The 144179-nt window shown below is 27.9% G+C and overlaps 9 protein-coding genes and 1 long non-coding RNA gene across 26 annotated transcripts in view; 3 read left to right on the top strand and 7 right to left on the bottom strand.

Moving 5' to 3' along the window:
- Positions 1-556: 556 nt before the first annotated feature.
- On the bottom strand, positions 557-1082 carry LOC132933507 (uncharacterized). Its single transcript, XM_060999781.1, has 2 exons — positions 750-1082; positions 557-691 (listed from the first exon to the last, which is right to left on the bottom strand). Exons 1-2 carry the CDS (start codon positions 1080-1082, stop codon positions 557-559), a joined length of 468 nt encoding a protein of 155 aa, XP_060855764.1.
- Positions 1083-9110: 8028 nt separating this feature from the next.
- On the bottom strand, positions 9111-43467 carry LOC132936966 (uncharacterized). 6 transcript variants are annotated; one of them, XM_061003780.1, is made up of 31 exons: positions 42664-43456; positions 40768-40910; positions 40451-40696; positions 40302-40386; positions 37750-37917; positions 37522-37581; positions 35311-35397; positions 35161-35220; positions 35022-35093; positions 34530-34601; positions 34040-34111; positions 33155-33226; positions 29684-29761; positions 29094-29174; positions 28904-28999; positions 28294-28365; positions 26946-27050; positions 26273-26377; positions 17832-17942; positions 15913-15978; positions 15645-15734; positions 15128-15241; positions 14835-14942; positions 14668-14775; positions 14475-14587; positions 13721-13912; positions 13496-13651; positions 12609-12756; positions 12367-12538; positions 11940-12099; positions 9111-11842 (listed from the first exon to the last, which is right to left on the bottom strand). In XM_061003780.1, the coding sequence occupies exons 1-31, from the start codon at positions 42982-42984 to the stop codon at positions 10702-10704; spliced, it is 4674 nt and encodes a 1557-aa protein (XP_060859763.1). In that variant the 5' UTR covers positions 42985-43456; the 3' UTR covers positions 9111-10701. The 6 variants fall into 6 exon arrangements, with proteins under 6 accessions (XP_060859763.1, XP_060859764.1, XP_060859765.1 ...); XM_061003781.1 differs by lacking the exon at positions 34040-34111; XM_061003782.1 differs by lacking the exons at positions 28294-28365; positions 28904-28999; positions 29094-29174 and having other exon boundaries at positions 42664-43467.
- A 4058-nt stretch (positions 43468-47525) lies between these two features.
- On the bottom strand, positions 47526-54517 carry LOC132936968 (uncharacterized). 2 transcript variants are annotated; one of them, XM_061003787.1, is made up of 2 exons: positions 54328-54517; positions 47526-49713 (listed from the first exon to the last, which is right to left on the bottom strand). In XM_061003787.1, exon 2 carries the CDS (start codon positions 49703-49705, stop codon positions 48263-48265), a length of 1443 nt encoding a protein of 480 aa, XP_060859770.1. In that variant the 5' UTR covers positions 49706-49713; positions 54328-54517; the 3' UTR covers positions 47526-48262. The 2 variants fall into 2 exon arrangements, with proteins under 2 accessions (XP_060859770.1, XP_060859771.1); XM_061003788.1 differs by lacking the exon at positions 54328-54517 and adding an exon at positions 49854-49972.
- LOC132936969 (uncharacterized) lies at positions 50206-53771 on the top strand. Of its 6 annotated transcripts, none has more exons than XR_009663565.1 (9): positions 50206-50825; positions 51605-51676; positions 51737-51809; positions 51911-51963; positions 52052-52132; positions 52209-52298; positions 52351-52439; positions 52561-52766; positions 52883-53771. XR_009663565.1 is itself a non-coding variant. In XM_061003791.1 (9 exons), exons 4-8 carry the CDS (start codon positions 51792-51794, stop codon positions 52605-52607), a joined length of 465 nt encoding a protein of 154 aa, XP_060859774.1. In that variant the 5' UTR covers positions 50206-50673; positions 50748-50825; positions 51605-51676; positions 51737-51791; the 3' UTR covers positions 52608-52766; positions 52883-53771. The 6 variants fall into 6 exon arrangements, 4 of the variants coding, with proteins under 4 accessions (XP_060859774.1, XP_060859772.1, XP_060859775.1 ...); XR_009663564.1 differs by having other exon boundaries at positions 52365-52439; XM_061003791.1 differs by having other exon boundaries at positions 50206-50673; positions 50748-50825; positions 51737-51963; positions 52365-52439.
- Positions 54518-58765: 4248 nt separating the features above from the next.
- LOC132935787 (uncharacterized) lies at positions 58766-64025 on the bottom strand. Its single transcript, XM_061002407.1, has 2 exons — positions 63427-64025; positions 58766-59917 (listed from the first exon to the last, which is right to left on the bottom strand). Exons 1-2 carry the CDS (start codon positions 63555-63557, stop codon positions 59680-59682), a joined length of 369 nt encoding a protein of 122 aa, XP_060858390.1. The 5' UTR covers positions 63558-64025; the 3' UTR covers positions 58766-59679.
- A 3236-nt stretch (positions 64026-67261) lies between these two features.
- Positions 67262-71745, bottom strand: LOC132935788 (uncharacterized). The gene is made up of 5 exons (XM_061002408.1): positions 71493-71745; positions 70214-70360; positions 69841-70016; positions 69651-69758; positions 67262-67477 (listed from the first exon to the last, which is right to left on the bottom strand). Exons 1-5 carry the CDS (start codon positions 71743-71745, stop codon positions 67307-67309), a joined length of 855 nt encoding a protein of 284 aa, XP_060858391.1. The 3' UTR covers positions 67262-67306.
- A 7236-nt stretch (positions 71746-78981) lies between these two features.
- On the top strand, positions 78982-83203 carry LOC132935786 (DDB1- and CUL4-associated factor 7). The gene is made up of 9 exons (XM_061002406.1): positions 78982-79486; positions 80696-80857; positions 80924-81065; positions 81150-81248; positions 81430-81552; positions 81630-81753; positions 81817-81968; positions 82029-82146; positions 82219-83203. Exons 2-9 carry the CDS (start codon positions 80751-80753, stop codon positions 82392-82394), a joined length of 1041 nt encoding a protein of 346 aa, XP_060858389.1. The 5' UTR covers positions 78982-79486; positions 80696-80750; the 3' UTR covers positions 82395-83203.
- Positions 83204-105103: 21900 nt separating this feature from the next.
- On the bottom strand, positions 105104-106932 carry LOC132934086 (AP-2 complex subunit mu-like). Its single transcript, XM_061000368.1, has one exon. It carries the CDS (start codon positions 106628-106630, stop codon positions 105320-105322), a length of 1311 nt encoding a protein of 436 aa, XP_060856351.1. The 5' UTR covers positions 106631-106932; the 3' UTR covers positions 105104-105319.
- Positions 106933-107061: 129 nt separating this feature from the next.
- Positions 107062-114991, top strand: LOC132934087 (uncharacterized). 4 transcript variants are annotated; one of them, XR_009662979.1, is made up of 7 exons: positions 107062-107350; positions 107720-107827; positions 107905-108134; positions 108379-108474; positions 108537-108711; positions 113674-113783; positions 113970-114991. It is a non-coding gene; the product is annotated as an uncharacterized LOC132934087 (long non-coding RNA). The 4 variants fall into 4 exon arrangements; XR_009662980.1 differs by having other exon boundaries at positions 107064-107340; positions 108537-108700; XR_009662977.1 differs by having other exon boundaries at positions 107065-107350; positions 108537-108700.
- Positions 114992-120764: 5773 nt separating this feature from the next.
- LOC132936224 (calcium/calmodulin-dependent protein kinase type 1) overlaps positions 120765-144179 on the bottom strand; it is a 442174-nt gene continuing 418759 nt past the window's right edge. For 2 of the 3 annotated variants that reach the window (XM_061002914.1, XM_061002913.1), the window contains 5 exons: positions 141619-141759; positions 140809-140935; positions 138427-138514; positions 137745-137955; positions 120765-124389 (listed from right to left, as the gene is read on the bottom strand). In XM_061002914.1, the coding sequence (XP_060858897.1) occupies positions 124319-124389; positions 137745-137955; positions 138427-138514; positions 140809-140935; positions 141619-141759 (638 nt within the window). In that variant the 3' untranslated portion in view covers positions 120765-124318. The remainder of the gene's footprint in view (positions 124390-137744; positions 137956-138426; positions 138515-140808; positions 140936-141618; positions 141760-144179) is intronic. The other variant, XM_061002915.1, reaches the window with a different exon arrangement.

Here is a 144179-nt window from a genome sequence, read left to right on the forward strand (position 1 = left end):
AATATCTTTTCATTGCAACGAGGATAACAAACGAAGAAAGTTGTACCAATTAAAATTTGAAGATATTTTAAATGTGAATAATTATCTATTGTAAGTAAATGTACCTATTCATATAGATATTAATAATAATGTAATAGAAAAATAAAAATAAAAATAATTACTGAACTGCATGTCAACACTATGCCCAGAGAACACTAAAAGTTCTCACCATTCTACCTAATCTTTATTTAAATCTAAGTCCAATTCATTATGTTTTTTTATTCTAATCTTTCTACATTTCAATACATAAATTAATTCCTGTATTAATTGATACTACCATATTAATAACTGTTGAATACTTTTTTTTATACAGGTACTTATAAGTACATACTCCATTAAATGGATATATAAACACAATAACGTGTAGGAGGTAGATGTGCACATATTCATATCTGTAATCTGTATATTATAAAAGTAAAAAATAAAATTAGATACAGTAGGTAATTAATTTATGTACGTTTGAAGTGTAAAAAAGTTAGAATAAAAAAAATTCAAATTTAAATGGTATTATTTTTATTTATTTACACAATTTCGTTAAACAAGACCACGTGTCTTGAAAGAAATTTCCGTTTCGTCTCCGCTGTTTTCTCTTGCAACGATTATGAATACAACAAATTCTTGTTTGCGTTGCTTTATTTTCAAATCCGTCAGGCTATCGAAACAGACAAACGTATATTTTATTTTATTTTTAATTTCATTGTTTTTATTACCATTGCAACATCATTATCAGTTATTTTTTCAGTTTGTTCGTTTTGGCTTTTACACATACTAACACATTCTGGATAGTTTCCGGTTTCTGGTGTCAATTTTCCGGTTTCTGGTGTCAATTTTCTGGTTTCTGGTGTCGGTTTTCTGGTTTCTGTGGTCGGTTTTCTTGGTTCTGGTGTCTGCTTTTCGGCCTGATTTGGTTGACTAGCCTCTGGCTGTTTATGGTGTTCATGCACTTTACCCACCTGTCCAGTTTGATTCACATTAAAAGGCTTTCTCTTAAAGCTGAATTTTTTAGTTTTATGCCTAACGGCATCACAAACATGATTAGACATATTTATAGAATATACATGTTTGTAAAATAAACCGATATCAAATGAATAATATATTTTTAAAAAATCAAAATTAACTATTTATTTTAAATATTTCCATAGAGACGAAAAAAATATTATTTTAACTAAAATATTTATTATTTTCAATTATAAAAAAATTAATTTACCACAAGCATAAACACCAAAGAAAGGGTGCCGAAGTGATTAAACTGGTCCGGGAATTGTCGCATCCGACAAAATACACCCCGAACAGTATTATAGTGATGTAATAATGTCGTTTTTATATGTACCAACAGCGTAGATCATTTTATTGGCTTTTGTTATTTGATCATAAAATACGGCTAACATTGTTAATACAAACTATTATCATTCATTATTTTATAGCCAGATTTTTATCGATCCAATGAGTGCATTCCGACTAGAATAAGACACAATTACTTTTTTTTCTTCAAAACATCCGATTTTAATGATTAGGTACCTAATATTACCTAACTGTATTACTCGACTTCGCCGTGTTAAAACTATTCATTCTTCTACTATTTTCTGTTTTGATTCAATTGAAAACACAATTATTATAATGATTTAATTTAAGATTTTCATTTTTCATTTCTTAATTCTGGACATATTTTTTATGTAAACGTAAAAAAACTGTAGAAAGATTCAATAATTCATCCGAAATTCATCAATCGACTTTATGGGTTCACGTAAAAAATATGCCTAGAATTAAGAAAACAAATCATAATTTAATAGATATTTGATTATAAGTTTTGTTATTTAAAAATTAAAAATTATATTTATGAAAATGGTAATATGTCATAATATATAATATTATATCTAATAATATTATAATAATAGTGATATAATCTGTAACTAATGGTAACTATTTAAATAAACAAAACGATATTAGGTTTTCATGAGCCAAAACTAAATAAATGTGTAAGCCACTTATAGCAACTTATAGGGGTTGAATAAGCTATAAACATCCCTCGAGACATAAAGAAACAAAATTTTTATAACTTTTTTCGAAAACAATGCTATTTTTGAGTATATATTGAGGACAAACAAAGAAATTTCACCATGTTCTTCACGCTAATCTCCGAAACCAGTTAACCAATTTTAATGACATTTTGTAAATGTATCTTGCTTGATCCAACTTGAGAGATAATACAGTTGTTATCTCGATAAGTAATAATTAATTAATTATAAATTATTTATTTTTTTGTACATCTAAATGGTTGCAATTATTGGTTACATAGGTAGGTATTATACATTTATATTAGATACGCAGTGTTGGGTAGTAACGTAACGCAAATTACAAATTACTGTAACGCAATTACTTTTTCAGTAATGCAGCAGTAGTTGCATTACATTTTACTTAAAGTAACGCAATTGTAACGAAATTACTTTTTAAAAGTAATTTCTATGAAGTAACGCACTATCGCGTTATTTTCCACGTTATTAAAATAATAGTTTTGAATGTACCTATTACAAGAACATACCGATAAGATATTCCAGAAAAATTAAAAATCAATTATATTTATTTTTGATTCCGAAAATGGTGAACAATATTATTAAATATTATTACTTTATTAGCAGAAAAAAAGAGTTCGATTTAAAAATAAAATTTAATATTAATAAAAAATAGTTTGTCATGCACAATAGGTCTATTATTACTAGGTCTATGATTGTAAAATATATCATATGAATTGAATATGGTTGAAAAAAATGATAACTATAATCTATGATAAAAAAAATGTAACGTTATTTGTAACGCACTACTTTATTTATGAAAAAGTAATGTAACGTTATAAAAATAATTTTAGGTAACGCAAATGTAATTTAAATAATAATATTTGAAGTAACGAGTAACGTAATTTCATTACTTTTTAAAAGTAATTTACCCAACACTGTAGATAATTACTATTATATTTAGAAGAAATATGGCATACGTACCTACACATTTTTTTTACAGATATATTTATTAAAGATACAAGTATTTGGCCGGACAACGTTGGGTGGGACATAATATATAATATTATAAAGATATATTTTAATATCTGAAGGCAATTTATTAAAAAATGCTTTCAGTGTTTGTGAACTTTAAGATTGATGTGAACTATTACGTAAGATGTATTCCAATACAATTATTGTTAATTGTATAAATACTAAATAGCAAGGCTGGGCATTAACGAAATTATAAGTTAAAGTTAAGTTAAAAAATTAAGTCACTTTTAACTAAGTGAATGAACGAGTTACATTTCTCCCTTGTTATTCAGTAGCTTAACGAGTTAATTAATTTTATTGGCACGTTAAATAAATTTTTTTCCAAACCAAGCTCATTAAATATTAATTCAATTTTGTAAAATTAATTATATAAAAAAAAACCCGAAATATTGAATATATTTTTGTAAATAATAATTTATAATAATAGTAAGTTATTATATTGCATATTCACAGAAAATATTATTATTAACTACATATATTATAGACGGAAATGTTATAGGGGTAACCGCGTCATTAATAAAAGAAAAATATAACAATTTACTCAATAAGTACCTATCCCATCCACGACATAATATAACCTAACCTATACCTAATCATTATAAATATTATCATCTAATCAATCTTGATCAATCTAATCTACCCACAAACATTAATTTATATATAAATACACAGACTATAACTATACAGACTAAACTCTGGAACTACTTACCAGATCTTCTTGTATATAATATTATATATATGTATATTGACAAAAGATAATAATACAAATCAACAAACATGATTAACCAATATAGCAACCAATATAGGTATAATACACCGGTGGATTTTCCTAAAATTTTCTTTCATATCAACCTTCTCCGTTAAATATTCTTTCGTTTCAAAAAAAAAAATCAAGAAGATCTGATAAGTAGTTCCAGAGTTTAGCCTGAACAGAGATTTTAATTTCAAATTTTTATAGTTAGATATTATATTATATTGTTTAGGTAGGAAGGTAGGTACTAAGAAATTATTGTCACGGTGATAAATTGGTTAATTACTAATTATTACTAATTCATGATTGGAATATATTTACAATTAGACGTATGTCTGGACATGCCTGAATGTTGGTATGTATATGTAAACCATTATTTTGTTTATTTTTATCTAAATTAATTATAATACGCAGGCTGGGCCCTTTTGACATTAAAGGAGCACACCAAAAAAAATGTTCTTTAAATTTTAATTAAATGTTAAATTATTGTAGCTAAGGCTATATTAAATGATTTTATGAAAATCTGATGTAAAACAAAAAAATGATTACTTTAAGAGTTAAGAAATGTAGAATAGCCGCGTGACGTCATTGGGCCGTAATTGCCTATCTTATACGTGTAAAAGTTACTAGCTTCACACAATGATTTACCAATCTAAAAATTTTATATTTGAAATTTATTTACGTATAAATGTGTGATTTTGTGTCTAAGACGATAAATGTATCAGAAATGCAATATAACGTTTAGTTTTTTAAATATTAATAAATCTTTAAAGTGATATTTTTGTTAAACGGCGCGTCACAGCCATTTAAATATAAAATAAAAATTCAAATATATCTCATTCAAGATTTTTAAATATTAAAAAACTTAAACGTTATACTGAAATTCAGATACTTGTATCGTCTTAAATACATAAAACCACACATTTATATTGTGTAAATTAAATTTCAAAAATAAAATGTTTAGGTTGGTAAATCGCGTGTCTAATACCATGTACCGTCTATTAGTCTATGAAATTCCTAACCGTTGTCATAATATTTGATACAATATAGATATTTTATTGTAAAGGTGTAATACAATCATTTATTCCTCATACAGCGTTGAGATAGGTATTATATCATTGATTAAACCGGAGCCGGTGCGTTTTTTGGTACAAAAACATGTCTTAGGTACAGGAAAAACTCTCACGCCCTGTAGAATAGTCGGATTTCGTTAACTTTTTTTTTTTATTTAAAAGTTAGAGCACATTTTGTTGGTCGGATCAAGGCCCGATTTTGAATATTATAATTATAGAAGTTGGAATATGCATTTGAATAATGCACAATATTTTAAACGTATTTTTCAACTACTATTTAAAGTAAAATAAAAATTCAAGCTTTAATCCGACCAGCAAAAACTTCTCATCTTACAGATAAAAAAAAAAAGTAAGTCAGCGCATTTCGGTGGTGAATGTTTGTCCATCGCCCCTTCGAGCCTCAGAGAGTATAGTGTAATTTTACTGTATTCGATTTGAATGAAATGATTGCATTCGATAAAAAACGATTCTGAGCGGACGAGGGAATCTTTTTTATTTAATTTTATTCGTTTCTATGGTGATAAACAAAGCGTTATAAGAATAGCTTAAGAAAGATTTATATAAATAGGTAATTTATAAAATTATAATTATAGTTTATAATTAGGAAATATCATAAAAATGAAAAAAAATATAAAAGAAAAGAAAAAGCTCAAATGTTTTGAAAATTTTACCATGTATAGGTAGGGCTAATATAACTTATAAGTGAACAACCCAAATTTCAAGTTTTTACGAATGTTTTTAACCGAATTACAACAAAAAAACTCCCAAAATTAAAATGTCTATAAATAGCTCAAAAATGGCTAAAAACCGAACTTTAAACCGTAAGGAACAAAATCCAAAATATAACAAAAAATATCTCTTGTCGTTTTTCATTTGAAGCAACATTTCTGGTAGAAAACGTCGTCCGTAATTATTTAATATTATAAAATCGTGAAATCGTACATTTTTTCTCTTTAAACCGCTTTTATTTCAAGTAGCGTTTCGAAAATCGAAAAATGACCTCTTTAAAGTACCAGCTCAAGAACATCACCTTTCTGAAAAGATGCTATACTTGATAATTTTGAAAAAGTTTAGAGGGAGAAAATGTGTTTACAGAATAAAAAAAAGGCGGATAAGTGGATGTCATTCTGCTGTAAAAAACACTCTGCGAGGATAACGATACCGCCTTGTAGAATCAACCAAATTTCATAATTTTTTTTTTCAATTTTTAGAGGGAAATATTCTACAGCCTGCATCGATCTCTGTTTTTCAATATTTTATTCTTAAACTTTATAATACATCTAAAAAAATTTAAGATAAAAGGCATTTTTTTCAAATTTTTTAATACATTTATTTGAAATGAAATACAAATCAGAGATCGATGTGGGCTGTAGGAAGTCTTCTTCTTTCAAATAAAAAAAAAGGTGGATAAGTGGATGTGATTCTGCTGTACAGTAGGTTACAAGTGGGTCACTGTAATGGATGGTGTTAAATTTGAATTCAATGATATAATAATATCATTGTATAAGAAAAACGATTCTGAGCGAAAACGGTCAGTCATCCTATGATATTACCAAGTATCTGCAATTGTAACATTATATCAGGAGCCTTGCATTAAATTTTCACGCTTTTTTACACAAAAAATAAAATTTTATTGATATTTATAGAAAAAAAAACTAAAAAATTGAAAACTGACAATGTCCGTAAACAGCTCAAAAAGAGTCAAAATATTTTTTAAATTTTATGGTGTATAGAAAATGCTAATATAAACATATATACATTATAACATTCAGTGAAATTTTCAAGTATTTACAGTCATTCGTTTTTCAATTACAATAAAATAAGAAAATTGTTACATGAGAAATCAAGTGAATATCAAATGTTGTAAAAATATAAATTTCAGACGCTCATAAGAATTTAATTTAAGTTTCTTGTAGACATTTTTTTTTTTTGATAAAGGTAGACAAACTTATGGGTAATCTTATATTACATTTTCAAATCTTAGATTTAAAAAGAAAAATTTTTATGAATTCTCAACTCAAAATAATTAGCTAATTTTCGTGATTTTTCCGTATTTTGTCAAAAATTTGAACTTTAAATGCTTATAAATAAAAACTGTGACTAAGGATTTTAATTTTTTTCATCTTCCTTTGAAACAATAACCTAGCCTTCTATTAAATTTTCAAGCTTTTTTACTCAACAAATACAATTTTAATGATATTTATAGAAAAAAAAAACTAAAAAAAATGGAAATTGACAATGTCCCTAAACAGCTCAAAACAAGTCAAAATATTTGGAAAATGTTACGGTGATAGGAAATGCAATTATAAACATTCAGTCAAAATGTCATGTCCCTACGGTCATTTGTTTTAGAGTTACACCAAAAACCAAAATCGATTTTCTCAAAAACAGATTTTGCGTAAAAATTCCCGTTTTTTTTTTGTTTTTCACGTCGCTTTTGAAAATTACTTGGAAATTTTTACTTGTGGCCCCCCAAAGTACCAACTAGATTCACTTTCCTATCAGAAAAGTTACTGTTGAAGAAAATCTAAGCACTTTTACTATCCTAAAAGGTGATGACAGACACAAAAATAAAAAAAAAAATAAAAAAAAAAATAAAAAAAAAAAAAAAAACACACATTGTTGTAAAATTAATACATTCTGAGCTTCGCTCAGAATCTAAAAGAAAAAAACATAAACATCATTGTAAAACCATTACATTCCTCGCTCCGCTCAGAATCTAAAAATGGCCAAAAACCGACATAATATCAACGAGGCGTAAGAATTTTTCCTGTAAAAGCATTTTTGTTTATCAAAATAGTGCTTCGATAATAGTCATCGGAGTCAGTCTCTGACTTGTGCATGCGTGTGCGTTAATATCTTTATCTGCGCATGTAATTATAGCTCACTCATACTAATATCGATTTACATACTCACACACATGCACATTCCACGCGAGGACGTTACAACTTGTGAATTGAGTTGCCTACATTTTACTCCTTAATAAATGACGGCACCGGCACCCATAAGTAAATTAACTTTACTTAGTCAATGGTTTTAGTTACCTACCTATCGACCACGAATTAAGATATACAGGGTACGGAACGAAAAAGCCTTATCAATGTTTTTCTAAGTTCTAAAGTATCTACGGTTATTTGTTTTTAAATTGCAACCAAATAAGAAAATTGCTACATACATGAGATATCGATAGAATACCTATCCAATCTTGTAAACATTTGAACTTCAAACGCTCATAAAAATTAAATTTGACTTTCTTGTAAACAAATTTATTTTTTCAATAAAGATAAACAAACTTATGAGCAATCTTGTATTTAGTTTTAAAACCTTAGATTTAAGAAAATTTAAGAACATTTTTTATGAATTTTTAACTTAAAATAGTTTGCACGTTTTCGTGAATTTTACGTAAAATTTAAAAATTTGAACTCTAAATGCTTATAAAAAAAATTTTGAATATGTATTATGAATATTTTTCAACTGCCACCGTAAAAATATATAAGTAGTCTTGTATTAAATTGTATTGACATCTATGGAGAGTGCGCTGTTAAATGTTTTAACAAAAATATGAAGGTTGCTCTATGGAATTTTACCACATTTAATTAAAAATAATGTAAACATTTTTTCAGCAATGTTATTTGAAAACATGAATAATAATATGTTCATTAGACTAATGAAAATGGTCTAATTTAAATTTTATATGATTTTGCACAAAGATAAAAACATTATTGAATGAAAATCTGTAAAAATTGATTTTCATAATCATACTGCAAATTTCAATTATTATAATAAAATGTATAGATTGAATTAAATTAATGGAAATAATAAATTGCCAAGTTTCTCATCACAAACACTGTTTAGTTTTAACTGTATTATTTCTGTGTAGACTCAGCATATAACACACATTACAGAAAGATACTAACTATGTAAAACTATCGTGATTTTGGACTATTCTTTTTCTAGTTAATTTGTTGGTAAATGTTTTTTAACAATACATTTTCTTCTTATTATAATTAAATATATTTAAGGAAAACCATACATACTAGGTACATTCATTTAGCTTAATAATTATGTTGTACATGATTAATTAATGTGTATTTTATTTTATTTCTCAAAAAAACATCTTCTTTTAAACAAAACATTGACAATGAAAAATTATATATTTAATAAAAATGTATAGGTACAATGAAGACATAAAGACCAACATAATGAACATTAAGATGAATTGTTTTATTTTAATTTCTGGTTCAATTCACAAGAATCAAAATATATGATACCTTGAGCCTTTGTTAGACAAATTGTTAGAGTAAAAAAGGCTACTTAAGTTTTAATTGTAAGGTCCAATGTTACACAATGTGGGTTAAGGCAGCTCTTAGTGGCTATTTTTTAAATAGCAACATTTAGGCAATTTATCTCGTTGCCACAGCCCTTAATTTTTTGTTGGTCGAAAATGATTATTGTGTGTACTCTGGATTCCTCATCACCAAGCTGCAGGGGAACAAGATAAAACATTATAAAGCACGCGTACGCCGATTTCATCGTAGACACGGTCAAAAATAATTTTCTACTTCGGGGTACAGGACAATAAATAATGCCAATAAGCAAAATATTAACATACATCTAGTAATCCAATTTTAATTTTGGAAAATGATTTGAATTCATTTTGTTTCTATTCTATGTTATATAGGAGGTGGATTTTCAAAATTATGAAAAGTATTGGTATTACAGTTCCAAATTAATTTACTTAATTTTTTTAAATAAATATGTATTTTAAAGACTTTCCTGAAAAACATAGAAAAAACACTAACGAATTCAAATTAGTTTTCAATATAAAAATTGTATTACTAGAATAATTATATTTATTTTTCACCAGCTTATAGGTATAAATGCATGAAAAATTCAATTGCCTAGAGCCACCTAAAAATCAATTATAATAAATATTGTAAAGTTGTTATTCATGAAAACATTGTATGTTTTTCATTATTGTGATCAAAAACTTAATTAAGTACATAATATCAATATTTTTTATCTAAATTACGCAATTGTTTTAAATTAAATTAACTTGATTAATAATAAATATCTTAATTAATTACATTTAAATATACATACATTATTAACTTAATACATGATCTAATCTATTAATGTATTATCTTATATTAAAGTATATATTTGTTTCAATCCAATAATACAGCGGTTACCAACCCATGGTCAGGGTGGGCCGCGGACAATGTGGAACTGGGCCACGGATGGTGATCGAGAGTCCAAGTGTCAGCAAATTTGAATTGGCATCAACATCGGGATTTTTATATGATTTTAAACAAGTCTATATTTCTTCTGTATTATTCACCTGTATATTTGGTATGTGGGCCACAACGTTTTTTTTACATACTACTAAAAAGGTTAGGAACCACTAAAATAATACAATAAGTAAAAATAACGTTTAACTATAAGAATCAAACATTTAAATGAAAAGTTACAAATAACTACCTCATTTTCTTCAAACTATAAATTTTGTTTTCAGAAATTACATTTAAGTATAAGATAATGGTATAATATCATATATTAAGTATCAAACAATTTTAAAAATAAAATAATAATTGTAATAGTTTTGTTTTACACTAAAAGATAAAATATATAAATTTTGTAAATAATGTCATTAATGACAACTTAGAATTAAAAATACTAAGAATTACATGTTGAAAAACACTTACGTCTTAATAAGTAGTAAATATTAATGAATGTTGAATTATTATATTTTAGCTCGGAAGCATTAAATGGCTTGAATGTGTTAAGATTACCATCACTGCATGCGAGTATGTTTACCTGTGCCTGTGTCATCCAAAGAAGATGATTTATTAGGACTTTGTTTAGGAGATGGACGTTTAGTAACATTGGAAGATCGATTATTTGTTTGCGAGGATAAGCGCTGTTGAACATTCCCTTTTGTTAAATTTGTATTAGACCGTGATTGTTGTAATAACTGCTGTTGTTGAACATTTGTCCCAGCAACATTACTATTACTTCCAGTGCCGTGTTGTAGCTGCATTTTCTGATCTTGCTGTACAATGCTATTCTGAAGCAATGGAGAGCTTATCCCTGGTCGTGTAACTTGCAATAGGTTTGAAGTTTGCTGCTTGTGAGTACTTGTGCTCGTTGTTTGTAGATATTGTTGGACTAACATATCAGTGTCTTTATGATCATCTAAATACAGCTGCTCTTGGGCTTTAGTGGTTTTTATTTGCATGTGTTGAATACTTGTATGCATTGTTAAACTACTGTTACCAAAGTTATGCTGTTTTGCTGTTGTTATTTTTGATTTTGGTGGTACTTGTGTTTTATTTAATTTTTGTGATTTACTCGTACTTGGTATCTGAACATTTGTTGAATGGGTATTTATAGAGTTTGCCTTGCTTGTCCGAATATTTTGTTGAACAGGCAATAGGTAAGCATTTTGAAGATTATTAGTTATATCCGATGCTGGAATTAATCGTATATTTTTTGATTGGTATTCGGAACTTAATTTAGATATTTCATCAGCAGATAAATGAAATGGTGAAGATTTTAAATTCATACTCAAAAAATTTGGCACTGTTGATTTATTAAGCTGATCATTAGTATTTATTTGATATTCAAAATCATAAGTATGATTTGGTTTTGACAAACTCAATCCACGTAAAGGTGTCATTGAATTGCTATTGTTATCAATAATATGTTGTGGGAAAAATAATTTAGATAATGGTGAAGGTTCCTTTTGAGATTTTTGTTGTTCACTTTTCATTTGTAAAGCTTTCTCTTTGGTTCTTTTAGATAGTGGTTTAAGACCACCTGATTTATCAGGAATGCCTATTGTATACACTATATTGTTGATCATTTGTAAGGAAAACAGACGATAAAATGGAGTTTCAAATCCATTTACTTTACAGGAGGAATCTATATAATTCCTAATGAAAAAAAAAGAAGAAGTGAAATAAATATAATATAATAGGTATGTATATTGTATAATATATATATATATAAAAAAAAAAATGTTTTACTTACAGTGTAGTGTCACATTTTAAGACAACGCCAGTAGTCAATGAAGCTAATAATACATCTTTTGTTATCCACAGAAGATCCGAAAATAACACTTTACCAACTCCAATCCTCCATACTATTTCACCAGATGACACATCCCATACTATTATTTCTCCGTTACCAGCTAAAACAAATATTTAAAAATGATACAATCTAAACTATATAGAGAAAATATGAAATATTGTAGAATAGACCAATTTATCTTACTCAAAATGGAAATAGTATGAATACATAAAACTTTACATTTACTTGTTTTTGCTTAAATGCTATATTATATATAGCACATTTTTAAAATAAAAACAGGTTTGTGTCTAAAAAGTAATATTATGTGCTCCCCAAAAACCTTGACTAACCTAACCAACCTTCTCTACAAAAAAAAAATATGACTTACCAGCAGATGCTAGATAATTAAAATTTTCAGAATTAAATTCTAAACAGGTGATATAATCGGTGTGTCCCATTAAAACTCTATGACAGTCACCAGTTGTTAGCTCAAACACTCTAACAGTTTTATCCGATGAACCAGTAGCTAAGAACACTTGATTTGGATGGAATTTTAAAACCTGAAATATAATTTGTAAAAAAAATATTAATTATGAACTATTAAAAGATTAACATCATATTATAATATACCAAAATATCATCGAGATGACCGATAAACATTCTTAACGGACGTTTATAGTTCAAAAACCATAAACAGCTAGCGCCCTCACATGATCCTGTGGCCACTTGCAAGCTATATGGACTGGCAGCAATACACCATGTCCTATGTTCATGTTCACTAAAAAAAATCAAGTGAATGATTATAGTTCTTTTAGAAGACACTAAGAATAATTATACAGGGGAAACAAACCAAAATTTAATTCAATATGTTTTTTTATGGACATTAATTAATATAATATTTTTATTTACGTTTAGTTGTACAAATTGTGCTGATTTAGACATCAATTTGGTTATACATTAATGCGGAGTCATGTACTCAGTCGAAATACAATTTTTATATTTTCTTATATAGTACATAAGAATTTTAATATTACAGCTAATAATTGTAGGATCCAGACAATCCTTAGTTACAAAAAATTGTTTATTTTAAATATTACAAGTTTCAGAATCAGTTTCAAAATGTGTGATTACTAGCTTAAATTATATAGTAAGCTTAACTTACTACTTTAATTGGTTAGTTGGTTAGTAAGAAACTTATAACATGAACACAACATTTATATTGTTTATATTCTAAAATATAATCATATTCTAAAAATTAAGAAACAAAAACCAAAAGTTAACAAATGTATAGCAGAATAAAATGTAGTACTTAAGGATTTCATGACTTAATAATTAATTTATAATACGTATACATAAATTCTCCAGTTATGAATGAGAAAAATACAGTGTCTTACAGTATAGTAATATTGTTTGTATAATATTTAAATTTTATTTTGATTAATATTATTTTTGTATATCAATATTATAATTATTACAGAATTGCATTTTATTATCAACTAAAAACAACATTAACTCACTTGTATATTTCTATACACTGTTTAGTTCTCAAGTCCCAAGCTCTGTAGGTTTTGTCATCAGATGCACTGAGCAGGATTTTAGCTGATGGCAATTCAGCTAAATCAAATATAGATCCACCATGTCCACGTAATATAAATGCTTTACTTTTGTCCAAACTTCAAAAAACAATAATAGTCCAATCATTTGTATATAAAGACAGGTTAAAATATGGTAAAATTATTTACTATTCAACTAAATTGTTTCCTTGTACTGATGGTGCAAAATTGCTGGGATTTATATTTCCAATGGTATGTAGAATATCATGAGATTCTTCTGATAAAGATTGTTCATTATCTCTCTCCCATAAATAAATCAAAGCATCTACTGAACCAGCAACAACCAAATTTTGATCGGAAGTCAAAAAAGAACACGATACTCTATGAATCAATAGCAATTAACAATATATTTTTTAAAAGAAACATTAATAGTATTTCAAACTTATAAATTAAGATGTTTAAGAAAATTATATTTAAGTATAAAATGTTGTTTATTTGTATTATAAAGCAGCGTTTCTCGACCTGTGGTAAGTGTACCACTTATGGTACATTGAAAGCTCGTATAGGATACACAAAGAAAATCTCCCTTTATAAGAAATGTAATATACACATTAAATATTATTTTGATATTAATAATAGTATAGATAATAATTGTAAAAATGAAATTTAATTTTTTTATATTAAATTATGAATTATTCATAATTTTGTAGTTCCTAAAACAATAAAATTTGATACATGTAAAAATTTAAAATAAAATTTAAACGTATACATTTTTGATAAGCAAAACAAAAAGGTTATTAATTTGTCAAGTGGTAGGTACAAGCAAATTTTCAAACTGTGTAGGAGGTACGAGGATATACAAAAGTTGAAAACCACTGTTATAAAGTATAAACATATTAAATGTAATATATTTATAAATAATAATTTTTTATTTAACACGTACTTGCTACAGTTTTTCAAGATTATTTTTCGACTTGAGTGTAGATACAAATCTTCATCAAGGGTTTTCAAATTAATTTTAGTAACTTTTATGGGTTTCAAATGACGTGAAGTTTCCTTTAATATATAAATAAAATAATTTTTAAACAATTATAAAAATTAAAAACAAATAAAAAATAAGAAAACTAGATACTTACATAGCGTACATATTGAGTTGATTTTTTGATATTTCTCATATATTTACGCATCGAAAGTTCTTCATCACAAGAAGATGAGTACAAAGAACTGGAATCCTCCAAAGAATCCTTAAATATTTAACTGATTAGTTCATCTTATGAAACAGGGTTATTATTTTTACTCTTACTCCTGCTGAATAACTTTCACTTGGACTAGTATTACTATTAATGCGCTCATATTTTCTTCTGGTATTTGATTTATGACTTTCTCTATCTTTATTTGGGCTTTCTTGGTCCTTTGACATCATCAAAAAAATGAACATTATTAAAATTGTTTTAATATCCTATTTATCATAATTATAGTTATACTCTTGTGCATAAAGTATTCCTTATTTTAAAAATTTATATTGTACTCAATTGTCTAATTTTAGATATTTAAAAAATATTATTATTATTAATGGAATTATAATTTTGTTCTTACTTCAGACGAGGTTCCACACAAACTACTATAATCTATATTATAGTCAGATTTTTCCTTGCCTCTTAATTTTTTTTTCTTTTGAGGTTTTTGAAATGTTTGTTCATCACTTGATATCTTTAAAATGTACACATTGTAAAATTATTATTTTTAATCTCATGCAAATAAGTGTTCTGTTTATTTTATCATACTTTTAAGATATTTTTAAATCAACTAATATAATATAACAGGGCATTTAAAAATAAAGAAAATTACATTAATTTCAGGTTGGAGATATAAATTTAGAGTTAATTATGTACCTTTATACTCTGATTATTACTATCAGTGATGAGAGATTCTCTGCTACTTATATCATTATGTAAATGTTTTGATTTTTTATGTTTCCATATTATTGGATACATTTAAAATTTTAAGCATTATAACAAATACATTTTTAATCTCTCGTCTCTTAGTAAGTTAGTATATTGAAAATGGGTTAGTTAGTAAAACCATGTAATAACGGGATGTATTTTATTCTTACTTCGGGCATACGATTATTATCATCACTGGTAGATTTAGTTTTGCTTCTTTTATTTTGTCGTTTTTGCTTTTTTACATCGTCATTTGATATCTTCAAAAATAAATAAATAATAATATCATGATAAAAAATGTTTTATATTATTATTTATATATATATTTTTTTCTTTTCTTTACGTTTCAATTTAGTACTACATGCTGTAATTGGGCAATGTCCATAAATATTTAAAATAAATAAATTATATTTCTCTTACATCAGACAAACCACTTACATGCATATTATCATCACTGATAGATTTGCCACTTTTCTTGTGAATTTTTTTTTCTCCATCAGATACCTTTAAAAATGTATACGGTTATATTTTTAATTTTAATTTCTTATTTATAGGTTACACTCTATTCAGGTTAAGAACCATACTTGGTGGCACACAAATGCATACACAGGTGCAAAACACAATCGTTTTATAGATGGGGTGACAAACAGGTGTTGAGTTTTGACTAACTACCACCAGATGAAACCTGATCGATACCGAGTACGATTTTAAAGTTGGATAAAATATAGTTTAAGCATATTTTTTATATTTTTATTTTATTGTAAATAAGAAGGAATAAAAAAGAATTTTTAAATAAAATTTTATGGTTCATAAAAAAACATAATTTTAATCTTACTTCAGATAAGCTTTCATTAATTTGTGTGTTATCATTAGGGCTAGGATAGTATAGGATTTTGCATTTTTTTTTAGGATTTACAGGACATAGCTTTTCAAGCACAAAATGTGATTTGGTCATATACGAGACCAAATTTAGAGTTTTTATTTTGCTTTATTTTGCATTTTTTGTACTTTTAATGATTTGGGTCATTTTTTCAATTTTACGGGCATTTTTTATACTTTTTTGAAATCTAGGTAATATTTTTTAAAAGCTCCATCTCGTACTCTTATTTTTAAAACTTTTGCACCCAATATACCTTTACCACCTAACCCTGTGATAACTAGGTGGGGAACATGGATAAACGCATCTCTATATTACTGTGAACACTTAAGTTCAATCAAAAATGTTATGAGAGAATTGAGTAGAGAAGAAGCCACTGCCATAGCTAAAGTCCAAGATTTGATCGACAATCAAACTCTAAAATGTAATTTAATTTACATAAAAACTAATTTTAGCTCATTGCCCGAGTCTATCAACCGTTTAGAAACTTCGGATTTGTCACTAAAAGACTCTATAAAAATAGTGGTCGATTTCCGACAGAAAATTCAACAATCTAAAAACGAAATTGGCATAGCTATACAAAACAAATTAAAAATGGTGTTGGAGAAAAATACTGGATTTGAAACGTTTAGTAAAATATCAAAAATAATTGATGGAAATGAATCAGACACGGCTCATTTCCCTGATGAGTTCAATATCGACGATATCACGTACATGAAATTTACTCCGATTACTTCTGTGGATGTGGAAAGAAGTTTTTCATGCTACAAAACATTGCTAGCAGATAATCGGCGGTCATTTGTATTCGGAAATTTGAAGGAGCTACTGATTGTCCAATGCAACAATACAATTTAAACGTAATTTTCAGAATAAAAAAAATATACGTATATATTTTTTATTTTATAGTATTTTTGTTGTTTTTTTCAGAAAATTTTAAGCTGGCCGTTGCATGATAAGTCCAAACTTCAAACTTCATTAATAATATCAAGAAAATCCTAAATTAACATTTTTTATAATATTATAATTTAAATAATTTTTTACCGAAATATTAATTAATAATTATAATGCATTTTATAACATTTTAAAATCATTTTTTATCTTTTGGGCATTTTTTAAGGTCATTTTTAGGTTATTTTAAGGTCATTTTTTTAGGTCATTTTTAGGTTATTTTAATGTCATTTTTTTAGGTTTTTTGGGTCATTAAAATCCTAGCCCTAGTTATCATCATAATTTGTAGATTTGCATCTGCCACTATTCTTTTGTCTTTTATACTTTTTTTGTTCGCTGTCAGATACCTTTAAAAATATATGTTGTTAAATTATAGATTTTCATCCCTCACTTATTGCTAGTAAGCTATAGAATGACATTTTTTTTTACATTTTTAAAATAAAATTGTATTAAGTAATATTTACAAATGGTAAAAATAGAATTTATTAATAGGCATTTTAGAGTTCATCAAAAAAGATCATTTTAATCTTACTTCAGATAAACTTTCACTCATTTGCATATTATTATCATCGTTGGTGGATTTGCTTCCACTACTTTTCTTTTGCCGCTTGCACTTTTTTTCTTTGTAATCGTCATCAGATATCTTAAAAAATAAATAATATAATATATTGAATTATTATTTTAAAACTTACACTTATAGCTCTGTGGCTTGGTGCAAGAAGGGCCAATGTCAAAAAATAGCATTGTTGGGTAATTTAATTTTAAAACATGCCAAATTATTACAATCATGGATTTTATGTTTAAAGGGATTTCATACCGTGATTTTATGTTTTTATCTAATATACGCGCAACATAGGATTTTAGACGGATTTTATAGGATTTTATTCTTTGCGAAACATATCAATTGATCTAATGAAGCGACAAAAATTCTGAAAACAGATTTGAATTCGTCGTCAAGTCTTCTTAAAATTTCTTCACAATTTTGATTTTTGATTTTAGCTTCTCCAAAAATTGAAATACAAAAATGTTTAAATACTCTTTTTTTTATGACGTTTTCTGAAATTTAGGGGATAATATCAAAAATGTGGGAAAGTCGATTTCAAGTAGACTTGACGACGAATTCAAATCTGTTTTCAGAATTCTTATCGCTTCATTAGATCAATTGGTATGTTGGCAAAGAATCAGTTTAAAATACAATGTTGCGCGTGTGTTAGACAAGGACAGAAAATCACTGGATGGAATCCCCTTAAGTTGAGAAGTTCATTGACTAAATTTGACAAGTTTAAAAAATTGACGAGATTTTATTCTTAATTTAATGAAACATTTGAATTTTGCGAAACCAGAAAATTTAATAATTTTATTTTCTCATTGGCGTTCTGGATAAATTTACTTAACTTTTTCATTAAAACATAGTAATTATATTCAATTGCACATAACGTTAGTAACTTATATTTTATAAGGTTTATTGATTGGTTGGCTCACGACCATAGATGATACGTGGCCGATGTTGAGATTGCACCTTAATATAATCAGATAATAATATGTACTTCTATTAATTGATATAAAAATGGACGATGTCTGAATTACTTTGATTATGCTGCATCAGAAATATTTGGTAAATTATCTCAAATTCGTTCAAATGTAGTGATGAACAACGATATAATTTTGTGTATTGATACCGTTCCGATTTTGCCGATATTGTTCGCGATATCGTAAGCTATCGTAATTTGTACAATAAAGATATTATATCGAAAATATCGAAAATATTTTTAAATAATTTTAAATATTAACTACTTAGTACTCATTAGCCATTAGTTATTACTTATTCAAATTAATAATTAATATAAATAAATAAATATAAATATTGAATCAATAATTATTATTTATTAATTCAAAAATTTGCTTTACGTTGCTAATTGAAGATAAGAAAAATAACTTGTTTCAATGATTCCTGATATAGGATATAATATCGATATCGAAAATTTGTCATCAACCATATTTTATACTTTTTTAAATAAATATTAAACAACATGTATTAAATATTTAAAAAAACAACATTTATAAAATTGAGATAAGTTTTACTCTTGGATCAATTTTTTATATATAAGATTCAATATCAGATTTTTAAAACAAATAAATATACATATTGGTGCCATGGTATAAATCCTTCATTTAGAATTCTAAAATTGATTTTAAATAATAAAATAATATGTTACTATACTCTGTTCAACATAAGAAGCGATCTGGCAAAGAACTGGTTGTCATCCGGGTTGCTTCTTATTTTGAACAAAGTATAGGTATTAGGTACATGAAAAAATTTGATATTTAATAGAAAAACGCTTATTAATTTACCTAACCTAGGTAATAATATGCAAGTATTTAAAGTTGTTATTACTTATTTAGTTAAAATACATGTAAATTATGTGCAATTTACTATTTACTATAAACTTAAATTTAAATACTTTAATCATGCTTTTTCATTTTAAGTAATAAAATTAAATGGAACTTTCTTTTTTTAAATAATTATTACATTTAATGAAAGTAGAAATTATTATTTATTTATTTCAAAATGAGATACAAATTAGTGTAGTATTATTACAAATTACAATAAATATTACAGTATAACAATTACTATTATGAATTTTATAATTAGAAACAGGTCGTATTAATTAATTATTGGATCAAATCTTAGCGACACCTAAGGTTCTTTGTATAATGCATGACAAATTAGATAGGTTCATCACAGTTTTTTGATACGCATCCACCACTCTTTAATTCTGGCTGTCAATCGTATACATACATGTGTAACATAGAAAAAAATCAACCAATGAGAAGTGGAGAACTATGAAATGGGCCGGAGGTGTAGGAGATGCGTATACAAGCAGGGTATATACCACAGTCTTAGAGTATAGTAGAGACAATGTGTGTTATGGCCACGGACTAAGATATATTAAGATATATTTAGTCTGTGGTTATGGCCAAATCGGGTGACTGTGGGCTTGTAGACAGTCTCCCGGGAGGGGGGAGGGGCATGGTAAATGTGGCATACGTTATCAATCAAATATTTTGTATCAATATAATAAATTATTTGAAAAATGTTAATTAACAATATTATAATATTTAAAGCATAGCAAAGTGCAATACTGAAACTGACAATACCATACATAAAACACTTTGATTCAAAGTCTTTGAACGGCCGTCGTCCGTAGTTAATGGATTGTTTCCGTTTTTATAATATTGTAACAAATAGGGATACACGTTACCAACATCTTAAGAGTAATTCAAAAGATGTATTTCGACCGCTGCTGTTATAATTCTGTGCAAAACCGGACAGTGTGTTCTCAGCCTATAGACGGAACATAGTCATGGTTTAAATCATAGACCTATAAACTAATGGACAGCGCTTAGAGAGACATGTCAGGGGTACGATATAGAGTAAAAGAGAACGTGGGGGGAAATACAGTGTTAGTTTCATAGGTCTATGATTACCCCACTTTATGTTCTTTCTCTCTTCGTCCTTTCTTCTTTTCTTCTCCTATATGATTCCCATGAATTGATGGCAGGGCGGAGTGAAATGCGCTGTCCATTAGTTTATAGGTAATAGATCTATGGTTTAAATATACAAGGTTCTTGCAATAGTACCCTCACTATATCATTTTATCACGTTGAGGAATTAAAATGGTAGCGTAAGGGGACGACCTACACTGGCTATACTATGATATTTAATATTAATATATGGACTGTATTCTTACGCTGCCTTATTTTTGTTTAATAACAATATAGACTATGTGCAATATGTACTTTGTTTATTTAAGCCATGGTAGTAGTTATAAAGTAGTTCTCATAAACAGAACATAGTAGTTTTTACCTATGGGCGAGTCCCACGAAGCACCGAAGCACACCGCACATGCGCAGTAGTTACGCATCTTTATGTTCAATATACGTTGCTGTTATCATAACTTTTATTATCTAATATTAACACTAATTCACTCTACCCCGCCAACCCGGCATGTTCTTAGTATAAGTCCTTTGGTGACTAATAAACTGAGTTCTTTAATCGTGCTAGAAATTAACAGATATCTATACAGTCCATATTTATACATAGTATATATTTCACCATGATATTTCACTGTCTCCTCCATATTGCCCAAGCTACATACCCAAGTGGCCAAGTCATCATAATATGCACACTGTTATTTGGAGAACAGACCTGTATATTTAGCCATGGTATAGGTCGAGGGAGGAGTGACGTGGTGACGCACATAAGTACAGCGCACAGCGCCCTCTGGAGGTTGATTGCCTCAACGGGATCAGATACCGACGACTAAACAAGAAACTCTTCCGCTGTCCGCCCAGTCGCGTCACCGATTTACCGACTTGATATTTAACGTGGTCCGAACACCGGACCTAATGTCCTAACGGATACCGGTCGATCTAACCTTTGTGCCTGTCGCCAGAATATCTTAAATCACACAGTGGTGATAACACTGGGCACCGATACTTTTTGTGAGACAGACCACGGACTAAGACATAATGGACTGGAAACGACATGGTCAGCGGTGATCGGGGGACGGCCACCAGAAGGTTCGTCGCACTGGGGACCCGATGTTTTCAGAGCTACCGGTGGTTTTATTTGGCTTTACATTTTGTATCTTAGACTCACTGGCGCCGATCTATATTTCATGTTATGGGGAATAAATTCTGGTGTTAAACCAAGCTGCTTAAAAAAAATGTTTAGCTACTCTCGAATAGTGCATTATAATCGCGATATACAGCCTGGCGACTTGCCATACTCATACTATTAATTATTATTGCCCATTCTTTACACTTACAATTCGTCGGCTTCCTGCCAAAACTAGGTAACGGCATATTTCACTATTTTGAGATAATGGCGCTATCTAGTATTAAACATTATTTTCAAACGATTTGAAAGAGGCGTCTTAAGTGAAATTCCTACTCTAACCTGCCACAAATTTACAGTTTCTTATTTTCACTAACGGTGAAGGACATAAATATAAAGAGTTAAAAGTAATTAATGGTGTAGTGACTAGTGAGTCTTGGCATAAACAAGATCAATGACATATTGAGAGCCAAAATTCATTATCGGTAAAAATAAAAATGTAAAATCACAGAATGGCTGTGGTAGTGTGGTATACTGGTATAGAACTGTTAAACCCTTATACGGACCTTTTAAGTCTATGATTAAACCATAGATAATATAAGAATGGATAGGACATAAGAACTTATCACATGAAACTTTAGTGATACTATTTTTAAGGTTATATGGGGCAAATATTGATATGATAATTGATAAATAATAATAAATATTTTAAATATTTAACAAAGTTTAGAGTAATTTTCCAGGCACAAGTGGCACAACAATCAAAATACAAACTGACAAATATCTAAATATAACTGACTATCATGTTATCATTATTATTTAATAAAATAGTTTTGCCATAACCTTAAAAAGCCCCACATCGTCTTTCTCTCTTTACGTTCTCTCTTCCCCAAAAAATCACACGGCCCCATATGGAACTGGTATAGGCATATCCTATCCATTCTTATATTATCTATGGATTAAACCCCCCAATATAATTGTGATAAACTGATAATAACATGAATAATAATAATATTCTTATTATTACCTACCATTCTATTTTCAATTCTATCAGAATTCAGTTTGATTTGCATAGGCGCAATTTTGGGGGTGCTTGGAGGTGCTTAGCACCCCAAAAATTCATATTAGTCCCCCCCCCCCCCCCCAAATTGTTGTTGACTATAATATTATGCCATAGATATTTGAATACATTTATTTCTAAAACCTTATAATTTTCATATTCATAATACATAGGTACTTATCAGAATAATAATATAGATAAAAGTGTATTATATTATCGGTAATTGTTTATATTAAGATCAATGCGAAGGTGTATAAAATTAAGTTGTATGAATGTAGGGGGTATGAGGGGCAAGCCACCCACTGATCACTTTCATGGACATACATCTAGCACCCCCATACATTTAACCCAAATTGTGCCTATGTTGGTTTTATAAATAAAAGATTTTACTTCCTGGTTTGTACTTAAATTTGTTAATTTTGTTAGAGTAATATTATTATTATTTTATATTATAAACTACTAATAATTATTTTCACTATTGAATATTGATGTCATTATGTTTTAAGTTGTACATTAAAGATATTAAAAGGTCTTGGAAATTATTTTTATAATTATTTTATAAGTAAGTTGCAATTTCTTTAAAGTTGTAAATCACTTACATAAATGTATTTGTTATTTTCTTTTTATATTTTTCCTAATTTATGAGTTATGTTATTATGACAATAATTTTAAGATAAAACATATCTATTAATAATTAATATTATTTTTATTTATCATGATAAACACAACAATAATGATGTTAATAATAAAAAAAAATCACACTTAGGCAAATAACTTGATAATCTGACTATGTCCAATAAGCAAAATATTTAATATTAATCCAATATAGATTTCTTCCAGCCAAAACAAATAGTAAAAATCATTTTCGTATTCAGTAAAACTCATTAACGGTTAAAATATTTACATACAATACTTTACCAATAAAAAAATACAATGTTCTATTAAATATTTCGAAAAAAATCTAATATGTTTTAATGCAGTAATACAAGCAGATTTTATTTTAAAAAAAACTATGTAAATATCTTAAAAATTAAAAATTTTTTGGGGTTGAGACCAAAAATGTACTTTTTTAAAAACTTCAAAGTCATTTACTGAACAATTACTATTTTGCCGTTATTGAGTTTTGGTAGGAAGCCGACGCATTATTGTTAAATTATGATGATGTTTAAATATAAAATACCACTAATGACAGATCACTTATTATCAGTGCTCGTAAGTTCATGCATTTGTATATAAATCTTGCTAAGTTGTATTTAATGCTAGATGACATAGAAATCCATTTCAAGGTACCACGGTTAAATATGTGAAGTCTTATTTTGCATGTTTTTGCATATTTGGCATATTTATGCATATTTCTATTTTATCGGGCATATTATACATGATTTTGATATTCCTATTCATATTATTATATCACTTATTATCATTCCACCCACCCACCCAACTGACCCAACCATAAATAGTTCTAGGGAATTTTCCCCAGTTGATACCCGAGTCGGCGCCACTGAATTTATTCTCTTAGTCTGTGTCTTATACTGATGGCATTGTTAACTCTGGGTTCCTATCGTGACCCCCCACACTTGCCTCTTGTACATACATTCATGGCCACTGATGAGCTGCTCGTTTCCAGTCCAATAAACAAATAAACACCGGAAGCGCTGTTGACACCTGTCGTACTGGTGGTTTGGCGGGTTTCCCCCTATGTGGTGATGGGGTACTATTATCAACTTTTATGTATTTTCCCGTAATTTTGTATACGTTTTCCTCAAGTTTCCTCCTAAAGTTCGATTGTGATTTAAAAAAAAATGTTATTCATTTATAAGCTTCTAGAATATGCTCTTTAAGAATCACTTTTTAAACTTTAAAATCAGATATGGCGTGTCCAAAATAAATACAAATGCAGTCTTGTTAAGAATACTTTTCAAATGTATTCAGAATACGTATTTAAATACTTGGTGTAATTTGTATTTAAAATATGTATTCAAATACTTGCCGACTAACCAATACTACCCACGCTATGAAGTATTATTATTGAATAGTTTCTTAAATCAAGCCAACTAAACCCTCTTATGTATCCCTCCATCTATTGTGCTTATTGTAAAAATATTTTATGTAAATTATACAAATTAAAATAAATATGACAAAAAAAAAGTTCAATAACATTAACACCAAAACTTGTATTTAAATTATAAGCTACTACCACAGTACCACCCATTAAATAAGAAGAAAGATATTTAAAGGATCAAGATAAATGCCAATCCAACCTGTGGTGGTCAGTGTCTTGTACTCTTGTATGCCATGGTATAATATGAGAGTGAGGAGCCGATGGGGGTTTCAGTGTTTAGTCATTCTGTTATCTGCTTGTATTTTGGCGAAACCTTATTTATAAATTATCAGAAGTTTGAAAAATTTCAAAATAATATTGTAGAAACAAAATTTAAAATAGCGCTTCCAAAATATTAGTAATTGGAATTTGGATTAGACCACGAGAATTAAAAAAAGTATTTAGTATTCTAGAATAAAAATACAAATAAAAAGTATTTTTGAAGTATTTAAAATACATAAAAAGTATTTGAAAAGTATTTAAAAGTATTTAAATACAAGTATTCGAATACTTAACAAGACTGTACAAATGTAAATAAGTAATGTAATTATTTCATGGGATTATTGAAAATTATTATAATTATTATATTAAAATAATTATAATTGGGATTATACGAAGTATGTGTAATTAACCACTGCTTATTGGTCTAAAATGTAAATGTGTGTGCTTATATTTCCTTAAGTGGATATAACTAGATAGAATGATAAAAAATCTTAAGTGATAATTTTGTATTAGTTCAATAATTCAATAAATAACTATAAATGATGATTTTATAAAAAAAACACCACATCATTTGTTGGTTTTAAGCAAAAACTTACTGCAAAACCCCAGTATTGAGAAATTAAATCATAAACAATTTTTAAACAAGTTATTTACATTTTATTCAAAAAGTAAAAAGTGACTATAGATTAATAATGAGTTTTTGATCTAAAGATACCAAGTATTTTTTTTCGGACATTAAGTCACTAATGTGATATTGAGTTTTTAATCTTAAAAAATAGTAGACAAATTTATAATTAGTTTTTATTTTGAATCTACGACTTCGTTTTTTAATACATTCATATTATTTCATAATATAATATAATCATTAATTAATAACAATAATATAAAAAATGTTGGCTGGGAATTTAAAATAAGTCTTTATTATTGTTGATTAAATCTTATAAAATATGGGTATTATTGAAATCTTACTTCAGATGATTTTTCACAAGAACGACTTTGATTTTGATTACTGGTAGATTTTCTTCGGTCGCTTGATTTAATTTTCTTCCGCAATTGTTCGTCTTTATTTGATGTCTTCAAAAACATACATAGTCAAAATTAATTTTAAATATTCCATTTCTCAATATAATAGTATAGATTAAAAGGATGCAATATTTGTTTTTTCTCTCAGACCCACATACACAACATAGATAAAAGGCTTTCACCTAAAATTGTTTTTTTTTTATGAATTTTTGAGTAAAATCAACTATTACAAATATTATAGAGGATAATATTTTTGAGGGTATGACATATCAATTTTATATTTTATTGTTATTTGATTTTCAAAATATACAAAAAATTGTTGTAAATTTATATGATATTTAAATTGTTTTGAGACAATATATGGACAAATTCATATGTCATACCCTCAAAAATGTTATTCTCTATTGTTTTTGTAATGGGTGATTTTACTCTAAGAGTACTTAAAAAAAAAAATGATTCTGCTTAAATACGTTTTGTATATGTTGCTGTTTGCCAGATCGGTAAAACACTATTGGCTGACATCCTTAAGTGTTTTTAAGATTTCTATTTATTAAGTTCAAGAAATGTTTATTGTATTATTTAAAATTAAAGTCATAAATATAATTAATTTTGGCCTTACTTCAGTAGAGCTTTCATGCAAATTATTATCGGAGGTAGATTTTTTTTTGCGTCTTAATTTATGTTTTTTTCGGTGCTTACGAGACTTTTTCCCTTTATTTGATATCTAAAAATAATACAAATACATAATCAACTTCTTAATCATTTTCCATTTACCAGTATTTTGGTATAAATTATTGTACAAAATATATATTTATTATGTAGGTACTAGGTACCTAAAAAAGCATTTTAATAATCATAAAATACATTTTAATATTATAGTATACCTATTTCTTTGATAAAATATTTTGAAAATCAGACCATTTATGGTTATTGATACTTTATACATTAATTAACTCAACGTAGTTAAAACTATTTTAGTTATAAATGTTTCAATGATTGTCAACAAAATAGCAATACCTTTTGGAACAATTTATGTAATATTAATAATGGATTTCAGCCTAATAATTAAACTTTGATAAATTAATATCAAGCAAATTAAGACATGATATCATAAATACTTTTGTCGTTACATAATACATTAAGATACTGTAATATGTACATATAAAAGAACAAATTAAATTTTTATTAAAACAAATTAACGCAAAGAATAGTCCCTTCATTTTCTTTACGTTTTGTTCCCACTTTTATACTAATTGCCTAGTATAAAAAGGGTTTACCGTACATACTTTTTGCTAAATTTGTTAATTAAACCGCAAACAAATATAATATTTTTTATTTAAATTTTTGTTAAATGTTGTACTATTTATAATATATGACTATTGTATTATCAAAAGTTTGTAAACAGGAGAAAATTTTGACATATATTTTTTAATTTGATTTAATAAAAATAAAATGGCATTAATAATATTAACTATATTGTCAAGATTATTAATGATTCTATAAGGTATCATATTGTAATATAGATCTAAGTAAATAAAAATTAAATGTTGGCAAAAACAAACAATAACCATAATTCATTTTTTTTTTTTCTTGAAAATAGTATACATAATTAATAGAACAAATTGTAAAAATGTTAAAAACTGAACAGAATAAAAAAATATTTTTTGGTAAATGCAAAAAAATATGTTATCAAAACCTAAATAATTCTGGCCATGCCAACAATCAAATCAAACCACATCTAGTTAAATTTTGTTTCAGGGCTTGTATACATTAGATAGGTCTTCATTTATCACTGAAAAAACTTTTTAAATATTCCACATTTACATTAACAAAGGGTAACAAAAAATAAACTGTTTTAATGAATTATGATTGTTAAATAATATATAATAATATAGAGTTTGAAATAAGGACAAATATGTATGTAATACGGTTAAAATAAGTAAATATAAAATTAATAAAACAATTACTTGTTCTTCATTTGATTTCTCCAGAATAGGATTTTCAGGATCATTAGGTTCTTTCTTCTCATTACTGGAAATCTTTTTGAAATAAGATTTAATTATATTAAAACATAATACTGCATACAACATTGGGGATAATACATTGCTGTATCAAGATGATAATTTAAGAAAAATTGATTTATTGTACTTGAAACTTAGTTGTCATGATTGAATTGACTTAATATTTTTTTAATAATTTTAAATAATTGTTATGAAACAATTTTTTTTTAACTCAAGGTATGGATTAATGTGTTTAGATGAATATTTTACCAATTTATATGTTGTATAGTTTTTCAAAGGTTCTTCTTCCAAAAATATGAACATACACACACACAAAATAGTGTACTAATCACAGTTGCTTTTAACGTTAATACGATCTAGGATGATTATTTAACCGCTTATTTTAACCCTAATGATATAACATTCAATACAATATTAATTTGTATAAATAAATCATGACAACTGAATTACAGTTCAAAATAGTCAATATATAAACTATACTGGTAAAAACTTAGTTTTAAATGATTTTAAGTATTAATTTAAACTGTATAATAATTAAAATATAAATTGTAATTACGACGTGTAATCTGTTAGACTTTCTTGAAATCCGTAATATTATTCTTTCTTCTTTAACTTCTTTCTGATTAGATAAACTCTGTCCTTCTCTAAGTGACTTTTTAGTCAAAATTATAATAATAATTAATTTTAATACATTTTGTAAGAATTTAATACTTAAAAATAAAAAATAAAATATAATGTTGATTTACTTCTGACAATTTTTCATTTTCTTGATGACTTTTAGATCTCTTTTGTAAGCTGGTATCATCATTTTTTTCAACGCAGAATTTCTATTCATTATTTAGAAAAATTGTATGAAATATATAAAGAGGACTTCACACCCGCATGTGTTGTCTCCGTCTTACACACGTACGACATAGACAAAACGAGTTTACACAGTTTGAGTAAAATTCGCTCAATTTTGGTGTTTAAAGTAAAACACCAATTAAAAAACTAAAAGATGATAATATTTTGGAGGGCAAGGCATTGAGTTTTTTTTAAAAAATTTAAATTTTAAAAAGTTAAAAGTATTTTAAAAATGTTGAAATTTTTGGTATTTCTAAACGATATTATGGACTTTATTGGGTATAATGGTAAAAACGCAACAACTTGCCCTCAGAAATATTGTCACAATTTCATTTTATAATAGGTATTTTTACTCTAGAACTAAAATTGAGCGATTTATACTCGGACTGCGTAAACGCATTTTGTCTATATTGTACATGTGTAAGACAACACATGCGGGTCCTCTTAAACAATTTTTATGTACACATTTTATGTTCACTATTATATAAATTACCTTAAGTCTTCTTGATTCTCGTTCATACGACGAAGGACGATCTCTGGCATGTCTCAAATGTTTTCTTTTGATATTTTTCTTAATACAAGTCAAAATAATGTATATATTATTATTTTATATCTTAATTTAAAAATAAATTATATTTTAATTAAAAAAAAAAAATAAAAGTTTGGATAATATTGTTGTTAAAATGCAATAAAATAAAATAAAAATATACAGTCCGATATTTCCATGATACCAGATAGTGATACTATTTTAAAGATGCATGAAAGTAAATAACATTGAATACATACAATAACAATTATTATATGGCCAATAAATCAATAAATTCATAGATGATAAAGACTGTAATATAATACATTAAACTAATATTTTTTTATACAATTTCATTCTTTTATACCTATAACATGTTGTATAATGTAGCATACTTTTCAAAAAATGGTTTAATTAAAATTAAACAGTAATAAAATTCATTATAGAATTACCTGTTATTATGAGTAATTTTTGAAGTTTGAGATTAAATTTAAATCACATATTTGCATTGTATGAATAAAAGGTTTTAGAGAAATATTGATCTTATTTATAATGTAAACTGAGAATTAATAAAATATTTCAAAAATTATATAAATCATATTAAACAATTAAACCCTAAAAATTATATTACTGAGATAGGTTTAATAATAATGATTTTATTTTTTTATCAGTCTACTAAGATTCTAATTGTTTTTGTATTAAGGCCTCCGGTGCCGATGCCATTTTGTCCTCAAAAAAACACTCTGCGAGGATAACGATACCGCCTTGTAGAATCAACAAAATTTCATAATTTTTTTTTTCAATTTTTAGAGGGAAATATTCTACAGCCTGCATCGATTTCTGTTTTTCAATATTTTATTCTCAAACTTTATAATACATCTAAAAAAATATAAGATAAAAGGCATTTTTTTCAAATTTTTTAATACATTTATTTGAAATGAAATACAAATCAGAGATCGATGTGGGCTGTAGGAAGTCTTCTTCTTTCAAATAAAAAAAAAGGTGGATAAGTGGATGTCGCTCTGCTGTACAGTAGGTTACAAGTGGGTCACTGTAATGGATGGTGTTAAATTTGAATTCAATGATATAATATCATTGTATAAGAAAAACGATTCTGAGCGAAAACGGTCAGTCAGCCTATGATATTACCAAGTATATTTGATGATATTATTGTGAATAAAGTAATTTATATAATATAAACTATTTACGCGGAGCCTTGTTTTAAATTTTCAATCCTTAGACATAAAAGTTAAACATTTTATACATTTTTAACTACAAAATAATTAATAAATTATAAATTTGATAAATGTTGTCAACATTTGAACTTTAAATACTTATAAAAAAAATTTGTGCCTTGTATTTTTAATATTTTTCAACTACTATTAGAACGATATATCAGGAGCCTTATATTAAATTTTCACGCTTTTTTACCCAACAAAAAATTTTTTATTGATATTTATAGAAAAAAAAACTAAAAAAATTGAAAACTGACAATGTCCGTAAACCGCTCAAAAAGAGTCAAAATATTTTCAAAACTGTATGGTGTATAGAAAATGCTAATATAAACATTCAGTGAAATTTTCAAGTATTTACAGTCATTCGTTTTTCAATTACAATAAAATAAGAAAATTGTTACATGAGAAATCAAGTGAATATCAAATGTTGTAAAAATATAAATTTCAGACACTCATAAAAATGTAATTTAAGTTTCTTGTAGACATTTTGTTTTGATAAAGATAGACAAACTTATGAGTAATCTTATATTACATTTTCAAATTTTAGATTTAAAAAGAAACATTTTTATGAATTCTCAACTCAAAATAATTTGCTAATTTTCGTGATTTTTCCGTATTTTGTCAAAATTTGAACTTCAAATGCTTATAAATAAAAACTGTGACTAAGGATTTTTAATTTTTTTCATCTGCCTTTGAAACAATAACCTAGCCTTCTATTAAATTTTCAAGCTTTTTTACTCAACAAATAAAATTTTATTGATATTTATAGAAAAAAAAACTAAAAAAAATGGAAATTGACAATGTCCGTAAACAGCTCAAAATAAGTCAAAATATTTGGAAAATGTTATGGTGATAGGAAATGCAATTATAAACATTCAGTCAAAATGTCATGTCCCTACGGTCATTTGTTTTAGAGTTGCACCAAAAACCAAAATCGATTTTCTCAAAAACAGATTTTGCGTAAAAATTCCCATTTTTCCTTAATTTTTCTTTTGTTTTTCAAGTCGCTTTTGAAAACTACTGGGAACCTACTTTTGAACCCCCCAAAGTACCAACTAGATTCACTTTCCTATCAGAAAAGTTACTGTTGAAGAAAATCCAAGCACTTTTACTGTCCTAAAAGGTGATGACAGACACAAAAGTAAAAAAATAAAAAAAAAACACACATCATTGTAAAATCAATACATTCATCGCTTCGCTCAGAATCTAAAATAGTCATCAACATCCGACAATTCTACAAAGCTTGAGAGTTATTCCTGTAAAGTAATTTTTTTTGATATAATACACCCCCCCCCCCCCCATCTCTAAATAGGTATCGGGTAGTAGATTAGTGGAAAAGTCTTATAATTAAGGTGGGAACTAAAATTTAAAATTTAATTTTTCATTTTATAGAATTGTGGAAAATTTGAAAAACTGGCACCGGGACTCATTAAATACATTTATAACCTTTGACCACACGCGTGAATTATATAAAAGTAACCAAGCGCATGGAGAAATATCTTACAGCATATAAAACCAATAGACAATTTGATAACGCGTTCAACAAAAATTAATTTAATTTACAAATAAATGTTGAATATGAACTTTAGTGTATAACACAGTATAGCTAGTCTGGTGTACATATTTTCTTCACACGCGTGGCCAAAGGTAAATAAACAAAATTGAACAATTTATTAAGTCAGAAAAGAATTTAACTTTAAAACAAAAGAATTATTAAAATAATATTATTTAGTTACTTATATTGTATAACGAAAAAAAAAACTAAAATATAAATAACTTTCAATCCTAATTACCACTTGTTTTTAAAAAATATTATATTTTGGGATCAATACAATTTATAACATTTTACAATGGTTAGGTTAGGTATTGGATTTATTTAAGGAATTCTGTACACCTATTTTAGTGGTTTTTTTCTTCAAATTTTAACTACATATCAAAATAAGATCCAACATTTTATATTTTGAAATAATAATGGTAATATGAAAGACTAGTAGTAATATAAATAATAGTAATAGTAGAACCTAATTTAGTTTAAAAAATGTTTCTAAATTTTAGTTAAAATATATCATTTTATGATTTAAATCAACCTAAAGTATTTATTTATTTTCAGTAAGCAGCCATAAATCGCCAAATATATGAAATTAATATGAGAATAATAAAGTAATAAAGTGAATAAACCAAATTATATTTAATATTAGAATACCTTCTTTGATCGTCTAGATCTTGGTTTTAGATAATGATCCTCTGTTGAAGACTGTTCAGAATTTTCAGTTGACTGTTCACAAATAATCAAGAAATTCTATGTCAGTATTTTAAAATACATAATATTTAAAAATAATTACTTTGTTGTTTTAAAACACAACTAAATTATTAATGTTGATGTTACAACAAAGTATGTTAAGGGGCCTCGCTACTGTCGTCAATTTTAGCTGAAAAGACCTTAAGTATTGACAAAATTAAAGTTGGATAACTTTGTCCGATTTTGATTCTGAAAAAAATTTGAACTCACCAGAAAATTGTCTTTAGATCCTACGAAGCACTTTGTGAAAACTAAATTTTATATTATTGTGAACTGTAATTAAAAACTTGAAAATATGAACTTTTTCGAGTCATAATTAAAATTAAAATTAATATTAAAAACAGAAAATGTTTCATACGATCTACACATTTTTCTGCTGAATTCAAATATTTTTTTCAGAATCAAAATCAGACAATGTTAACTAACTTTAATTTTGTCAAAACAAATGTATGTTTTTGTAAAATTTGTGTAGTATTTTGTAATTTATATGGTTATTGTGTAATTGACATGTGCATGCGCATACGAGAGAGGATACCCGCATTTAATTTCACTAACCCTAATAATCATTTACAACTAAAACAAAGATCTTGGGCGGCTATGTCAAGATTAGAAATTGCCTAAATGTTGTCCTTTAAATAATGACTGTAGCGAAGCCCCTTAAACCCCTAACCAATTAAATGTTATTCTTAGGTCTCATTATATTAAATATAACAAATTACAGTTTTAAATTTAAGAAAAAAATTACAAAATATGGCTTTAAAATGTATAAAATATAATATTAAAGCATACCTTCTTTGATCGCCTAGATCTTGGTTCTAGATAATGATCCTCTGTTGAAGATTGTTCAGAATTTTCAGTTGACTGTTCACAAATAATCAAGAAATTCTATGTCAGTATTTTAAAATATATAATATTTAAAAATGATTACTTCATCTAGTTACGAATTTCCAACCTTTTTTCTTAAAATAAATAGTTTAATGATTTAAATCAACCTAAAGTATTTTTTTATTTCAAGTAAGCAGCCATAAAACGCCAAATATATAAAATTAATATGAGAATAATAAAGTAATAAAGTGAATAAACCAAATTATATTTAATATTTTTAAATCATGACCAAATTATTAATATTGATGTTACAACAAAGTATGTTAAACCCCTAACCAATTAATTGTTATTCTTCAGTTTCAGTTTATTAAATATACCAAATTACTGTTTTACATTTAAGAAAAAATTACAAAATATGGCTTCAAAATGTATAAAATATAATATTAAAGCATACCTTCTTTGATCGCCTAGATCTTGGTTCTAGATAATGATCCTCTGTCGAAGACTGTTCAGAATTTTCAGTTGACTGTTCACAAATAATAGAGAAATTCTATGTCAGTATTTTAAAATATATAATATTTAAAAATGATTACTTCATCTAGTTCCTAATTTCTAACCTTTTTCCCTTAAAATACATAGTTTAATGATTTAAATCAACCTAAAGTATTTTTTTATTTCAAGTAAACAGCTATAAAACGCCAAATATATAAAATTAATATGAGAATAATAAAGTAATAAAGTGAACAAACCAAATTTTATTTAATATTTTTAAAACATGACCAAATTATTAATATTGATGTTACAACAAAGTATGTTAAACCCCTAACCAATTAATTGTTATTCTTCAGTTTCATTATATTAAATATAACAAACTACTGTTTTAAATTTAAGAAAAAAATTACAAAATATGGCATTAAAATGTATAAAGTATAATATTAAAACATACCTTCTTTGATCGTCTAGATCTTGGTTGTAGGTAACGATCCTGGGTTGAAGACTGTTCAGAATATTCAGTAGACTGTTCACAAATAATCAAGAAATTCTATGTCAGTATTTTAAAATACACAATATGTAAAAATAATTACTTCGTCTAGTTCCGAATTTGTATCCTGTTTTTGTTGATCTTCAACACAATTGTTAGCCAACTAAATATATTAAGTATTTAAAATAAAATACAAACATTTTACTATAGTTTTGACGTATACAAAATTAAATCATTTAAGTAAATAAATTACTTTTCTGCAATTGGATACTTGAAAACTGGAGCCAGAGCTGGAGCCAACAAAATCTTTACTCGTAGAAGGACGTTGATTATTGTAATACTTGATTTTTAATCATTAACAAAAATAAAACTAAATTAATAATCTAGTTAGGTAAATATTATAATGGACAGCAGGCTTGACTTCAACTGTTTATAATGTATTACATGATTAGTTTTATTGATTTAAACCAATTACATTAATTATTAAAAATTAAAAAGTAAAAATAAAATCAAAAAAAATGACCAGTGTCATTAAATGTATAAATAATATTTATAATTTAAAAAATTTTTTATGACATCAAAATAGTATAAATATTTAAAAAACATTTTTTGATGCTACTAGGTACTTACTGAAATTAAGTAAATTTAAATTGTTTTTCGTCATTACAAATTGAGATCAAAATAAGTGAAAATTATTGTTTTTAATTGATTATTTCAATATTTGTACAAATTTTTAAAACTATTGTAATATAAAATTAATTTTCAGATTAAAAATAGTCAGGGAAAGCAATGTCAACAAAAGTTCCTTATCCGGTTCTTGATTCCACGTAAAAAGAACTAAAAGGTTAAAAAAAAATGGCTTAATATGCATTAAGGCTTATTTATGCATTTAAATAACTAATTTAAAAATCAAAATATTTTGATCATCAACAGTATGTCTCAAATTAAATTTGAAGTAGGATGGCGTCTTAAAAACACATATATGTGATATATGAATACAAATTTATTATTTTTGAAGATGTACAGTTTTCATTATGAAACTGTTAAATGATCACTGTTGGCTTTGCATTCATGTTTGAATCCATTTCGCTGTATAAATATAGTTTGATGTAAACATGATTTGAAAAAAAAAAATCTTGAACAAAAAAATGAAACTTGTAGAATTTAATGTCGATCTGATGATTTAAAATGTATGTTTAAATATAAAAATATGAGTTAATTTTAAAAGTTTAAAAAAAATGTTTTATATTTTTCTTAATTTAATATATTAAAAACATTATTTATCTTTAGAATCTGTACTTCTTACAAATTGTCATTCAATCGCTGAACCACTTGAGTCAAATTCAAACCTTCTTTACCTATCATAACCACTTGACGTTAATTTTAATAAATAATAAATTTAAAAAATCAATTGATTAATTAGAGAAACAATAATATTGTGAATGTAAGAAATAAATTATTAATTTGTTGATTAATAAAAATTAATAATAATAATGAATAAGAAAAAAAATGTTTTCTTTATTGTTGAAATATATTTAAAAATATTGTTTTTTTTAATAACTCTTGTATAATTAATAGAATCAAAATAAATAAATGTTTAATAAATTTTTATTTGTCGCAAAAGTAACTTAATTTAAGTATATTAAGGGCCAATTTACAATGTCCGTTTAAGTGTCGGTTAACGCTAACATGCTGATAACAGATTTTATTACCAGCAGAATTCTACCGATTAAGTATCCGTTAACTTTAACTGGAAACGGTAAGAACGGCCCTAAGTTATATAACAGATGAAAATTAGCAAATTGTACAATTCACAAATTTTAAAAATATTTAGGTACATTAAGTTATGAAAATGAATTATTAACTCTTTTAAATTGATGGCGATAAGTAGCTGTTAGCTGACAACTATAAAATGTCTAAGTTTAAGATTGTTTAGTTTGGTGATTGCATACCTACATTCGCCATTTTAAGTAACAAATTATAATGTGGCCAAAGAATGTTGCAAATATACATAATATACAAACATTTGTAAACAATCATTATTTTTTTATTTATTTACTTCTATTTATACTTCATTTAAATGTTAATGATATACTTAAATAATGTATTAGTTTTATTCAAAAAAATAATACTGACTTTAATTATAATTGGGAAAAATGTATATAATTATTATTTTTTTTTTCCAACCCGGAGGTTGGTTTACAACTCCAATTCTCCATACCTAACCAATTAGTTGCCTTTTCTTTAAGTTCCTTAAAAGTTTTAACTTTTGCATCCCATTTAATTTGTCCTATATAAGAGTTTCGGGGATGTCAATAATAATAATAAGAAAATATATGCATAATATATTGAATATGTTCTAATATAATAAACCTTGATGTATGGAATAAACAAAATTAGTCATTTTATTTAATATTTGATTTACTTTTCTTAATATAACAAATATCGTATTAAATTTACTCACATCATTTTCAGAATTATTGACTTTGCGATTGTTGTTCTGATTTTGAGATGTATTCAGTGTCTAGATAATAAAATTTAAAAAAATATATTAAATACTTTTTCTGTTTAGGTTAGGCTCATAATCATGTAATGTGGTAATTTAGTTTTCATTAAACCCTTATTAAAAAGTCAGAAATGAAAATAAGTTACTACAATCACATTTTACATTGTTTGTAAATAATAAACTTACTTTTTTACATAATTTAGTTCTAAAGGGATTAACATTATTATTTACTTTTGGAGCATTTGCTTTATCCAAATTATTTACTCGTTCTTGATTATTGGTACAATGTTCATCAAATACTATTCTTGGATCTTCATAAGTAATATAGTTAATGTCAATCCATTCTTGAAACACCTTTAATTAATAAATTAGTATACATTATACTGTAATAATTAATTATTTCATTTAAAAAAATAGTTTATAACAATTATAACCTGAAAAAGTATGACTACCCCAATAAAGTTACTAATTAAGTTTTCTACTCAACTGCCGCAACGAAGAAAGTCGTAACTCAATTTTACAACTTATTATCATCAATAGGTTGTTACTTTTTTTCTGAATTTCAAACGAAGATGGAAGTAACTGCATCTTATTGTATAGACTATAGAACACCTTTGGTGGATTTATGCTACAATCAGTTTCATTGGAAATCCAGAAAAACAATAACACCAGATTGAAAAATAAAGTATAAAATTGAGCTAAGACTTTCTTTGTTGTTGCAACAGTTGAGTAGAAAACTTAACCTTAACATTTTTACTGTGTATACAATATTAAAATTAACAGTACAATGTATATAATAAAAAACAATATCTTGTATATGATATACATTCAAATTATGTTAACATTACACATCGCACATATTATTAAATAAGCAAATGCGCATGAACAACACAATTTATTTAATTAATTAAGAGGATTAAGGTAATGCTGTACCCGCATGCATTGTCTCCGTCTTACAAATGTACAACATAACAAAAAACTGTTTTGCGCGGGAAAGAACCGAAAAGGCTACAGTTATAATTAAGAAACGAGATTTTCACCACATCAAAAGGAGAGCTTTGGCTGTGCAACGTTGTTTTTATTTTTTTAATATCATTTATATGAAAAAAGTTTTTCAAGTTTAAAAAACACAAAAAATAATGGTTTTTGAAACAGTAAAAACTTTTTTCCTTTAAGTGATATCAAAAAAATAAAAACAACGTTGCACAGCCAAAGTTCTCTTTTTTATGTGGTGCAAATCTCGTTTCTTAGTTATGACTATAGCCTTCTCAGTTCTTTCCCGCATTAAACAGTTTTTGCTATGTTGTACATTTGTAAGACGGAGACAACACATGCGGGTGTAGCGTCCTCTTAAATTACAAATGATTTTGTGCGGTGGGTAAATTCAGGTATAATATTCTGTATCAGAGATGGGCAACTCTATGTTACTAGAAGGACAATTTTTTAAGTTAAAAAATATAGTGGGCCATAAAACATAGAAAACAAAAAAAAAGCTATGTTAACTATGCCGGGCATAGTATGCCCCCATATAAAATACAATATTAAGACACTTAATAGTTTAATATTAGATAAGAATTCATATCTACAATTTACGATGAACATTACAATAAACTACAGAAAAATCCTAACATTTTATATTTTTATAAAGTAATTTGAAATGTAGCACGGGCCAGTTAAAAATGGTACACGGGCCGGATGCGGCCAGCAGGCCGTCAATTGTTCATCTGTTCTAAAGTAACTTAACTTAATAATTAAAGCCGCGGTCACGTGATGATAGAAAACGTGATAGTTACTTTCGTCACAGCGTACTGTCACCATACAAACTCCACGATAGTTACTATCTAATATTAACTAGCATGCATGCATGATAGTTCTATCAAAATAGCAACTATCGCGTTTTTCAATAATCATGTGACCACGGCTTGAATGCATATAGCTCAGGTATTAGTTAATTTCCAAAGGCATGGTAACGAAACCATTTATCTTGGTCTCATGCTGTAATAAGTTAAAGTAGGCAATGTATTTTGATTATTTTCTTTATAAATAATTATATTATATTACAAGTCATGATTAAATTTTAGTATTTATCCACTTAGTCCATAATAAGATATAACAAATACAATCAACCTGTACATTTTCCTATAGTTAAATTTGTGATTTGAATAATCATATAAAATTATAGTCTGTTTAAACAGTGTGTTTAAGTGGACACTAAATCTATATTGGTTGTCTCCATCTTAAAAGATAAAATGAATAACATAGCAAAAGTATATTCAGCAGTAGAAACTATTATTATTATTTGTTACAATATTAAAATTAACCTATTTTTTTACCTATTATCAAATTTAATAATTAAAATATTATTTAAAATATTTAGATTTTAAAGGTATTATGAACTTTTTTAAATTACAATAAATTATACTAATAACTCGGCTTTAAAATTAAAACATTAATAAAAACCAACAACATAACGCAGATAATTTTCTTACTTTTACATTTAATAATAGATTATATAATTGAAAATTTACTAATATTAAAACTTAATTTGCTAAACAGAATATAAATTTGCTATGTTAAGCTGATTGAAAGACTAAGACAATAAATACAGCTATGCTTTTAATTTATATTTTTTTATGAAAATACAAATCTGTCTTCAAAGATAACTGATTTTATTACTGTGTCTTTATAATGATTAACTTATTTATATTAACTAGAATATTATAGTCTAATATACAAACCACTTGAAGCATGAAATTAATTTGAAAAAAATCATAAAGACTGTTAACAAACATAGGAGAGACACCATATACAAATTTGTTTCGTCTGAAATAATACATTTAAAATCATTATTAATGTAAGCAATTTAATGATTATATACAATGTTTACCTGAAATATTCAAGACGAGGTGATAAATTTAACACATCAGTAACATTTCGCAGCTCTTCCAGATAAATAGCTCCTTTAGCACTTGCAAATAAATATTTAAATGTTTTCAAAAAGGCCTGTAGGCGTGCATGATTACGTGGTGCATATAGATTCAAATAAAGATGACAAAACAATGGTAGACGGAGATCTCTGATATATTCTCTGTCAGGAGCATAGTTCTTCAAGTGAGAGAACCATACTTCAAACCTAAACAAATATTTAATTAATGAAATTGTTTAAGTATTCATTGTTAGATATTAATGAAAAGTTTAATTTACGATTCAAATTCTATTTCAGCTCTCATTATATTATTCTTATCAAACATTTCATCAAGTCCCAATGTTCTAAAATTGTTTTCAACAAACTTCAAATTCACATAGTCTATGACAGGTTTGCTGGCTAGGTAATTATTTGGAGTTTCCTAAAAAAAAATTAATATAACATTAATAATGAAAAAAAAATGAAATAATAATCAGTAAATAACATTTATTAAATATATTTATGAGTAAAAATGACTACCAACTGCCATGAGCAGAGGAAAGGTTTTAGCTGGGAAGTTTGGCGGCATAAACAGAGATGGAGGCCGCCTTTTCATCAAATTTGTGCTACAATTACTTATGCCACATCCCTCAAATTAGGATCGTTAAATCATACCAGATCGATTGATTTTGTTTAAGATTTAGTGCTTATACCTATTAATATAATTTAATCTAGGTGGTACCGTATCAGTGCCATATCTTGGCCAAATTTAAACTATAACTTAGTATAAAATATAAATTCGTAACAAATAAAAGGTAAATTTTAGTGAAAAAAGTTTGATCTAGCATTATATATCTAAATAAACAGGTATTTAAGTACTGTTCAAACTCACATGTCTGATCTTATATTAATTTTTATATGGCTGCCGCAAGTTAGCTTTAATAGGGCAGTTCTTGGGCCACATATCCATATTTCATTTAAAATTAATTTTACTCGGTAAATATTGAACTTTGAGCAAAATGTAGAGTTTAAAAAATGTTTCTTACCGTTATCTTACATAATATTGTAAGTTAAAGTACCTAAATTAATTTTCAGTATAATTGACTTGTGTATAGAGATAATAACATAAATCTCAATAACCCTCTTGTTTTTGTAGTAGATATTGTACATGTAATCAACTGTACTCAAACTAATTTTTATATTTTTAGGTAAGTAATGAAAGATAATCAGACTGTAAATTTAATATTAGGTTTCATTTCTTCAATGTATATTAGTTAGAAAATAGGTGCTTAGTGGTACAGTTCTAAATTTTAATAATAATTAATAAAAAAAACGTCATTACACCTATATAATATAATATTAATAATAATGAATTGTGTCAATCCATGACTCAAATTACACTTAACTCAAAAAAATACTTTTCAGTTTTAATAGATAATTTTAATATATTTGACTTATAAATATAACTGACCTACCTATAAATATTCTGAAATGTTAAGTTTTATAAAAAGAATTGAAATTTTAAATTAAAAAAAAATAGGTTGAATTAAAATACCGGGCACCAAACATCTTAATAATTGACGGGCATGGACGGGTTTTTTTGAAGAGTACGAAACGGAGGGGACAAATTGTTCGCAATTCATCAAACATACTACAACCCTTTTAATAATTAAAAATAAATAACTTAGCTTGAATAGTGAACAATACTAAGCACGGCCTTAATCAAAATTTTATGGAGACAATGAAAAATGTATCAACTTTAATCGATTGATAGAAACTGCTGTGCTGACACTAATATTCTAAAAACTTTAAATCCTGCTTAATGTATAGCACTTCTACGGTAGATAACCTAACCTACTACCTACTAATACATATTGCACCGCCACCGATGGGGGCATTATGTTTTTTATACGTACCAAACCGATTGTTATAAGAAAATCGTAGATGCCAATAAATATATTACAGATAGGTCGTGGGTACACCGGCACTGTGACGGAGAAAACAGAAGAGATACAATGAAGGAAAGAAACAACCAGCCACCCGCGATACCTCACCAGCACTGTGACGGAGAAAACAGAAGAGATACGATGAAGGAAAGCAACCACCCGCCACCCGCGATACCTCACTCTCCCCCCCCCCCCCACCGCCACATACCACAACAGCCGCCTAACTTCAAGCGTCACTGCCAAACTCACGATCAAGTTCCTCTCGAAAAAGTAGTGGCCCAAAGCCATGGTGAACGTGGACCCGGACTTTTGGTATTCGTCTTCCGACGACATGTCATCGTAGTTTTCCATCGTGATCTGAGATCCACCAGCTGTGTGGTCGTCGGCATTAAGGCCTGTCGATGCGTCTGCGGTGGTGGCGCCGACGCCTTTGGACGTGGACGGCACAGCGTGCGGCAAGTAGGAGGTGGGTGCGGGGACGGCCGACGTCCGCGGGCCGTCGTTAGGCATCGCGGCCGTGGTGACCGTCGTTGGGCGACCGCCCTGCGTTGTGGCTAGTGCGAAGTGCATTGCAGCCGGAGGCGACCCGGCCACCGGTTACCGCTGACCGGACACGGGTGTGCAAGAGACGGTACGGCGGTGCGTACGCGCGACTGGAATTGTTTCAGACGGACCGGCCTGTTGCTTGAGCGAACGACGACACTACGGACGTCAAACTGAGCAATATGCGCGCGTTGCGACGACTGAGACTGAGTACTGACGCCGACGAACAGTGACAATCGGACATTCAGACGATGGCAAACACGATCGATAGGAGCCACACGCGCGCGTTGTTGCTCACGATTGTGTTCGCGGCGGCGCAGCGTACGGTCTAGTCGTTGCGGGTATCTATTATAATAGTCGTTCGTCGATTGTGGCGACGGCGGAAAAATCGACAAACAAGTGGCAGATAAGGACGTGATAAGTACTGATAACCATAGAGAATAATATTATTGTTTATTGTATACAACAAACAATTTATTATTAATAAGTATAATATCGTCATTATAATATTATATTTTAAAAGTTGGGTTGCATATACTACAGTAAAATGAATAAAAAATGTATTATAAATAAAAATAAAAATAATTAAATTGTAAAATTAATTTACATAACATCCTGTAGCGACACACCGCTAATGGTTCCGTAAATAAAACTGGGTGTTACTTGAACGTCCGTAAGTGTTTATGGTTCTGTAAACTATCAATTACCCGGCCTATGAACGACAGATTGGATTTTAATTCGGTAACTTATAGATCGATCAAATATTATAGATGTTATTGATGTTCAATGGTGGGATAATTGGTCTTAGATAAAAAAAAAAGTATTTTATTAACTTATTAATATGATATTATGAAAAACATGTTTTTCTTATGATTTATAATAATTAAAATTAAAGAAGTAATAATAAGAAAGAATAATATTATGCATAAAATTATTATTTTTTTTTTATTAAGCGTCTTATATAACTACTAACAGACTGCAAATATTATTTTAATAAATAAAATAAAAAAAATATTGATTTAATTAAATTAAAATGTCTTACAATTATTCTACAGTTTGTGTAGCCAGTAACCACATTTATACAATAACATTTTTCACTCTTCTCTTACAGAAGATAAATAGGTATCTACTCCATAAACATACTGATTAATCATTGCATGGATAATAAAACAATATTCAATGACTAGTGTCTACTGAGGAATTAGTATCAAACAAAAAGTATGTATAGGTGATAGATGCCTACAAAATAAGTCATTAAAACCAACAAATAAATGAAAATATATCAAGCAAATAAATTAAGAGTTTTAGTAAGAAATCTAGGTTAATTGTTACCCATAATATATTAATGTATGATGATAAATTTTAAATATCAAGGAATAATATGAAATTTGATCATAAAAAACACTTATTATTCTACCTGTCAAACTATTTCACTATCGCCTATTATTAGCTATTTCATATTTATAATATCTTTTGGATAAGGTTAAGTACAAAAGAATGAAAGAATTTTAAGTGAAAAAAGTACTTGTTCATTTTAGTAAAATACTATGGTTATAAGAATGATATTGTAATTTATCTTTGTCTCAAAGTAGAAAATACCGGTTCTGCAAATTTTTTCCAATTCCACAGGTCACATATTATGCCATTATAAGGAAGACGGAAACAGACTGAAACAGATCTCTGTTCGGGGTATAATATATTATATCCTGCCTGGCCAAACAGTACGTAAGTCAGTCGTCTCAAAAATATGACCCACAATTAATATTTTTTTTTTCAAAAATTCATTTTTTTTTTTTGAATAAAAATAAATATGTGATTTGTAATATCTAGTATTATATACAGTTATATCATAATAATATTATCTGACTCTAACTGTATTTAATATTAGGTATAACAAATCACATTTTTTTTGTAATTTTTTAAGAAATAAATATTATAATAAGATTAATTAAAAAAAATAACTATAACAAATAAAATAAATAAATATTATCTTCATTTATTTTGTTAATTTTCAATTTAGTATTAAGATGAGTAAAAAAGTGTTTTGCCCTCATACCTTTGACGTATAATTAGTATAATTAATATATAGGCCCGTTGGTAATTTGAGTTTGAGACCACTGACATAAGTAGTATTTTAAAGAGCGTGTGTTTTCACTATATTAAATTAAAATCGTGTTAAAATAATAAATAATTAAATGATATAAAAAAAATGAAAGATATTATTATATTATTATTCTAATATTTATTAAATATAAGAATTTAAGAATTAATTTTATCTTATAGGATACTCTATCATACCCTATGCTATAAGGGTAGAACTTATACATCATAAAAATTAATGTATCTTAAAATTGTTTTAATTACAATAATAATAAAAATTAGGAGGCTTCAGTTGTAGAGATAGGACTTAAAGGAGGGGATGGACTGTCTATTTCAATTACTACTCCTTGCTCAAAACTGGTTACATGCATATTGTTTACTTATATGGATATCACACTGTTCTTAAACTTGAATTGCTTTAAAAATACAAAGGAATACTTTATATAATTCAAAACAAACAATTATTATAAATAATTAAATTAAATTAGAAAATTATTAAAAATAATTAATTATTGAAATAATATATTTGTGAACAAAAAAAAATGTAATATAAATAATTTAAACAAAATAATCTCATACTTACAATGAAATTTACCTTTCACATGTGTATAAATAATTAATTAGTATGGTGGTTAATCACTCAAAATAAACTATTTAAATATATTTCAAATACTTATGATTTATTATAGAACACAATATAGCTTAAAAAAATATTAAATACATTTTGTTACCTATTATATTTATAACCAATTAAAAATATATGAATTCCTTCATACAATAAATAATTATTATATTACAATTGTTATTAATATGAGACAAACAATTATGATTATCATTTTAGTTTTAAATAATATTGAATTGCTTAGGTATTATGTCAATGTGATTTTATTAATTATTATTACTCTGCCATTATTTTTGATTTGTCTTGCTTATTAAGTATTATAGTATGTTAGACGTTAGTAGGTAATTAGTATAATATTATACATTGTGTTTTGAACACAATATAAATTTGTAGCTTTTAATTTATGATCTAGCACATTGCACATACATATTTGGCTATTTATATTATTTTTTCTATTACCTATATTACCCACCTAAGTATATATAACATTAAACTATTTTAGATTGTATAATTAAGTAGCTAAGTTTTTTCAATAGGTTTTGATTTAAATTATCCTGAATGCTAATAAAAACAATTGTATGTTTTTTCTCTTGTTGTTTAATTAATGCTAAGTTAGATACAAATTTGCTTAATGTCATACAGACTATATAATATAGGTAATTCTAATAAAGAATGTAATATTTAACCGCTTTATTTGTTTCGAAAATATATGACTTAGAATTCTAAAAACTATTATGAATATTTTATGTTCCTATAATCCTATTTATTCAAAATGCTTAACTCGTGCTAATAGTAATATTTGTTTTAGTATAAATAAATTGTATGAATTATTACTAAATTTTATTTCAGTAAAACAAATTTAATGACAATTCATAACTAGGTACCTATATAAGTTTATGTTCTGTATAAAGTTAGAAACAAAATAGAAAACTATCTCTATCAATGTATTTATTATAAACATTTATTTACTGTAAAAGTCCAATGAACTGTATACATTTTAATACATTAATATCATCTAACGTAATTGCTCTATAATTACAATTTTATTTTAATATAATACTAATGGTCGTTACACAAAAAGGATATATATATTTAGATCACAGAATTTTGACCTCCCGAATGCACAAACTAGATTCACTTTCCCATCGAACAAGATACTGTTGTAGAAAATTGAAACAGTGTTATTGCCCCAAACGGTGATGACAGACACAAAAAAAAAAAAAACATCATTGTAATATCAATATATTTATTGCTCCGCTCAGAATTTAAAACTTGATAGTCAAATACAATGCAGAATTTGTGAAAAATTAATGAAGGGCACCTATTTACTATAATGTAAGAATCTTAAGTTTGGTTTTTATATGTGTTTAATGAAATATTCGTGAGTCATATTAATAAATTTATATATTAATGTAACTTGTAGAAAATGAATGGGAAGAATAACGAATAATAAACTTTAAATGTTGTTTCCCTATTTACAGGTACCTAGGTAAGCTACTTATTATAAGTATAAACATGTAGTGCAATTTTATCATTTTATTACTTATGAATTATAATTTCTAAGATTAAATGGTTATTTGCATAATAAATTGATTTATATAATGGTTCACTTAAATTTAATGGACCAATCAATTATAAATCATATTTAAGGGACCAATAGCTATCAAGTGAAAATATGCAACAATCGATCCATGAAATGTTCAGTGCTTGTTTTTACCACCAGAATAACTTACTAATACCACAATCTTAGGTAAATTACTTTTAAAAAGTAATGAGATCACGTGACTCGTTACATTAAACATTTTTAATTAAATTACTTACTTTATCACGTTACGTTACTTTTTTTAAAAAGTAGGGCATTACAATTAATGTTACTTTTGCAGTTCACATTTTTAAAATATTGGATATTCACTTGATTTTTCATGTGGCGATTTTCTTATTTTTAACATTTGTGTCGCTATTCAACTATTGTTTGAAAGTGGTCTTTAGTTTCAAGGTTAAAACAAAAATATTTTGTTTCAATCAAATTATTTTGGATTTTTTCATATTTATGATGATCTTGAAGTTTGTTTTGTGTTACTTCATATGATTATAGGATAAGATAAATGAATATCATAATATGCCAACAATTTGTTTTTGTTATAATTATTATAAAAATATTTATTATTTTGATTTCATTATAAGAGAACAATGTAATTAATGTAACATTTCAAGTTAATAAATGATAATGAATTGTAATATTATAATGCTTGGTAAAAATAAAGTTACAAGTTCAACAGTCGATTTTGACATAATGTATTTTATGTTCAAATTTATTGATATTATTTAGATTTCTAATCAATAAATATTTAACAGTAGAAAATTAAAATCTATTATTTTTATATAGTTATAAACATTAATGAGTACAAATTTTACTTATGAATATCCTTTTTAATCAAAATTATTTAAATAGTAGGTACAGTACATAGTATTAATATTTCCAATATGTTCAATATTTAATAGAATCATCGAGGAGAGACTACTTCTTCAAGCAAGTACATATATTATTAAATAATATTACAAATATTACTAGGTTTTCTTAGCTTAATTTTTTGTTTCATCTTCTATTTCTAATTTTTCAGGAGTTGTGCTCTTCTCTTTTTTTTTACTACGTAGTTTCATAATCAGTCGATGAGTTTCTGGAGCTATAAATGTATCATCAGAAAAGAAAGAAGTTTCTCGAGTAACAGTAGAAACTTTGTCTGGATAAGAAAAGAAAAATCCTTCTGTATTCAAATGAGGATTAATGTCAAAAATTGCTGATTCTTTTTCAACATCATCTATTACCATTTCGTCAATATCTTCAAAAACTGCTGGTGTAAATGTATCCTTAGTAAATGCATCTCGATCTAAAGGCCAAATCCCTGTCATAGAGAATCCGTTAATAATATTTTGAGGTGTAGCAGCACTAACTAATGCACTTGTACTAGATGACACTAAAGCCACATCATGTGTTCTTAATTTTATCCCTGGATTATTTTTAATCCAGGCCGATATATTTTTGTTCAAAAATTGATTAAATGGTCTATACACGGATCTGTTCAATGGCTGGAGTTTACCAAAACCGTGAGGTGGAAATGATAATAATAAAATGCCTACTTCCTTGCAAAAATCAATCACTGGCAAACATAAGTGAGATTCATGGTTGTCAAGTAGAATAAGAACTTTTTTATCAACTGAAGGTCTGACATATTTGGTAAATTTCTTCAAAATCTTTAAGAACTCAACGCCTTGCATACAGTTTAAATTATGGGCAGCCTTAGATAATATATGCATGGGAGGAATAAAGTTGCCCGCTGCATTTATAGCTAAGTACATGGTAACTGTACTAATTTTGCCACTTGTGATCGGTTTATTATGTTTATTACCTCGAGATGCTACTATTTTTCCTGTCTTTTGGACAAATGAAACCCCTATTTTCTCCATGTTGTAAATATTATGTGCTTGAAATTTGTACTTCAATAAAATTGACTCATATTTATCCATAAAATTTTTTAGATTTTCTGGGTTGAAATTAATAGCTCTTGATATATTAATCACTTTTGGGAAACAAATGAACAGTGATGGGTTTCTTTCTAAAAAGGCTGTAATCCAATCAAGGTCAGCTACATTATTTTGTTTCCAACTGTTTGGTACTGTCAAATCAAGTTTAACTGAATATTCATAAGCTAGTTTACCAATATTTATAGAATTTAAGCCAAAATACATATCTGCGGAAAATTTTACGTAATCTGCAAGTTGTTTTTCTTGAAAGTAGTCAAATATTTTATTAGGTGGTTGGTAACTGAATGCTGGCAGATAACTACCTGTTCCCCTATGGCATTTAAATTTTTCTATGTACCTGTTTAACTTCACATGGGAAATATTAAATTTTTTAGCTGCAGATTGTTCCGACATAAGATTATCCAAACATAGTAGTGCTGCTTTTTCCATAGTTCTCTCCGATGTGCTACTTCTATATGTGGTTTTATCACGATTACGAGGCATCTTTTCAACTATAGTAAGAGAACAAATTAATAAATGTAAATTAATACATCAACAAATTATAATATTACACGATATATAATATTGTAATGGGTATGATCTATAACGATATTGATACGATACATTTTTACTCTGAAAATGATAAACTTACTTGATAAATTATTTTTTGTTGATGAATAATATTCTCTAATATAATTTAAACAATTGACAGTAAAAGAAATAATGAGAAAAATGTATCATGACAAGCAAGATTATTTTAACCTATTCTAATTCACCTTAGACTTAAACTTAACATAAGGTAAACATCGACCTTATCATAGACCTATGAACTAATGGACAGCGCATTCCACTCCGCCCAGCCATCAATGCACGGGAATCATTTAAGAGAAAGAAAGAAGAAAAAACGAAGAGAGAAAAGAGAGAAAGAACATAAAGGGGGTAATCATTGACGTATGAAACTAATACTATATTTCCCCCACGTTATCTTTTCTCTTTTACTCTATATCGTACCCTGACCTCTCTTAGCGCTGTCCATTGGTTTATAGGTCTATCCTGGTTGGTTGCGGGCGGGTGGTGTGGTGATTCGTAACGTTCCAGCAGTGATGCCATTCCCATTCCTTGCGACAAAAACATTTGTTTTTAACACTTACCATATAATATTAAACACCTGGTTTGTTCTGGCGCATGCGCAGAAGTATTGGAACAACATGTGCATTGCACCTCTTACCGCGGGAACTATTATCATGCTTCGTCTATGAGTATAAGGTCTATGAAGGTATATCTTAAATCGTGATGTCAAGTGACAACACATATTATCAGAATTCGAGACATTTGAGTACAAATCGGTAAACAGATTTACGATATTTTGAATAAAAAGCCTGGGAAAAAGGGTAGATATAAGTTCTAACACGAGAGTAACATGTACAAAAAATACATACGTTAGTTCCTATACGATAGAAAAAGATACACAGGTAGGTTCCTACACGGTAAAAAGCAAATACGTATTTTAATTTTAATTTGTCTTCCATTACAACATCAAATGCAGAACATACTCAAAAAAAAACACGGAAAATCAGAGTTAAAAAAACAAAAGAAAAATATGGTTCACCTCATGATAGCCTAGGTATGTACTTTTTATTCTTACTCTATGGTATGTACTATATTTGTCAAGACATTTGAGCAGTTGAGAATGAATATACAATTTTGTTAAATGTTTATGTTCACCATCATTTAAAAATAGGTACTTAATTTATTTTATTTTTTTATAACAAAATTTAAAATTCTTAGTAAAAAGACGAAAAATAAAACAATTATTGTCATCTTCTACAAATATACCACCATATCCTAGGTATATGCCATGAAAAACCGAAACCACAGAATTCAGGTATTTGATTAGATTGAATAGCTTTTTATAAATAAATAAGAATGTTTTATTTAGTGTTGTTTATTAGTAATATCATAATGATAATTTTTATTTCATAGATCATAAAACAAAACTGTTTTCTGAAATAACTTCTAATGAAGGCAAGTATTTTTTAAACTTTTTGACTCCAATTATTTGTAAATTATACATCATTTTAATTAAATGACTATGTTTCTCAGTATCTTCTTTCGATCAGAATTACTCTACAGAAGTGAAATCAAAAAAGAAATTTTTTAAGAAAAATGTTGATTGTTTTGCTAAATTCAAATATTGGATGAGATTTAGATAAAATAATTGTTTTTATAAATTATAAAATGTTCAAATTTTATTTTCATTAAATATAATTCTGAATTTCAAAAATATGAATCACACACTAAATTCTTAATTGAAAATAATAAAAATCATTGTAATAACTTTAATAACTTAAGTTTTCCTAAAATATAGGTATTAATTGTAATTTCTGCATTACATTTTTCTAGATTCAGAACTGATTTTCAATCAAAAATCTAAATCTCCCACTGGATTACTTAAAGATGCTGATGATAATCAAGGTAAATTTTAACACATGTTTTTTAGACATTTATTATAATTTTAACATTATATTATTCTAGATACACAACTGATTTTCAATCAAAAAGCTAAATCTGCCACTGGATTTACTAAAAGATGTTGACGATAGTCTTGGTAACACATTTAACACATTGTTTCTTTAAAAATGTCTTTAATTATTTTATTTTATATTCCGGTCTTATTCTTGCCCAATATTCTCCTCTAACTCATGGCAGACACTCATCAAGCTCTCCAAATTATTTTCATGCAATAAATGATAACAACTTTGGTAAATTCATATTTATGAATACTTTTTTTCCTATGATTTAAAAAATATACCTGGTAGTGATAGTTAATATTTTAATGTTTTGTTCTAGGACCAAGAATTAGTAATTACATTGTTAGTCCTTATAAAAATGATATAGCTTCAGACAAGGAGGATAATGATGACCAACATAGTAAATTATAATAACTGATTTTAAAATGTGAAATTGTTACATTTAATTTTAATACCATTACTTTATTTCCAATTAGGTATAAGTCCTGAGATGTTTTATCAATCACCAGTATTTAAAAATCTTCCTTCATCAACTCAATGCAACATTCTCAGTGGTGGAGAAACTGGTAAAATTATAGGACTTTTTAATTTTTTTTTAATAACCCAAATGTATTATAGTCTTTATAATTTAGAACATGAATCAAAAATTTTTCAAAACCACCATGAGACAGAAGTGACTTCAACTAAACACACTGATCAAAACACTAGTATGTACATCAAACATTAGTATTTTTTTTAAATGTATAGTTAATTTTATTTAATTATTTATAATTAAATTGATGTATTGTTTTAATCAATATTAATTGTGCTTTGGTTTTTACTCTCCAGAATATTTTCAAGTACTTTTGCGGAGCCAAGCTAACATAATTAGCTAACTTGATGAACTTCTCGAGAGCAAAGCAACAATGACAAACCACCAAGAAGAAGACTCAACTTTTTCTTCAAAGTATATAAAATTATTACTAGCTGCTAACAAAAACCAATTAAAGGAATTAGAAAATGAGTTGAAAAATAGAATGTTTTTTGGAAACTTAGTAAGATTAAGTGATTTTAATTATAAGTTTAATTGCAAGCTCTTATGACAATATTATTATAAAAGTTTGATCGCTCCTAATAATATTGTATAACCTGATTTTTATTTCATGTACAGTGTACTCAATATAAAAATTACGGCGGGCAAGATTACACAGTACTATTGAGGAGAATTTAAGAACACACTATAACGGATGAGTTGGGCTGTGAAATTAATTTCACTAGAAAAAAAAGAAAATTGGCTTTGTGAAACTATACCTGTATCAATGTATTTTAGGCAAGTAATGTTGGTTATAATATTTAAACTCTAGTTAGCATTTATATAATGACTATAATTTATTTTTATAATTTAAACAATGTTATATAGGGTTATCCCACAAGGATTTACTATTATTGATAAGTCATTTGTGTGTAAACAATCAAATTCTGTTTTTTTTTTTTTTATGTATTTTAAATATAACACTTATTAATTTAAAAAATATACATGTATATTGTATATGTAAAAGTTAATCCCACATAAATATTTTTGTAAAAAGTTGAAAAGAATTACTAACTTGAAATTTGTTTACAAAAATTATGTGGGTTTTTTGAAACGTGGGATTAATTAGTGCAGCATAGACAATTTCACAGAATTACTAATAGGAACTCTATATAATTTACAATATGTTTTCAGTGATATCAGTCACCAGGTACCATTAACTTTCAAATCCCTGTTATTTAAGAGATATTTTTGGAGTTGAAAAGTAAATAAAGTTAAACATATTAATATTTTATAATGATATTAAAACAATTAAAACAATATCTTTAATTTTTAAATGATGAGTCATGCATTTCTTTACAAATATATCATGCCTACTGGTTACTAGAATGAGTAGAATCTTATTAGATTTTATACCACCAGGTTGCTGTAGAATTATTATAACTTATAATTAAAGTCGTAATAATATATCATGAGGATGTGATTGTATGTTATGGTTGTATTTAACTTGATATTTATACATATCATATTTTACAGATACTGTTCAAAAAAAGTTTTCATCCACTACCCCTGATGCAATAAATATACAAATAACAAGCTTCTTACGTCACTCAAAAGAGATATTAAAAAAAAAATTAGAATAAAAACAAAATTGTTTATTTTTAATATAGCTTTGTATAAAAATAATACAATTTTATCAATGAACTGAACATAATATGCAAATTTAATTATAAATTTAAATTTAAAGTATTGCAGCGAGTGTTATTTGTCATTCATTCTCTTGCTAATTTTCTTAAAACTAAAAAAATTGAGAACTGACAATGTCCGTGAACAACTCAAAAAGAGTCAAATTATTTTCAAAATATCAAATGTTGTAAAAATATGAATTCACGGGGCATTCACGTTTATTTTTATTGTATTGATTTTTCTCACTCTCTCCCTAATTCACTTATTATTTCACGGGCCCCAATACTTATGAAAGAAGTTTTACTTCCCCAGAGTGTAATGGTGGGTTCACACACTCGTTTTTTTATTTATTATTATTATGACAGTTAATGTGAACCTAACTATATTATTATACTTACCAATTCGAATATTGACATTTTATTATAACTATTTACACAATATTGTATCTATACAAGAAACCAATTTGATATTGTAATTGAGCATTTGAATTACTAATAATTATTTTTAAGAACTATGAATGTTTCTTAATATTTATTGATACTTAAATATTTAATATTTCATATTTAATCTTTTGAGATAATATCACATAATAAATGTATTCTGCGATAATACTGTTAAATGTTTGTGAAGATAAGAGATACGATTGATAAGAACATAAGGCCGCCATCTTGCAGCCATTTGACGTTTTCTGTCTCGACTCTTGTACATTTTACTACTTTGTTACTTTTCTCGCTCACTCTACATTATCATACCCCTGACTTCTCTCTCTAAGCGCCGTCCATGAGTTAATAGGTCTATGGTACTAACTACTAAGTAGTGTCGTAAACTCGTAAATTATTTGATTCAAATCCTTTTAATATTGAATGTTAAGTAGGTACCTACCTACCTAAACCTGTTGAGACTATTAAACTCTAAACTGTGCGTATATACCTAATTTAAATGATTTTTGAAATTGCACTTCTTTGCCCAAAAACCAATAATTATTATTATAATAGCATCAAAACCCATGGCAACCAAAGAACACACAGACCGACAAATTGGACATCCACTTACCAGCTTTTTTTTTATCTTGCATACAAAATTTCTACCAGAAGGAGTGATTCGATTTCAACCTTATCTTTTATATATAGTACCTTATCTTTTAGAAAATCGGAGCAAGATGGTACTTCTTTAACGAGGTCATTTTTCGATTTTCTCACTAGCTATTTAATGCCACGGGAAAAACTACTGACAAATTACGAAAAACCACTTAAAATGGGATTTTAATTTCTAACGATTTGTTTATCACCGTAGCAATTAATAAAATAATATAATATTATAATATTAATTCAACTTAAAGGCTATAATAAAATAAATAATAAAAATTAAAAAAAATCCAGATTGATAAACCGTCTCCGCTCAGAATCGTTTTTCTTATACAACGATATTATATCATTGAATTCAAGTTTAATACAATCCATTATACATTGACTCACTTGTAACCTACTGTACAGCAGAGCGACATCCATTTACCCGCTTTTTATGTACATAGATAAGTTCGTAGAATATAGAAAATATTATTAGAAAAAAAAGATTTATTTACGAAGAATTAGGTAGGTACTGATGAGTGATGAATAATAATATATGGGTTTCACTGTAACATAATATGTATTTATTTAGTTGCCCGTAAAATCGATAATCGTGAATTGTGATCATTTCGATTTCTACATCATATCATATTTTATATTATAATTTTATTACAAAAATACCTACCTACACCCACATAATACAAGGTGTATATAAAAAAAAAATAATGTATTATTCATTTATACCATGATTCATACAGTTTACGCTGTTATTAAAATGTAATAGATATAATACATCATATGGCGGAAACAATCTAATAAATAATTATGATAGTTGATAATATTATATTACATACATATTATATATACCATACAGTCTATAGTGGATAAATCTAGAAAATTCTATACTTGATTTATAAATAATTATAATTTGTAATATTAACAAACTATTTACTAAAGTACTAACTATTAAGTATTTACTATGAATTTATTTCTTATTAGTTATTAATATTATTTAATATGTTTATAATATTAGATTCTGAGCGAAGCGATGAATGTATTGATTTTACAATGATGTGTGTTTTAGATTCTGAGCGAATTATTTTTATTTTTGTGTCTGTCATCACCTTTTAGGACAGTAAAAGTGCTTGGATTTTCTTCAACAGTAACTTTTCTGATAGGAAAGTGAATCTAGTTGGTACTTCGGGGGGTCAAAAGTAAAAATTTCCAAGTAGTTTTCAAAAGCGACGTTAAAATCAAAAGAAAAATTAAGGAAAAACGGGAATTTTCACACAAAATCTGTTTTTGAGAAAATCGATTTTGGTTTTTGGTGTAACTCTAAAACAAATGACCGTAGGGACATGACATTTTGACTGAATGTTTATATAAGCATTTTCTATACACCATTAAATTTTGAAAATATTTTGACTCTTTTTGAGCTGTTTACGGACATTGTCAGTTTTCAATTTTTTTAGTTTTTTTTTCTATAAATATCAATATAAAATTTTATTATGTTAATAATGAATTTATTCTCCTATGGAGACACGGGGTTTGGTAAGTTCCCACACGAAACATGGCAGGTAAGCGAGTACATATGTAAGTTCCCTCACGAAAAAAATATGCCCGTACGTAAGTTGATAATGACGCTAGCGAAAGTTTCCATTCTGAATTCTATTCAAATTTTTATCATCATCATCCTAATATATTCAAAATAATAGAAGTCTTAAAAATGTTTCAAACAAATACATATATTAAGATAAGAACATCAGAATTAAATTGACCTCAAAAAAAAAGTAAAAAAACAAAACTATATAAATAATAAAATTTCAGATTATAACTTACAAAAAATTACACAGTATGACTATGTGAAGTGTTTTAGCTATCGCAATAAACCTAATAAAATTTGATTTTAGATTCTGAGCGAAGCAATGAATGTATTGATTTTACAATGATGTGTGTTTTTTAGATTCTGACCGAAGCGATGAATGTATTGATTTTACAATGATGTGTGTTTTAGATTCTAAACGAATTATTTTTATTTTTGTGTCTGTCATCACCTTTTAGGACAGTAAAAGTGCTTGGATTTTCTTCAACAGTAACTTTTCTGATAGGAAAGTGAATCTAGTTGGTACTTCGGGGGGTCAAAAGTAAAAATATCCAAGTAGTTTTCAAAAGCGACGTGAAAATCAAAATAAAAATTAAGGAAAAACGGGAATTTTCACACAAAATCTGTTTTTGAGAAAATCGATTTTGGTTTTTGGTGTAACTCTAAAACCAATGACCGTAGGGACATGAAATTTTGACTGAATGTTTATATTAGCATTTTCTATACACCATAAAATTTACAAAATATTTTGACTCTTTTTGAGCTGTTTACGGCCATTGTTAGTTTTCAATTTTTTTAGTTTTTTTTTCTATAAATATCAATAAAATTTTATCTGTTGATTAAAAAAGCTTGAAAATTTAATAGAAGGCTCCTAGGTTATTGTTTCAAAGGCAGATGAAAAAAATTAAAAATTCTTAGTCACAGTTTTTATTTATAAGCATTTAAAGTTCAAATTTTGACAAATACGGAAAAATCACGAAAATTAGCAAATTATTTTGAGTTGAGAATTCATACAAATTTTTCTTTTTAAATCTAAGATTTGAAAATGTGATATAAGATTACTCATAAGTTTGTCTACTTTTATCAAAAAAAAAATGTCTACAAGAAAATTAAATTACATTTTTATGAGCGTCTGAAATTTATATTTTTACAACATTTGATATTGACTCAATTTCTCATGTAACAATTTTCTTATTTTATTGTAATTAAAAAACAAATGACTGTAAATACTTGAAAATTTCACTGAATGTTTATGTTAGCATTTTCTATTCACCATAAAATGTTGAAAATATTTTGACTCTTTTTGAGCGGTTTATGGACATTGTCAGTTTTCAATTTTTTTAGTTTTTTTTTTCTATAAATATCAATAAAAAAAATTTTGTAGGGTAAAAAAGCGTGAATATTTAATATAAGGCTCCTGATATATCGTTCTAATTGCAGTTGAAAAATATTAAAAATACATAGGCACAATTTTTTTTTATAAGCATTTAAAGTTCAAATTTTGACAACATTTATCAAATTTATAATTTATTAATTATTTTGTAGTTAAAAATGTATAAACTTTTATGGCTAAGGATTGAAAATTTAAAACAAGGCTCCACGTAAATATGTTATATATATAAATTACTTTATTCACAATAATCATCAAATATACTTGGTAATATCATAGGCTGACTGACCGTTTTCGCTCAGAATCGTTTTTCTTATACAATTATATTATATCATTGAATTCAAATTTAACACCATCCATTACAGTGACCCACTTGTAACCTACTGTACAGCAGAGCGACATCCACTTACCCACCTGTTTTATATTGAAATACATATTATTTATTATATTTAATTACCAACTCACTAAGTTTAAAAATACAAAAAACTATCAAATAGTTTCTAGTTGTCACTCACCACTCACCAGTCACTGTAATATAATTTATAAACCTATCAGCCAGTTACTACAATACCTTATTAGTTATAACAAATATAAATAGACAATAAGTATACAATTTTTAACATTTAAAAATACAGGTGATTTTTTTTGTTGAAATTCACTCTCCCACAGAAATACCAATTTGATATGGAACTACGTTATTTTTAGAACAAATATTGAAATATCTGTATTAATATTTTTACATTTTAATACAATAATACATCGATAACTTTATTGGCAAATGTGAAATGATAATGACAGGTTTCCTATCTATTTTTACCATGGTTTTTTTTACATAGATTATTTTAATTTTTAAGAGTAAATACAATTTTTTAAATTTTAATTTTCCGAAAACTTCCGTTGTTTTGGTAATGTATTATTTTAATATTCTCCAATTTTTCCACTTTTTCCTTGCTCTGGGAAAAAAACGGTTTTTTACAAATTTTTCCGGCATTTTGATCCCTATTTATGTGTACTTTTTTTGTATAGCTATAAATTATAATTCGTGTTGGTCTATAAAATAAAAAAAATAATATTACTATACAAACATTACAAACGGTCTTAAAATTGAATACATACCTTCGAATCATACGATAATAATTAATATTATATTTTGTACCTAGTAAGTAATATTGTAATACCTTTTTTTTTAGGTTTTAACCGACGACGTCGCGGGTACCACTTTCGTATAACTTCCACGACACTGCCTGTTTTGTAATAAGACTTTATAGAATTTTTGTTTTTTGGATCACATATTAAATACAATTAAAGTTATCAGTTTCAGAACTTTTTTTTTCGAATTTTTTTGGTTTTTTTCATTTAATTATTTAAAATGATTGGTTAATGTTATCAAAACAATTAAAACGCTACGTCACAGATAAAGCTCTACCCTATGCGTTGTGGAATTTTGGTAATTCTACTATAAATACAAAGGGAGTAAAGTTGTTACGCGCAAAACAGTTTTTGGGTATGTTGTACATTTGTAAGACGTAGACAGCACATGCGGGTAACAAGACTTCTTAACTACATTGGAAATGTTTAGTGTTGTTCGTTTTATTCTAACTGACAACTGTAATATAAAATTATCGAAACCTTTTAGATTAATATTAATTGCTCTTTATCATCCTGTAATATTATTTATTAATTTAATATCTCAATTTTGATCCGTCGTCGACAGGCCGCAACGATAATTATCGTAATTTTCCTTCTGCTCTGGCGTTTCGATCCGGCGCACGATTTTCGTGATCTTCTTGAAACGTCTGAAGCACGCGTCATAGACGTTGATGAGCATTTCGATCTGATCCGGTGTGCCGGTGGTGTGGTTCACGTCAATCACCAAAAATGTCAGCTTACCAGCCAGATGCTTCGCCTCGGCAGCGGCGGCCCTAAGTCTGAAATCCAATTTAATTGTAATAAGTTCCTAGGCGTTAATAACGTATTTCCGAATTTGTATTTTTCAGTTGGCGGTGGTGGGGGATAATTTTGTAAACTTCATTAACTTCAAATTTTTATATGATTTTTTATTTACAGAGTATAATTGTTAATAAGGGAGACTAAAATATTATTATCTATGTTATAATATATAAAAAATTGAAAACTGAAAATGGTGTATACTGTACAGAAAATGATAACATAAAGATTCAGTGAACACTTCTTGTCTACAGTCATTTGTTTTAGGGTTACACCAAAAACCAAAATCGATTTTGTCAAAAACGATTTTGCGTAAAATTTACTCTTTTCCTTAATTTTTTTTTTTTGTTTTTCTCTGGGCTTTTGAAAACAATTAGAATTTTTTTTAACCCCCCAAAGTACCAACTAGATTCACTTTTCTATTAGGAAAGATACTGTTGAAGATATTTAAGCATTTTTACTGTCCTAAAAAGTGATGACGGACAAAAAAAAAATAAATAAAAAATAAAAAAACCCATCATTGTAAAATCAATATAGTTATCGCTTCTAAAATATATAGTCAATAATACGAAAAATTTGTAAATAACTTCAATTTTAACAAAATAACTAAGTTAAGTTACAATTATTTATTTATGAAATATTCTATTTTTTTTAATTAGTTGACTTAAAAGTTATCTAAAAAAGTAACTTATACCTAAATTATAACTTAACTTTTATTATTTTAACTAGTAATTGCCCAGCTTTCCAGACGTATTTTCATTATTTTGTCCACAAAGTAATATGATTACTATTTACTAGTCACAATTCTTAAGTAATTAGGTCCTCCAATAGTTTCCCCAAAATATTTAATGGACATTTTAACTTTTATAAAAACTGACAAAAAAATAATGTGAATAATTTATGTTCATCCAGATATTACGTCCATTATGTGTATTATTTTATAAAAAATAATAGATAGTAAATAAATAAAAACCAAATAATAACGATACAAATATACAATGAATTTGATAGTACAAGTAGGTAGGTAGGATATTGAATTGAGCGTAGGTATTTATAATTACTACATAAAGTAGCTTATAGCGGCTACAACACGAATGCGCAATTTTTCTTTTTTTGACCCGACTAATTATACTACGATTGCGCCACGATCCTTTTTTACCACAACACTATTGCGCACCAAATGATATGTGTATATATTAAATAATATAGTACCATATAATACTATATACCATAGTACCTATATGCTATGTATAATAATTTATGTAGAACATAAAATAATTAATTCCCAATTTTCCTTATATATTATAAATTATATTAAAGTCAATACCCAATATTATTTGTTTTTCGATATTATATTATATATTATATCAAATTAAACAAGTAACTTTTTTCTGCATTGGTTTTATTTTTATTTTTATAATTTTATCTGATCGTCGACTCGGTGTAAAGCAATAAATTATACTAGATAGGTACCTTTAAAGATAATATTATCTCCATATATATATCACCATATCGGCGTTGGATATTGGTATTTTTGTTTCATTTGCAATTTGTATCGCGTATAAAGTGAACGTTTATAGTATATTCTAGTGTAAAACATATAGTGTCAATTATTGAAATGGATCTGAAAATTCATAAGAAATTCGAAACCGAAAAAGGTAAGCCATGCATTTTAGTCGATGGACATAAATACAGAGAATTCAATGTACTAAAAAAATTTAGTAGTATCCGATACCGTTGTACCTATAAAAATTATTCTGCAAGTCTGCTTGTTAATAAAGATGTGACAATAGTTATTAGTATGCTTAACGATCATAACCACAATGTAATTGCTTAAAATATCGTCGGTAGGCAAATTATCAATTGCCGTATTAAAAGGAAATGTGAGAATGATTTATTAACAAGGCCGAATAAAATAATTCGAGCTGAACTTCAAAACGCAGAAAATGATATTGAATTTGTGCATTCTGATGTGAGGTAATGGAGAAAAAGTATGTACGATTTCCGTCGTAAGAGTACGCCTAAAATTTCAAAAAGTGTTGAAGAATCAAAAGTTCAAATATTTGATAGACGCGAAAATATAATAAGTAATACTGGTGAGTTGTTTTGTCATATGGAAACAATTTCAAGTCCGGTAATGTTTAATGTGCTACTAATCTTAAAATATTAAGTCGAAGTTCTCACATATTTGCGGATGGGATATTTTCACATTTCCCCAAACATTAGGAACAACTTTATACTATTCATATATAATATATTGCAAAATTGATTTTATATGCCTATAGTATATTGTTTTTTTACTTCAAAATCAACTCATATAGATATGTGGCTTACAATAAATTGTAGAATTGTGTTTGAAATTGACCAATCAACACATTAGCTCAATCAACTTTTCATTTCGATTTTGAAAAAAGTACACATAACGCTGTTAAAGAAATTTTCCCGAACTGCAGAATTCTGGCATGTAGGTTTCATTTAAATCAAGCTTGGTTTAGACATATTCAAAAAGATAGTCAGCTACTAAATGAATATAAATCAAATTCGGAATTGAGTGTTTGGCTAAAAAAATTTTTGCTTTAGGATTTTTACCAGCCAATTTAGTAAAGAATGATTTATTATATTTAATTGAAAATGCTCCTACGTCTAATTTTGGATTTACCGATTATTTACTCAAAAACTATATAGAAACCCATGCACAATTTCCACCAACTTTATGGGCAGATAAACCATCCGAAGAAGCTAGAACAACTAATGGTCCAGAATATTTTCATATGCACTACATTTCGCAGTTTTATACCTCGCATCCATCTACTTTCCAAGAAATAACCATATTATTAGGTATTCAAACTGAAACCTATTTAAAAATAAATAGTATTAAACGTAATAAAAAAAATAAATTACGAAAAGAGCAAGAAAACAATATTAAATTTATGATGGATACTTGGGAAAAATTTAAGAACAACAAAATATCAATGAATGACTATTTGCAATCAATGGGACCACGTTTTTGTGCTAGTCATCAAATGTAATTTTTAAAATCTTATTATTAAATTTATAACTGATTATTTTTATATGGAAAAAAAAATATCGACTATTGACTATGTCTGTATATACATTTAGCATACGTCACGTAATTTAGGACAAAACAATTTTTAACCAAGCCAACGATGATAATTTGTTGACATTCCTAAACCTGCAATAATTGGGAAGGAAAATTTTGAATTAATTATTTATTCATTAATTATACATATCATATACTATGGTATATAGTATTATATTATTTAATATATTCACATATCATTTGGTGCGCAATGGTGTTGTGAGTTTAACAGGTAAAAAAGGATCGGGGCGCAATCGTGTTACAAAATTTTTGCGCAATCGTGGTATAATTAGTCGGGTCAAAAAAAAGAAAAATTGCACAACCGTGTTGCACCGCATTATAACTAAATAAGTTGAAATGCATATTTGTAATAAAACATATTTTTTTCACCTCAATTGGATTTCGGACCTTTGTACGGCATGGTCGGTTTTCTGCAGCCACCTTTCCAACAACTGACGCGTCTCGAACACGTGTTTGACGAGCACCGATACGCCGTACGCGATTTTATGTACAGGCACCATGACCTCGTGACACGGACAACAATGGGAACTGTTGCTGCAACGATATGACTGTTCGTGTAGTATATAATATTACTATATTAGCTATTATACTGTGGCATTTTATCTTTTATCGACATTTTACCGCGAGTAGGATGAAAGTGCTTTGAAAAAGTCACCCACTCACCCACATATAGGTATTGGGAGTCGTGCCTAAATTTTCTTCAAAATCATTTCATGTGGGGATAGATCTACAAAATAAAGTGGAGACTGAACAAAAAAATACTCGTGTTATTTACCTATTAGCAAGGCTGGGCAAGTTAATGATTTATTTAACTCAGTTAAGTTAATATGCACCAATAACAAAAAGTTAAAAGTTAAAGGTTAATTTAACTATAGGTTAACTCAGTTAAGTTAAAAGTTAATACACACTTTTTGTTGACTTTTTATTAAGTTAAAAAAAAGTTAATTTGTTTATACAACGCTAGCGTACTTAATGTTTTTCCAACCCAAAACTAAATTATTGGATATAGTGTTAATACTTCATGCAGTATTCCCATATAAGTTCGATTCGAATGATATAAATTTTTAACTTTAAACAATTTACGATACATATTTTTTGACATGAAAACTATGATAACTATTTGAAAAATCTATAATTATTTATTATTTTAAAAATATATACCTTTAATACATTTTACCATACATTTTTTCGTATGATATCAAAATTAACAAAAATTATTAATCGTCAAATTATTTTTTAAATTATTTAATTTCGACAACTTAAATATTATAATTTGTATATACATCATACTATATTATTTAATATTTTTATATGTTATATAATAATTGTACTAAATTGATTAATCGCTGATAATTTTTTTATATTTAATGAATTTTTATAACTACCTATTAACTATTTAATATAATTGTGTACAATATAGATGATATTATTTATATACACCATATTATATTTTTATCATGTCATTAAACTTTATATTCACCAATTAATTAAGTAGCCCGCTATATGTAAGTGCTTAATATTTTTAATAACCAACCAATTAAATAAAAGAAAATATTTAATTTGTCAAAAATTACAATCTATAATAACAAGAGCAAACAATTGTATGGCAACGTTACATTTAAAATTATGCGGAATCGTGTATACCTATATAATACATATATTAAATTTTGGAATCGTGTATGTATATCAATGGTTAATAAAATCCACACGATTTCACAATTTATTTTTAAGCATGCTCACTCATTTTTATGTTAATATGTATTTATGCAAATTTTGATTTTTAGAATTTTTAAGTAAGATTTCATATTTTCCTATATTCTTGATATTTTTTGGATTTAAGGAGCGTTCTGTGGCGATAGAAACTTCTATTTTTCAAATGAGTATCTCCTTTTTTTACTGTATATCAGTATATGTATATTTAAAACAAAATTAAAATTAGTAAAAATATTTTGTTATCAATCTTTTGGATTTTTAAACATTTTGTTTAAATATAATAAATTGTTTTATTAATATTATTTATTAGTATTTATTTTGAGACAATTTAATAACTTTTAAAACAATCTGGGAACCCTTCGTAAAGCCAATTCGGACGTTTCAAAACGAATTACGATTAATTCAGTCCTATGTTTCTTCAGGTACCTAGTACCTACCTACCCTATTTAAGCCAAATTTCACAACCTATACAAATAATACGATACATTTTATTTCCCATTTTTACAGACTCAAAAGTCAAGACTACGTATTAGAATCATAGCTTAAATATAGTATTATTAGAAAAATAGTGCCGAAGCACCGTAACTCCGCATATAAGTTTTTTTTTCGACACCTTAACTCCGCATACGGTATAAAATATATCGTATTTACTATTATATTAATTTATTTATTTTAAATTCAATATATTATGTTATTAAAATTAAATAAAAATAATATTTTAGAATAAAAAGGTTCATGCATATCAATTATTATATAAGATCAATCTAAATAGTATAAAAAAAGTTAGCACAGCATTGTATTTTGTGACTAAATGTGTTGTAACCCTGTTATACAGGGTCATTCTTTTGTTATGAAGAAAACATTAATACTTTTTGAAATAATGAGTGTTTTATGATAAATGAATCACCTTGTATATAACGTAATAAAACCCACAAACGGTTAAAAATGTTTTGTCTTTTCAGATTCATTTATATTATATTCAACTAAAAATGTAAATAATATTGTAGGTATACCAATATTTGTTATAATCGTACTAAAAAATTAAATCACAAAAATTAATACATTCATTTACCTAACCATTTAGTACCCACATGGCCATTTGTGTATACATCGAACACTAATAATGTATTACTCCAAGACTAGTGTGTCACCTAGGTATGTAAACCAGTAAACCTGTGACACAATTTAGTAGGCCAACATTTACACACGCGCAATGAGTACATTTACACATGCTCTTGATCCCAAAAATTAAGGAGCTCCTTATAGGTACACGGTATACACTTAATCCGAAGTACACAAGTTCCCGTATCCCATATACAACTCATAACTAAGCTCACGCTTGTCTTTAAAGTTTTTGTGAATATTGGAGATGTATTTGTGGGGGAGAGGGGCACCATCACCCAACCACTTGAACTAAAGACTGGACCTCAACATGAGTCAATAAATTACACCTGTAGCGAATTTAACTCAATACACTAGACTAAACTGGGCGTTGTGTCCAATATGCCATGAGTACCGGTCCGGGTCGGGCTTGCAAGATAAAATTGATGGACCGGGCCGGGTCGAAAATCTACGGCCCTTGCAGGTCTATAGTGGATACATACCTACAAGTGGCTACAACTATCGTGAAGGAGACTTTTCGTTATTTTTTTTTTTCAAAATGTTATCGATGTATAAACTATAAAATATTTATAATGTACATTGACAAGATATATAATATGTATACAAAATAGTATAATATTATTAACTAATTACAACGATTAAATAAGCAATAACTAAAAATAAAAATTACCGACGAATAATTAAAAATGTGTCACAATAAGACAGATAGGTGTATGTCTAGAATTTGAACCGATCAGTTTCGTTACATCATATAGAAAAGCGTGCTGTATCCCACAATTGTCAGATAAAATAAGTTTTAAAAACACTGTTGAATTATTATGAAGGTTGGATACCTTTAATTATTTCTGTGGTATGATTTAACTATCTTAATTGTATAAAAAGTTATGCCCTATATTTCATTACATAATATATCAATTTAGATTTAATTTCTTGGTTCTCTTCGTCACTGTATCTTAATATCATTGTAAATAAAATGTGAAGTACAATTTTTTTTTTGAAATAGGGGCTACTAGATACTTATTTAAAGCATTTAAATTACCACTTTTTACTTGCGAAAAAACCACAGTCATGTATCAGATTGCAAAGTTATCATCGGTACCAACATTACGAAATTTGCAACTTATAAGACTTTTAGACCTGCAAGGGTATAGCCGTATAGAGGTACTCCTGATGAAAAGAGTTTCACTTCCTCCGAGGGTACACCGGTAGTGCTGGTGTTAAAATAAATATACAGGCAATAAATAATAATGATTATTTAATGAACTATTTTTATACTATGATGAAGTGTAAATATAAGAGAATACAGATTTATAAATAGGCATGCCTATGGGCAATAAATATGATATAGAGTGATTTTTTTACTCACCGCTATCTTATATGACATTTAAAGCCCACATGAGTATTACATACGGTGTTACACCAAATTGCAGCTTACCGGTGCAAATACTCTATTCTTGACGTTTTTGGGATATTTCGTATTCGTCTGCACTTGACACAGCTTGTCCACCATAGAGTTATACGCGCTATATTCTTTCATTGTCATACAATTTTCATCCCATTCAATATTCTGCGGTTCAATCACAGGCTGATCATTGTTGATCAATGATGTTATACATAAATCATTATAATAATAAATTGCTATGTTATTTTGCAATAAAATTAAAATTTTGAGTTTTGAGTAAAAAATAAATGAATTAGGTACCTATCTAAAATAATTTGTTTTTGTTGTAGGTTAATTATTATAATATTTAGGTGTCATATTATGCAAGTCAAAATCATACTCTTAAACAAGGGCGTCCATTGGGGGGGGCATGTCCCCCCTGGCTTTTCCGTGTCTATTATACATTTATATAATTACTATACTATTATATATATTATTATAATTTATATAAACACGGATCTTAGTCTGTGGTATAAGAAAGCGCTTAAAAACATCATTATAAGCACTGAAATATGCATTTAAATATTTCATCAAAAATAAAAAAAACTTTCTTTTTACATGATAAAGTAGGTACTATAGACATAATTTATACAACTTTGCTAAAAATAATGATTAAGAAAACTTCTAACTAAAAAATAAAAAAAATATATAAATCTTTATATAATAAAAAAAATCAAATTTCACTTTCTAGACAATTTGCATTATTCTTTAAAGATTTTCCAAGGGATTTTCTGAAAATAATGTTAACGATATTTACAAATATAGTTGAAAAAAAAATTAATTAATTAAATCTTACCGTCATTATTGCATTAAATGATTTAATTTTAATTCTATCAAAAACAACTTTGCAGTAGAAAACCATAAAAAACAAGTAGAAAAACAGATCAAAAAAGCAAATATAAAAACTGGAAATAAGCATTTTTTTAAAAAACTGATGAAAAAAGCAATAAAAGCACTTTCAAATTTCATAATTGACTGCTACATTTTAAGTCAATCCATAAAAATAAGCAAATGCTTTAAGTCCCGAGCCCTGATTATTAGTTATCAATTATCACGTATCAGTGTTATCAACCAGATTTAAACTATTATCACGATTAAAGATATATCTTTTAACAGTTACCAAAATGCGTCTGTACGTTAGTTACAAATTAATGGTACATTTTTATTAGCATTTTGCATTTTAGAATTTAGAATTTAGATTGACCAATTTACAATGGAAGCACCAAAAAAGTAGTCTAGAACAACTTTATATTCGTACTTTACGACAAAGGTATGTTTAATAATAATTTTATATCATGCAAAATTACTAATTAATTCAGCTCAAAAAAAGTATATAATTTAAAATGTGTGTTTTAATTTAAATATAAGATTTCAGTTTAATAATTATTAAAATAATAGTTTATTGTTGTATAGAAATACTTTATTATAACTTGAGTGCAAGTGATATTGTGAACAAGTTGTGAAACCGTGTTCCTCCTAATATTTATTTGTTCCTCCTAATATTTATTTGGTTATCATTTAGGGTTGATAGTAAAAAATACAAATACATATAGTCATTACTGACTAGTAAGGTTGTTAATATTATTTATTTTTATAATGCTTTAATAATGGAGGGTATTTTTTATTACTCCTTTATCACAGAAGTAGCTTATGCACTAACGCTGAATAATATGATGCGCTCTGATTGTTTTACATTTGCTAAACTTATGCTGCCTATTTAAAAACAATATTTATGTAAATAAATAAAGTCAATAATTATGTGTTCCATAATTCTGTAATAATGAATAATTTTTACAGAATAACACTGTGACTACAAATTTGAACAGTGTAGCAGATACAAGTAATAAAGCAAATATTGGACAGCATGTCAAGACTTTATGAATTTACAGTTTTTGTTTTAATGTTTATCTATACTATTTTTATAACATAATGCTTTTTAACTTTTTAAGGACACAGTAATTATAGTATGTAGTTATTGACACTAATTAAATTAAATAATAAACTGAATTATTTTTACCTTTTTAAGTATTTATTTTAGTATAATAAGTTATTGACACTTATAGAATTAAATAATAAAGTGAATTATTTATGTTGTATATTAAAAATTTTATTAAAAATTGAACTACCAAATAATTATATAGTTATGATAAATTAATAGGTAAATACTATTGTATGAATACAGTCATATAATATTGTACTACGTAAACTTATATATAGCAGTTAACAGGTTAACAGAATGGTCAATATTATTGCAAACATACAGTGTCCCCCCCAGTATTTTCAAATATGGACGCCCTTGTTCTTAAATTATGTATACCGGAAGTTTCGTTTTTTTTTCAACGTGTTTTATGCTGCTTTCGGTGCTTATCTGTTGGCTCTTGTCAGCCGATAACTTGCACATAACCTGCACCGTGTCGTTACATATCTATAAAATAATTTGTTTTTGCTGTATCTAGGTTAATTATTATAATATGTAACTATGTTGGTAAGTTAAAAATCAAATGTACCTGAATTTCCGTATTTTTTGCAACGCATTTTATGCTACTTTTAGTGCTCATCTGTTGACTGTTGTCAGCCGTTGGCTTGTAGGTAACCACCGCCTCGACCATTGACTGATCGATTGTCTGACTCGAAACACTACCTTGCAAGTCTACTGTTGTGGTGTCCGGCTGACATTCTACAACTACGTCGTATAACACATTAAGTTGTATACTTAATAAAATATTACTACCTAGCTGATATAGGCACTGCTTCCAGTCTACAATATATTATAGTGTCACACCTTCAACATTTAACAGAAATTATACGAAATTGTATCTTTTAACTACCATTTTTTAGTGGACGCAATACACTAGCTTTAGGTACGAATGTATGAAATACCTATACTCGAAGTACGACTGCTCATCTGTTGGCTTTTGTCAGTCGTTGGGTTGTCTGTAACTGTGGACGTCCCCGTTGACTGATCGATTGTCTGACTCGATACATTACTACCCTTCATGTCCACTATTGTAGTGTCCGGCTGAAATTCTACAACAATACTGCTTATTATACATATAATATGTATTATGTAATTATAATAATAGTCTACTAGTAGGCACTGCTCCTGGTCTAGAATATAATATTCTAGTGCCTAGTCACACCTTCGGCATTTACCTAACAGGGAATCGGGAGATAACATTTTATCTTTTAACTGCCTTTTTTGTGAACTATATATTACACTAGCTTTAAAAATGTATGATATACCAGACATCTACTCGAAACTGGATACAAAATACAATTAATCATGTAAAATAGTGTCGTCATGAGCATATAGAAACATTTTAACATTTTTTGTTGTTCGAATAAGACATCGCGGTCGTCAAACGTCGATAACAATAACATATTATAATATATTATACTATCGTAGAATAATAATTATTATTCTGTGACAATAATATACTAAACTCTGTTCAAAATAAGACCGTGACCCGGTGAGCATATTCATAATAATATACTTTAATTAAATTATAATAATTAAATGAAATCTAGTTAATCTTAACTTTTTTAAGCGATGCTAATTTATTAGTAATTACAAAGATTATTATTTTTAATATTAATATGATGTATACATTATTGTAGGTACCTTGATCAATATCAACAATTTAAATAGGTCTATTAGTCTGAAAAAGCGGTACATTTGATATTCCTTTAAGATGGTTCCAGTCAGTCAAAAAAATAAGAATTCTTATCCTTTAATATATTAATTAATAATTGAATAAAAATATTTTTTTTGTGAATTATAAATTAACTATAACGTATAAAGTATACTGTAACTTGAACTCAAAGAAGACGTGAATATGTTTGAGGATATGGTTAAGGGGACAAGGGGTAAATAGAGAGATCAAAACGAAAGGGTGGCAAATTTTGATTTTGCCTATGTACACATTTTGTTTAGAGGCGGCCCTGACTATAAGTCTATAAGACTATCTCTCAGTGACCCCCCCCCCCTATTGTTGTAGTTTCCCGCTGTTTTACACTGTGTTTAGCCAATTTTTGTACTTTTAGTACTTCCCCCCCATGCCCCCTAAAAAGTAAGCTCTGGATCCACCACTAATAGCTCTATTATTTCTTTTTTATGTATGTCAATATACCTACATGAATAATTATGAATTTTACATACTTTCAACAATTATAGGTGAATCCTCTGGTAGAATTTTAGCTTCATCTTCACCGACCCCTGTCTTTATCTTGCGCAAATTCAATAACATTCGGTCTCTGCAATCCCACAACGTTTCGGCGTCCTGGACGACTGGTTTCCGCGACTTCTTTATCACATAATCGCCCGACACTTCATCACTGAAGTTACTTGCGTACGACGATTCGGAAGAATTGGTTTGGGTTTGTTTCTTCTTAAATATGTTTAAAAACGACATATTCCGACATACAACAATAATTTAATAATTAAGATTTTTTTATTTCGATTTATAAATCAATATTTTAACATTTTGTTTCCAAGGTAACCTTTGACAATTTAATGTTAATTCTTATAATACCTGCCGTTAGGTTATCAATGCAATGTAAATGTATATGTCGTATCTACTACCTTGTGAGATCGATATTTTCATAAATAATAGTCCGTTAAATATAAAATTAAAATTACTTTTTCACCCCCATGAAATACAAAAATATTTTTCAGTTTTTCATAAAATGATCTCTCCAATTTGACATCGTGTAATTTGTTTCACAATGTGGTCATTCACTTAAAATAAAAGAAAATATACCACACACAATAAATGATTATAGGCAATTATTGTTATTATTTATTTATTTATTTATTTATATAAAACACCATACAACTAAGGGTACAAGATGTTATAGGGTACCTACCTACAATCTACATAATATAACATATACGTCATGTATATGTTGTATTTATTTAAAGATCAGTTAAGCTACCCATAGTATCTAAACTAAATTATAATATATAATCTAGTATCTACATAGGTTCGAAAAATATATATAGGTATCTACATGGGTTCATCTTATATTCTTATTTAAAAAATTAAAATATTACGTTTATACATAAGTTTATACAGTAATTTTATTTTTATTTTGTTGACAGAGGCTATTATGTTGGCAGTATATTTCATGTTATACTGCTACTTTTAAAACAAGCACATTTTAGCACAATTAACTGGGTAATCCGAAATGTGTAGATTTTATTTTGATATGACATTGAATTCAAGTGTACCTACCTATATAGTTTCTCAGTTACTATATATTACATCACATAATATACTAGGTATTCTACATTAATTCTACATCCACACATTTAATTTATTTTTATTTTTATTCATGGTTTAATATTTTATAAAATGTCCACCATAATATGCTATTACAAATTGTATCTCAACTGAACAAGTCAGCAAACAAAAATAATTGACTTTGCGTCAAATTTTTAAAATTATTGTACTCAGGAGGTTTGAGTTCCTAAGTTGTTCGTGCAAATGGTGCAATTATTGTGTAAAAATGTAAAAGCGCATGTCAATCCAAACGACGTGCTTGTTCTAAAGGTAGGTAAATATTATTTATATATAGCATGATGAAATGTATAACAGCTGTTGTTATAACTCATTGTCCTACTTAAAATCCTTGAAATAAACTAACATCACAACAATTATTATACTTATGTAAACTTCGTTTTTTTAATTATTTAAATAAAAATTTTTTTTAAATAATTTTAGATTCTGAGCGAATGTATTGATTCTACAATGATGTGTGTTTTTTTTTTATTTTTTATTTTTTTTTTTTATTTTTGTGTCTGTCATCACCTTTTAGGACAGTAAAAGTGCTTGGATTTTCTTCAATAGTAACTTTTCTGATAGGAAAGTGAATCTAGTTGGTACTTTGAGGGGTCAAAAGTAAAAATGTCCCAGTAGTTTTCACAAGCGACGTGAAAAACAAAAAAAAATTAAGGAAAAACGGGAATTTTTACGCAAAATTTGTTTTCGAGAAAATCGATTTTGGTTTTTGGTGTAACTCTAAAACCAATGACCGTAGGGACATGAAATTTTGACCGAATGTTTATATTAGCATTTTCTATACACCATAAAATTTACAAAATATTTTGACTCTTTTTGAGCTGTTTACGGCCATTGTTAGTTTTCAATTTTTTTAGTTTTTTTTTCTATAAATATCAATAAAATTTTATCTGTTGATTAAAAAAGCTTGAAAATTTAATAGAAGGCTCCTAGGTTATTGTTTCAAAGGCAGATGAAAAAAATGAAAAATCCTTAGTCACAGTTTTTAATTATAAGCATTTAAAGTTCAAATTTTGACAAAATACGGAAAAATCACGAAAAATAGCAAATTATTTTGAGTTGAGAATTCATAAAAATTTTTCTTTTTAAATCTAAGATTTGAAAATGTAATATAAGATTACTCATAAGTTTGTCTACCTTTATCAAAAAAAAATGTCTAGAAGAAACTTAAATTACATTTTTATGAGCGTCTGAAATTTATATTTTTACAACATTTGATATTTACTCGATTTCTTATGTAACAATTTTCTTATTTTATTGTAATTAAAAAACGAATGACTGTAGATACTTAATTTCACTGAATGTTCATATAAGCATTTTATATACACCATAAAATGTTGAAAATATTTTGACTCTTTTTGAGCTGTTTACGGTCATTGTCAGTTTTCAATTTTTTTAGTTTTTTTTTCTATAAATATCAATAAAATTTTATCTGTTGAATAAAAAAGCTTGGAAATTTAATAGAAGGCTCCTAGGTTATTGTTTCAAAGGCAGATGAAAAAAATTAAAAATCCTTAGTCACAGTTTTTAATTATAAGCATTTAAAGTTCAAATTTTGACAAAATACGGAAAAATCACGAAAAATAGCAAATTATTTTGAGTTGAGAATTCATAAAAATTTTTCTTTTTAAATCTAAGATTTGAAAATGTAATATAAGATTACTCATAAGTTTGTCTACTTTTATCAAAAAAAAAATGTCTAGAAGAAACTTAAATTAAATTTTTATGAGCGTCTGAAATTTATATTTTTACAACATTTGATATTTACTCGATTTCTCATGTAACAATTTTCTTATTTTATTGTAATTAAAAAACGAATGACTGTAGATACTTGAAAATTTCACTGAATGTTTATATTAGCATTTTCTATACACCATAAAATTTTGAAAATATTTTGACTCTTTTTGAGCGGTTTACGGACATAAGGCTGCTGATATATCGTTCTAATAGCAGTTGAAAAATATTAAAAATACATAGGCACAATTTTTTTTTATAAGCATTTAAAGTTCAAATGTTGACAACATTTATCAAATTTATAATTTATTAATTATTTTGTAGTTAAAAATGTATAAAATGTTTAACTTTTATGGCTAAGGATTGAAAATTTAAAACAAGACTCCACGTAAATATGTTATATATAAATTACTTTATTCACAATAATATCATCAAATATACTTGGTAAAATCATAGGCTGACTGACCGTTTTCGCTCAGAATCGTTTTTCTTATACAATGATATTATATCATTGAATTCAAATTTAACACCATCCATTACAGTGACCCACTTGTAACCTACTGTACAGCAAAGCGACATCCACTTATCCGCCTTTTTTTATTTATATTTAATATGATTTATCTAAATATTTGCAAATATTGGAATACTTAACAATATTACACCTTCAATGTTTAAGATCTTGTATAGTACCTATTAAATGCAGCATAAATAATTAATTTAAATGTTTTTATGACATGATTTTTGGATACATTAACATTACAAAATACAAGTTGGGTTTAGCCACTGTAATAGTTATTAATAGGGATTTTAATCACAAATTACTATTTTTAAATATATTTCATATTATTATGTATAAAAAAAAAAAACTAATAGAGATTTGTAGATTTGAATTTACATAAAATTCACCAAGAAAATATATGATGTTTATTATTTTGTATGTGTAATGTGTATCAGTATGTCAGTCCCTTAAATTAACTATTGACCACCAAGAAATAGTCCTTTAACAAAATTTATAAATGTACTTGATGCGTGTGCTGACTCCGCACGCACTCATATGTTAAATTGTTACTATTATTTATTTTATAGTCATAAAATATTGGTGTGGTTAAAAATATAGTTTTCATTTTTTAAATATTACATATATCTACAAAAATTATTTAAGTGCAAAAAAAAACACAAAAAAAATTATTATGCAGGTACTTTAATATTACCAGTGGTGCCGAAGTCTATGTTTATGTATGCGGCAGCTGCCGTACATATAAACATTTAGCTGGGGAGTTTGTCACACACGTTTCCACACGAGATATAGCAGGTAAAAATTACCTCATACGTAAGTTCCCACGAAAAAACACTTGTACGTAAGTTCCCACACGAAAAAAAATTATACAAAACACCAAGGCTGGGCAAAAAAAAGTAACTTAACTTAATTTAAAGTTAACATTTTCTTATTTTCAAAATAAAAAAAGGTGGATAAGTGGATGTCGCTCTGCTGTACAGTAGGATACAAGTGGGTTACTGTAATGGATGGTGTTAAATTTGAATTCAATGATATAATATCATTGTATAAGAAAAACGATTATGAGCGAAAACGGTCAGCCAGTCTATGATATTACTAAGTATAATTGATGATATTAAGGTGAATAAAGTAATTTATATAAAACCTATTTACGTGGAGCCTTGTTTTAAATTTTCAATCCTTAGCCATAAAAGTTAAACGTTTTATACATTTTTAACTACAAAATAATTAATAAATTATAAATTTGATAAATGTTGTCAAAATTTGAACTTTAAATGCTTATAAAAAAAAAATTATGCCTATGTATTTTTAAAATTTTTCAAATGCTATTAGAACGATATATCAGGAGCCTTATATTAAATTTTCACTCTTTTTTACCCAACAAATAAAATTTTATTGATATTTATGGAAAAAAAAACTAAAAAAATTGAAAACTGACAATGGCCGTAAACAGCTCAAAAAGAGTCAAAATATTTTGTAAATTTGATGGTGTATAGAAAATGCTAATATAAACATTCAGTCAAAATTTCATGTCCCTACGGTCATTGGTTTTAGAGTTACACCAAAAACCAAAATCGATTTTCTCAAAAACAGATTTTGTGTGAAAATTCCCGTTTTTCCTTAATTTTTCTTTTGATTTTCACGTCGCTTTTGAAAACTACTTGGAAATTTTTACTTTTGACCCCCCGAAGTACCAACTAGATTCACTTTCCTATCAGAAAAGTTACTGTTGAAGAAAATCCAAGCACTTTTACTGTCCTAAAAGGTGATGACAGACACAAAAATAAAAATAATTCGCTCAGAATCTAAAACACACATCATTGTAAAATCAATACATTCATCGCTTCGGTCAGAATCTAAAAAACACACATCATTGTAAAATCAATACATTCATTGCTTCGCTCAGAATCTAAAATCAAATTTTATTAGGTTTATTGCGATAGCTAAAACACTTCACATAGTCATACTGTGTAATTTTTTGTAAGTTATAATCTGAAATTTTATTATTTATATAGTTTTGTTTTTTTACTTTTTTTTTGAGGTCAATTTAATTCTGATGTTCTTATCTTAATATATGTATTTGTTTGAAACATTTTTAAGACTTCTATTATTTTGAATATATTAGGATGATGATGATAAAAATTTGAATAGAATTCAGAATGGAAACTTTTGCTAGCGTCATTATCAACTTACGTACGGGCATATTTTTTTCGTGAGGGAACTTACATATGTACTCGCTTACCTGCCATGTTTCGTGTGGGAACTTACCAAACCCCGTGTCTCCATAGGAGAATAAATTCATTATTAACAGGGTTGGGATTTTATAGCACTTAAAATTGCATAAATATGCGCTATAAATTATAATATTACCTTAAATATCGCTAAATATGCACTAAAAATATGCAATAAAAACAATAAAATATGCAAAAAAAAGGAAATTCATTAATTAATAATTTTTTAATCACTTACAAATTATTATAAGTAGTTACTTAAGATTTGAAATAATTTGGTTACTCTGATCAGAATCCAAATGAATTGACTATACAACGATCGTTCGTTTATAATCGGCGATTAATAATCGTAGTAGAAATCGACAAAAAAAACCCACAAAATCAGCAGATAACAAAGACACAAAAATAAAAAATAAAAAAAAAAAAATAACTCGTAACAGATTACAAATTTATTTAGATTTTTAATAACTGTTGATAAAAAAAATTCACTCGATTAAAAGCATTGAAAATTTAATACAATAAGTTCCGTCCTATAAGTTATTTAGTTATTATACATTTATACCTATTGGCTATTTAAAATATGTAAGTTACACAGGCTGCAGCATGGTTATTTTTAAAAACATTTCCACTTTCAAGTTCAAATGTTGACATATTTCATCAAAATAACGAAAAGTTTCAAAGAAAAGTCGTACTTGAAAATATATAGCTTTATGACTTGAAATAAATACAAGGTTCCTCTACCTCATAAGTAGTTTATACTGAAATCAAACAATCTAAAAAAAATTTAACATGAATTTTTTTTATACGAATTTGAAGTTAAAATTTGAATTAAATTAGATACTTATTGAATTAAATAAGACTTAGTAATAATAGTTTTATAATAGATACTAGTTAGGTATTTAATTGTAATTAAAAAATATTTGTCGTGGACATTTTTAAACTTTTACGTTTATTATTATATTATAATATATACTAGGTGATCAATTTAAGCGTCTATACTTCTATAGTTATTATTTTGACGAGTTTCAATAACGATAACTAAATATATAAATACCTATACATTAATACATAGATTATAATCTACGTATTAATACATAGATTATAATTAAAGACAGGATTTTACATAAAATGCATGTTGCCATTTTCAACATCATAATATACATGCAGTCAACGAGTGTCCATAAATCATTACTCGATTGATTAATTAATATCAAAAGGTTATACTGCTTATTTTGCATATTTTAACAAAAAAGCGTACAAATATACACCTAAGTACCTAAAGATCAAAAAAGGTGTGAGCCAAAACCAAGTGTAACTTGAAACCTTTAATTTATCACCTGTAGACACGTTAAAAAATTTGGAAGTGGAATATTCTGTAAACGAACTTCCTACTAGGGCAATGGTACAATAAATAGCATTTTTTCTTGCATATTTTGACATTTTTTAGTGCATGTTTAACAATAAAAAAGAATATAAATCCGGTCTTTAATTATGATACATATTAATGTATTTATTTAGCCGTGGTAAAATGCATGTTTAGACCGCGCAGGTGCGCATCCGCCGAGTGCCGACCGGTCGATAATCGATAGCGAGCCACCTCCACCGCGCTCCGCAACCGACACAACATCAACCACAGTCAGCCGCCGCCGCCGTCTCTTGCCTCCAAAACGTGACAATATTATAGCAGCGAACTATTATAACCCCGCACCGATCCGCCTCCGCCAGACCAGAAGCAGCTGCCGCCACCATAGCCTATCAGAGCGTTTGTTTACGTTTCCAATATCATTTATCATTAATAATAATAATAATAATAATCGTTGTTGTTATTACGATAATATTTTACCTATCTGGCGCGGTCCGCGTTTCCGTCTTTTTTTTCTTTTTTCCATCCATTTTCCCCACCGCCGTCGACGGTTTGCGCGATACAAACAATAATTATTATTTTTCGTTTTGCTCGTCACCAACGCCGCCGACGCCGCTACCGTCCCCACCACGCCGCCACCTCGACCGTCCGACCACCCTCCCCGAAACACTTCTTGGTTATCAGTATAACGCGGCGTCTCCCGACACGACCGTCGACAGTGGTGTTCGAGCGGTAAAAGATCGAAACTCGCGCGTCGCAAAGCGGTAATAGGACGAACGCCGACAAACGCCAGTGGGGACGACCGTGCGAACCGAACACCCGCGCGCCGGTTCTCTTGACCGTGAGCACGATATGCAAACGCCGAGTCGCCGACGGTAGGTAGCGATAACGGACACGCGCGCCATGCATCACGGCGGACGACGGACACCTGACCGGCATTGAGCACCCATCGCGACCGGAGGAACTGCGTGTGAAGCGGAGCCAGTGGACGTCACACTACACCTGTAGGTAAGTAAACTCGGCCGGCGCTCTCGAGCCTTTGAAGTTTTTCGTTTTTGATTGGAGGGGTTTTTGTTTTCATTTTCAAGTTTCATATTTTGACAATAATAATATTATGATGATCTTACTTTCTAGACGCCCGCCCAACAGTACCTATGCACCCGCTTCACCGTGTTTTCTAGAAAATTTTGACAACATTTAAAAAATTTATAAATTACATTTTACGACCGTTTACTTTACGTCGATAATGTTATTGCTTCTGTCATCACAGTACCACAACTAATGCGTCTAAAACTGTGAACAAGTATGTTTTGTTAGTATTTTGATTGTGGTGTAAAAAACATGGTCCGATTGCAAAGGCCTGGATTTGGTTTACGTCACTTAGCCATATTTTCTTATTGTCTGTCAATTATTATCACTATATTCTACGTCATGTGCCTACCGAAAGAACCTGACTGTCAAAAAGTTCTGATCATACCTTGTTGTTTAAATTTGATTTACTATAGTTTTTATTTAAAACAAGTTCAGTAAAACCTTATAACAAAATAGCTTGGTACCAATTGATTTTTCTGTTATAGAGACTAAAATATACGAGGTAACTGTAAGTTATGCGGGACTGATGTTATTTACCATTGTAATACCCATATAGGTATTTATTACATTTTCAAATAATTTCTTTTTGTTCATACAATATAGGTAATATCTTACAGTATTTAATATATCGATTATAATAAAAACAAAATTAAAGATATTTTAAATAATACAAATATATATATATGTTTGCAACCCTCCAATAAGCTAAAAGCTTGTGGTAGGGAGTCTTATTAACGGAAGCAACTTTACACTCTCATTGCATTATTGGAAGTAACGTGTTTTGGTTCTTTCTTTGAACTTATATAAGAAGATTGTCAGTCAATACTGTTTTTTTTTTATTTACAAAATAGTTAAAGTACCTGCAATAGTAAAAATAAAGGGTATAGGTATCACATCTGATTAAAACTATATAATATGTAAAGCTTGTTTCAATATGTTAGGTAATAAAAAATAGTTAGGTATTGCTTTAGATAATATAATATTGTCTACCTTCAAACATTTTAGTAATTTTAAATTCATTAAAAAGTCATCAAAATGTTGTCCAGGGTTTTACAAAATTATCCGACTGTATTCTATGCCGTTCAACTATTATTCCATATTAATTTAATAATATTATGTCATTAGGTGTGCATCTCTATAAATAATATAAATTTGTCGTGGACAATCGATTGTATTCAAAATGGCAGTTCACGGGTCAACACCCAAGCGTAAAGAAATTTACAAACATGAGGCGCCATGGCCGCTGTACAGTATGAACTGGTCTGTGCGGCCCGATAAACGATTTCGGTAAGGATTATTACATTAGCCGATAACTGTTTACTAACCTATTTAATATTTGTTTATATTTTGTAGCCTGGCAATTGGGAGCTTTGTAGAGGAATACAATAACAAAGTACAAATTGTATCATTAGACGAAGAAGTATCGGAGTTCAGTCCTAAGAGCACATTTGATCATCCGTATCCAACGACCAAAATTATGTGGATTCCTGATAGTGTATGTGTTGTGTATTGTACCATAGATGTTATTAATTTTTGATAGTTTTTGTAAGTTTCATACCAAACTTTGTTTGCATTATAGAAAGGAGTATTTCCCGATTTATTAGCTACAAGTGGTGATTATTTACGAATCTGGAGAGCAGGTGAACCAGAAACAAGACTGGAATGCATTCTTAATAATGTGGGTATTTAAATTTTAAATTATTTAAATAATTTCCTCAGTGATTATTTGTTTCATTACTTAATTTTAATGTTAAAGTTTTCAATAATACATTTAAATTTAAATTTAAAAAATAGAGTATAGGTTTTATATTTTTGTAAATTTTAGTATTTCAATATTTCTTATTTTATAATGTTATTAGAACAAGAACTCAGACTTTTGTGCTCCATTAACCTCATTTGACTGGAATGAAGTTGATCCAAACTTAATTGGTACATCAAGTATAGATACCACATGTACAATTTGGGGTCTTGAAACAACTCAGGTAATTTGATCAACAATATTTGATTGGTAAAAATAATTTAATATTATATTGATCATTTTTTAAAAATAAATTCTTAGATTGTTGGACGAATTAATTCTGTTGCTGGGCATGTGAAGACTCAACTTATTGCCCACGATAAAGAAGTGTATGATATAGCATTTAGTCGTGCTGGAGGTGGCCGTGATATGTTTGCTTCAGTTGGTATGAAAACACAAAATTAAAATGTATTTATTACTTTCTATAACCTAATTTATTTTATTGCAGGGGCTGATGGTTCAGTTAGAATGTTTGATCTGCGGCATTTGGAACATTCTACAATAATTTATGAAGATCCTCAGCACTCTCCATTACTTAGGCTCGCATGGAACAAGCAAGATCCCAATTATCTTGCTACAGTTGCTATGGATGCATGCGAAGTAAATAATTGTTATTTTATTTACTCGTTTATAAATTAAATTTGAATTTTTTGTCCAAAGGTTATTATATTGGATGTCAGAGTGCCTTGTACACCTGTTGCTAGATTAAACAATCATAGGGCATGTGTTAATGGAATTGCATGGGCACCACATTCATCTTGCCATATATGCACTGCTGGTATGCATATAGTTACAATATTATGTTTCTTTATTTTGATATGACAAATCATAACCACTATTATTTATTCAGGTGATGATCACCAGGCCCTTATATGGGATATCCAACAAATGCCTAGGGCCATTGAAGATCCAATCCTAGCATATACCGCTGCAGAAGGTGAAATCAATCAAATTCAATGGGGTGCCACTCAACCAGACTGGATCGCTATTTGTTACAACAAGTCGTTGGAAATATTACGAGTGTAGTAATACTGTTGGACTGTAAATGTTGTAAATGCATTATTATTATATAATATACTGTTTTAATTTTTAACAAATTTTTCACACCAATACAAATTATTTGACTCAGATTTTACTAACAAGACTTATAATTATTATTTCTTACTTATGATTTATAAGAGACGGTGATTTATTTTTTATTTTTGGTTAATTTGTATTTATGTTTTCCTGAGTTATATTATTCTAATAATTTTTTACAACATAGTCCAATACTTTGTATTATTAAAAATTTTAGTATAAAATGTATTTCGTTAACAGCCCGCCGGTAGATGATTTTTAGCCTTTATTTATAATGAAGAAGAATACTCTTATAGTAATAATGTATATTTTAGTGTGTCGACATTTGGTTTTTCAATTGTTGTAAGCTAGAAAATTATAAAAATAAATGGTATATATTATAAATTTATTTTTATTATTTAAATAGTGGTGTCCAACACATTTATGTTTAAGCAAATATTATATAAGATCATTAATTTGCGATATGTAAATATTTACCAAGTATCAATAATATTAATTACTTTTTGACGATTGTGTGATTTTTTTTTAAATTTTTTATGGTAAATTTAATTTTTGCTAATCGCATTTGTATGAAAACGCAATAATTAATTTTAATATTTTTATACAGTGTGGTGTCAGTGTAAATGCAACGACTATTTGAATTACCCACTGTTAGTATTTTAAGTATAATTAATAAATAGTTATTTACTAGTAACATGTAAGTTATTAATACTTAAAATCAACTGTTTTAATGATAACAATTAAATCATTTTAATCCATTTTTTACAATTATCAACTGTGCACATTATCTAATACCTCATTATGTATTTTAAGCTGCGCATTATTAAATTAAACTATACTTACAGATACTAGATATGTTTTGCAATAAAATAAAGTGTTGAAAGATAAAAATAAAATTGCATATTATAATTAAATAAGTTTAAAAAATCCACAGTTGAATCTTAGTGTATCACATGAAAAAAAAAACAATAAATTTAAATTTTTAACTACATGTTTTTATGCGTTTCTTTAAATAATATAGTATTAAATTATACACTTGTTGAAAATCTCACAATTTTTTTGATTTCAGTTGACATTTTTAGCAATATTGCAGTTAATCGTAAACAATTTCAATATTGGGTGATTAAATAATTATAAAATCTTTAACTGTTCAATATAAAACAAAATGTGTTAAAATGCTTCAAAACTATGAATACTATAAAGTATAAACATATTTTGTACACATCAATGTCAAACTATCATAATTATTATATATTTATAGTAAATATAATTTTTTTTAATGAGTAAACTGTGTATTTTGGTTTTTTTTTATAAATTCCATTTTATTAATATTTAGTAGTAGTCAAAATAATTACCACACTTATTTCAAAAAAAATAAGTATTAGAATTGAGAAAGTATGAAAAAAATATTGATATTACTATTATTATTTACATGTTGTCTGTTATTACTCCTATAATATGAAAGATATTTTTTAGGTTGCCTATATGAAAGGCCTCTATTGGAAACTGAAATAAAGTCACTGTACTTAACTAGTATTCAATTATTTAACTTGTTATAAAATGTATTGTGAAATGTACACTCAAATTTTAGTACAATTTTGAAAAATAGTTATTAAAAATTTTTATACACAATATATTGTGTATGTAGGTAGAATGGTAGATAGTTACTAATTGAGTTAAATTGTTGATTTTAATACTTAGTATACAAATATAATGTGGACAGATAAAATAAAATAATAATGTTATCATCGTATAAATATTAAAAAATGTTGGTGTTTACAAGAAGTGATTTTTTTTTAGAAACAATATGTCAGTGGCGCTTTACACTAATATATCTAATATGTAGATTATGTAGAAGTCACTACACCTTTAAAATAATATTAGATACCAGTAGGCAGGAATAACTAAAAATTGTTAATAATAGACTCTGTTCTAATGACAGATTATAATCACTGAATCCTTATGGGAAGATAGCTTGTCAAAATCAATCAATTATAAGTCATAATTCATAAATATTAAATATACGATTAATAATTAATTAATTTACTTCTAAAATCAGCTAAATTATCTACAATAATTAAAATCATTACATTTCAATATAGGTTGTTGTTTATCAACTATCATGTAATTGTAAATAATTAACTATTTTTACTGATGATTTTATAATACATGATATATGACATAGGTACATCGTTGATCTCTGTTATGTATTTATTTTCTGTTATTTAGTAAAATCAATATGGTTGGTTCTTAGTTATTTCTTTTATGATTTTGTCACCCCCATAGGTTCTGATTGATGAGCGCGCCCTTGTTATTAACAAATTCAATATAATATAATATACACATTATTGCAACGATTCTTCAAATACTGCAATATTTTCAATTTATTTCTTTTAAAATTTGTATTCAATCCTAAATCTTGATTCCCCTTTGACTTACATTGTGATAAGGAGACACATAATAACTCATATATAAAATATATAATAATATAGACATATTTTAGTCTCTTTACATGTAACAGTATACATTTTTTACAATATTATTATATCGTAATTATGTATAAATAAAAAAAATAATGTATATACACTTCAGTAGACTTAGATTGCAATCTAGCTAGGAATGTCTTAATTATATTGTAAATAAATAAATAAAAAAATACAATACCTACTCAATACTATTATAACTATTATAATTTATATTTGCTTATGATTTGTTTGCTATGAAAATATTTTACAAAACTATTTTTCAAAACTTTTGTACCTAAACCTTTAACCTGTTACTATTGGGCATTGACTATAAAAACCTAATGCTATTGGTAATTTAAAAAGTGTTCAGAAATTGATGAGCTATGTGACTTATTATGAACACTTGTTTTTAATCTGTTTAATTTTAATACACATTTTTTTTAATGTTATAAGCGCCTTTGTGGTTTAAATTGAGCCTAATTATCAATATATATATTTGGTAACGCTCTCTTGGTGTAATACTTAGAGATTAAGCCTGCCAATGACTTAAAAAGTATCAAAAATGACCAAAAATAAAATAAAATACTTCAACGACCTACCTAAACATTTTTTAAAATTAACAAAAAAAATGAATTATTGGATTTGCACGATACTATGTTTAATTATAATATTTGGTAAGCGTACGTCTACAAAACTGGTACGGTTAGCATATTGTATAGGATTAAAGGAAAACAATTCAAAAATCATCAACATCCTAACACTATCTAGTAATAAAATATTATTTAAAAAGTTAACTTTTTATTATTTTCTATACTATAATTATTTAACTAATTAATAATTATTACCTAAGTACTCAAATTAATATGATTATAAGTAGGTAGGTACCAGTGACATAATAATGATGTTACATATTAAATTAAAATATATGTTTTTTAATATAGGTAGGCACCATATTATATGTGATCAATAACGAAAAATAATTTTGTAAGTTTTTATAAAACGCTTTGAAGATTCATTTTAATTTTCAAATGTTATTTCTTAATTCTTATCATTTATTTTTTAGGTACGCTGCAGCTGCTATATATTATGGTTATAAATATTTTTTATAAATTAAAATACGTCCAAAGTCCAACGATTGCCGGCAACCGGCAATTATATTCGAAACTGGGCGTATATTATTATGAAAAATAATACTACACTGCTGCACATCCATGGCGGTGGTTTGCAATTCATTATTATCATTTATCGATAACTCTTCTCGAAATCATACGCGTCCGTTCAACACATATAAGTCTTATGCATAGACAATTTATATATTATAATTATATTATGTATGTGTATAGTAGTATAGTACTATAGTGTATCCATATTCAGCGTAGTTATATGATATATTAATATATATACATAATAAATATAATATCAAATCGCCGGTATAATATAATATTCGTGATGGAACGTATGGTTAATAACAAGCGTAGCCGCGCGCGTATAATATAACGAACGGAGATGAATTTCTTCGTGTTCTATATTATTAATCATCTAATCACTTCGACCTCTATTCGAGTTCATTGAAGTCTGTTTGTAAAGAAAAAAATAATGTTTAAAAAAAAATTGATGAAACGATAAAAAAAGTCAAACAATGACAACGGAGTGAGCGACCATACTGCTGTCATAATTATATAGCTCATCGCTCATGCTGAGTGCATACACTTTTTTGGACATTTATTTAACAATAATAATTATAAATATTGTATTATACATTTTACGAACAATTTTATATTACTTATATTATTCAAATGGTAATTGTCAATAGACATTGTAAATGTATATAATATTATATCGACTGTCTAGCGTCTAATTGTTATGGATGCTGCCCGTGGAATTGCCAGCATTATTACTATGTATAAACAATGTTAATAGGTACCTAGGTACCTAGTTATGTTTAAAATTGTTTTCCCAGAAATGGTCATTTCATACGAATGTGTATCTACTCTCAATAGTAACTATTGTTGGTAGGTATATGTAAAAATTAATGATTATAATATAATATTATATAATATTATTAGCCATTAGGTACTAATAATTTACTATCATTAGCCTGCGACAACAATATTCACAGATATATTATAATATAACGTTATATTAACCATTGACGTAATAATATAATGTTATATTATATATCTGTAATAATATTATAGAGGGCCACTGATGATTATAGTCCTAGTCCTGTCACAAAATATAAGATAACATATTTTATTATTTTGTTAAACAAGTAGGCGTTATTCGACTGCTAGTTATATAACGGAGTATAAACAGAATAATATTATATTATTGCTGTGACACTATAAATGTACAGATATATCACGATATGTTGTTTTTTTTTATATCGATTTATCATGTTTAAACTCCGACGATACGCCTTTGACATTATATACGCTTATACGAGAGCCACAGCCCACAGCTGCTGCACTCGTTTGTTCGTTTTCGGTTTTAGAAAACTATAAAGCTACAACATAATCTAAGGGGACTGGTGATCAGTATAATGCGTAATTATAATATTTTCATACTATATGAATTGAAATTTAAAAAAAAATCTATTTTACAATATACCATTATAACGGACATAATAATATAGCAGAGGCAGCGAAACGGTGTAAGATTGCGATCGATCTTGGACGATTTTTAAGTCGGTCCGTAGCCACTTCCAATTTCCTCCAATAATGAGATTATACCATTTTCCTCTACTGTTAATTTTCCGCTGATAAGGAATTATTAAGACGATAATAATAAATATATTTTAAAGTAATTTTACATAAAAAAAAAATGTACCTAGGTGCCTAAGTACCTTTGAATTATTAACAATTATAAATAAAATAAAATATGTACCTAAGGTACGTATCGTACGGTTAATCAAATTTACGATTTCACGATATTATCGACTGCAGTTCTTTCCCTTTATACATGTATTATAATATACTAATACAGTACACAACACTACGACACTGGTGCTGGCTAAAACATTGGCTAAATATTTTAATATTTGCAAAAGGAAAATGGACTTAATAATTTTAGTAAAAAAAAAAATGCTTGAAGGAAAAAAATGGCATCCCACGTATTTTTCGTGGGGGGGAAATTGTCAGTGGAGGTATCTTATTTTTGGAGGAAAGTGGACCCGCCCCAAAGTCCCTTTGTTAGAACCGGATATGCGTCAATTGTTCGCCGAAAATAGTTCCCGCAACAGTTGTTCGCGTGCCCAATTTTCGGGCAGTAGTTGTTCGTTCGTAAATTGTTGCAAGACTAATATTGTAGCTGCTGAGGTTCGTGAATCGTGTTTCATAATAATATAGATTAATTCCTTTTGGCTTTCTCTCCACTCGAGCATTATCTGGTACACGATTGTGATAAAACCTGACAATTTCGTAATTATTCTACACGAAGAGGACCACCGCACACCAGTCGTGGCTCTCATGTATATGAATACCTATAATTTATATCAGCTGTACCCTGTTCATTTGTTAGTTTTTGTGTATTTTAAAGCCATAGGTAGTAATTTAATATTTATTGCGGTAAAATAACATAAACACTGGTTGAAGGGATTCGTAGACACCTAAACTAATAACTATAATATGTTGTATGGTATAGGTACTACGATTTGTATGACAGCACCATATATAAGGTTCGGTAACCATATATAAGTCATCGTTAATATTTTAAAACGTTTTTTCAATAAGCCTCATTTCACACTAAATCGAATTCCTAGGTGTTAAAGATACCTCATGTAATATCTTCACCGACGTATAGATTATAAAATATGTTACAATAATATGATAATCAAAAGTCTTATTATTTTAACATTTTCGAATTATTAATATTGTTTACGAACATTTTATGCGCGAACAACCGAAATATTTTCGGCGAAAAATAATTGACGCAATATACCATTAGAACTTATTATTATACATTTAGTAGATACATAATTTATTTCGATTTTCGGATTAATTTATTTTTGTAAAATGGCATATTCTCAGTCTCTCAGATTAAAGTTATAAAAGGTGAATACCCTCACCATCACTCATTCCGATGATCATTTCGAACAGTGTCATCGTTTAGCAGTTATCGACTATTCCTAGATTATATAATCAACTGGCCAACGATATGTAAATAGATATGCTTCAAAGCTAACATTTGAACGGTAGGTACCTATATAGGTATATAATGATGTTAATTTATTTTGAAATTATTTCGAAATTTAATGTGAAACGCGTATTTTTAAATAACTCAACTCTTTAATTTTTTTTTTTATATAATATCAGTATGTTTATTACTAATATTTATTGATAAAGACTTAAAAATAAAAATAATTGTTTTTTACGTGAATCATTGATCCTCAAAGGAAAAATATACACTCAGTAGATCTTAATAATATAATCAAAAAAAGTTTGACCGCCACTGCTGCAGTCATAATATAGCATTTTTCATAGCTAAAGATTATAACTTTATAAGTAATAATAAATAGAAATTATTTGCAAAATAATTAAAAACTTAGATTATAGATGGTAGGTAGGTATGTGTTTGGCCGAGTTCCCTATATCGTGTTTGAGCGACTGTGATGCAATATAAAAATAATATAAAAGACAACATTGTATAGATTAAAATAAAATATTATATTATTATATCAAACTAAGCTTAATGATTAATACTAAAGGTATTAATGTAGGTATTATTGCACAAATATTAGGTCTGCTCGAACATTATAAACGTGAACTCGTTATAGTGTTAATTATATTGATGTTAAAATCAATTTTATTTTTTAGTGTAACACTAAAATAAATACCCGTAGATACATGTAATTTTCACTGAATATTAGCAATTTTAGCAATTTCTATGCACCATACAGAATTTTTGAAATATTGCTACTCTTTTTGAGCTATTAAGTTATTTTTAGGCTCAAGCAAATTTCGAGTTTTATTATTCTTTTTAAAATAAAACCAGTACAATTTTATTAGAACCCCTGAGTGCGATTTTGGCAAGTATTCACTTATACTCACCAATACACTAAATCAGTGAGAAACGATAATATTAAATATAATATTTCAAGCCCAAGGATCTGACGTTCCGCAGAAATTAAATAATTAATAATTATTGTTAAAATATCATACACTAGTCTATTATACAGTTGATTTCCTACGGTTATTTGAATTACATAAAAATTGATATTTTTCATTTAAATAACCAATTTTGTCAAAATATGAAATTCAAACAGTTATTAAAAATAATATTGAATCTTTATTTTCGATATATTTTAACTGATGTAAGAACAATTAATGAGGAACCTTGCCGCGTGCATACAACTACTGTCAGAATTTTTTACATATAAGCTTTAACCTTATTTTTACCATCATAAATTCATAAATGGAAAAAAAAATTTAAAACATTAGCAAATTTCATATTGTTTATAATTACTATAAATAGATGTGAAAAGTACCAAATATTTCCACAATATTATATCCATAGTCTAGAAAATGCTGTTATAAAATATTTAGCAATTATTTAAAATAATATACATTTTGTCCAAAACTGGTATTGCGTGAAAATTCCATTTTCTATAATTTTAGATTCTGAGTGGAACGATGTATGTATTGATTTTACAATGTGTGTTTTTTTTTAATTTTTAATTTTTTTTAATTTTGTTTTTATTTTTGTGTCTGTCATCACTATTTAGGACAGTAAAAGTGCTTGAATTATCTTCAACAGTAACTTTTCTGATAGGAAAGCGAATCTAGTTGGTACTTTGGGAGATCAAAAGTAAAAATTTTCCAGTAGTTTTCAAAAGCTACGTGAAAAACAAAAGAAAAATTAAGGAAAAACGGGAATTTTTACGCAAAATCTGTTTTCGAGAAAATCTGTTTTCGAGAAAATCTTTTGGTTGTAACTTTAAAACAAATGACTGTAGGGACATGAAACTTTGACTGAATATTTATAATTGCATTTCCTATACACCATAACATTTTCCAAATATTTTGACTTATTTTGAGCTGTTTACGGACATTGTCAATTTCCATTTTTTTTAGTTTTTTTTTTCTATAAATATCAATAAAATTTTATCTGTTGAGTAAAAAAGCTTGAAAATATAATAGAAGGTTAGGTTATTGTTTCAAAGGCAGATGAAAAAAATTAAAAATCCTTGGTCTCATTTTTTATTTATAAGCATTTAAAGTTCAAATTTTGACAAAATACGGAAAAATCACGAAAATTAGCAAATTATTTATGAGTTGAGAATTCATAAAAATTTTTCTTTTTAAATCTAAGATTTTAAAATGTAATGTAAGATTATTCATGAGATTGTCTACCTTTATCAAAAAAAAAATTTCTACAATAAACTTAAATTAAATTTTTATGAGCGTCTGAAATTACAATTACAATTTTCTAATTTTATTGTAATTAAAAAACGTATGACTGTAATTACTTGAAAATTTCACTGAATGTTTATATTAGCATTTTTTGTACACCATAAAATGTTGATAATATTTTGACTTATTTTGAGCTGTTTACGGACATTGTCAGTTTTCATTTTTTTTAGTTTTTTTTTTTTATAAATATCAATAAAATTTTATTTGTTGGGTAAAAAAGCGTGAACATTTAATATAAGGTTTCTGATATATCGTCTTAATAGCAGTTGAAAAATATTAAAAATACATAGGCACAATTTTTTTTTATAAGCATTTAAAGTTTACATTTTGACAACATTTATCAAATTTATAATTTATTAATTATTTTGTAGTTAAAAATGTATAAAATGTTTAACTTTTATTGCTAAGGATTAAAAATTTAAAATAAGGCTCCACGTAAATAGGTTATATATATAAATTACTTTATTCACAATAATATCATAGGCTGTCTGACCGTTTTCGCTCAGAATCGTTTTTCTTATACAATGATATTATATCATTGAATTCAAATTTAACACCATCTATTACAGTGACCCACTTGTATCCTACTGAACAGCAAAGCGACATCTACTTACCCACCTTTTTTTTAATACATATAAGTAGGTTGTAGGTAGGTACTAACTAGGAATCTAAACATGTGACATCCTCAAAGATCAAATTGATAATTGTGCTACTATAAACCATTATCAATAACGAGAGTAATGACTAATGATGGACAAAAAAAAACCACTCATTATTGTAAAACTACCTAATAATAATAGATTCAACTATCCGCTCAGAATCTAAAAGAGTATAAATCAAAAAAATACCATTATTCGAACAGATATTGGAATGAATACCAACAATTATCGATTGACAATATTATGATTGATTAAATGAATAAAGCAACGTGTCAACGTTACCTACTGTACGTATACTACGTAGCTGGTATTATTGTTGTAACTAGAAGCGATGTGAACCATGTAGGTTGATAATGTGTTGTTGTAAAGACTATACATACAATTTTATTGAACGATACACTCTAAGTTATAAAGGTCAAATACGGTTATTTGGAGTTAGTTGATAATATATATTTATTCAGTGGTTTTCAACTTTTCGTTACATAATTATTATCGGAACCTATACTATATTATACTAATATACTAGAAATTAAATAATATACTATTATATTATGTATATTGTAGGTATTTATAGTATGATATTATGTGTCTTTTTATTACTATTTTATTTTCTCGACGGCATAGGTCATTGAGTGATCACAAAATAATTTTCTTTTACATACATACTTATTTATTTATTAAATGTACCTATATCCAAACAAGAATAAAGAATAGAAAAATAAAATAATAATTGTATTTAGTGGTTTTCAATCTTTCATAATACAATTATTAAGAAGATACTAATTAGGATTAAATGTTATACCTACCTAAAATAGGTACCTATTGCTTTATAAAACACAGATGATATAATATAATATGTTTGGTAAGCCTATTCAATATATAATAAACCTAATAAGTATGGATATCTGTTATAAATTATAATATATATCTTGGCATGATCTTAGTAGAATATATGCAACTTACTTATATAGGTATCTCTTTCTAAACAATATCTACATGGGCACACAACTTATACATTCAGGCACGTATACTACCCCCCCCCCCCTCTGTTTTACGTGCCTAAACCCCCGGTCAACCCCCACCCCCCCACCGAAAATTTATAGTTGTGTATTTATTTATATCAATTATCGATAATTACAATATGAAGACTACTATGGACCCCTCGAATATTTTTTTGTGTACGGGCCTGCTTCCATTAAAAAATATTAAATGTATGTATAATATAATATGTACTGTGTTGTACGGTAACTAGATATATAGTAGCTACCTATAAAGTTATATAAGTAACTAAAATCCAACTAGTTTATTGTATTTAAAGCAAAATATAAACGAATGAGAAATTGGAAGTGTACCTATATATAACTATTGATTATAAATATTAGTATTTACTATTTATAATAAATGCTATATACCTAAGGAAACCGCAAACGAATACCAACGGAAAAAACCCTTTCTGTAAGGCTGGAAATAGTTAAATAGTTTTTTATCATCCATACAATATCCATGATAATACATTTACATATCATGGCTTACATAACAATATATAATATATTGTAAACCTTCGGAATCATAAAATAAATTGAATTAAATTTTACCTTTTCTCGAATATCCTAGGCTCCTAGCCTCCTAGCCCCAAGTCTCATTCTACATTCATAACTTATACGATATAATATATAACGTGGAAAATAATGTCAAAAATCTTGGGCAAATTAAATGTAAATAATATAATATACTTATATTGACACACTAAATAATATGTATTATGTTTAATATACCTACTCTGTTAACTATTTATGCAAAATGTTTTATTTTAATCTACAATGTAAGTCTTGATTATATTAAACGACTGTCAACATTTTATGAAATTGACATACCTAGATGAAACAGATATAGAAATAAAATATTGCTTATTATGTCTGGAAAATGAACCTTCACAAATAAGTTCCTAATTTCTCGAGGTAAAGTATTTTTCATCCAAATTTATATAACAACATTGTAAAAATATATATTATAAATTAACAATAAGCAGTACTTAGATAGAAGTTTTAGCCGACTTACCTAACCTTGTTAAACTTATCTTTTATTCACAATGACATAAGCATGACCATTCAAAATTGTAATATTAAGCATTGCTACATAGCTTAAACCACTGATTTCATTATTATTAAGTATAATCACTAGACATTTTCTCAAATGGAAAAACAAAGAAACATACTATAATATTTTATTTTTATTTTTTTACTGTTTTTACTGTTTTTTTCTGTTTTTAAAAACTGACTAAAATATAATATGGTGTAAAGTCAATAATATTACTATTTTTTATTTTTGTATCAGATTAGAAGTACTTATGTAAGACTTTTATTAAGTAGATAGGTATTTAATAAAAGAATTAATGACAAAAATATTGATAATAATCAAGTAGCATTTACAGATTTAACTAAAATTGACAAGTGAGATTGTTTAAATAATTGTCAATAAAATTGTTCAGGTAACAATTTATTAAAATTCAATTAATATTAACTTTTTTGTGAGCTTATAAAATGTACATCATGATTTTGTTTTGTACGTTAATTAGTTACATATGCTAATAATTTAGTATCAAAATTGGAAATAAACAAAGTAAATCATGAGGGAAATAATCAGTTTTAGACATAGTATGGGTAGTTGACATCAATAAAATAAAGGAGTTTTATATAGGCAATTATTTTAGCTTGAACCTATTAAGTTTTGAATTGTGTGTTTGTGAAAAGTAATTGAATATGTTGAAATCCCAAATTAATATTACCTAATAATAATAATTTACTTTTTTACAACATCTCAGGTTTTACATCAAATTATACAATTGAAAATACAATATTGCAGCACCCCTAGTAAGCAAAGCTTGTGCTGGGGAGCCGTTCTTAAGAATATAATAAATTTGGTTTTAAATTACTAAAATTATTCATATTAATATTAAAAGTTAAACATAATTCCAGACCTATATAAAATACACCATTTTGTCCATAAACTTTTACACAATTTGGTAAACGCAGTGGCGTGATGAACAGTAATTTCAGAGACAATTTCCTCTGAGATTTGTCTTAAATAGACGGGTGGGTGGTAGCCAGTGGGTCCTATAGTAAATGTAATATGATATACTCAATAGATAGTTAATAACGATCTGAAATATAATTAGTTATATTATATTAATACATTATTATGCATTAGGACTTGGGATATTTGTAACTTGCCTCTGGAAAATTCTTAGTTCGCCACTCCACTGGGTAAACGTATATTAATATTATGTTTAAATCTAGTTGTGTGTTCATGATCAAAAAAAGGAATTAAGTGTTTATATTTAGGTATATAGATGGATTAAAACAAAGAAATTATGAATACATTTTTGATTTTTTCATAATTAGTTCTTTAAATATTATTGCTGTACTAGTTAAAATAGGTAGATTTAATAAGAATTTTATGATACAATTTCTAGTAATATTAAGTTTAGTTTAATAGTCAAGGTATTTGAGATATTGGTGTAATTAGAATGTTTTGTTGAATCCTTGATCCTTATTGTATTTACCAAATTATTGTTTGTAATTAAAATAACATCAGGGTTGCTGCAATGAGATGATTTATAATTTATAGTTATGTATTACATTAATTTTATTTTATTCATACTTAATAAACAGGGCTCTGACTTAATAGCATTTACTAATTTCTAATTTTTATAGGGATACAAATAAAAAAATCGAAGAATGAGCTATATATTTGTTTTATACACCAAAACTCCAAATATGAAATTTTAAATTGCTATATTTTTTTAATATTTCAAATATTTTAGATTCTTAGTGCTATTTTTTGCTAATATGCATAATATAATGATTTATTTTATATTTTCATAAGTTTTGTTTACATTGAATAAAAAATAGTAGAAACAATTTGTCATTTATGTGAATCCATAATAAAAATACCCACTTTTACGCTTCGTATTAATAAATTATTGGGTATCCCAGCATATTGGCCCATCGAACAGTATACTGAAATTATAACTCCTTATGGGTTGTATTTATATATTTTTGTTTAGAATATTCTGTCATAGTATCTGAGTATCAGCCAGTTATCCGTATAAATAATTATTTAATAAATATATGTTAAAATATAATATCTTACTTAAAAATTCTAAAAATCAAACTTTGCATAAATACTATTAATATAAAAATGAGGGTGAGCATGCTTAAAAATAGATTGTGGAATCGTGTAGATTTTATAAGACATTGATATACATACCGATTCCAAAATTTAATGTATATAGGTATACACGATTCCACATAATTTTAAATGCAACTTTGCCATACAATTGTTTGCTCTTGTTATTATAGATTGTAATTTTTGACAAATTAAATTTTTATCTTTAATTTAATTGGTTGGTTATTAAAAAGATTTAGTGCTTACATATAGCGGGCTACTTAATTAATTGGTGAATCTAAGTTTAATGACATGATAAAAATATAATGATGTATATAAAAAATATCATCTACCTATATTGTACACAATTATATTAAATAGTTAATGGGTAGTTATAAAAATTCATTAAATATAAAAAATATCAGTTATTAATCAATATTATACAATCATTTTTTTTCTTTATTGGTTAAACATCAACATTATTAGCTTTCATATAATATATATACAATTATTATAAAGCACATACAAATATTTTTAAGTTGTCAACTTTATATGGGGTATATTAGGTTCGGTTTATCGCATCGTTATTGAATTTATTTTGAGAATTAAAACAATTTTTGTACTGCAGTGTATTTTTTAGTCACCATGGCGTTATTTTCAAAGTAAGTAAAAATTATTTTGTTTATCTATAATTTTCATACACATTTATAAAAACTATTAAGTAGTGTATGGTAAACATATTTTACAAACTGGGGTACACATTTTATTTATATTTAGTTATTTATTAGCATACCAAACATAGTGTTCTAAATATTATTATTCCCTATATATTATTATTTATTAGTACCTAATTCTTCGTAAATATATCCTTTTTTCTAATAATATTTTCTATATTCTACGGACTTATCTATGTATATAAAAATGAATGATTATCAGTAGGTAAGTTGCGTCCGGCAAAAAAAGGGTCATAGCCTTTTTGCGTCCCGGTATACCTTTTTTGACAGCCAATTGGCGTTCATAGTCTATTACAATTACAAACAGAGTAGATCAATTGCATATGATTCCACTAAATTTTATTATATTCATTATATTATTATATAAAATTTAAAAAATAAACTTACACATAATAAAAAAAAAAAGTTAAAATAATTATGCATACTTAAAAAAAATATTTTATTACAAAATCGTCAACTGTCAATTAAAACTATAGTCAAATTAATTATATGCATTTTTAAAAATGTATGTGCACGAAAATTATTAATTACTAAATTAAAACGATGTTGGTTGAAATTTGAGTGAAACTTTTTTTAAATATATAAAACCAGAATTTTTTTTTCTCTGAATTTTTTTATTTCTTTATTTAAATAGTAGATTTTTTGTAATTTTTTTTTCTATATTCTCTTTTTATGCGTATTTATGCTATTCATTCACACATAAGTATTAATTTGAAATGATTTTAAAACATTTATAAATTGATGTATATTTGGATGGCTTGAGTAAAAGGAATAGACAAATACGTCACTTAATATTTCTCGAGGTAAAAATGGCAGTCCAAAACAAATTCTAAGAGATAAACCTATTTCTGATTTATTTTTATATTCATTTCCCAATCCAAGATTTTGTATTTTTCGCCACCTACAACATTCATTTGTGAACCGTTATTCATACAAATATTTATTAATTTATTTATATGGATGTTAATTCATACATACCACGATTGTCTCAAATGGAAACGACAACCTTTTATTTCCGCTTCTGTCCAAACTATACACACAGCTTTATAAATTACAATTTCAAAATCAACAAACACGGTACCCTATCAGGCGCAAAGGTACCTAACATTATATTTTGAACGCGATTCATTCAAATACGTAAAAGCTCTTTCGTATGTTTTTTGTTCTTTATTAGGTAGTAAAAAAAAATGCTAGTGGAATGTAATAATCATTTATCAGACCATGCATATTGAACATTTTTAGAAAAAATGTTGGGCAATATTGAAGTCCCGTCGGCATATATTGTTTTAAGGTTACTTAGAAATCTTAAATTTTGTTCACATGAAAATAATATGATATATGTTTGCTTATCGTTTATCATAGCAAAAGTTTCATTTTCAGCTGTAAATATTTGGTTTTGTTGTAACATGTTGTGTAACTCTTCAAAATTTGTTGGTATTTTTGGCTAAATAGTTGTCTGAGCATCGTACATATTTTTACGTACCATGTTAATATCTGACGCAGTAGAAGTAATGCATCCGCCACTCAGCTCAGTACAAATAAGTTTTGATGGTTTTATTGATATGTCTGTAATAGCTTTTCGTTTAAATCCGTTGCTTAATTGTTGTCGTTTAAGGCGTGAAAGTTAATTTTAATCGTGATTATGTGACGTTGGTCCAGATATCATGTTTTGTAGATTATCGATCTTATAAAAACTTTTGCAATTTTTGTTTGTGCACTTGTTTGTGCCGTTGTACTTTATTTTCAAGCGTTTTTGGTAACTGAACTTATAGCCATTAATTATAAAAAAAATTTTATCGTGCATAATTTGGAACTAAATATTTTTTCCATTTTAACGGAAACTGAACACTGTATAACGGGAAGACTGGACGGGTGAACTTGTACTGAGAAATGCACCTACCCTGTACAGCACCGTGCAAAATACTTTGTGTTATTTTGATCAATCATATAAAATGGGATATCAGTCATTAGGTAATGGTGACAACCAGACATCTCCGTGGTGCGTAATCTATTTTATTACACTAACCCGCTATAATAATATTAACATTTGTGTTAAGTGGGTAAATGCTGATAATATTTTATTGTTAGTCGTAGACGTATTATTGTAACGTGTTTTATGTACGCAACTAAGTAACGACTTTAATGGCAGGTAAGAAGAATAATATGGTTGAGTTGTGTCCCCAAAACTGGACGCGAGTTACCTGCTGAATTTAGTGCCTGTAAAATTTAAATTTTTGGGGGGATGCAGTGGTATGCAGCCGGTAGGTAGTAGTACCCTCGATGAGAGTAAGGTGCGCTGCACTTGTCTTTCCAATACTTGTCCGCATGCGCGAGATCAACCAGGTTGTGTTCATATAGTACAATATTTATCGTATCGTAATATAGTATGTATCATATACATTAATATGCTATGTATAATACTTATAGTTGTCTACCTAACTATTTTAAAAATTTAACTGTGTTCTTATTTTGATATATCATGAAATAATACTGCATTAGGATATATAGTATAATTTATAGTTGTGCAATATTATATGATGAGTGTTAAAACGAAATGTTTTGTCGCAAGGATTGGTATCACTGCTGGATCGTTACTAAATAACTAATCTAACATAATTTGTCTCCTAGTCTCCTCATTATTTTCAATTGTGCATTTTGAAGTGCATGTTGTTATTACTTTGTTTCATCCAAAACTCTAACTACACCCACAGACAACTGCGAATCAGGTAAGACATTTAATATAACATTTTATATTGATCGCGGATATTAAATCATATGTGTATTTTGCATACAATTATATTATACGGTGTGTTTGATTAAATTCTCGAATACATGATCTCGCGAGTCCTCCGATCACCTGTACCCAATAGCGTAATTTTATTATGTTAACATTCGATTTTAATATAACTATCGACAGGAGTAGTTTTTATATTTTTCGTATTTTTTTACGTCATTACAGTATTCTTTTAGTTTAGCGTCTTTGTTATGTGGGACACATGTAGATGTACATTACTACTATGGCGAACAAATTATTGAAGCCGTTAATAAAACAATGCAAGATTTAAGAATCAATCGAAGAATATTTCTTTATAGCCAGTTAGATTCTTTAGATTGGATGTTATCTTATAATATTTTCTTCATTTTTTTAATTTTCATTACATACTCGATTTACATGAGGTTTTTCGTAAATTGTAGATAATTTTCAAATTAGAACGTGGGTGACTATGTAACATACAACTAACTCTTCTGTCGATCCCAGAAAACTTGACTGTAAAATAGAAATACCACTGAACTCTATACACGGAAGGCGCGTTGTATATAATTCATGACGTGTTGAAGTTGTCCCTATATCGAGGGCCGCCATTTTTATTCCGTGAGTGTCCTTATCGATGATCAGAAATCGATGGATAGAGTTAATTATCTACAAAATATCAGTGATATACCGGTAGTAACCATGGTTAATATCTTTTAACCGAGGGTGGTATCTTTACTTTTTATTCCAGATAATTTTATTGTATATTCCACGGGATAAATCAAAATGGCAGTCTTCTTGGGCGGGGGAGCGTGGAACAGTTCTTTTCCCAATGCGTTTTCCATAGTATATAGTTCAGTGAGAAATACACCCGTGGGCGCAATTAGCTATTTGAAGTCCAAGACCCACCTAAGGTAGTTCTACATAACAAACCGAGGGATGTTTACGATTGTAATTGTCCGAGTGACCGCAGTGTAGTGTACATGAAAATTTTCAATTAGGTATAACTTTACAATTATACAATTTTATATACCTGTTATAAACCAATCCTAGTAGGTATAGGTAATAAAAATAATAAATCAGATTTTATTATTACTTTCTTGGACGAGCTTTTAAATATTTGTCACCCTTTACAGGAATTTGATCTAGTTAGGTTATTTGGTTACCACAATTTAAATTTATTATGTCTTCTAAAAAGGTTACATAATAATCTATACATATTATATTTTAAAAATAATAAAATATAATTATTTGTATTATGTTCTATTAGGTCATCTCATTTGTCCTCAAGTCAACAAATGGATGTGATGTCACAAGATCTATTGGAATTTGCTATGCAAGGATTAATGGTTGGAAATAGTTCTGATACTCCATCTCCTGAAACTGTTGCCCAAATTAAGTTCAAAAATTTACCATCTTATGAGGTAATTGGCGTAATTCTTAAGCCAACTTTTCTAGCTGGCAAAGACAGATGCACGTTGCGAAACTTTCCTGAAGGTAGCTATATATTTTATTATTTATCTTAAGTTATTTATATTTATAATAAGTATCTTATTTATTTAGGTACGAAAGAATCGCGATTCAAACTTTTTGTGCCACTTAAGGCCATCAATTTTGTTTCCATGAATCGTAATATTTCTTTGGGGAAACGTGATTACCCTTATCAGTTCCATATTAGAATTAGTCAATTAGTGGAACCTATGACTAATGAGGTGACAGATTGTATGCCTCTTGGCCTACACATTCGACTTGGTGGGAAAACATGTCCATTACCACCTATGGCTCCTCATACTCGTCCAGGAGATGAAACCAGACGATCTCCAAGACCTATAGATTGCACTGATCTTGTTAAACTCTCTCCATTCATTCCTAACGAGATTAATATAAATTGGTTTCCTGACGGAAAAAAATACGTTTTGTCTATGTTTCTTGTAAAAAGACGAAGTTCAGAAACATTGATACAAAGTCTTGAACAAGGAAATGAGGCACAGACCGCTGATACTATACAGCCAGTTGCTGTTGTTGATTCAAAACCACAAGATGAAGTTCAGCCACAACAAGAGGTTACCAGTTCTGAGCAATGAGTAATAATTGAAATAGACAGTCCATCCCCTCCTTCAAGTCTTATCACTACAACTGAAGCCTACAACTGAAGATACATCAAACTTTAACATTTTTATGATATATAAGTTCTACCCATATAGCATAGGGTACCTTATAAGATAAAATTAATTCTTAAAATGTTATAGTTAAAAAAATTCAATTAATAATATAATAATATCCTTATTAAATTATAATCTACTCTAATACTTTTATCTCAGCCAACACAGTTTGCCCTCAAATTATTTTTGACAAAAATTAATTGAAATAAAATAAACCAATATTTTTAATGAAATTATTAATATTTCTTATAAAATAACAATCGGCCCTGATGTATTTTCCCCAATATTCATAAATAAATGTGTATTTATTCTTACTCCAATAATTACTAATTATTGTCCAATTTCTATATTATAAATTATTCATAAAATATTTTCAAAAATGGTTAGTAAAATTATTATGCTTTTGTGCCATAAATTTTTATCAAATAAGAATGATTCAATAAATTATTATTTTTTTTATATTATACCTATTTAATAAATATGTTTTTTTTGAATTAATAAAAAGTTTTTTTTTTGCTTTTTTTTATCTTTTTTATCGAACATTTATCAGATTTTTTAGTAATATAAAATTCAGGCCCTGCTACTAAATAATAATCATATCACTTTGTTGGTATAGAAAATTAAAATACTCATAAATTCTGTTTTTGATGAAGATGCTAACAATTGCCAAAAAAATGACATAAGTACCAACAAATTATGCATCCACATCCTGAGCGCCAACATTTATTTTCTATTTTAGGTGTGTTTAAAATAAAATTTTACCTATCTACAAACAACATAACATTAAAAATGCATGAGGTACTTTAATTTAAACATTTAAAAGTCAATTTCATAAACAATAACATTGTTCCTACTGGCTAGCACTATTGTTAGCAATTTTTACTAGTTGAGGATGTGTGATATTATTAAAATTCAATATTTTGGTCAGAGCCAGGTTGGACAAATTTAGCCGACCGAGTTTTCTGTACTTTACCCGCCCACTTACAAACTGGCGTCCCTTGGGTACGTTTTTATTACGTGCCATTTTTTTTTTTTTTTATAGTATCTATTGCTTCAACGCAGTTTCTGATGACTTTTACGGCTCAAAATTGTCACAGCCCTTTAGTTGTATTCGGTAACCAGGTCAATCTGGCCCTCATTTAGGTAGCTATCTTATTATAGCTTTAAATATGTCTATATATATTAAAAAAAAAACGTTTTAAGTTATTATTCAAAGTTGCAATGATTTTCTAGACAACATAGCTATTTTGACATACACAATTGTTTAGTTTGTTTTTATTTAGAATAACTACTCAATGATATTCAGTACAGGATAGGATAAGTACCAGCCCACACAAGTTTTAAGACTTTCACTAGTCTAGAAACCCATTAAAATGGGTTTACTATAATTAAGTTTAATACAATCTACCAAAATATAGTCCAGCCTAATGAATTAAACACAGTAACTCACTGGTTCTATCCGGGCCTGTTGATATTATTTGAGATAATGGGATACAAAATATGCAAGGCTGGGCATTAACGAGTTAAAAAGTTGAAGTTAAGTTAAAAAGTTAATTTTATTTTAACTTACTAAATTTCTTTCTTAATTAACGAGTTAATTTTTCATTTTAAGATGTAAGTTAAGTTAGTTTATTTTGTTTTTAATTTTATAATATTTCACTATTTCAGTCTATTTTGTTTTCATGTCAAAAAATATATATCGTAAATTGTTTAAAGTTAAAAATTTATATCATTTGAATCTAACTTATATGGAAATACTGTATGAAGTATTAACACTATATCCAATAATTTAGTTTTGGGTTGGAAAAAAATTAAGTACGCTAGTGTTGTATAAACAAATTAACATTTTTTTTAACTTAATAAAAAGTTAACAAAAAGTGTGTATTAACTTTTAACTTAACTGACTTAACCTATAGTTAAATTAACCTTTAACTTTTAACTTTTTGTTATTGGTGCATATTAACTTAACTTAACTGAGTTAAAAAAAAATTATCAACTTGCCCAGCCTTGAAAATATGTATAAAGGAATGATAAGCACATTCGATTTTAAAGACAAAATTAAATTAATATTTTTAAATAAATTCTGTTCAAACGAGAAAAAAAATTAATTTCTAACTTAAAATGTTTTATTTTTTAATAAAATATATTATGTTGGTTGAAAAACCAGAAAATTTACTTAACATGATTCATGGAAATTCTATGGATGTAAATTTCTTATTAGTATTGATTAAAAATATTATATTTTTCTAAAAAGATACCTCAATTAAAATTATTATTTATTCAACCATATTGTTAGATAATATGTATTATAATTTATATTATTTTACAGTTGCTATAAGGTACTTAAAACATTTACTGATTTATCACATTTTGCAATTATTGTATAAGAGAAATTTTCTAAAAAGTTTTCTCTTAGGTATGACCTTCTATTATTACTCTCGTTAGGAAATACATGATAATATTGAAGCTTTCAGTCTAATCATAAAAAATGTATTATATATTAAAATCAAAAGGTATTTAAGTGTATACTGCAGGCACTTCACTCGTAGAAATTAGGGACATAGTAATTAAGAACATTCATGATAATTGATAAGGTACCTACATTCATAATTCTTAACCATAAAATAATCAAACGTAATTTTTGAGTGTTATATTATTCATTTTTGATAAAATCAATACATTACATATAATATGTTAAATAGTGTTTATGATTAATTAGTTTTTTTTTCAAAATAATACAATCTTCATTAGGTACATAAAAAAAAATAATTCAATTCTGAAAAGTTTAAATTTCATATTTCACTAACTATTTAATATGTATATAATATAAGGAATAATATAGTCCTATTAAACCAATATATTTCATATTATGAAGGGACAACAAAATAATGTTTCCTGTTTACTTAAAAACGTTTTGTAACCTACCAGCAATAGTAATACAAACAAATTAAACTTCCTTAACATATTAACTGCTTAACAATAGTAGTAGAATATCTATATAAATAATAACACAATGTTTCTGTTATAATTTAATATAATATTATAATAAAGCACTAAATATAATCATTATTATTACATTAAAGTAATGACCTGTTACATGTTCAATAATTATTTACCTATGGTAATATACGTTTAAACTTATTTGCAGTATTACAAATAATAAATACCTAGACAAATAATGCGCACATCAAAGCAAATAGAAAAAATAAATTATAAAATAATAAATGAACTATGTGGGTGAATAGCAATTATACAATTCATAACGGCCAATATTTTTATCAATTCAATTCAATTAAAATGTAAATATTATTTATTTTGTATATAAAATGAACATAAAAATATGACTAGCCTAAATAACAATAAATATATTTAATCATAATCATACCATACATACTGAATGGATTATAAATTAAAAATAAGATAATATGATACAATAAATATTATATTTTATATTATTTAGTAAGTCAAAAATTTTGGACCAGAATATTGGGAAATGATTAAAATACATATAAAGGTTTTGTTTGATTAACACCTAGTTTCATACAATCCACTCCGCCCAATATAACGAACCCATTTGACAACATCGTGATCAGAATAATTCAACTTTGGCTCGAAAACTTTTAAATACCTGACTTTGAATCCAGAAGGAGCAAATGGTACCTCAAAATTCATAGAAATTGGGGGTCTTGTCCATTTTTTCTTAGTGTCAGTCTCTAAAAGATCAATTTCAGCTGAGAGCTGTGTTTCTTTCATGCCTGCCATCCTCTTAATTTTCCACACAATTGCGTTATCTGAAGCCTTGTACTTTGCTTTACCTTTTAGACATAATAATTGAACACCGGCAGTGTTCAAGGGAGTGGGAATCTTGACTTCTATTTTTTGTCCTAACAAGGAGGGTTTGAAATTAGACTTCAATACAGCTTTTACTTCCATACGAGTACGGCCCACTTCTCTCACCAACGGTATAACCCTGAACGGCAATGATATATCTTTAGTAGTACGGTAACGCATCAACTCAAATTCACCGTCGGGTGGAATGAAGCTTATGGAATGTTCGGTTTCAAATTTAGAAAGTTTTACACATTGATGAAACTGACAGTCGTCGATGACAACAACTGGTTTGCCAGAGGCAGTTCTCGAGCTTGTGTCATCAAGGATCTTGGTGCCCTTGGACTCCATGACGATCTTATCGTTGATACCAAACTTGCATTCGGGCATGCCGCTCAGGTAGGACTTCATGAGTATGCGGCCTGCAACATGCGCGGACAACACTTGTCCCTGAGGTGACATGAGCAGGTTAACATACTCGAGCACGTCGAGGAATAGCTCGTTACGGCGGTACTTTATGCCCTCGCGCCGCCATCCGATCTGGCCAGTGACCTGAGATGTGATTTGCATCTGCTCCTCCTTGCTCTGGGACTTGACGCCCGTTTGCGTGATGAACGTCTTGAGCACGCCCGTGTCACAGTTCTGCGGATAGCCAAAGTCGAGTATCTCGTCGAGCAGCTCGTAGATGAGCACAAAGTTGTTTTTGATGTTCTCCTCGTTGATCTTGCCGAAGTACGACTGCATGACCTGCGTGAACCGTATGAGGAACTCGAATACCATGGCACCGTTGACGTTCTGCTTGGTGACCGCGGCCAGCCAGATGTTGGCCCGGCGGATGTGGAAGAACGACGTGCGCGCAATGTTGGTGACCGGCGAGCGGACCTGCTGGCGGGCGTGTATGACGTTCACGCGGAACGCGTCCACGGCGTTTCGGCCGATGTCGTCACGGTACACTCGCGATATCAGCACCTCGCCCTTGTGGTTGTACATGAACAGACCGCCGATCATGGCGACGTCTGTAGTTGCTGGATACTTGCCGGAGTTGGGTGTTTACAGGACGGGCGGCACGGAAAACTTTTGAGGGTAGGTCGTCGTACTGAGTGGGCACCTCTAGGATGAACCGAAAAGGTAGTTGCCTCACCGGACGCGATGGTCGTATGGTGTGATGCGATCTCGGCGTGCAGTCGACCGCGGGAATAGAAACGCGTCGTTGGTAGACAGTGTCGGGACGAACGGCGTTACGCTTCGCCTAGACGTGTCGATCGATTGATCGTGTATTCGTGTGTGCGCGGCGACTCGACGTTTCCGTTATCAGAGCACCGCGTTATCACGTCCCCTGCGACCGGACACGACGTCGTGGAAGAACCGCGGTACATGTCCCGCACGGGATACCGGTCGGTATAAAAAAAGTCTCGAAAGTTATGTTATCAGTTTATCTCGAATAAATAAATCGAGTATTCGATTATTATGATTGCATCCACGTAAATCATAAATGTTCAGTGTTAATTTTATATTATTATTTATTTTCTCACGATTCGTCGATTGTAAGTTGCGCTTTCGACTACCTACTACGAAATTCTGTTTAGTATTTTTCTAGTATAGTTTTTAAACTACACGTTTTGTTCCTATTTATATGAGAATGGAGGTACCGGTGTTGGGAACCCTTGGCTGTAGTATTACACTGTAGAATACACTATACATTAGGATATTTTAGCCATGTAAGCATAGGTAATGTATTTCAAATTTTTTTTTGATATTCTTATTACTACGCAATCGCTGGTCGATGTATGCATTTTGTTAGACAGTCGTAAAAAGCCAGCGATTCCGTGAAGACTATTGTAATTCTATTTTATTTTTATAACGGTGTTTTGGTATACATATTTAAATAAATAAGTAAAATTCTTCAAACGAATTGTTTTGTGTTGAATTCCTTAAGTGTCAACTATAATAAAAAACAACTTTACGATTACGAACGATATCAGATTACAGATTACGGACGATATCGGCTTGAACCGAATAACCGTACACAATACTAGATAAAACATAATTTATCTGATGAATACAACCAGTGAACGTTTTTTTTTTTTTTTTTTTAAGGTTTATGGCAGATATTGCAAAGGCGTATCAAGGTATTAGATATGTACCAATGACTTGGGGCATTGATGATTGTCATTTTTCATTTCACAGAATGTTAGAGGTATCTAGGTAAAAAAAATGTTATAAAATATCATAAAAGTGTATATACTATGATAGTCCAATAATATTGTTTTTTATTTTTACAGATATCTAAGATCCAGCTGCATTATGAGTGTGGGTGATAAAAAATGAGAAAACTAAAAATCAATCGTTAGCTGGAGTACGAGTACCTAGTTATCTTAATAAATAATCGGATTCATTCAGTTTTATATAACAAATGTCAGAAATGAAAATAAAATGCTTACCTTGCATCTAAGCAACTACCTACGGATTCATTGATTTTATATTATTGTTATAAATTATAAGAATGAAAAAGGTAAATTTATTTTTAATTAGGTATTAAAAACAAAACAAAATCAGTAGAAGTAGCTTTTTAGAAACACGGATAATCTATATAATATTACAATCAAATTTTAAAACAAAATGTCTAGAGACATACCAGTAGAAACCAATTGCATATTAGAAATAATCGGTTAATTGACACATTTCACCTTGGTCCAAAAGTGTTCCTAATAAGTGGCTTCTACTGTAAATTAAACATTTTTTTCTTGTGATTATAGAAAAAAAAAACTTGAGATTGTGTTACCTTCTTCAGTGTATGAATCTGAAGTTGGAAAAAGGGATTGTAACAGAGATTGAAACAGCTCATCAGTCTGGTAATATTCAAAAAGTCAGAAAAAATTAATTAGTTACAAATATATAAAATTATATTTTATAGGTTTCCCCGTTTGGTTTTGGACCATAACATTGCTGCAATGGATGATGATTCGGCCTTGTACCAGTCTGCACTCTACAGCCCATCAAACTAAGAAGAAAAGTCAAACTTGCTGAAATGTATGCATGGTGTATTAGACTCAGTGTTGGTTCAATTATTTTGGAAAAGTAAAGTTACAGTACGCATCACGAAAACGTGCGGATGACCGCAGCGCGCTGTGTGTCGGTTTTTCAGTAAACCAGTGGGCCTTAATATTTGATCCATCACAGGTGCGCGCCACTGGCGCGACGGGTACTATATGTTTTGAAAAAAACAACTAACCTGCACCTTTAAAAATGTCCCTGTCTTTTGTTGACTTTAATATCATTAAATACATACACATAATTTATTAATATAAAAATACGAGTTTTAAATTTTATATTTGGCGCGAAACAGATTGGCCACCACCAACGAGAAATTGCCACTGGGCGCGCGGCGGTCATCCGCACGTTTTCGTGATGCGTACTGTAGGTTACACGTTTCATTAAATATTTTTATTTAAATTATATTCGCGTTACCAGACATTATTTTTATCACGTTACGTTACTTTGTCAACAGAAAAATAGGGTGTTACAAATAATGTCACTTACTTAAAAATCAACTACAAAATCATTTCAAATAACGACTTTGAACTAGTAGGTATACTATTATATAAATTGTATAGCAGTAATCAGTACAGGTATAACATTGATGATGTAGGTGCATTGTTAATCACTTAATGTTATAGATAAACCAAATGTAAAAGTATTAATTCCTGAGACCTTTAATAATACTGTTGATTATTATCTAAAATTTAATTGATTTTTAATTTTTCTCAAATATCCTAGATTCCTAGTCTTTAGGGGTGTATCATAAATTCTACATTTGTAACTTATTTAAAAAAAACGATGAAAATAACACTTTACTCCGTAGAAATTACTTTTAAAAAGTATTCTCATTACAATTGCGTTAATTTAAATAAAATATATTGAAAAAATACTAGCGTTACTGCAAAAGTAATTTTTTTACGGTAATTAGTAATTACTAATTTGTAATTTGCGTAACATTATTACACACAGGCATTACTGTATTACTTGATAACACATATGGGTACAATGTTCTCTTAATTATAATATTATTATTTAAAAACAAATACAGTATTATTATATTATTAATAATAATTACTTTTGTTTCATTTTCAATGACAGCGTGTATCAACTAATACATGTGTTGGGTAATTGTCTCTATTTTACTAACGCATAACATACTAAAATCTACGCTAAGCAGTTCCAATTTTGTGTGGTTAGCTTTAATATTATAGTGAATTGATCCAAGGGCGCCCGCAAGTGAAAATTCAGGGTTGGGGACAGCCTTAATTTTTATTAATAATCAAACACTTTTATACTAATTAAATACTTTTATTAACTAATTGAACACAAATTGCAATTTTATTTTATTTTTCCCAAATTCATCAACAACTTTTTCAGTTAAATGAAGGTCTTCAATTTTTTTTCTATGAAAACTTAACATACATAATCCGGATAAACGATTCTCACACATTATTGAACGTAACCAGGTTTTAACACAACGTAATGTGCTGAATGTTCTTTCTGTACTACAAGTTGTTGGTGGAATAGTCATATAAATAATAATACTTTTCTTAACAGTTCGATAAAATTCACAATCTTTAAAAAAAAAAGAAATATTTTCCTTTTCATTAATTGATGAAGACTCTTTCATCATCTCCCAATAATCATACCATGTTTGACCTTCTTCTACTAAGTTTTCTATTTTATAATGAGTGTCTAATTCTTTTAAAATGTCAATAAAATTTATTTTTGTCATTTTTAACATAGTCGATGGGTGTAAAAATCCTAATTTAAATGGTATTTCATTTATTGGACTAAAACGAATTTCTAAGGATTGAATTAAAGAATCAATAAAGGTATATTATATAGAAATCCGAAAGTACTCATCAGGAGTATATGTAACAATATTTTGACGATGAGTTTGTTTTGACACTACTCGTGGAATTTGTATGTCCAAGTTAAATTGAATTGCACAGTTTCTTACATCATTAAATATCAGACTAAAATTCACACTCTTCAATTCAACGATTAGATAACCGCAGTCCACAAATAATCGATTGTAGTAGTTGTTAGTTGTTACTAACTTCAAATCACAGTATATCGTGATAATAAATTAGCGGAAATCTATTATCACGAAGTATATCTACAGAATATAAATAATAACACACCACACCTTGGTACCAATAATGATTTTTAGATTTTTGGGATATTTTTAATTTGGATGTAATTATTTTAACTAACAGGAAAGCTAGGGGGGGGGGGGAGTTGTCCCTCCCCTGCCCCTCCTTGCGGGCGCCCTTGAATTGATCTATTATCAAACTTTTAGGTGAGAACATTATTCGTGTTCTCTTGTTGGATTTTTAGATATTTTTATTTTTAAGTGAGTTATGAATAAGGTTGAGGACTTTTAATTAATTAAATTAATTTTTTCTTATTTGGATAGATATATCAGAATAATGTGAGTGATGTTACAGAACACAAGAAGGTTATATTTAAAACTTTATTTTGCATATTTTGTCGTCATTGCATATAAATGCATATTTGAGTATATTGAATAAATTAAGAGCATATTATTTTAAAGGTACAAATGTGGAATTTTTTTATATAAAATATAATATAACTTACAAATATCGTGTAGAAATATTATTTTCTTAATGTCTACCTATTATACAAATAGGTAATATTATTATTATAATATTAATATTATTGGTTAGGTACTTCATTATCTGTCCGATAACACCACGAGGCTTGTGTAGGAAGTAAACTTTAGTTGTCCATCATAATTTATCCTATACTGTTATTTGACTATCGTGCAATTAATTTTTCAAGTTTTTGTCAATAACTAACTAAAATATTATTTTTTTATATTTTTTTTTGCATAAATATTATAATTTAGGCACTATATTTTATATAATACATGTTTTTAGACTTTTAGAGCATATTTTAAGGGCATATTGTTTGTTTTATAAATGCAATGTGCATTTATAGTTTGAAGCTTTTGGGTAATAGAAGTCCTTAGCCCTAGTGATGGGTATATAAAAAATTAATATTTACAAATTCTCATAATTCACTAAAAATTAAAATATTGTAAAAAACCAACGAGAGAACACAAATAATGTTCTTACATTTATGTTTTTTAAACAGGTAGATTCACTCTATTATTTTTTTTATATGACTATAGGTAATTATTAGGATGCGGATTTGTATGTATTAAAAATTTAAAAACATTTACATATTTATGTATTTAATTTTATCCAATTATGTAATTAAAAATACAAGATATTATCTAAAATAAATGTTTTTATTCTTGAAAAAAAATTATAAAATGAGTATATTAAATAAGTACGTAAATATAAATTATACAACACTACATTATATTATTATTTTATTAACATTAATTAGGAATGCATTAAAAATAAGTATTTATTCATTGGAGTTAGGATCTACTTTGCCGTCAACAAAACAATTGATAATCATATACTTTTTTAGGTTGTCAAAAGTAAATTGACGATGATTAGGACGCAATATGTTTTTATAGCAGCTTAAAGACCTTTCCATGTCGACGGAAGTTATAGGAGCAAATTTAAAAGCCCCTAATTCAGCTGACTAAATTGACTAAATAGACTTGGCATTTTAAATTAAACACAGTGATATAATTATAATATAATAACATCTATATATATAAAAGAAAGTCGTGTTAGTTACACTATTTATAACTCAAGAACGGCTGGATCGATTTGGCTAATTCTTTTTTTGCTGTGTTTGTTATTGTCAGGAGAAAGATAATATGAAAGAAAAAATTTAAAAAGTTACGGGGTTAGTGGAAAATAACGTGGTGGTGATGAATAAACTAAATACTAATAATAATATTTTTTTGTAACCAATGGCAATGTGAATAAAAAACACATGATTGAACAATGCCACGGAGTAAAATAAACTTTTTTGAATCACCGTGGAGACGGAATATGTGTTTAATCTTATCTTTTATATTTTCATACCCCTCAGTGATAAGGGTTGTCCAGAAAAAAATAAACTAAATAATAATAGTGTATTATATATTGGTTGCTATTGGTTAGTCGGGCATGTTTGTTGATTTGTATTATTATTTTTGGTCAATATATATTTATATATAAACGAATGTTTGTATGTAGATTAAACCTCTGGAAAGAAGATAGGCTAATTTAAAAATGATTAAATTTTGTTTTTTTTTATTCATTAGGTTTTAGTATCATTAGGTTAGGTTAGGATTTTGTATTAATTGATTATATTAATCCACCGTAGGTGGAATTAAGTAAAAACCACAAACTTGGTATAACTTTGATACTTTAGAGTTAAATCATACACTTACCTACAAACATCACCTAACCTAACTAACTTAACCTAACCGCAGGTAGATTACCTACCTGATAATATACTGCTGCGAATCAGAATGTTTATTCTGGGCAACAATAAAGTTAATATAAATCTAGAACATCATACACCGAATATTAAATAACGCGTTGAAAAAAATTTGAGTCATACAGTTTGTACATTTAACGGGTAACGAAGTGCACGGAATCAGATAGTCCTGTAACATATTTCTATAAAGGAATCATTCAAATATTATTATTCGCGACAAATATGTAAATACATAATTTAATTTTGTGTTCAAATATTATAACAATTTACTAATAAGAACACAAGACTATATTCACTTTTAGTTTTTATCAAATATATTATATAATATTAAACAAGCAAAAAAAAAAACTTGTGAGTGTGAATGTTCATTTTCGTATGTTATGCCTTAGTAAGACGGAGACAACACCTTCAGCATAACATTATAATATCCTCTAAACAATGCAACTGGTACATTTTTAATCTGCTGAAAATAGCTTTTAAAGGAAACTAGTCATTGTAAAAACTTAACGATTTCAATTTTGAAGATCCAGATGGACTAGAAGATAATTTTTGTCGTAGCTAATCAAATACTATTAATTGTTTAATTTAGATTAATAAAGAAAAAATAATTTTTAAAACGTGCATTTATTTTACAGTACAGACATTAAAATCTATGAACAATTAAGATATACAACACCTGATACCTACTAATGGCAGCTTGCATAAACAACCACTTAACATTCAATGAATCAATAGTGGGCTAATGGTTCGTTAAACATTTTTTTAGTTAGTGGCTTTTTGATTAATACTTTAAATGAACCAATTTTTCATGAAACCTGGCTCAAATCATCTGAAGATAAGCTGAACAGGAAGAATACACTAAACAAAATATTGTTTTAAGTTTAAAATTTTCATTAAATATATTTAATATTTTTATTTCTTTATGTTTTAGGGAATAAGAAAGAAAAGGAAGGCAAACTCATATTATAAAGTACTTTATTTATCAATTTGTACATTCAGATAATAGTGTTCAAACAGTTTGATATCCACAGATACTCTCTTTATTACTGATGGTTTGAATTTACCAGTAAAAATACTATTATATTAACATTATTAATTGCAATAGAAGAGATACTTAAAAAAGTAATAGTTTGATTGCTTACAACTAAGTCAACCATTATATTTTAAATAAAAAAGAAAGTTAGAAATTAAAATTGAAAGTTCATTAATTTAGTACAATTTAAATAACAGTTATAAATGTTTTGGATCTTAAATATAAATTTATTTTTCATCATTATGTTATTAGTATGAAAAATATGCTATAAATAAAATGCTATATATACAAATTAAATGGTTAAACATTATGAATTTCTTACAATTTTATGATAAATTATTAAATTAGTTCATATTTTTAATCAATTCATGAGACACGCCTTTATTTTAGCTTTATTGGTTACATCGATTGAAAAAATATAATATTTTAATATAATAATTTAACTAGAAATTTAAAGACTAAATAGCTTTTTTCATTGAATTGCTGCAGAGGTTAAAAATTAAATGTTATAGACATTATGTAGATAAAAAGTCTGTTATTGGAGATATATTTTATTTATTAATAATAACACAAGAAATATTTAGAATAATGTATGAGTTGAATTGCTTACAACAAAGACAATCATCGTATTTTAAATATCTAAAAAAGATAAAAACTAAAATTGTTATTAAACTAATTTAACATCATATTTATACGTTATGAAATTATTAAATATAAATTAATTTTTTTTTTCAAATTTATGTTATATTGTGAAAATATATTATTAATACATTTTATAATGTAATGTGCATGTGCCCATGTGGAGTCAACATAGCATACATTTATTAAATTTCTCTAGAGGTTAAAAGAGGTTCATGAGAATTATGTAGATGGTAATTCTATATGTAGGTATATGTTTGTAAATAATAAAAAGTAGTAAATAATTAATGATTTATTAATTTATCAAAAACCCCTCATAGTGGTAAAATACAGGACATTAATCAAATTTGAAGTACTTAAATTAAAAAAATTGAATTAAAGAATACTATATTATTTAACATACATTCATACTTTTAAGTCAAAATTTTAATATTTAAAAAAGCTAGCATATAGCATTTGTCTTAAAATAAAATTAAAAATAATAATCTCACTGTGCTTGACATAGAAGGTTAGTATTATGTACTTAGTATATCTGTCAACTAAGGAACAAACATATCCAAACTATAATCCATTCAAAATGAGATTGGTACACGGCGGCGATCAGTTTTCGTCGGGCGGCGGTTAGACATATGGCCAGATGCCGTCCCCACTACGGCAACACGTCAGGCGCTGCCACGCCTATGCGTACTATTTGGCCGCCCATACCAATCTCATTTTGAACAGACTATGTGTTATTTAATACACAATTAAATTTTTTATTTTATACCACAATATAAACAATCAGAAGTATTATCTATGATAAGACTGCACATATTTTTTTTAGAGGCAATGTATAATTTATATATTATGCAACCAATAATCAGGATCATTCTTTATTGACTAATTCAGATGGAAGCATTCAAGCATGTCAGATGGTTTTGAATAAAGCACTTTATATTTTCCGTGACTTTGGCGAGCAATGATATCGTAACATTTAATTTTACTATAAAAATGTATAAGTTAACTTTAATGCAAAAGGTTTTAAAAAGAGTTCCATCAACAAAATTCTAAGAAAAAGTTTTCTATATAGCTATATATACAATATACCTTTTATATGTTTTCTAAAATTTATATTTTTAATACTAAAAGATACTTAGTTTAAAGATACAATAAATAGATGTGTCAAAGTCAACTAAGAATTTAAAACACATTACAATGGTTGATGAATTGAGAACTAAGTCTATTGAGGTAGTAAAACATTTCGACAAAAACTATACCCAACTAAAAATAATTTGATTGTAATTTAACTAACACTATTTGTATATACAAACAAATAAATAAGCGTGTGTCAGAACATCAGTCTTGTTTCAAATATTATTATTACAAATAATAAATTAATAAAATATATTTTTTTTTTATAATATAATTTACTAAAATAAAGGTTTTTAAATCATCAAAAAAATAAATAACAATGTAGGTACATAATATATAATTTAAAAACTTAGTATACTTTAGTATACTTACCATAAAAATAATAATTACTGTTAATTTGTTAGTTGTGATATTTGTTGTTTATTTATGTAGTCAGTTTACTAGACCAGAAGGTTACTAATAAATATAAAATAATAACAATAACTATAGAAAACTGATATCATTTTCTTCTATGAAGGTTATATGTAAAAATTTTTTTTTTTTAGTGAAATATGTATAGTAACGGTTAATAGTAAAATGACAGGCACCCAATAGGCGATACGTGCCAATAACCAATTGATATTGGTCACTATTTCTTATCGTTCCATGCATTTTTAAAAGCTTTTAGGAATTAATAACTGTACATTTTCCCAGTCCGATAAGTTGTATTCTTTTTTTTGACTATATCACAAAGTTTTTGATACAATCTGTAAATAAAATTGTAAAAATACTTAGACTCTAATGATTAGACCTAATTTAATTATTAAAATAAGATATTTTGTAGTGTAGAAGGACCATATTATAACAGTTAAATCGATGCAAAATCAAAAAATATAATATAATATTATACTCTTAACAATGTGGATTGCAAAAAAAAATTTAGTTTGATTACAATATTTAGAGATTAACTTCAACTGTCTGTGGTACTCTTCCATTTTTGTGCCCACATGGTTGGATTTTAACTCTGTTACTTCCCTAGAAGTGTAAGGTTACAAATTTTTATTCGATTCATCGATTCACCAATTTCTAAAGCTTGAAGAAATTATATTGGTGCAGTGGTGCAAACACTGAACAATTATAAATAATTAAGAAAATGCTATACTACTACATAGGTAAGAAGGTATGTAATAATAATTAGAGTTAGGACTTCTAAGTTCTTAAAAATTCTAAAAAAATGCATGCAAATATACTAAAATGTCTAAAAATGCCCTTAAAAAATGTATTATGTATGACATTATTAAATCTGTTAAAAAATGTATTATTCATCATTTATTCAAAATAATATATTGGGCACCTATACATTTTTAATTTTTAAAATTTTTTTATACAATTTTACAATATATAAACTGCAATGTATAAAATTTACAACAGAATTACCTACACTAAAAAAATTTGGTTAAAAACGAAAAACATACAAGAAAAATATGTCATAAATATCATAGAAATAATTTACAGCTACAGGTTTTCGAGTTTTACTTTAATAGACACATTGAGATCGAAAAACTCTATAAGTAAAATTCGTTTTAAAAAATAATTTTCCCGACCATAACGCCAGCGCTATCTGCCGTTATGTGTGGATATTCTATGCTCGCCAAACGATTTCACTCTCGTTGGCAGATCACGCTGCCACATATAATTTGTATTGTATTTAATTTTGTGCACTTACGTTTTTAATATTATTTTCTGATTTTAACATAATATTTTCGATTCACCCGAAGGCTAGTATAGAACTATTCCTATATTATTCTCCTCTATTTATCGATTTTCAACTGGTCAACAGCACCGATACTACTATACTAGTTTTACAAGGTTCTAACTTTATAAAAACCTTAACTTTTAACTTATACAAGTATATTAGACCACATACTGGCGGAAAACTGATTTTATACAATAACCTTATGATTGCACCAAGATTGACACCACTACACCAGGAACCAGTGTACCTAGGGTTAGGTTAGGTTAGACTGGTATAGTTATTTACATTTTTTTTATAGACAGATGGTAGTTTTTTTACTTAAAATTGTTTACTATTATTAAGGTTTTCAATCAACTGTATATTACTATTATAATGTAGGACGTAGATACCTACTATATGAAATATATTTTATTATAAAAATATAAAAAAATTACTGGTTGTGAGTTGTTGAGTTTTAAATGTATCTACGTTGTGTAATAAACTTGAATATAAAAACACGAAAATATCACCAACACACTAACTAATAACTATAAGGGTTATATTACTCTAAATATTATTCCGATAGTTTCACTGTGTACCTACCTAAACTGTAAATAGATACTTATAACAATAATTTGAGTTGTAGAAAATGGTGAAATGTTTCAATAGTTCCTACGGTTAATACATTTTTGGCAACAAACTCTAAAATCGTTTATTGAAAAATTATTGTTTATTATGTATATTATGTATCAAAAACTTAAAATTAATTACGTCATAAGTGATAAGTAAGTAGGTACCTACTACTGCTGGGTAGGTAATTTCTTTAAAATATCAAATTAATGATGTACAAAATTATATATAATATATCGATATCACAATATATTATGCTTATTGTAAAACACCTTTACAGATTGTCAGTCTTATAAAGAATACTTTTATTTTGTATTCGGAATACATATTCGAATAAATGAGAACTAAGGTATTCAGAATACGTATTCGAATAGTTCTTAAAAAATATATTCAGAATACATATTCGAATACTATTAGAATACTTTTATTCACAAATAGTTTTTGTCAGTTTTTGAATGGTTGGTAATTAAAATGTATTAATTAATAATTAAAAATACATCGTAATCATAAGTTATTTATAATTTTTGACCACAAATGATACGGCCGATACGGCCATACGGGATACAACACATTGGTGTTTATAAAAATAATCATATCATGGGCCAATATTATAATATTTAAAGAATACAATTAATGTTCATAATTTATAAAATGCCTTGTCACAAATTTAAAACTATTTTTCTGGATTGGAAAAAAGTATTTTTTTAATGAATAAAAAATACGAATAAAAGTATTCAAATACTTTTATTCGAATACATTTATTCGAATACTTAACAAGACTGCAGATTGTTTTTTTTCAAAATAAATGTTAAATAAAAAAAAAAAAACATGTATTTATTTCACTAAGAAGTAATTCCACCGAGAGGTCTCTTAATTTTGCAGGTCTATTGTCATTATTATATATTTTAATATATAAATTAAGCTTATTGTTCAACTATGTAAAAGATATCCTAAATACAAATTATGTTAAAAATCAATTCATATAAATATCCAATTATATCATTTGAATTTCAAACGCTCGAAAAATAAATGTACCTGGATTCCACTAGATTTTATTTTTTAATAAATTGTCTTGCAAACAAATAATTTATTGATATATATTAATTAATATCAAAGGGTCAACAATTATAATTTCTTATAAAACCCAAAATATGTTGATCATGTCTAGAAAATGTCAGTATAAATATTTTATGAAAACTGCAATTCGTCTCTTCAGTCTTAGGTCATTCATTTTTGAGTTACAACAAAACCGATTTTGTTGAAAACTGGGGTTGCGTTAATAATCCCGTTTTTCCATATTTTTCTTAGCATTCCTCTCAAATATTTGAATATTTTGAAAAGTAGGTACTATGCTATTTTTACTTTTGACGAAATAAATAATCCAAAGTACCAAAGAGATAGGATTTTCCATTAGATGCTACCCTTAAAGTTGATGATTTAACCTTTTTTATTCATTCTGAATGTGGTGTCGGATACGGAAAAAAAACACAATATTGCACAATAAAAATAGCAATATACATTTATCGCCCAGCTCAACATATTCTAAAAGACGTATTCTGTTGATTGATGGATTTGAATTTAAATTGATAATATTGATATCAAAATGAATTCTCGCCGTGCACATATTGTGTGTCTCGTGTTCAGTATAATATAATATATTATACAATATATTTTAATCAAAAATTACTTACAAGCAGGCGTGGGTCTTGAAATTTGAAATGGGGAAGGACTTTTTTCAGAATAAATACAAATAATATAATCATAATTTTAGTTTATAACAGATTATCGAATAGATTTAATAACAAAAGTTACAATTGTAATTATATTTTAAATTTTGGGATTTAAGATATATTATGAAGTATAATATATAATTATTTCAGAACTGGGGCATAAAGCCCCATATAGTCCCCCTAGGATCCGTGCCTGCTAACATTTAGTGTGTAACCCTGCAGAGTGAATATTGTCACTGTACCTAAATGGGCTATGGTTATTTGCGGTATTATTGGTATCAATAGAACAAATATCAAAATCCCATCAATTCTTATACCTGTGTGTGTACGATATCTCAATGAGTAGTATAACCAAAGACATATATCGTAACAGTGGCTTGGTGAATTTGAAAATGTTCAGAGGTAAGTTTAATATTTCACTGTAACATTTGTAACTCCCTGTTGTAGTTATTACCTACTAAAATAGTTACCTAGGTACATCTATATTTAATACTAAATAATCACCTCCTATTAGCCATTATATATCCTCCCAAAACCCTTTAAAATACTCAGAGGTGGCCGCCTCTTGATTAGGTACCTCCCTTCACCACGCCATACAGTTTCGTAGGTACTTACCGATTAATTAAAACATTGGTATCAAATATCTCTATACCTAAACCAGAGTAAAATAATCAGCAATATTGGTACCACTATATCGGTTTAACGCTGTAATACCACTTCGGTACAGAACAGACAAATTTATTGAGTTGTCCAAAAAGTCATCTAAATATGTATAACAAGGTATTTGCTGCAGGATACCAGGATACACTAGTAAGCAGGTAGGTATCTAAAATTAAAAACACAGACACACTCATTTGTAGTCAACTAAATTTATTGCACTAAAATTTAAATAATATAATAATAATTGTTGAAAAAAAATTGTCAGCTACGATGCGAAGAACAATTTATATATATTACTATTACTCGTATATGTAGAGTGTATATATTATTTGTATTATTATGACACATAAAAAAATCATATTATTTATAATTGTACAAAGTTGAACAAAAATTAATTTAGATATATTTTTACTAATAATTGTAATAAAAATAAGACTTAATAATTAAAACACAACATACATAATGTTATGATGACTATAATATAATATTATTGTATGTATTATGATCCGAGAAACGTCGAATCCGATAAAACTTTACGCTATTATTAATAATTGTTATTAACACATTACAGTGACTTGCGATACCTGCGTGACTTAAATAGTTTTTTTTTTGTGTTTTACAGCAAATAATAACGTCATATTAAAATATATTAAATTTAGGTATATAATATAATATCAAGTTGTACCTAAAAATTATTATGATTTGTAGTTTTATGAAAGATAAATATAGGTACTTCATTATTATTGTTATTATTACCACTAACATGGCCGGATCGTCATAAGAGTATTAACATAATAATATAACATTTCTTACGGTCACGCAGAGTTAGGCTAAAACATGACAGTATACCTAGGTATGATATGTCAATTAAAACAAGACGAAAACCATATTCGTGATTTATCGGCTGGTTAAATAGTCATATTGTGAACCGGTAAGAAAATAATGAAAGGAAAACCCACTTAGCGTATAATAGAGTTATCACAACGATAAGATAAAAATCCTAAAGAGCAATCCAAACGATGATAATATTATTAATAATAAAAATTAATATAAAATATGTGCGTAGTAAAATAAAAAGCGCTTTCTCGTAAAATTCGTGTCCTACTAAATAGAAATTATAAGAACATCAATAATATTATAATATAATATGAATACAATTTACCTATAGTATTATTCGTTATTATTGTTGTTATAATTTTAATGATTTATTGTTGTTGTTGTCGCAGTAAAAATAATAATAATTAGGTAAATAATAATGTATGAACAACGAGCTGTTTCATTAAAATATTATTTCATCAATATAATATCATGTGTGTTTCTGACTGTGTCTATGGATTATACCTTTTATAGTTTAGTGACCACTGACCATATTTTAAAAATAACCATTATCATAATATTACCACTCGGTATGTATTATAGTGTGTTCGAAATACGAGTCTCTTAAACAAAACGACACGGAAATAAACGCCAAAATATTTAAAAAAATTTTTGACCGTACAGGTGGTTATTATCATAATCATATTTTATGATCGCTGTAAACGACTCGTCCGCGGACGGTTATAGAGAACTTTAGAAGTCGAATGATAATATGTTTAACACTACCCATTCAACACCGGTCAGTGGACTAATAATAATAATAATAATAATAATAATACGCCTTCAGAAAAGTGATCGTGTCCAGGTAATAGGTAGGTAGGTACCTATAGTTTTTCGAATGTGTCGATGGGGGAAAAAAGTAGGTGAATAACTATGTATATTCGAATGCTTCATGATGCAGCTCGGGGGCAACATTACAGGTATTTGTTTAACATATTATTATTATCATTTTCTTAAACGGTTCCTATATGGTCGGCGAGATTCACCTCGCGGACGTATTTGAGCAACGCACACAAATTACTTAAATGTATATTATGTTATAGTTATTATCCGTTATAAAAAAATAATAATCTGCATGATCGGTAATTGTAATTTTTTTAAAAAACCTAACGCAGTTTGTTGTCCACGTCTTATCCTGTACCTACCCGCATGTGTATAATTATTGTGTTTAATAATATTATGGTCTACAAATCAATTTCTATGTTACCATTCGATTTCCATTCGATTATTTCGTACGACACTGTATAGTTGTAGTAGGTAGGTACCAAAAATACAACAACCGGCGGGCGCATTATTGTATTATAGTCTACATTATAATAATTATTGTATAGTTTAAATGGTAGAAAATTACGATGACGATAATAATAATAATAATAATAAAATAATAATAGCGTAAATGTAGCTATAGTGAGTTTTATTTTTTGAAAATAGTAATAATAATAATATTTAAAGTTCTAACAGAGTAAACAACAAAAACCGTAACGTTAGAACGATGTATAATAATATAATAATATGTCGTAAACAATAAAACATAATAATATAATAAAAGCGGGTGTTTTTTTATATTTAATATACATATATAATATATTAATATCGTACCTATTTAAAATTAAACTGTATCCATCAAATATAATTATTCGAAAATCGAAAGTACTTTATAATATTTAACGCGTCTGCCCGTACTTACTATTCTTTAGACGATGTAACGTTTTGTAATAAATATAATATATAATAATAATATATTATATAATATTATCACATCTAAAATATATATTTTACAACGATATAATATTTTACTTTTCATTAATATTAATTGAGTTTTTGTTTTCAGCGTATTATTGAAATAATATAATGTGTACAAACTTGAAATGTACATAATAATATTGTTATTATTATCAAACAATGTCGAATCTCGTTTTACTCAAAGAATGTATAATATACGCAGTGTACCTATACAGCTCAAACGACGAAATTTATTGTCGAAACCGTTTCGGTTCGGTCGGATTGAATAAAAGAAAATGTGCGAACCCGTGGGTTAGTATTTTGTATTTGGAGCGAAAATTCTACGGAAGGGACATGGCGCGTTGTGTATAATATTATATTTATGTACTTACGTTTCGATTTATAATCATTATTACACTTACTAAAATAAATGTGTAAATTCTAATGTCTTTTTTTTTTTTTTTTAACATTAATAATTATAATATTGTTAATATTAGTATAATTCTACACGTTTTTTTTTATTATTATTTTTTTTTTGAATATTGTATTATACAACGTCGTCGAAGTCATGATGAGCAAAAAATATTTGATTTACGGCAAAGTAAAGAAATTAATTTCGCGTGTACTCGCGTGTATTTTTGTATATTATGTTAGAAATATGTTAGAAATTATAATATATACACATAGGTATTATATTATACTATATATAATATAGTCGATACCCATATGGCGTTATGTATATACATATACGTCTAAAAATTACACAATTTATAAGTACACTTATGTAATATTATATATACCTATTGGCTATTGTATATTATTATCGCCGCTCTTATGGTTTGATACATCTGTATAAACGAATCTGATTGGGTGATGGGTTACTGGGTAAAGAGTTTATATTATTTTATCGATATATAAGAGATATGTGTAGAATTATTCTCGTTAACACAAAAAAAATTTTAAAAAATGAAATAAAATAAAAGATAAAATAATGATAATATTTAAAAATTAGAAGAGTAATAATAATAATAATTATGATAATATTAATTGTATAATATGAAAGTAAAACGAGAAATTCTTAGAGTCTGTTGGATTCGGTCATCCCGTTGACCAGATAGTCCTGGTTGTCCATTCTCGCATCCTGGCTAATTCCTGCTCCGCTGTTCAAGGCCATTTTTTTCATCTGCCGCACCACCGTTGTCGCGTGGTATGCTTGCTGCAATCAGTAAACATGGTAACGATCGGATTAGACACGGTTATCGATAGTGTAATGACATCAACAAAATAATACAATCAATCATTATTGGATTTCAATACACTTCGGTTTGAAAAAAATAATATCCAAAAACGATTCCTACCTACTTTAACCTAGACCTAGAAAATAGACAAATCGACTTTTTAAAGAATTTAATTTGGTTTGTACAGTCCAAACACTAAACAGTTCAATTTTGGCTTAGATTAAATTTTTAGATCTGAATACGCTGTTCCATTCAATACTAACACGATCACACTAACGATGGTTTACTTACTCGCCCACAACGTAAACACGTGTCCACACCTTTTCCACACCGTTTTCTAATGCCTCAAAAATTAACAATCTCCTCGAGCAACCCTATCGGCTATTTCTGTTATAATAATATTATTATGTCGTTACGTCATAAGTTTTGGACTAAGTTTTTTTCTACATAATATTCAAAAGTATGTTTATAATATTATAAAATAACATTTATCGCTAAAAATATAAATATTAGCACGCAATATCCAATAACAGATAATTGATATAGGTACAATCGTCTAATAAATCATTAACTGGCCTTAGATCGTGCAATCTTTAAACTCTATGTTATTTTATAATGTAATCAGACCAGTATTTTAGGTTTGATTTGGTAAAACGTAAAATAATGCCATAAAAAAAGGAACACTCTATAATGAATAAAAATGTTATATAGGTATCTACTACATAAGATAATAATAGATGTACCTACCTATATAGAAACACAAACATTGCAATGATTGATAAGGTAGACTTAAAACTAAAATATAATGTAAATTTGTAGTATTAATTGTATAATAATTGTTTGTATATAAAACAAACAAGGCACAAATAAATGTGAAACTACGCACTATATAATATTATTGTAGGTATAAACTATATAAGGTACACTATAGGCAGTATTATAACTATATAATAATATTTACTACTAATTACTGCATTCATCGCAAAACGACCTTAGTCAATAAGTGCATGCAAGATATAAGATGCTTTTCTATATATTATTAAAATCTAATATTTGTCACGAATTTATATACGGTGAAAATTGTTTTCGGAAAATTCGTCGTCGTCGATGTCGGGTAAGTAACACAGTCTTGAAATTCACGTGACCTACTTAATTGATTATAGTTGAAAACTTATTAAGAAATATTGTATTATACGCGATAGTGTTCGTATCGTCATTTAGAACTTACAACTTGCATTGAATACTCATAATATAATTATATGGTAATTAATTTAAAAGTTAAAGTATTAACTTAATATATTTTGCTTTCACCGAGCGGCACCGTTCCCGGATGAGTACAACAATGATGGTATTTTAATATTTAATCAGAATCAGATATTGTTCTCATAAACATTTTAATCAGTCATTAAATATTCATAATGATACATTTGCCCGCCGTCAGCACAAACGATTCAAATTATCGGATGATACTATTATACCTAACTATATGTATAATATTAATAAATAATTTTATGGCGGATTTTATTATATTGTAGGTACCTATAATAAATTATTTGTCTGATAACATTTTTGATTTTCGTTTCCTGTAACAGTTAATAATTTATAGTTTGGCGAGTGGTCGTCAAAATATTATAAACGAACAAGACAGTGTAAAATACCTTTCCAGGGAATTAATCCAAATGAAAACCATATAATATTATGCACTTTGCGGAAACGCGTTTTATGCGATTCTTTCGTAGGAAATCTGATGTTATTAAAATATGTAAAACTGAAACCCGTGTTTTAGGAGCACCGACAAATATACAATATGTATATTCATTTTCTAGACGTTTTTGACATTTTTATTCCTGCCGACAGTCATCAACGTCGGTTGTTCTCTCATCAGAACGAGAACGGTTCATAATAATATATTTTAACTGTTTGTACTATTGTTGTTATTGTTAATTAACGAGTCGGACAAGGAGCGAGTTATTTCGCATTATCTAACCTATTTGTCTGCAGAGGGTGGCCGAAGGGAGTGAGAGTCCACAGGAATTCAAGTAAATATAAACAGGACACGGGTTGAGCCATCATTTAATATAATACGTCGTCTCTCAAGTACCTACAAAAATTCGACAAAATTTCGATACTAGCGCCAGCTTTTTGTTTTGTAATTTTTAAACACTACCTACACATATTTTTATATATTATATTATAGCCGATATTTTGTTTTCTAAATGGAGTTTTCTCTGTACACAAATAAATAATAACAATAATAATAATAATAATAATAGTTATTATGGTATGTAGAACATTAGGTATAAGACAACTATTATTATTAGGTAAGTTGGTATAATGTTTTCGGTTTAAAAGAAAATTAGAGACCTATATAATCCAATTACGAACACTGCACAGTGCACGATACTGACTATCATTGGGTAATATTATACCTCTACAAAATATTGCATTTTTGTTTTATGGTCGAGATGCAGCTGCAACTGTATTATAGGTGTACCAGATGTCGAAAATGCATTTCGGTGCGCGACCTATATCAGCAAGATATATAGGTAGGCCATAAAACATAAAATATTTATATTTTGTACCTAGGTACCTACCTACCTATATATTATATAAATAATATAATCAACAGTAGACGTATGTACGTGTACATAAAGCAAGTGTTGTGGTGTCGTATACGAATTAAATATTGCGTGAGTTTACTTATACATAATAATATATACCTACCAGGGGCGGAATGGGAATAAAAATTGGCACCGGGGAAACAGAAATTTCGGCCCAATTTTTGGCTAGTGATAAAACATTTATAAGTTATCGGCCCAAATTTATTCGAGCAGCACAAATTTTTGTCAGGTCCAGGTGGGGATCGCTCACCCGGCACCCTATAGCCAGTCCGCCCCTGAATTATCTACCTATTGAACAGAGTGAGTCATCGCGATTACACGACTTTTTTCAGCGTAAACTATAATAATATTAAGTATAGATAATACATATTATATTAAAAAGTAATAAAAAGGTCCTGTTGCTAAAATGTGTTAAAATTGTTTTTTTCTTTATAGAGTCCATTATAAATAATTTAAGACGATTTTACATGTCTAGCTGGATCACTATCGAAAATAAACCCTAAACGCACATAATATCTGGTGTACGTGATTGATTATAATATGTTGAAAACTTGTAACAAAGTTAAAGATTAAATAATTTATAATTTATGGTTATTATGCATTACACAATTTGAATAATTTACTAATTATACTGTATATACTAATTTATAATTTAAGTAATATTATAGGTAATACCATAAGATCATAACACATAACCTACGATCGTCGATTCGTTTAAAATACTTTAATTAAATTTTTATTATTTAAGAATAGCGTCCTGTGGTATCACAAAGTTATCTATTGCATTCAAGAATCCTTTTTTTTTTACTGTAATGTTAAGCAGATTTTTTTTTTGAAAACGTTGATGATTTTCATTCAACATTTGAACGACAAGTTTCTGAGTCATTAATCTTTAAGTACTATATTTTAGTCTAGTGGTTGTTATACTTGGACTAGTGTACTTACCTATATAAAAAAAAATTTAAGGCGTATTTTACTATTTTATATATTTTGACTCCGTATAAAGTACCTATATTAATAATATATTATTAAACGTTTGTTATTTAAAATAATATTATAAACTTATTTATTGATAACAACTACGAAGCTGTTTTTTTATTTTGTTCATACGATTGATTTACATTTTTTTCGTCGAAAGTAAAATTATTGTTGTTACCTACAATATAATATTATAATTTGGTTCGCCTGCAAATTACCACGGTTTCAAAATTTGATGTAACATTATATAATATTATTTAATCGGAGGATTTTAAAGTAAATTCATTTATTTTTAACAGCGCGATGGTTAAGAATCGGAAGAAACATAATATTATACTCGCTAAAAATAGCATAATATACACCGCGCCGTCCAATACGAATATAAATAATAACAATATTATTATTAAAAAAAAATTATCGAGAATAAGATCGTCAATGTTGTTTCCTTCAATGAAAAACCTTACAACTATATAGCACGTTCTTGATTTTGCATTTCATACTAGGAATCTCAATACGTTTGAATATATTATGAATTTATTATTATTGTTCTGGCAGAGTAAAAATCGATTTTAATTTCATTCGTCCTGCAGTTTTGATGCTTTAAAGTTTTTTATTTCAGCCGAGAGGAATAACAAACGAGCAAATTCATCGCTGGAATGCCGCTCTAATTTCGGGGCCTTTGTAAAATCACATTTCAACGTTTGGACGTTTGATCTCGTATGACAATTGGATGCTGAATACTTGATGAAATTCGTAAGATTTAAATTATTAACATAAACCTAATATGTAATATTAGTAATATAGTTCCAACACTGGCTGCGTGCGGTTCAATAAAGTTTGGTGAAAAGTATTATTTTCGAGGATCTGAGATGATATAATATTTAATGCAATACCTACCTATGCAAATAATAAAACTACACCAGGTATTTGATGAATTTCATAACTGCATCGGCCGCAGCGTTGGAAAGTTTGAAATTAGCATTTTTGGTGGTTCGAAATCACGTAATTATCGTTGTTATGGAATGCAAAATAGGAATGGAATTTCAATGCATTTTCTATTTTATTTTGGGGTGCATATAAACGTAAGTGCAGGAATTAAACGATACTGGTACATTGTATGTTACTCCATTGTTATTTGTTTCAATCGTTAGTCAATTTTCGACCTGTTTTTTAAAAAATATTTCACGATACAACTTATATTTACTTACTGGAAATTATTTTGATTTTCCGGATTTTAATGGTTTACAATAAGGGTTGCCTGCAGACTGTTCAACTGCCTCACCGTATTTGTCCATTGCCCACCCACTAACTGATTTTTTAAGAGAGATTAAACAAAAATTAAATTATTTTTATTTTTATATTAAATAATCCAACAATTTGAAAAACTACCTAATTAGTAATTAACTATGAAATAATTGTGTGTCTCTTGTACAGATATTTTTTTCGCGGAATCATATTTCAAAATTTCTAATTGGGAAAAAAATGTACCGACGGAGAAAAAATACGCAGTGAAATAAATGTATAAATGTAATAGTTAACACAAATATAAAATATAATTATCCAATTATAAATATTACACGACAAATAAAAATGTCGATGAATTTGCTGTTGTTTCAACAGACGATAAAAGCATTTTAATAAGATATCGTCGGGACGGAAATAAACGTTTCACTAGACGAACAAACACGCACACTATACATCTATTATTTTATTCTGCAGCCATCCCACAGATGACGACAAAATAATATTATGTAGTCCATACTCGGACTGGTAAAAGAAGTGCACGGGATGCTACACAACTCTAGGTTAAAAAACAACAAAAATGTGCAAAATTAAATAAATATATTTTATAGAATATTACATTAGGTAGTTCAATTTTTAAAATATGTTAAAAAAACATAAATGGGCCTTAGTTACCAACTTAAACAGAGTTGTAAGTGAACAAACAGTATTATATATTATTCAAACAAAATTAAAGTAAAAATTATATCATGTACCTACATCATAATATACTTTGTATTTTGTATAATATGTGAACTTCGAGACAATACGTATGGTCTACTTATTGAATGTATATGAATATGGCACATTCATGCAGATTGTGGTAAATATATTTTAAGGTAAGGGATGTGTAGCACTGTCGAGGTGAGCAATTTCAACACAATATAAGGAGCAAAGATATCAAACATTAAAAAAAAAACGTATATGATGTATTAAATGAAATAAAATAAATATTCTTCGCATTAACATCAAATTACACTACGTTTATTATTTACTTAACATATTTTATTTAAATAACCATTCATTTTTAAAACCCTTTCAGAAGTTAACGCATACCTCTATTCATTGATAGCAGCTTCTTCTGGTTTGTTTACTTTTAGATATTCAGATAATCTTGTTGGTTATTATTATTCATGTTAGTACTTAATTCCTTCAAGTCTATGTACATTGCACATAATATTATATGCTAAATATGTATACCCACCCAACCACTAAAAATTTTTAGGAGCGGTCGTTCCTCTGGCTCCCTCCTTCTCGACCCCTAATTTTAGGAGTGGCATCCTTTAGGTGCAGTAGAATCCCCAGCCAGTCCGCAATACGTGGGAAGTGCACGTGTTTTTAATTTCAGTGCAAATTTTTGGCAGCCGTGATACGATTATTCATTTATTAAACGAACTTGGCGGTAAACTTGAAAAAGTTGACGGGGTAAAATTTCAATAACATACCGCGCGTACAGTAATTTTAAGTTATTATTAAGTTTCGAGTTCACGTGTCGGTCCAACGGGATTCGGCTGCCGCGTCGGGTTAATCGGACTTGTTGTGTATAGTTAGTAAGAAACATACACATATTATAGGAAACCCACGTGACCTAGTGCGCCACTTTATACACGAATTCCGCACTATATTATGTTATTTTATACGAAGTGATCTGACGGGCCTTTGCTGGTTTTACAACTCAATTTTTGTGTTTTTTAAAGAAACATATATGTATCTACACTCTACAGGTTGTAGTAGATACTATTAAGTGTTTATAAGCAGTAACTCTAAGATTTTATATAATTTGAATTTTACTTTTTTTCATCATAGCGTGATTTTCTTTTTTTTAAATTTTATTTCAACCTAAAATATTAATTTTGCAGCAAAATATTCTTTTTTAAATCAATAGTTTTACCGACGTTAGTCGAACATTGAACGAAATGTTTTCATTGATAAGATATTAAAGTTTAGATGTGATATAGGTGTCCATAATTTCTGGCACAAATAGGGGCCAAAACCCCCCTACATTTTTTTAAGCTTATTTAATATAATTGTATTAGAGGATTACCAACCTAATCACTAATTATATAATGTGATGACATTATTTTAAAAATCTGAAAGATTGAGCTTGCTAGAAAAAGAAGATCAGTACAATTTAACGATGTTTTTTAAATTTTGACATTATTAAGTCATGTGGGCGTAATATTATTATAGGTACCTACGTATTATAACCGATGCATATATTATAATATTATCGAATCTTATTAATTATCATATTATATATTATCAATTCTCAGTCTGGTTTGAATTATCAATTTCTTCCGGATCATATAATATGATATAGGTTCCTACTAATATTAAGTACCAGTTACGTTGTTTTAAGAAAGTTTTTTACTGTGTTTTGTATACTTTATATGAAAAACGATGTACATTTTTGTATTTAGATCGAAATAATTGTAATTAAACAGTAACACGTGTGACACGTACATTAAATTTACTGTAACAAATATGTTTTTACTGAGTATTAGTTGTGATGCATTTTAGAAACTAAATATTAGTCTTAAAATGTTCTATATTTTTATCAGCGTCGTTGTCCTCGGGTTTAATAGCATGTTTCCTATACGTGGATCTTGTTGAGGGATGAGGGAAGGAGAAAAAGGAAAATATTTCCCACTTCCATTTCAAATACGCCGTCACTCATTACTTGAATTTCTTCTATTATATCGATTTGGTAATATTATTATTATTATGTCGCCTTCCATGGTAAAGAAAACCGTTATAGTAACATGCAGTGTTGGTGGAAGAAATAAGCTAGTATTCGCACAGAATATTATCCATCTACCTATTTTGATAAAATTACTTAACATAATTTTATCGTACGAGCAAAAGTTCAGCGTGTTCGTTCATGTGTAGAGTTCATGAATTAGTTGCGAGCAACGATTCCGGAACAGTTTTAACAATGTACTTGTAGTCGATATAAAATATTAATAACACCGTCGGAAAAAAATCAATCTTCGAATAGGTGGTAGTACTCACGTAAGTATATAATTTCTCGCTGAAATGATTTTCCATCTCGTTAAAAATAATAAAAATACAAAATACAAAATAAATGTTGGAAAAGTCGCCCGTCGTTGGGTTTTTTCTCGTTGTAATTAAATCAAGCGGTTTACTCTAAAAAAATTCAAAATATACTCTATGGAGCCACAAAAAAATAACAATCATATGCTTCAAAGTTCAAATCTCTAAACATGCTTATTAATATACGCAGTACTAAATTTGTTCTATGAATTCGTTTGTGATCTTAGACATAAACTTACTGAGCAATATTTTTATATAGAATTATGGGTGCGTTACAAATGTTGAATTCGTAAAATTAATTGTAACCCGACCTAAAGCAGCCAAGTTATTTTTTCGGCCAACGGGCACAACCATGCTAACAAGGTAAAATGTTATATCCTAAGACAGAAAATATTTTCTTACTTATTGTACATTTTTTTTTTTATAATAAAAGAAACTAATAGGTAGTGAAATTTGTGGTAAATTTTATTTTTATTATATTATTCACAAAACATAATAATAATGTATTATGGACGTCGGCCCATTATCAATCTATACGAACATGAGCCCCACCATTATATCTCATCGAAGTATAAAATATATTAAAACATTGTTCTTTATTAAACTGACCACAGTTAGATCAGTTGAAGGTTGTGCAATTTATGAATAAACCATGTAAAGTAAATATTCTTTATTGTAAAAATAAATACACCTCACTGTAATTACCTTCTATTTTAACAGATTAAGGACCTACATATATAGGTATATATATATATATATACATATATACATTATATAATTTTGTACTCCGTATAATGTGCCTTTTAAGTATTTTTTTTTATTTAAGTACCTATCAAAAACTTTATTGTCTTGATCTAAAACATTTGTTAAAAATACAACTCATATTTCATGGCAGAAACTGGAAACGAAACTTTTTTTATTTACGTCGGAAACTATCGTTTATCTACACGTTGAGATAATCTATGAGGTAGATATATATAGGTAATTATATATGCAACCCTTCCGGGTATTTGTGTATAATCGTGTGGAAGACAAACTATATCGTATAATTAACCTCACGGTTCAGTTACCAAAATATACGCCTCTAGAGTTAATAAAGCTAGGACGCCACCACCTACTTTTCAAGGGCTCTGATATAGAGGCAGTTTTAATGAAATTTTATGAAACATTAAAATAACACGTTTAAACACTAATTTAAATTAACTTAAAAGTGGTCCCACGTCATCAGTACCAATATTTTGTTTGTAACAATTATGGTTATATTATTATGGAAAAACTACTGTTTCGAGAGAGTGACAGAACCAACGACGATAATACAGTAAGTTATAGATAAGAAATCAAACGTAAGCACACTGTAAAAAGTGGAAAACATGGATCGTGCAATGTCGTTTTGATTTCAACACTAGTGCGACTTCAAAAAATAAAAGTTCAATGTCTTCACTTTTTATAATATTGTGAAAATTTGGTTTTATAACTAGCATACTAGCATAGGTAGTATTTAACCCGAGTCGTGGTTCTCACGAAACGGTTTTGGCTTAACTACGTGCGTTGCTAATACCTCGCCACTAACGCGCATGTCTTTGCACTGCCACTGAGCTATGAAAACATTGAAAAATGCACATAAGTACCTACTATAATATCTGCTGCAGTGTCTCTAAGTTTTACCAACAATTCATATAAAAATGAAAGGTTGTCAAACTCTATCCAGATACACCAATGTTATACGAGCCCAGATTTAAGGGTGGATGGGACAGGGTGGGTGGTACGAACCCGAGGCCCATAGATTTAAGGGGTCCATCGATAATTGCCGCGAAATTGTTTTTCTTTATTGCACTCATTCTAAAGGAATTTCAACAAAAATATAATAAAACATGTTTGTATCACGATATAAGATAAATTCGTAATGAATTGATATTTGCTTGGTAACTACAATAATATGATAAGTTTTGTCAATTTATTGTTAGTGAAAATGCGGGTTGTGAACAAAAACGTGATGATGATAAGTTTTATTTTCATTATGACGAGTTGTTTTTTTTTTTTTTAAAACAAATACATGATGATTACATTCCTACTAATTTTGCTGGTCATTACTATGTTTTTAAATATTGTATTAAATTGTATACAACCGTAAAAAGTAGAAATATAATTTTTTTTTTTAGAATGGAAGAGATTAGGGCTATAATTTGAAAGTCGTGGGGGGGGGGGGGCAAGATTATTGTGTTTTGGGTCCGATAGGTCGTCAATCCGGGCTTGATGTCATATCATAGGCAGGGGTATCGGGGTAAAAAATACTACGGCTCTATATCCACTCTGGGCGATTTTCGTACCGTAAGTGCACTACATTTCTGGTTCGATTTTTTGTGAACGACTTTCATATTCGGTACGCGTTCACAAGACATTTGAAACACGCGCGATGGTGGGAAAATCGAATGAAAACACTAGAAAAATCGTCAGGAAAAGTGAGTCTTACGTTACAAAAATAATCTACCCCGTAAAACAGCGGACAGGCATCGGGGCTGTAAACAATTATATTATTATTTTATAATCTAATTTTATTATATAGATTGCGCACCTCGGCATACAAGACCACCGTAATTAAATACAATTTCCGAGCCGAGGTGTCTGAGTGCTCGAATTTATCATTTCCAATATTCGTGGTGATCTGCATTCGCTCATCACCGGAAACACCATTTTTTTTAAATATTTCCATTTGTATAAGCCATGTACAATGTGCTAAACTCGCTACTAAAATTCGTTTCATTGGCCATTGCTCTTGGAATAGTTTTAAATTTAGAAAATTTGAACGAAAATTAATCCATTTTTGTTTTATGTTCTACGAATTTCATATTATTTGAACGATTTTAAATTAATTTTATATATTAACTATATAATAGGTGGTAATTAAAAGTCGTTAGCATTTACTGTTTGAAAATAACCAAAAAATTGATGCAATGTATGGTCTTCAGGATTACTTAACACTTAAGACACTTAAGTTCTACATAATTTAGAAATGATTACGCAACAATCAAAAACGAGCGTAGGTACTGATTGACAGGTGGGATCACTTCGGACCCCCTTCAGGCCCCTCGAAAAAGGGGTGTTATGAACTCTGTTCGTAATCAAACTGCTTTAATGGAAAATATGATTAAACTACCGCTATAGGTATTTAAAAAGTGAATAATAATGTTACCTATTATTTGGATTGAAATATTTGATTTTTTTAGAATTTTTTTAAAAGGTAATTAAAATTGTTTAAAATATATAATTTGTTACGAAAAAACTAAAATTTTCAATTTGATTTCTGATCTATAGTCTCGAGTTATTGTATCTATTTTTTTAAATTAATTTTTATTTAATTTTTGACAAATAACACAACCTACCTACCTCTATATTATGACAAAATAAAAATCATTAAATATACTTTAAAGAAGCAATATCCTTAAAATATGCAAAAACCTCCAAAATATTATAAAAAATTTGTAAATCAAAATTTCTCGTTTGTATTTTAAAACGTATTCGTATAATATTAATTTGCAATATTTCACAGTTCAAACTTATGTCCAATATGGATATGCAAACGAATGCAGTCCCGAGCCGTGCCCTCATCACAAGAATATACTTAAAAATCAGACTAAAACTGGCGGTTTTCGAATGGCTTATTCTCAAATCTACGAGGTGATACATTTAACGTAAGACAATCATAATTTCCGAAAACACTTGGTGACGTTTTTGAAAATATTTCTTTTAAATAATTTAAGGTCGTTAGAGAACAACTTTTTTGGGATGAAATTATGTTTTTTACCATTTCTTTTACCTTTTTGAATGACGACATACATTTATAATTTCATCTTTCGAAGCAGAATATTATTTAGGAGTATTTCGGTCTATAAAATTCAAAACTAGGACAAAAGTAATTTATCAGTTATAACTTCTAAGTAGGGAGCACGATTTAAGATATACAGGTTAAACATCGGCCTATAACGAATAGTGTTTTACGGTGACTGGTGAACCAACTATCTGAAACAGCGGAGGGCCCAGAATCACTAGCGCTCGTTGTGGTTTAAATATGTTAAATATATAATATATAATATCATAACGATATAAACCACTTACCACGGTTATCTGCTTTTGATACCAATAATACCTATAGTATATAGTACTATTGAATCTTTAAATTTGTCCTCAGGGTGTGCTAGTAGTACTGGGAACAGCTGTTTCAGATAGTAAGTTCACCGGTCAAATTATGGGAGTTCAATACGCAACCTGTATATCTTAAATCGTGGTAGGGAGATAGGTATTTAAAGTTTTTACGATCGGAGTAGTGTACCAATATTTTGCGGGCTACCAGGGGTACCACTTGACTCCACTCGTCCAAACTTTAAATAGGTACTTATAATTCATAAACTGCTCGTCAAAAATTCAATTCGTATGCAACGAACTACACCGATAAATATTTTGCTTCGGAAAGAGGAATTTAAATGCACATTGTCACTAAAATAAAAGCGAAAACATTAAAAAAAAAACAATTACGATAAAAAATAGTAAAAAAACTTTGTTTTTAAAAAACGATATTTTCAAAAAAAGACAGTAGTTTTTGAAGACATTGAGTGTGTTGCGTTAAACGGATCGACCCTATATATGCGTACACATATCATGAGAATTAATTATTTATTTTTAAATTACTGTCATCTTGTACACGTGGGTGCGCTATTCTATATTATATAATATAAAGACCGGATTTATATGTTTTTACATATCGTTATTAAGCTGTCTTATGCAGTCTTATGAAAGTAAAAAAAAAAGTAGATGATTCGTTCAATTCTGAGTTCGTAGAAAAAGTTTTTTTTTGCATATTTGAGAATATTTTGGAAATTGTGAGAAATTATTGTTAATTTTAAAATGATGGTACCCATGAAATTTTTTTTCGAACATTAAAAATTTTTTTTTTATCATTTTGATAAAAAGAAAACACTCAGTTATAGTACCATAAATCGCCGTGCAAATTAAAAATAAAAATCAGTCAATTTTAAAAACCTATTAACACTGCAAAGAATAGAACCATTCAACAAAAAATAACATTGTTTTGACAGTGGATAAAAAAATGCATATTGAAGCATATTATATTTTATGTTTTTTTGATAATTTTTGCATATTTTTAAAATTTTTAAGAGAATATTAGGCGTTTTAAGAGAATATAAATTCGGTCTTTAATTATATATTATTATGTAATATTGTATGCATTGTGTGTGTTCATCTACGTGGGTTCAAAATATACATTCACGCAAGCCGGATGATTTCAAACGCAACACGGATTATTGGCAGTCGCTGGGTATAACAACACGCACACGCACACGCACACGCACACGCACACTCACGCACACGCTATTTTGTATTTCTACCTTCGGCGCCATAGCCATTATTATCTTGGCCATGATCGTCGTCACCGTCAAAATCATCAATCTCGGCTTCCTCTACAATCGTAGCACACTTCTGTCTGTTCGGCTGCGCGCCTGCCGCAGCAGGCAACAAAGGCGATGTGTCCGACACTTCCGACACGTTCATCGCTAACCTCTGCATTTTATGCACCATGGATATGGCGTTCATTAATTGCTGGAAACATCATCATCATCATCATCTTAACGGTTTTAAAGTTGCATTTTTTCTACTCCGTCCAAGTATCGGATATACGCCGATCTACGTATGTCTAGGTAGGTAGGTGGTAGAGGTAGAGGTAATATTATTATAGGTACTATTACATTATTATTTAATAATTATTACGATGCATTATTTATAATAATAATAATAATATGACGCTAAATTGTCTAAATGTATAATATGATATAATAGTAGATGGATATTATGTATGATGAGGTGTGTACAATGAGTTGTATGAGGTATTGTTAGAGGGGTACAACAGGACGCAAACGACGCTAATGTCTACCGCGAGCTCGAGGGTGAGGTTTGGGGGTAGGGTTGTGCTGTGGCGCCGTGCGCGGAATATTATTATTATTTGTTATCATGTACGAGTGATGTTACATAATATACGGACTACGGGTGGGCCGATAAGACGCGGGTACGTACCTTCCATCTGGATTTGGCGAAGTTCTTTTTGAGCTGTGCCGAAACGGTTCCGTGAATGTTCTTGCTGCTGGCCGCGTTGCCAGATATCCTGAAACATCGTTAATGTCGTTACAGTGTACAAAAAATATTATAAAAGTTAGGTAGGTAGGATATGGTTATAGTGTCACCGCGTGTTGGTTTACCGAAGCATAGCCGGAAGAAGAATTTACGCCAAAGTATTATCCGAAGAACAAAAAGCCACGTGTCGAATATAAAAAAAGTGAATTGATATAACGCGTATAAGTATAACATTACCAACTGACAAATGAAATCGTTTCCTCGCCGATACGTTTCCGGGATATCATACAAATAATAATAATTGGGAACAATCCGATGCGTATAGAAATAAAAATGAGTAGGTACAAATTAAAACAGAAAAAACTGAAAAATTTCAAAACAATAATGACAATGATTGTTATTTAACTGCTGCCTTACACCTTTATTCGATATTCGAAAAATACGATGGTTATAATATCATTATAATAAGCAATCGGTAAACAATATCTTCTCATTTTATTTTATACCTACACTTAGATTTTTCACATTAGGATTTATTTTGAGATTGATGTAATTCGTTGAGTTTTTTTTTTAATCTCATCCTCTGATATGTTATTTCCTATATTGGCAGGATTGTTCCGGATAAATAAGTGAAAAACAAAAATATTCGTCACAGCGATAAAATAAGTCCAAACACCTCGTGCACGCATACTGTACGCTTTCCATTTGAAAACAACAGTAGTTTTATAGTTTAAGGTTAACTATTATATTAACAAACATTTTTTTTTTTTTTTAGTGGAATGTAAATAAATAACTGACAATTAACGTAACTAATAAAAAAAAACTGTGTAATAACTTTTGTTAATCTATACTTCTACATTTTTTTTTTATTACACTCACAATTTATTATACTAATAAAAATATTTAAAAATATTGATTAGAACAAAAGTTATTACGCAGCGTATACAACGTTCGTTAATTACGTTTGTCAGTTATTTCTATAATTCTGTTACATTCTGTATGTATTATATGAAGAGCAAAAACTCGAAATGGTATTCGAATTTTTCTGTACACACACTATAATATAATATTATTATATTATACGTACGGTAGGTACTGGTTAATTTTGTGTTTACAGTCACAACGGTCGCTGCAGATGTCGTTTTGTTGATTTAAATTTCCTGATGTAACTGAAACTGTTTTGTTTTTGTGTAACAGCTATAGTGACCTCAAAATGTATAATAGTTCTGTTTTGAAAATTGTGTTCGAAATGGGGAAAACAACGCACTGAAAAATCGCCAAAAATGTGCCTTTTAAGAAGACGTCACACCCTCATGTGTTGTCTCCGTCTTACACAAGTACGACATGGACAAAACGCGTTTACGCAGTATGAGTGGAACTCGCTCAATTTTGGTGTTAGAATACCTATTATAAAATTAAAATATAACAATATTTTAGAGGGCAAGACGTTGATTTAAAAAAAAAAAAATTATTTGGAAAAGTTAAAGGTATTTTAAAAAGGTTGAAATTTTTGCTATTTCTAAACGATATGATGAACGTTATATTGGATATAAATGAAAAAACGCAAAGACTTGCCCCCAGGAATATTGTTGCAATTCTGTTGTATAATAGGTATTTCTACTCTAGAACAACCAAAATTGGGCGATTTATACTCAGACTGCGTAAACGCGTTTTGTCTATGTCGTACTTGTGTAAGACGGACACAACACATGAGGGTGTGACGTCCTCTTAAAAAGCACATTTTTGGCGATTTTTCAGTGCGTTGTTTTCCCCATTTCGAACACGATGTTCAAAACAGAACTATTATACATTTTGAGGTCACTATAGCTGTTACACAAAAACAAAACAGTTTCAGTTACATCGGGAAATTTAAATTAACAAAACGACATCTGCACGCGTGTAAGACGGTGACAACACGTACGGATTTGACGACCTCTTAAACGTTTTAAACAACAACGAAATCCGGTATATTCCATATAGTATACTCTTCAACTTTTGAGATTATAAGACACATTTGTAAGATTCAAATTCGTTGAAAACACAGTAACAGTTGAGTTTATCATCAACACATTTTTACGTGAAAGTTCACAGCAATCGCGTGACTGTAGCAGAGAATGCGAGAAAATCCCGAAGACATGTGCGTAGTATTATACGCGTTTTCCGTCATGACTTTTCCCAATAATTATCATGTTATATTAAATCGCGACCGTTGTGCAATTTTGACACAGAAACAGCTCCTTTTAGGAGTAATATAATATCTTAGACGTAGAACTGCACGAACGAATGGAAAATTAATGAATTCTTTGATGTTCTGTTTACACTTACCATGGATGAGCCAGTGCTTCACGGCACGTGTATCGTTTGTCTGCATCAACACACATCAGTTGCCTTATAAAGTTTTTCGCCGAATCGCTAATGTCGTCCCAGTACGGAGAATCGAATTCAAATTCACCTGTAAAAATAATAAGGATACACGCAAAATTCGTTTTAGATTTATTCGGTATTTGCAAGCACGTAAATGTCCACCGTGTCACGAAACCGTTCTCTCTCGAATGAATAAAACAGTTCACAAATTTATCTTTCTGATGACATCAAGCAGTGGTTAATTCCAAGTGAATTTTTTTTAGGTTATTAGATCATAAGTTAATTTTTGATATTTTTAAATTCTGACCCTTAGTTATGAGTGTACCTCGCGTCATTGAATTATTTATATAGATATTCGACAGCAAAATATTATTTAATTGTTTTCTATAGATGTCGATAAAATTACATAAACGTCAAATTTTTACTGTACACACGAGTATAATAGAAGTTAAGAAAGTAGCTTAGAGTGTATAGGACGTACCGTTGTACACTTATACATATGTTAAGATGTCGTAGCAAATGTATCCCGTAAAATTTTTTTGTACCTTTATCAGGACTTGTCGGGAGTCTTTGAAAATTGTTGCTCGTTGAAATGTATTTAAAAAAAAAATATTTTTAAATATACCTAAAACCACCTATGTATATAATATGAACGAATACATAGCCATTATTCATCTGCACGCGTTGTACTTAGACCTTATACCTATTTGATTTGCACATGCGATGATTATATTATATTATACGGACGAGTGACTCATCAATATGATTTACCTTTTAAGATTTGAGCGAAGAGATTCGCGTCGTTCTCGTCATAAAACGGAGGATATCCGCACAGCAATATGTAAGAAATGACACCAATGCTCCAGACGTCCACTGCTTTCCCGTAGGGCTTCTGAGCCAACACTTCCGGAGCTGAAAAACACAATTATAGGAAAATAAATAATGATATACATTAGAACGTTATGAGAAAATAATATTAATTTCCGAGTATTCAGCTATGAATACGATGACAATTAAAAACGATTCAGCTAGTTTTAATGTCACGTTTTGAGGATAACCCTATCTCAATCTTTCATTTTCCTTCGAGTTTTTGAATATAAAGTAAAAAATAATATTGTTTGACTCGTGTGAAAAACGAAAAACAATAAGCAGTTTTCAATGAAACTCTGTGTTGTTTTGTCCGAGGATCTAAAATGTACTATATCATTGAAATGTACAGTCCGTATTATATTGTATCATAAAAATAATAGTCAGATGCGCCGAAGAAGTCTGAATACTAGAAGAAACTATTTATCTTGAATTTATTTATTTTTACTGTTTTTATTCCTGTATTCATTACAAGTCATAAACTAATTACATTTAATTATTTTATCACAATTTTCAACCTTTTAATTTGTTTTGGTGACAAAATCAAAATCATTCGTGACAAGAAATTGAATCACGATCCTATATTTGAGGAATGGTGTGATAGATGACCGTTTAGTGAGTTTGTCAACTAGTGCTGTCTAAGTAGAGTGCAGAGTAATGTTAATTGATGAATCGAAATTTAACATCTACGTATTATACACTATATAATGTTATATACATAGTTAATGTTAGGTTTCAGGGTTTTCCGAACAAACTTTGAGAATGATCTCAGCATGCCAGTGAGTGGAATCGGAAACTCATTTGCGTTTTATAAATGTAGGATTTTTGAGAACTCATTAGATTTTATAATTTATTTATTGATAAGTCCTTGACTTGTTATATTCCAAAAAAGAGGATTTTCGTCGCTTGAATCGGGAAATCTCAAAGTTCGTGACACATATAGGAGGACGATAACGATTCTTGTGGTTAGTATTTCAATATGTTTGAAATTCTATGAGATGGCTATCATGATTGTCTTTTAATATCTCACATTCAAAAAACTCTAAATATAGGTATTCTATCCCAATCACTAGTATGATATCGTGCTCAAAGTTCGTAGGGAAAATCTGGAAAAACCAGGTGTAAATAAATATTACATGGTTGGGGCGTATCGCGTATGTAACGTGAGTTAAACGTATCGGAAAAGGCGGTATACGGTTAGTTGAATAAATATAAATCGATTAAGAGAGAGTGAAAGCAAAATTATTGTATACAATTTAATATATTATATTATTCTCATCGTTAGAATCTGATATAAATATGTAAAAATAATTATTAATCGATTATGAACTACCTATTGTTTTTTTAGTTCATGACCAAGCCACTTTGAAATTTAATTTAGTTTATTAATACAAAACCGTTTTTGTGTTTCGTGAAACAGATTAATTTTAAAATACGAATATAATGTAAAATATTTATGTCCATCTATTGGGATATAATATAGGCGGGTAGGTAACCTAGTAAAATTGGTGTTTAAAAATAAATTGAAACAATCTGTTTCTTATTTTTAAAATTCTTACGAAATTATTTTTGTTTATACTTTGTTTTTTTCCATTTAACTATTGATAGCAATTTGATGGTATACAAAATAATTTATTTAAATTAAATCTTTAAAAAATAACTGAATATTTTTTTTATTGGACTTATACATAGAGAGAATGAACTTTATGGATGGATTTTTGTCCTCCACGGATTTGAATAGTTTTTAAAACCTTTCATTCACCTCCTTTCATTCACGCCTTTCGCATTAAATTTGCCAAAAAGAAAATTAAGTTAAAAAAAAGCATTCGCACCAAAGTCCGTGAGATTTTTATTTATTTTTGGTTTGTTTGTTTCTGGTTTATTTCTAAAATAATGTTACGTCTCTACCACTGCAGCACACTGAATGATTACAGTCCGCTGGATATTTTATTTATATAGAATATAATATACTTGCCGAGTGTTATTATTTTCAGAAAATATGTTACCGGTGGTAAAATGAGTGAGCTGCCAGTTAAACTGTTTGGCTTTGGAATGACGTAATAGTGAAACAGAGTATGTAACGACAACCTGCGGATTCTATACGCACTGCTGAATACTATACAATTCGAGTTGATAGAACACAAACAAATTACAAGAGACACGCTGTAAACAGGTATATTTTGCATATTTTCCAAGCATGATCACCATAACGTTTTTTTTTAATAATGCATTTTTAACAATATTCAAGGTCAAGGATCATTTTTGAAATTATTTAGATTTATATACCATTCAAAAAGTGTCTTGTGGCTACATAAATTATTTATATTTTGTTCAAATGGGAATTAATCTTTTTGAATAGGTATATTAAACGGATAATGAACAATTTGATATAACTAAATCAAAATACGAACGAGTAGTTTCTGATGATAATAGCCCTTAGAGATGGTGTTTTACAAAAATAAAAA

Source organism: Metopolophium dirhodum, chromosome 1 (assembly GCF_019925205.1).
Source record: "Metopolophium dirhodum isolate CAU chromosome 1, ASM1992520v1, whole genome shotgun sequence".
NCBI classification, from domain to species: domain Eukaryota; kingdom Metazoa; phylum Arthropoda; class Insecta; order Hemiptera; family Aphididae; genus Metopolophium; species Metopolophium dirhodum.

Bases quoted from the DNA above. Each gene is read 5' to 3' on its own strand.
- LOC132935786 (XM_061002406.1), top strand. From the start codon at position 80,751: ATGGCAGTTCACGGGTCAACACCCAAGCGTAAAGAAATTTACAAACAT. The intron at 80,858-80,923 runs GTAAGGATTATT...TATATTTTGTAG, and splicing joins CGGCCCGATAAACGATTTCG to CCTGGCAATTGGGAGCTTTG. The intron at 81,754-81,816 runs GTATGAAAACAC...ATTTTATTGCAG, and splicing joins TGATATGTTTGCTTCAGTTG to GGGCTGATGGTTCAGTTAGA.
- LOC132936966 (XM_061003780.1), bottom strand. From the start codon at position 42,984: ATGCACTTCGCACTAGCCACAACGCAGGGCGGTCGCCCAACGACGGTC. The intron at 13,913-14,474 runs GTACGTGTTAAA...ATTGATTCATAG, and splicing joins ATCTTGAAAAACTGTAGCAA to AGTATCGTGTTCTTTTTTGA. The intron at 12,539-12,608 runs GTATATTATAAT...ATTATATTTCAG, and splicing joins GTCATCTCGATGATATTTTG to GTTTTAAAATTCCATCCAAA.
- LOC132935787 (XM_061002407.1), bottom strand. From the start codon at position 63,557: ATGGTGCCTGTACATAAAATCGCGTACGGCGTATCGGTGCTCGTCAAA. The intron at 59,918-63,426 runs GTGAAAAAAATA...ATTGGATTTCAG, and splicing joins AGGTCCGAAATCCAATTGAG to ACTTAGGGCCGCCGCTGCCG.
- LOC132935788 (XM_061002408.1), bottom strand. From the start codon at position 71,745: ATGTCGTTTTTAAACATATTTAAGAAGAAACAAACCCAAACCAATTCT. The intron at 70,361-71,492 runs GTATGTAAAATT...GTATTGTTGTAG, and splicing joins TTCACCTATAATTGTTGAAA to AATTTCAGCCGGACACTACA. The intron at 67,478-69,650 runs GTATACATAATT...AACAATGATCAG, and splicing joins AAAAAAAAACGAAACTTCCG to CCTGTGATTGAACCGCAGAA.
- LOC132936968 (XM_061003787.1), bottom strand. From the start codon at position 49,705: ATGCCTCGTAATCGTGATAAAACCACATATAGAAGTAGCACATCGGAG.
- LOC132933507 (XM_060999781.1), bottom strand. From the start codon at position 1,082: ATGTCTAATCATGTTTGTGATGCCGTTAGGCATAAAACTAAAAAATTC. The intron at 692-749 runs GTAATAAAAACA...CTGTTTCGATAG, and splicing joins CTGATAATGATGTTGCAATG to CCTGACGGATTTGAAAATAA.
- LOC132934086 (XM_061000368.1), bottom strand. From the start codon at position 106,630: ATGATCGGCGGTCTGTTCATGTACAACCACAAGGGCGAGGTGCTGATA.
- LOC132936969 (XM_061003789.1), top strand. From the start codon at position 51,792: ATGTTGACGATAGTCTTGGTAACACATTTAACACATTGTTTCTTTAAA. The intron at 51,964-52,051 runs GTAAATTCATAT...GTTTTGTTCTAG, and splicing joins AATAAATGATAACAACTTTG to GACCAAGAATTAGTAATTAC. The intron at 52,440-52,560 runs GTATGTACATCA...TTTACTCTCCAG, and splicing joins ACACACTGATCAAAACACTA to AATATTTTCAAGTACTTTTG.